The 140,656-nt window shown below is 50.9% G+C and overlaps 7 protein-coding genes across 8 annotated transcripts; 3 read left to right on the forward strand and 4 right to left on the reverse strand.

Moving 5' to 3' along the window:
• Window positions 1-9,970: 9,970 nt before the first annotated feature.
• Window positions 9,971-23,700, reverse strand: LDLRAP1 (low density lipoprotein receptor adaptor protein 1; the record flags this gene model as incomplete). Its single annotated transcript, XM_079546179.1, has 9 exons — window positions 9,971-10,115; window positions 11,456-11,490; window positions 13,351-13,481; window positions 14,788-14,871; window positions 15,268-15,340; window positions 18,271-18,385; window positions 21,058-21,170; window positions 22,747-22,889; window positions 23,616-23,700. 9 exons carry the CDS (start codon window positions 23,698-23,700, stop codon window positions 9,971-9,973), a joined length of 924 nt encoding a protein of 307 aa, XP_079402305.1.
• Window positions 23,701-26,089: 2,389 nt separating this feature from the next.
• On the reverse strand, window positions 26,090-41,240 carry MACO1 (macoilin 1; the record flags this gene model as incomplete). Of its 2 annotated transcripts, XM_079546059.1 has the most annotated exons (11): window positions 41,017-41,240; window positions 37,700-37,841; window positions 36,881-37,007; window positions 35,046-35,169; window positions 33,649-33,827; window positions 32,320-32,815; window positions 30,038-30,196; window positions 29,665-29,847; window positions 28,468-28,588; window positions 27,125-27,299; window positions 26,090-26,292 (listed from the first exon to the last, which is right to left on the reverse strand). In XM_079546059.1, exons 1-11 carry the CDS (start codon window positions 41,094-41,096, stop codon window positions 26,090-26,092), a joined length of 1,989 nt encoding a protein of 662 aa, XP_079402185.1. In that variant the 5' UTR covers window positions 41,097-41,240. The 2 variants fall into 2 exon arrangements, with proteins under 2 accessions (XP_079402185.1, XP_079402186.1); XM_079546060.1 differs by lacking the exons at window positions 32,320-32,815; window positions 33,649-33,827.
• Window positions 41,241-43,717: 2,477 nt separating this feature from the next.
• RHCE (Rh blood group CcEe antigens) lies at window positions 43,718-49,904 on the forward strand (the record flags this gene model as incomplete). Its single annotated transcript, XM_079545936.1, has 10 exons — window positions 43,718-43,841; window positions 44,337-44,520; window positions 44,731-44,881; window positions 45,236-45,377; window positions 45,932-46,089; window positions 46,344-46,481; window positions 46,712-46,842; window positions 47,498-47,577; window positions 48,580-48,653; window positions 49,878-49,904. 10 exons carry the CDS (start codon window positions 43,718-43,720, stop codon window positions 49,902-49,904), a joined length of 1,209 nt encoding a protein of 402 aa, XP_079402062.1.
• A 2,107-nt stretch (window positions 49,905-52,011) lies between these two features.
• Window positions 52,012-56,749, reverse strand: TMEM50A (transmembrane protein 50A; the record flags this gene model as incomplete). The annotated part of the gene is made up of 6 exons (XM_079546009.1): window positions 52,012-52,057; window positions 52,346-52,406; window positions 53,360-53,452; window positions 53,630-53,697; window positions 54,483-54,595; window positions 56,657-56,749. The coding sequence occupies 6 exons, from the start codon at window positions 56,747-56,749 to the stop codon at window positions 52,012-52,014; spliced, it is 474 nt and encodes a 157-aa protein (XP_079402135.1).
• A 548-nt stretch (window positions 56,750-57,297) lies between these two features.
• RSRP1 (arginine and serine rich protein 1) lies at window positions 57,298-62,269 on the forward strand (the record flags this gene model as incomplete). The annotated part of the gene is made up of 6 exons (XM_079545970.1): window positions 57,298-57,386; window positions 57,542-57,597; window positions 58,973-59,596; window positions 59,924-60,078; window positions 61,380-61,460; window positions 61,855-62,269. 6 exons carry the CDS (start codon window positions 57,298-57,300, stop codon window positions 62,035-62,037), a joined length of 1,188 nt encoding a protein of 395 aa, XP_079402096.1. The 3' UTR covers window positions 62,038-62,269.
• Window positions 62,270-62,763: 494 nt separating this feature from the next.
• SYF2 (SYF2 pre-mRNA splicing factor) lies at window positions 62,764-65,164 on the reverse strand (the record flags this gene model as incomplete). The annotated part of the gene is made up of 7 exons (XM_079546119.1): window positions 62,764-63,079; window positions 63,171-63,269; window positions 63,866-63,956; window positions 64,068-64,185; window positions 64,443-64,568; window positions 64,923-65,030; window positions 65,114-65,164. 7 exons carry the CDS (start codon window positions 65,162-65,164, stop codon window positions 62,914-62,916), a joined length of 759 nt encoding a protein of 252 aa, XP_079402245.1. The 3' UTR covers window positions 62,764-62,913.
• Window positions 65,165-98,292: 33,128 nt separating this feature from the next.
• RUNX3 (RUNX family transcription factor 3) lies at window positions 98,293-139,176 on the forward strand (the record flags this gene model as incomplete). The annotated part of the gene is made up of 6 exons (XM_079546087.1): window positions 98,293-98,350; window positions 111,955-112,199; window positions 112,965-113,121; window positions 116,963-117,067; window positions 130,030-130,194; window positions 138,653-139,176. 6 exons carry the CDS (start codon window positions 98,293-98,295, stop codon window positions 139,174-139,176), a joined length of 1,254 nt encoding a protein of 417 aa, XP_079402213.1.
• Window positions 139,177-140,656: the final 1,480 nt, after the last annotated feature.

Genomic DNA, 140,656 nt, shown 5'->3' on the forward strand with positions numbered 1-140,656 from the left:
AGGGGGAAGAGCGTAAGAGCGCGTTATTTCCACGGAGGAGCTGCAGCCCCCCCGGCCGTTCCCCCACCCTCCAGCAGCACCGGTTCGCTTTCGCCCTCTCCCTCCGGGCTTCCCATCAGCCGTCGGATCGCTCAGCTCTGGCGCTCCGGCTGGGATCTCCGGGCAGGGGCTGAAGCGTTTTGTTTTGCTCAGATCCCAGCGCATCATCGCTCTCTCCAATCTCTGCTCGCTGTTACTCACATCCCCTCGCTCCCTCCTCGGGTCTACGGGAAAAGCTTAACTTTCAGACCACGAAAGCAAGCAGGAGCGTTTCCAAAACGCGCTTTAAAGCCTGTCATCACGGTGTTTTCCCCGGGGCACCCCGCTCACTCACCCCTCCGACAGATCCGAGTGACAGCGAGCGCAGCCCCGCTGCTGTCAGCGCCGACGGGCGCCGTTACATCAGGAGGAGGCACGGGGCAGCCCGCCGCTCACAAGGGCAGCTCCGCTCTCCTGCCCACCCATCGCTCAGGACGGATCTAACCGCATCGAGCCGCTCGGGGGGACTTTTCCGCCCCGTCCCTCCCGAGGAGCTCCGCCGTGCAGAGCCGCGCAGCACCGCACGCCGCCACCGCCGCTCACTGCGACAGCTCCCGCAGCCCCGCCCCTCCTCCCGCCCGCGCCCTCGGTCACCGCGCCAGCCCAACGGCCATTCGGGAGGCGGCCAATCAGCGGCCCGGATCCTGCCCGCCGTGACGTTGGCCCCGCCCATCGCCTCCCCCCCCGCCCTCGCTTGCTATTGGTTAACGGGTGGAACTCGGCCTCGCACATTGGTTCTTCTGAACGTCAGGAAAGCCGGGAGGCCCGCCCGCTTGTTTACCACAGTTGCTGGGCTCGAAGAGGTGGCGGTGTGCGGTTGTCCCAGCGAGCCTCTTGCTGGCCGTGTGTCGGCTGCGAGGGGCGGGAGGCTCTGAGGTACCTTAGGCTGGGGGAGCACGTGTGGGGAAGCGAGCGCGATGCCTGAGGGGCTGCACGACCATTACAGCCTGTCGTGATCGAGGCAGCCCTTCAAGGAGCCTTGTCTATGGGCTGACAGCCACCTTTCTATAGACGCAATTGCTTTTTTTCGTTTCCATAAACCCCAAATCAACTCCTACCGTGGAACACACCTGAGCCCCAAATCCTTAAATCCTCACTGTGCTCTATGCTCACCCTCAGCACGCTGCACAAACAGCAATTCAGCAAAGTCTGATGGTCACCTTGTTAGCTACCACTGAGGGCAGCAGGCTGAAATGTTTCTGCTCACAAATGCTTATAAAAAGTGCACATCTGTCACAGGATGAACAGTGAGTGAAAAAAGGGCTCCCATCCAAACCCAAAGCCCTCTGAGGCTGCTGAGGAGCAGCGCTGGGAGGTGAAGGGGGAAGAGCAATAGGATGAAGGGGAAAGGTTTTAAACTAAAAGAGGGAAAGCTGAGGTTGGATGTTAGGAGGAAATTCTTTGCTATTCTTCTTTGCTGCTCAGAGAAACGTGGGTGTCTCACCCCTGGAGGTGTTCAAGGTCAGGTTGGATGGATCTCAGGTCCCCTCCAGCCCAACCATTCTGTGCTATGACTGTAAGAGCAGCTCCCAGGAAAGGCTAAACCACAGCCACGGAAGTACTGTTGTGACTAAACTTAGAAAAGCTAAAAGAGAACAGTTTGTAGGCTGCAGAGGAGCTGTGAGGAAAGAAAATCATCTGCTGTTTGCATCTTCCTGTGTTCAGGGAAACAGGAGCACGTTCCTTCCTCATGAATAACTAAAACCACAGGAGAAAAAGAAGTGCTTTGATTTCTGGGTCTAGCAGGGGCCCACATTTTAAACTGTTCAACCAATAATTGGTTCTGCTGACATCTTCTTATTCAAAGTGCTGACGGTGCTATGAAGCAGGCAGGCAGAGCGGCTCTAGGAGGAGGATTGCAAGGAGGCTGTTGACCCAAGGCCTGCAACCACACTGCTTTACCAACCTCCTTACACCCACACGACTACCGCAGGTCTTCATCCAGTCAAAATAAAAATAAGAAGTAGCTCTAGTGCTTTTGGATCTCTGGTGGCTGCCCTGTGAACCTTGGACTCATCCCCCCCTCAGAGGCAAAACTGCACCTTGATGATTTGGTTTTGAATTTGCGCCATCTCCTGTGGTTTACAGGCAGGACCAGTTCAGCCTGAGCAAGGAGTGCATGCAGGCCACTTTCTCTGCATGCTGTTTTTGTGTCTGGAGCAGCTGCTTGAGGAGTGCTGAGTGCTCTTGCTTCCCTGCCCCATAGCTGTACCAGGGAGAGGGGGTACATGTAGCTGCTCTGTTGGACAGGTTGCATGGGAGCCATGCTGAGTGCAGCAGACACTCCAAAGGCTGCTTAAACAGCACAGGAGCTCTTTGCAAAGGATATTTTGGTTTTGCTTCATTGTACGCCTTCATAATGCAGTTCAGAAGAATGGGAGGAAACCTGAAAGCCACCTGCCAGCTCTGTTATTTTCAGGACTGGTTCAGATGAGAAGGCTTTTATAGCCTCTCGCCTTTATCAGGGACCCATTTATCAGCACTCTTCTAGGGACCATTGCTCCATGAGCTTCCATCATTCCTTCTCTGATGTCTTAACACCCAGCTTCAGCCTCACACTGAAGAGGAAAAAAACAAAAAAAAAGAAGCATTCACCTCCAGATCTCTTCCCTGGAGGAGAGGCCACAAGACTGTGATTTGCCTCAGCCTTATCAAAACAAACAGAACAACAACATCCCCGCTATTGTGGTGGTCCCTTCATCTTCTTAGTGATGGCCCCAGGACCGTAAAGGTCAGATAGCACTGCTTGCTAAGAGGATCTGGAAGCATCAAGGAGGATAAGAAAACACACAGCTGAGAACAAATCAAAGGGATAATAAAACAGTTCTGAACAAACCCAGGGGGTGTGCTGAGCTCCTCTTCTTACACAGGAGTAATAGAAAAGTTCAAGGCTTGTATTATGATTATGCTAGATTTTTTTTTCTTCGTGCTTAGCATGATGTTGTCTTGAAGGTACATGCTTACACATTAAAGGTTTTCTGAATGAGGTTAAATTATAATATCATTGCTCTTAACGAAAACAAAGCATTGTCTTTGAGGTAAATGTTTAATTACTTTAAAAAATTTGTAATAAGGCAAAAAGCTCAGCCTGCGTGTACAAGAAGAGTTCCAGACATAGCAAAATAGTCATAGGACTGGGTGCTGAAGGAGCTAGGAGAGTGGAGTGTAATTACTGCAGAGATAGGGGTCCTGCTGCGTTTTGGTTCTGGTTTTTAGCAGGGCTAGAAGAAATAATTTTGAGAAAATCACTTCTTATGGCCATAAGAAAAAAGAGAATATCTTCTTCTCTGTGAGGAGGAAGAGCACAAAGCAATGGGTAACACTGAAGACAAAAGTTTGGCAAAATAATTATGCTCAAGCCTCCTGCCTGTCTGTTAAAGTAGGCTTCATTTCTCTCCCTCTTCTTATTGTAGGAAATGGCCTCTGGCTACAGGAGAGGTTGGGACGCCTGGACTGGGCTGGAACAGCACTCATCCATAGCCAGAAAGCCTTCAACTCAGAAGAGCCATTTAACTCTGTGATTTTTAGTATCACAGCAATGACAGGTCAGAATGGGCAGGTTGAAGAGAGGCTGAGTATTGCTGGTGGGTAGCTTGAGTTAACATGGTTAGTTTTGCAAAAAATAAAACAGAGGAAAGCAAACAAAACAAAAAACAACACAACCTAACCTCAAACCACTTGTCCTGACCTGCATACAGCAAGGCTGGTGTCAGTTTAAGCTACATGTAAGCTGTTCCAGCTCTCATCCCTTTATCCAGCTGCGATCAGAAAAGGGAGAAGCTGTACAGACTGGCAGGTGTGTTATGCATACAACAACCCGAAACTTTCCTGAAGTGGGGCTCATCTGCACATGATGAGAATGAGCACAGCAATCCCTGACGGCCTGTAATCACTCAGAACAGAAGAGATCCATCTGCTATTGATTATTCCGAGGTTTTAAAAAGGCAAGCAGTGAGGACACGAGGCTCCCCAGAAGCCTAGATAATTAGAAACTTTGTTACCTGCTATGTGAATGGGAATTGCAGACGCACAATACACGTAGTAGAGTGCCAGCGGAGTCTGCTTTTACCTTAAGGCACAAAGCACAACAGCACTGTTAGGTTATGTTATGTAACGATGCATTGCTGGGATTGGTTTGGTAGGAGCTATTCTAAAAGGCACCAGAAAGGCTAAATTGTAACAATGTTAGACCGTGGCAATGCCACCAGAGCAGTACAGATAGACACCCAGACGAGTTCAGCCAACAGCACTGCTTGCCTCCTACAACAGCATGGAGTACCAACTTGCACACGGTACAAGAAAACCAATGCATAAAACAGCTGATAAAGATGGAGTAGGGTACTTCAAATGCACGGTGCTTTGGAGCTGCCTTCCTCTACCTCCCCCTCAAATGACCATGTTGTCACCTGTTGATCATCTTGTGCTGCCAAGGAGCAGGCTGGCAGGCTGAAAGCAAGGAAGGAAATTCATTATTTCTAAGCAGGACCTGCTCAGACTCGCTGTCACGCGTTACAGATGTTGGGCAGAAGCACCCAGAGCTCCTCATTGGTTTTTGGTTAGGCTGACGTTTTGTATCCTGAGCTTTGCTCTGAGGATGCTGTAGTTTTAAGCTTGTTTGCAGCTATCTCTGTGACTGCTATGTCAGGTAGGAAGGAAAAAGATGCAATTCTGAGCTCAGCAGGAATGCACCTCCTCATGCAATCTGGGTAATGAGACAAGAGAACGCCTGTAACTGAACAGTTCTGCTCCAGCCTTTGCTGCCTCTTCATTACTCCTGGTCCTGAGGGACTGTGCCCTCATTTTCAGAGCATAAAAAGCAGAACTAGGAAGGCACTTGGTATCCAGGGCAGAGGGAAACACCTGTGAAATACAACGAGCTGCACTAGCTAAGTTTCTCCCATTGTAGTTGTAAAGCAACTTGTGTGCTTACCCTATTTAGGACCTACTTGAAGCCCTTCAATAGCTTCACTAGAATCTTCCCCCATTCTCCCATCACATCCCACAGGCGTCAGGTCAGCACAGTACATAAATGTGAGGCCACAGCAGAGCAAGCAACTCAATTCTGACAATTCTCCCGTAACTCAGTCTCAATTTATACAATGCCAGCTATCAACTGGATCACAGTGATACAATCAACACGAACAAAGCAAGGCCCACCTGCACAGCACCCTCAAAAGGAAAGGCTTTGCCCCCTCAGTGCTGCTTGTGGCCACAGACAGTCATGCTTTGCTGGTTAACACCCACCTTACCAGCAAAGGTGCTCCCAGGTACCTGAGAACACAGCCTCTGGGATTCATTTAATTACTCTGAGCACTGAGAATATGAGCTCAGAAACTGTGAGTCAATAAGCTCCACCTACAGATGAGGGAAAACCTCCTGCTGGATCCTCCACCTAACGCCGCACAGCTGAGAGCTGAGAGCAGAGAACTGATGGCTCAACTTGCGGTCTGCTGGCAAAGGTCAGGGCTCAGAATTTCGGTATGACTTTGTATCCTCAACATGAAATGAATATTTCTGACTCCTGCTGGACCCAGGGCTGTAATAAATCTACATGAGAGTGAAGTGGATTATCTTCTGGCTCATGCATCAATCACAAAATTACAGCTTTCTGTTTAAGACCATTGAAGAGTCCTGTGATTTCATAGCAGACGTAAAGGAAAGAATGTGATTTTAAAATATGAGCCAGATCTGCAGGTCTGACATATTTTTTGCATCATTCTGCCTCCTTTAACCACCCACCTCGCCTTTTCTTTCTTTTTGAAACTTGCATACAAAACCAATTTGATCTGAAAGTCACTGACAGACACTACACCGAGTTCCTGTAACAGCATTTGCTTGGCATCACCTTGATGATAACCATCTTCAGAACCTGAAAGCTGTCTCCTCGGAGCCTGCTCCTTTTCATGCTTACATGACACTTCCTTACAGGTAAATCAAAACAGAAAAAGAACCCCAACACATTCTCGTTTCTTTTGGTGATCCACTCGTTGGCACATCAACTGTTCTGCAGAGGCTAAATGATAAGTAACATTCCATGTGTCGAAAGATTGCCTAATTCAACAGTAATTTGCATGTTCTGCTCTGCAAATATATCATCCTTGAATTTGCAGCCTCCCCTGGGGAAAGATGCAGGAAATTATGACCCAGCAACATGCTGCACGACAATGGGAAATGAAAGACATAAAAAGCAAATTGCTGAACACGAGAAATGTCAGCACGTACAAAGCTGTGGGTTAAGATCGTCTTGTTGTGCATGTGAACACTTATTAAGTCTTGATTCTTTGCCTGAGATTTCTAAGCATGTAAACACAGTTTACTACCACAACTTAAATGATAGCAACACATGAGCTTAGAGGAAGGCCATCAGTGTGTACTGGTGGGGCTTTTCTCCCAAATAAGACGTAGGGATCTTTGGAAAGCTAGAGCTGCTTCGGGTCAGAAGTGATCGAGGAGACTCAGATGAAGGGACAGCGTCCAGAAAATGACTGGGCGCAGTTTCACACCGATGGGCTTTCAAACCTCAGCTCTGGTGGAGTGACTTTGCAGGGATAGCAAATCAGAATTCTACAAGAAGAGAACACAGATGAGGTTGACTCCAGTTGCAATCTAACAGGCAGATTGCTAGCAGAGCAAACTAAGGAGCCCTTCCCCTCCCCTTGTACTTTCCCTGAACACTTTCAGGCAGAATTAACATCAGCTGAACTTGATGGAAATTCTCCAGCTTTACATGATTTAACCAGAAGGCTCCAACTCAGCTGAAAGAAAGCTCACACGAAGTGAGGACTGTAAGAGCAAGCCTGAATTCCCAACTCTCTGTGTAATGAAGCATGCTGGCAATTATTAGGTTTAGATCTTTCTGTAAGGAGAATATCGATGGGGAAAGTGCAGTGCATACAGTTGTTTATTTGAACAAATAATCCACAAAAAAAAGAAAATCAATTAAAACCCTGCACCTCTGGGACTGTCTTTGAAAGGCATGTGATGTGACTCAAGTAGAGAAGTGATCAGCCTACAATAATTTAGATGTTCCTGTTGCTATGGATACTTCTTTATATTTTTTTTTAAGTGAAGCATACCATTATAATTTAAATTTCCACTAACAACAACCAAAAAAAAAGCAGCATACGAAAAGTAATAAAAAACGCCAGCGACAAAATTGTTTTATTTTTTACTGTCAAGTTTTATGCTCGTGCTGTGACAGTACACAGAAGTGATAAATTTGCCACATCTGAGGTTTAATGCTTTTACACTTCTTTTCGTGCACTGCTCTGACTGGGGCTCACACGACGAGCATGCAATGCAGGCAGCAGCCGAGTGACAGGCCTGCTGCTGAAATGTCACATTAAAATTCACGCTGTTAAACAGAAAGAGGGTTTTGTTTGAGGCAAGACCTGAGAAGAAGCAAGTTTGGGGGCTGGTGAGGCTGTTAGGAATATGGAAAGACAATGGTGCAAGTCAAATGGCTCCTGCAAAGTATCCCTGCAAAAAAACCAAAAAGGGCCTGGAGTGGCATGACCAGCAATAGGATTATTAACAGCCACGCCAGAAGCTGCCCCCGGTGATTTGCAGGGAGAGGGCATTTCTGTGCTTGCAGGCAGTGACAAAACTTCATCTTGGGATGCTTTCCTTTCACACTGCTTGAGAGTGGAGTTTTTGCTGGCGATGAAACTCCTGACAGCAATGGCTGGAAAGAGAAACAACCCCCAGAAGCACAGAGTGGGAGATGTGCAGCTTGCAGAGTGGCTGAGAGCCCTGAATGGACAGGATCACCCAGAGCTCATTTCAAAGGGGAAGAGCAGCCGCATCCAGCAGCAAAACATGCTGCTTTATGTGGAACCACTGACATCGTTTCTCTGCACAGATGGCCCTGCAAACAACCTCCTCCTGTCCGCTTGTTTCCAGTTGCTTACTGCTGTGCACCCAGCGAGAAAGAAAACCCAACCAGACAGGAAGACAAAGTTTTCTACACATTAAAAAAGCTGTGGTAAAAAGTCAAACCAGCACAAACACTCCAAAAAAAAAAAAAAAAAAAAAAAAAAGTAGAACTTTTATTTTTCTCCATACATTCTTTTTTTTTCTTAAAAAATATCTACATACATATATAGCATTGTGTATATCAGCATATGCTCCTCAAACATCTAGAAAAGAAAAGAACATCATTGTACAGAGAAAGCCTCACAGTCCATTCCTGCAATACGATTCCTTTCTTAGGGAGATGAGTGCTCCCAGAACTCAGCACAAGGTGTTTCCTACCCCCACTTCTGTTCTTTTAGCACTGCTCCTGCAATGGGCCCAGGTCCCTCTGCAAACTTCAAGCACAAGAGACTGATGCTGCACATGGCATCAAGTCACAGGCGCAGTATTTGAGGACTGCTCTGAACACAGAACGTGTTCCCTGTTTATCCTGCAAAATCATGAACAGACGGGATGAGTTGGCTTCACAAGTCATCAACACCTTATCATGGTTACTGGCAAATAATCAAACCTAAGTTAGTGTCACTTAGCTGTTTCCTAAGAAATTCTTAGAGCTGACCAAGATTTTTGTTTGTTTGTTTGCAAGCAGCCTTAGGAGTTACAAAGAGCTGTCTGGGGAATGAATTAGTGTTTCAAAACAAAGTTCTGAGTTACAAATCTATAAAACAGCTAAATATACTTCACAGAAGGCCACAAACACTGCAAACTGTCAGTACGACTATTTAGGATCATTAAACTTAATCTTTTAATTGGCATAAGCTTTATACCTCCATTACTTTGTTTGAATGCCAGGAGCAGATGAAGACAGCTTCCCAGCCTCACGGGAGATGCAGCTGTCAGGGGAAAAGGACTGGAGCAGCACTGACAGGGGCACCTTCTGCTCATTAAACATACAGGTATTGGTCTTGCCTAATCCAATTCCCTTTGAGTCTATTGAGCAGGCAACTACCAAACGTTCCTGAAACTGTAAAAAGGCATGCACAGCCCAATCCACTTAGCAGAGCTAAGAACACAAATCTATTGTGCTACACAACCTGCAACTTCCAACGCACTTTCGAAAAACAGATTATTACTGCCTGCTGTTTTTTGCTTTTAAACCAACCGTGCAACTGAGCCTTAGTATTTCAAGTCATAACAGAAACAGTACGTGTGAGCAATCAGTTTTGAAACAGCTGCAGCACTGTTGGTTTCTTTTTGGGGGGTGGGGAGGTAAAGGGCTTCTGAAGAGAAGTTACAGGCACTGCTTACTTTGCTATTTTGGACCATTACTTTCAGCTCAAGTCTTAAAGTGCAAAACTTAAACAGTCTTTGGATAAGAAGTGTCAATTCACCTAAGAAGCTGGCAGAGAAAAAGCCAGAACAAGTCTGGGTGATTGACAACTGAGAGGATCACATTCATAACAAAAGCAAGATCTCTGCTACCTCTTTCAGCACTGCTAGCAGCTGCTGCAACTCTCCTCCCCTCAGCCTGGGCAGGTGTCGTGTTGTTCAAGAATCAGTGGTTTACTAACAGTTGTGCTTTCAACTGCATTTCCATCTGCGGACCTTTGTCTAGAAATGTGTATACACAGGAACTTTGGTGTTGCATAGTATTTGTCAGGGAGGAACAGGCACTACTGATGGCATATTGCCACCTGATACTGCAGATGCTCTACACACCTTTCAGTAATATATGTAAACTGTAACAGCTATGAATAAATATCTTTAGGAGCATCTCATGGTTTAGATAAAAGCAAGGTAAAAAAACAATCCACGTTAGATTTCTAAAACTTTGGTCTAAGCTGTGCTGTAACTTCATCTGACTTGGTGAAGACCCCTCAGAAGAATCCCTTGTATACAGCACCTGGAAGAGCACGATTTAGTCAGTCCACAGACTTTTAGTGGTTATTCCATTGTCAGCTGTTAGATGAATTTGACTTCAAAACATGAACAGGTCATCTTTCTCGCCTGTACTTGAATCTATTTTATTCCAATCTACAGATGAGAGCATTTCAGCACTCTGGATGTCTTGAGCCGTCAGTCCTGTGTCGAGAACGTAAGGGTTTGTTCTTGACTGAGCCAGTCTAGGAGGGGAGAAAAAGAAAAAGTAAGAACACAAATGCATGCAGGTCACAGCTCAGATGCTTGATGCAACCGTAATGCCAAAGCCAAACTTCAAAGACCTCCAACTGAAAGAAGTAATTCAACAAGGGGAGAGATGACAGCATTTGCAGCTCTCTCAGGTTTGTTGTTGCAGTTTTTCTGCTTTTTTATCCTAACATCACCCAAAATTCAGGGAATTTGCAGTCTGGACATCCCATACATTCACAGTGTGACACAACAGAGCCTTCTTCCTCCTCTGAGCTCTTCCTGGAGGCTGCATCATTAACTGGGATCTTATCTCCGTTGACCAAAGGAGCAGCCTCAGTGACTCAGTTCAAATACTGCCTTACCCAAAGGCCAAGGGTAATGTGACAGCTCCACGCCCAGCAATGCAAAACAAAAGACTGCAACCAACACTTTAGTTAAGCAGAGCAAGGAACTGAGCTGAGAAAAATTGATGACATTACATCAACATCAAACAGTCCCTTTACAGGTCTTGGGATGGGGTTGCCATGGAAATGGAAGTTGTAAATCATTCCCAAAACTTGAACATGACAGAAAGCTCCATTCCCTTAGGGCTAAGCAAGTCGTTTTTTCACTTGGCCATGTGCCTGTCACCCTCTACAAGCCTGCTTGCATGAGGGCATGGATACAGGATAACTCACCTGAAAGAAAACATTGCTGGATTGCTCGGTGTGCACCTCAAGGGCAGATCTTAATTTGGACTAGAAAGTGAACTAAGCCACATGACATTCTAGCCATAATCTCTGAGTGTGCTTAGGTACATCAATTCAAAACTGGTGCATTAGAGTTGCCTTGATGTGATCAAGCTGCAATAGGCACCCAGTGCAACAAACTGTCAGGGAGTTTGTCAGGGAGGGAGCACATTGCCTACAGCATTTTGCTGTTGGTTTGGGAAAGATAAGACCAAGGTACCAGGATTTGGCCAAACCTCACAGAGGGAGGAGAGTAAAGATCCCCATACCAGCAGCTGGGACCAGCACTGCCACACCTATCACAAAGGCTTGAAACAAGCTGCTTCAAACATCCTTGAAAAAACAAGGGTGGACATGCTGGCTGCTCAGGGAATCAGATTTCCTATCATACACAGCCTCTCTCCATCCTTAAAAGGTTGTCAAAATGTATGGCTTATCAGCTAGCTGCAAAGCCTATCTTTCAATTAAGAGCTGAGGTACTGATGGGGCTGCTGCCTAGGTCAGATCATGACAGCTGATTAGATTAGAAGCATTATTAAAAAACACAGGCCCCCCTGGGCTAGTCCCCAGTGGTGTGAACTTGTAAAGGGTGTTATTAGAATTACCTTGAAAATGCCTCGTCGAGATCATCATCCATTTCCTTTTTCAAAGAGATAAAAAGAGAGAGAAGTAGTTGCTAAGGGAATGCACAAAAGTGTATTTAGAGATCTGGCTCCACACTTCAGCACAGCAGACAAAAACGTATATATGGACCTCTGAGCACCCAAAGCGACACTCCTATCAGCAATTTGCCTCCTTAAGCAGGCTTTATCTCACTCTCCACACAAGCCATGGCATAAAAGATGTAATTCTGGGTGGCCCAGGCCTGCTCCGAGCAGGTCTCAGGACAGGCTGGGGATGCTGCACTCCCCTTGCAGCTCTGAGACAGGGGAGGGGATTGGACCTTTCCTACTGTCTCCAGACCAGACTAATTCTACCTCACTGCCTGTAGATGCTGGATCTGGCCTGTAAGATGAAACAGATTCCCATCTGGGTCAGCCAGACCCCTCTAAAGAAGCCAGTGCCCTCCAGCTCCTTCCTTGGAAACTGCCACCACGCTCCAAGTTAAGAGCTGGTTCCAAAGCATCTGCATGCTGAGTCCTCCACCAACCCCAGCCCGCTCTGCTTTCAATGCAAAGCAGAAGATATTGTTTTGGCTGAAAGCATCCGTTTGCTCTTTATGCAGAAAAACATTTTGGGCAAAGCTGATAGGCAGCAACGTAGCACTGAGCAAAGGGAGCCACGGCTCTCAGCTCCTGCCGTGCAACTGGCACACGCTGTAGGTTTTTGCCAGGAGGATGAACCTGGACAGAGCTCAGCAAGATGTTTTGGGCACTCCCTAGGGCTTTTCTGGATCAAGAATTTGGAAAGCAACAGTGTGCCAGCAAAGGGCTGGACCTGTGTTGTCTGAAAGCAACTCTGTGATCCCTTTTTCTCTGATCTGCTCTTTGAAGGGTTCCCAGGGAAAGCATTTGAATTGATGAGGGGAGAAAGGTTTCCTGTGCAGGAAGATAGCCCTCTGAGAGGGCTTTGCTACGGACAGGCTTGACTATGACCAAAATTGTATGATGCATTGGCAGATGATGTAATAAGTAAAATACGAGAACTCTACCAGAAGGGAGGATCAGAGACTGCTGATAAGCCTGCAGGCTTTGGAACTGATCTTCAGGTTTAACCTGAAAAGCCTCAGGCTCAGACCTGGCAGACTCAAAAAACAGGCGCCATGCAAAGGCCATTATCATTCAACTCTCCCAAATATTAACTGTGTTTCCAGAGAGAAAACATGGCAGGGCTCAGGTCACAAATTGGGGATGGTAGGGGTTCCAAGATCAGCTCCTGCCCTGTTGGTGATGTAGCATTTTGGTGTCCCATGGATGCACAGCCAGATACATCACCTAGATTCTTACTTTTCTATCACTGGTCCATGAAGCAGCTGGGCCAGATGGCTCTGGACATTTTAGAGAAGCCATCCATGTTCACAAAGCAAGACAGAGTTACAAACAAGAACAAGGGAGAACTGAGAGTAATAACAAACATTAACACAACCTGGTTTTAGTGAACAGTAAATAAAAGCATCAACATAGTGGATCTTTCTCCTGGATAGGATAGTTAGGCAGTTTCTCATGACAAACCATTGAGAAGCACTATGCAAGAGTAAGCAATATTCAATTATCTGACAGTAGCACTTTTTCACAGTGGCTTTCAATTGCTTTAATTTATTTACCGATCCTAAAAAGGGCTGTAAGTACTCACACACTAAGCGATCATTTCTAGTAGGACACCAAAACCCAGCTTGCTTGGGCAAGTCTGAGATCCTTAATAAACAGCTCAGCTGCCCAAGAGCTCCCAGAGGGTCTTGTCCAAGAGAGAGCACCAAAAGAGGACTTGGAGCACACAAGCATTGAGGTAGCATCACTCCCTGCCAGCTCAGCAGATTCTGCGGTGCCCTGGGCAAACTTACCCACACCACGTTGTTATTTACAGAGGAGCTGGGCCCAAACATGCTGTTATCTAAATGTGTGGGGTTTTCGCTGCTGGTAAGGAGCAATTTGGCAGGATCTTCTAAATCCAGCAAGTTCCCTGTGGCTGCAGCTGCGAACAGAGAAGAGAGGGAATGAGGCAGGAGAGAAAAAAATTAATACAAAACCAAGCCGTTTTTGCAGCAATTGCTTCCCCCTGAGGGGAGAAGGCAGGGGAGGCAGTGAATTCCTTTCAGCACAGCCCTGAATTTTAGTGTGGAGGAGCAGCATTCATACTGGTTAAGGCTGTGGTTTCCACCCACACAATTCAAGATGCTCCTATCAGGCACCCAAGACCCCTGAGCAGTGATGCAGAGGAGTCAGCCAGCTTGTCCCTCCATCAGCCATCAGGGAAGGCTCCTGGGTCTGTGCTTACATTCAAAACAGGTAAGGATCAGACTCTGCCAAAGCTGAGACATCCCACCCCAAAGCTTCATAGCCCAGGGCTGGGCTGGGAACAGCAACCACAGGGTGGGAACATGGGCGACATCCTCAGCTCAGCCCACAGCTTCAATTCAGCATCCTGCAAAGAGGCATCTGTGTTCCACAGGACGAAGGGGAAATCCTGCACTGGGTGAAGAGCAGTTCATAGCCTGATGGTTGCTGGTACACCACAGGCTATGTTCTCTCAGAGAAGCCTTCAATCATCCCCCATAACCCGGTGATACGGGCAGATGCAGAAATGCCCCAGCTGCAAAGCATCAGCATGTGGCCAGGCAGACAAGAGAGCCCGTTTCTATACCACTTGCAGCCTTGGACCTCGTTTGTTCTGATCTCCACTATTTGTGACAGATTCCTCCAGTCCTGGGCCTTCATATGAAAGAATGAGATGCGCCAGTCTGGGATTAAGCCCAGTTTAATGCTATTTTCCTCTGTGTCAAATCCTCTTATCTCCACGGCCAGCACAGAAGGGAGATTAGCCTTTTGTCCCATTTCTCCCTGGCTATCCATCTAGCATTTCAGAGGACCCATGGCCAGACACTGAACTATGAGAGCTTTTACCATTTATTTTATTTTCACGCAGCCAACAGAAAAGCAAGTCCTTCAGGTCCAACACAAAACCCAAATTAAACTTAGGATGTGAGGATCCATGCAAAGTTTGCAAAGACATTACAGCCAATTTACCTCAGGCAGAAGTAAACAGATTTGGGGTGACAACAGCTGCGTATAAAGGGATGTAAGAGATATTTAAAGGGAAGATATAAAGATCTGACAGGCAGACACTGAGTCCAGGGCAACAGCTCTGCTACAACCAAAGTGTTTGCTTCTTACTGATCAAAGCCCTCCTAGGAAAATGCCCGTCCAGGGAAAAACCCCACAGACATTAGGCTGCTTCCCATCCCCAAGGCTGAAGAAAACCTTTGCTGTTGGTGACTTACATGCATCAGGACAAGCAGGGGCAGCTGAGTTTGGGCTGCTCACCCCTTCTCCTTCCAAGATGGATCTTTCTCGTTTCTCCTTCTCTGCAAAAGAAGGAGACCCCATCACTGCCTGCAGAGCACTGTCCCACATGCCTTTTGCAAGGAGAGCTATGACTGGCCACCAGGTCTCCTCTGCCCAAAGCAGCCCAGGTCTGAGTGTGTTTTATAATCTGCTGGAAGGTAAAAGCAAAAATATCGACAGCGGTAGGGCTGTGAGGTACCACAGAGAAGCACTCAGCTCTCCAAACCCCACTTGCAAGAAAGGAGTACAGCCAAAATTCAGTCTGATTTATAATGTTGTCCAGAGAAACCTGGATGATGTCTTAAATCATTCCAAAGATTTGACCAACCTTAACAGCAGCCTGGAAATTTGGAGCTAGAAAAACTCAAAGTCATTCCTTGAATTTTCATGTGGAATAAAGAAGGAATAAAACTCACCTTCCTTGGAGGCTTGCCAGAACTCAAATGCTATTTTGAATGCCTGAGCTACAGTGAGGGTGACTGCCTGGGCCTGAAATGAGAGTGGTTAAGCAGCACGTTAGTAGATGGGGTTTTGTTTTGCAGATTGACCTCAACATGGATCCAACCAGTCCTCTGCTCCGTGCACTTTCCCACTGCCTGGCTGTGGAGGGGTGACAAAATATTGATGGAAACAGCGACTTGCTCTATGTAGGACATGGGGCCCATCGTAGACACATCTTTAGCTGCAACAGGAAGATGGAGGAGGCAGGGAGATGGCTGTCAGAGGCATCGAGCTGACAAGGAGGGAGAGAAGCGCCCCTCCCAACCACAGGGCACACAGTTCTTCATGCATCCCACGCCTGAACACACTTTCAACAAACACAACCGCTGCACGGCTGCAGGCTTGTGCTCATGGCTCCCTGCTGCAGGGCCAGGCTGTGCAACACCCACTGCAGAGCATCACCCACCAGAGCAACCAACGCTGCCAAGGGACTCAGCACCCAAACAGCCCGGACCACACTGCTGTCATAGAACGTGCCAGAGCCAGGGAAGGATGTCCACCCATCCCACCCCAGCACTGTGCAAGACCACATGCATGAGAACGCTCTGGGAGCAGCAGGCAAAAGGCAAAATGCTGCTGGACAGGAAGCAGTCTGAGAAGCAGGAGACCTGTGAGGTCTTTCCCCTTCCCCAAGCTAAGCTGGGGCCATACAGGCTTAAAGCAGCAATTCAGGTTTGCTTTGGAACAGCCTTGAGTTGGACACACACACAGCCAGGGCTGCAGCAGGATACCTTCACCTTCAGTCCCTTCATTCCTCCCCCAGCTGGGAACAGCATTAAGAAAAAAAAAAAAAAAACAGCAACCAAGCATACCTTAAATAACCCAACTTGCTTGAGATATATAAATAGTGACATAATTGCCAGTTTCATTAGGAGAAGGCAGATCTCACTGGCAGCTTAAAGTGCAAGGAGATAGCAAGTAACACAGCAAGGCTGGAATGCTGTACGAGTTTATGAAGGTACAACCTAAACAAACCCAGATCCTGGAGTGTAACCTCCAGCCCCCTGTGGTTTGGGGGGAGCACTGAAGAACAAATTCCTCCCAAAAGCCACGTGCTCCAGGATGGGAGAAAGAGAGGAGTCACAGCAAACCTATCTGTGCCACTTACGCCTCGCAAGACAGGAGAGCTCATCTGAATGTCAGAGCTATTTACATCTTTCATCAAAGTGCAAATGTTTTATGGTAAAAACGTAAATATGGTAATTAAGTATGAAACTCCTCACAGCTGTTTACAATTTAAGCTGTCACATCTGAATCCAGTTTAATAGACCCAGCTACTGTTGAGAATTACTCATGAACTAAAAATACAGACTAATTATATGCTGTTGACTGTTAGCAATGCATATGTTCAGGGACCCTGCCCCGGGGAAGGGACAGTTTCTGGTCTAGGAGGAGCAGGACAGCACCTTACCAGCATGACATTCATGCATTTTATAGACAAAGAAGACAAAGTATTTCTAGTTTTCGCCTGAAAAGATCTAGGAGAAATTCATTTTGGAAGGAGATGTACTCAGCTGATGTATCACCAAGGTAATTCCCTTACAACTGGAGAGTTAAATTTCAATTTGCAGAGCAAGGTTTATCTTCACCACACAAGGACAGGAGCACATGCCACACATGGGAGATACAACTTGTAGCTTCCATTACTGTCTCCTTAGAGAAGGAACAAACTGGGCACGAGTGGTGTCACTGGCTTGCCTGAGACAGATGCTCACAAGGTCCCAAGGATTGCTACTCAGGATTGCACCAAGAGGAACAGCTCCTGCAGCTCTTGGGATGTTGCTTCCCTGCTAGGAAGGAAGCAGATCTAGGCTCTTTGCTCAGGCCCAACAGGTCCCTGCAGAGGAAGGATTGCTGGGTCTGACCTATCCCTCCTCTGCCATTTATTGCCAGACCCAGATCTTGCTCTACTTGAGATCCCTGAGGGCTTTCCCCTTGTCACTATGTAGAGACGGTGCCCAGTGACCCACTTCCCTCCCCTGCTAGCTTGCAGAATGCTGGATCACTGCCCAACTGAGAGCCTTCCCTCCTCAAGATGCATTGAATCAGCAGGAAAAAATCCCAGAAGTGGGTTCAAAGCAAGAACCAGACACTGGTATCTCCTTCAAACCCTCATTTCCTGGGCAACCCCATCTGGTGCCTCATCTAGCAGTTGGCACTGCAGGGAGATAGGAACTAGATGATCCTTGAGGTCCCGTCCAACCCAACCATTCTATGATTCCTGGCATGCAGTGCACTGCATATTCTAATGCATTCTTACAGGAAGGACACAACTGACTGCAAAGATGTTACCAGGAAATGGATGGGGAGTTTTGATAAAAACAGTGAGGAAAACAAACAAACAAACGAAAAAACACCAAAGAAAATAGCATGGTAAGCTTAGTGCCACTGGCTAAATGCCTCCCATCACCAAGACAGGCCCCAGGCTACCAGCCTTCCTGGAGACTTCCTCACCTGCCTCTCCACAGCACAACCACACTCCAGCAGCTCTGGGAAGTAGCTGCTAAGCAGGGAAAAGAATCCCAGAACCTGGGACTGCAGCAAGGCAGGAGGATTTCAGGCCAATTGCTCTCACCCAGCCCCAGGTCCTGGGGCCAGAAGGGCTTTTCCTTTCTGTGGGAGACTAGCTGACTCCAGCCTTGAATTCTGCCTCCATCCTCCCTGTGTCTGCCCCATGGCAGTGCTTTGTCCCTCTGGAGACCAACTGCTTGTCCCTGGGCAGCCGTTAACTGCCTGCAAACAGGTGGTAGCACTGCATCGGGGCATGGCAGCACTGGGCGGGTGCCCTGCCATGGTCTGCAGATGAGGAAGAACCCTCTTTCACTACAACTATGCGCAAAGCTGTTATCGCAGCACTGAGGCAGCCCCTCTGCTTCTTCCTCCTAAAGCCACATCCCCATTTCTTCCTCTGAACTGACCATTTTCCGTTTGGTACAAAGGAAGGCATGGCACTCCAGGTTCTCATTGAGCTGGTTCTGGGCAATGTAGGCAAACACTTTATCGTGGATCTTGTCTGCCGTGCAGTAGGATATCCTGAAAGACAGAACGAAACGTCTTGTCTGGGGCACAGATCAACCAACCCCTCCACAAACCTGCTCCTGCACCAGGTCTGCAAGCAGCACGGCCAAGCAGGGAAGGCAGAGGGAGCACAGGAGCATTACTCAGCTTTGAGGCATCACAGGAGTTAATGCCACTGGTTTAACTGCAAGAGATGCTCAGTGTGATTGCTGGCCACTCTGCAGCCAGCCACAGCACAGCACAAACTGTGCATGTTGCAGGGAGGTAGGAGAGAACAGAAAACATTTCACCTTGCCAGAAAAGGATAGGTTCAAGAAGGCAAGTAAAGACTCCGCAGTGTAGCAGTCTGGGACTGCCCCTAACAAATGCTCTGCCTTCAGAGACTCTGGAAATTTTTCCTTGGAGAACAAGCTTACAAAGAGAGAAAAGGACTTGTTCTTGAAGCTCCCATGTGCTTTCTTGAATCAGGGGAGGAAACTTGAAGCAGGAGCTGTCAGAAAGGCTGACATTCAGGCTCTGAGACCTACAGCAGCAGATGTGTGGGATGCTCCAAGAGCCCTGACTGCAGATGAGCCCTGACCAACGGAGGCTCAGCATCCCTTGTGGAAACATCCCTGGGACAGCTGCATCCCTCCCAGTCCCCCAGCAGGGCTTATTCCAGAACACTCAACAAGGCTCTGAAAGAGCAACAGGCTGAGCAGTTCAGGGAGATCTTGTTGTGACCAAGAGCTCAGCTCCCTTCTGCAGGGCAGCATGTCCCTTGTCACCAGCCACTGCCATCTCCCAGAGACCTTCTGGACCAGGTGCTGTGGGACCAAGCACTTTGTCTGAAGGCAGTAAGCACTGGCTGGAGCAGCCCTGGACATTTAGAGCAAGGAGGCAGGTGCTAGCAACAAGCAAAGCCTCTTCCCTGGGCATGCAGGAGATCTAGCAGGTAATATTGGAGAGAGAAAACTCAACAAATAAATAGAACACTTTCACCAAAGTTCTCCTATTACCCAGCGTTGCCTTTTCAGCTCATATTTTTACTGCCCCAAAGGCTTTGCAGGGAAGGGTCTGGAACATTCAAGCTCCCAGCAGATTCTGAGACTTAAAAAGACACATTCTGTATTTCTTTACACTGCATTAGCTTCTCACTATACATGAGAACATCTCTGCTCAACAACCTGCATTGTGTCGAATAGAGCTGAGCTGTGCTCTGGATTAGAGGCACTTGGAAGTTTACTCCTTTCTCCCACTTGTCCCCAAAGAAACATCTCCACTGTTTTAATAACTGTGACACGAGCTGTGAAAGATCACCTGCACAGACAGCTGGCTGTTTTCTGCAAACCTCAGTGTTCAGCTCTCTATATGACAGACATTAATTTTCAGGGAAAACAGAACTCACACTCATTTCTGGAGTGAGCCATCTGTAACCAGGAGGCCTTTTGCAGCAGCACACCCAGACACATGCTGAGTTCTGGCTGCTGCCACCTTGTCCTGCTGCCTGCCCAAGCACCCGACCCGGGATGCTCAGACCCAGCACCTCCCTGGTAAGTAAAACTGCCAAACAGAAGACAGTGGAGGCATAGAGGATCTCCCTGGAAAGGGTACTGGGGAGTGTAAGGGAACGGCCCCCATGTACACAGATCCCAGCTTTCACTCCTTCCTGCCAGCAGCTCTGGGAAGCAGCATCAGTCCCCACATCAACTTCAGCCAACTGAATCAAAGGGATGCTCATTAACAAGCACTGATGGGGAGGAACAGCTTTATTGCTGGCTGTGAAAGTGTCTGAGCAGAATTTAAGGCAGCTTCTGAACATTTGAGGCCCACAGTTCTGTTCACATGAGGTTTTACACTGTGCAGCAATTCTGGTTTTGGTGCGATCACGCTCAGGGCTGCTTCACTCAGTTCCATTCTTTAGCAGCAGTTTCATCTCTGAGGGAGGTAACTGTAGTTGATGCTTAGTAAGCAAGTGGGTTAACAGTCCTGCTAGAGAGTGCCCCAGCCTCGAGCTCCCCTTGTCACATTTAGCAAAGTGGCAAAGCACGTGAAGGACAGAAAGTGGAGTGTGGGAAGAGTGAAAGGAGAATGGATAGAGGTGATGGAAATGGACAGATCTGAACTTAGCTCTGCTCCTCCAAACCTGCATCTGACTCCAACCACGTACTCTTTGAAAATATACTTACAAAATCCAGGATTGAATATGGGATAATCCAGTCTCGCCCTCCCCTCCCACACTGGTATTAGATCTCAGCAGCTGCCTAAGCCCTGCTCTTTGTCAGAGTGATGTCAACATTAGAGGCAAAAAGCAGGGCGTGCAGCAGCCAGCCCCAGAGCTTGCATCCTCATCTGTTCAGCAATGCTCTGACCATCCTCATATCCACCTCCTGCCCTTACCTGCTTCAGCACTTCTTCAACAATGCCACACGTGGCCACAGGATGCTTAGTACAATCAGCAGCACGGCCACCCAAAACATTTGGGATCATCACATCTCTCCTTACCCCACTGCTGGACACACTTAGCACAGGAGACATCTGTTTGTCTTAAATTCAGCAACACGTTGCTTTGCTTTAGGATGTGATGGCCACAGAGATGTCAGCTCAGGCCTGAGTGGAGGTCAGAGCTCAGATGCCAGCACAGAGTGGCTCCTCGCTCTGGGCACAAGCAGAGAGGAGGGCTGAGGGCAGGGTGTCCCACAACACACCTGTATATGGAGACGTTCTCAATCAGCTCGTTAGTTCCACTGTCAGTTAGCACGATCCCTCTGGGCGAGACTTTCAGCGTAACTTTCTGCAGTTTCTTTCCACTTGCTTTTGCCTTTGGAAGGAATAGAGGGAGGGGAAAATTACAGGCTTTAAGCAGAGATATCCAAAGCTCTACCAGCACAACCCATCAGCCACTCTAAATAGACAAGAGATACTACTAGCAGCCAGTAGCACTGCAGCCAGGTACGATAAGGCACTTGTTAAAATGCTTCCTTCCCTTTTGCAGCAATTTATGCTTAGTGAGACAAGGATGTTTACTCCATACAGCGGGGAGGAACCAGTCCAGCCCCTCCACCACAAGGACATCATTAGCACAAAACCACAGCTGCTCTGGCCAAGCTATGCAAAGCTGTGAGTGCTTGGTGGAACCTGTGGGAGTTTTCCCTCTGGGGACAACTCCAGAGCCGTGGGGGCAACTGTGCAAACTCAGGGAATCAGGAGGGTACCAGCCCTTGTGGGAGCTGTGCTGACAGCTGGGCAGCCCTGCAGGATGTGGGACTGCAGGCAGCCAGCTCTGAGATGCACTGCCACATCCTGTTCAAGCAGCAAGGCATCCTCTGCACCAAGAACAGGATGCTAGCTTAAAAAATAATGACTCAAGTGCCACTTTCTTTTATTTACTACTCTTCTGCTTTCAGGAGTTAGGCTACACACAGCTTATTGCTGATTCTCTCCAAAAAAAAAATATCCAACTCATTGCTGCCCAAAGACCAGAACCAATGTGAGGTCACCAGAGCGGTGCCAGATGGTGAGTCCTGCCTCCAGGGATGGGCTCAGCCCCGGGGGATTTATTTAAAGGCTCCATTCTCACTCTCAGAGCGGATGTCAAGGGCTTTGCCACAAAGGCTCTGCCAGCATCTCCCATTTCACATGAGCATTCCCCTCCCTTACAGCTCAGCATAAATCAGGAAAGGATCCGTCATTACCCAGCACAGTTCATCACTCTATTGTGTCTTATGGCAGTTAGCAGCACTATTGTGTCTCTGACTCATTCAGTTTTATAATGGATTAAAGAAGCATTATTTTTACTTGGACAGTCCAGTGAGCAGGGGCACTGGGGAGGCTCTATTACAGGACAGCTGCAAATCGGTGCCTCTTGCACCAGAGATTAAAGCAGGATGGGTGGCTGTACTGTCTGAGAATTGCAGCAAACTGTGCTGCTCTCTTTTCCCTCTTAGGTCTCCAAATCCTGGGAAAGAAAACTCAAAAATGCATACCAGGCACAGGCCCAGAGCTTGGTCACGTGCTGGCAGCACTCAACACTGCCTCTGTCTTCCATGAAGAGAGCCTGATGTTCCCAGGTCACAGCTTTCTTCCACATCCAGGGTCAGCCAAGCTTATCAAGCAGCACCAGAACCCAGACACACAAACAGCTTTCTGCAGCACAACCCCCCACAGACCACAGCTGGCCTGAAAGGCTTCCCAGTGCTGCCCTGCATTTCTACCTGCTGTGCCAGATGCTGTGGAGAGGCCCTGCTCACCTCGGCGGGTGCAATTTGCAGCCCTGACGCTCCCAAGTCTGCAGACAGAGCGCTTTGCCTCCAGATTTGCAGCTTTTAAAGTCATCCCCACGTGACAGAAGGTGACGTGGGCCTATTCTGCAAAGTTCTGCATCTGCAGATACTCACAGTGGCAACAATCCTTTTGACAGCAGCTGCTGAGAGCTCCTCACCCTTCGGCTGCTCCACCAACGTCATGCCCAGGTACTTGAGGCTGAACAGCACCCCTTCCAGCAGCGTCTCTCGGGTGTCGGTCCAGTTCTCCGGGAGCTCTAATGAGGCAACAAAGAGGACCTTAGGGTCCCAAACACACAAGAAAAGCTTGCTGGGTGGGCGCTGCATTTTGCTGGCCGGCTGCAACTGGGATTTCACCAGGTGCTGGTGGAGTGTGACAGACCTGTCCTGGCACCGCCTGCAGCCAGGGGTAACTCAGGCAGGGGAGGAACCAAGGAGAGCAGCGTGGGAACCACAGGGCTGCAGACAGGAGCCGCCAGGCTGGATGCACACGAACAGGCTGCACCGCAGGCAGCGTGCGAAGACGGACAGGTGCCGCCCCGCAAACAACGCACACGCGAGCTGTGATGCAGCACCCCGCGGCCGGCGGGCAGCAGAGGTGAGCGAATCCAGATCCCTGCAGCTCAGGTGCTCTGCAGCCCGACCCTGCGGGCGGCCGCACGGCACAGCTCGGGAGCGCGATCCGCCTCACCTCGCGCAGCCGCCGGCCCGGAATCCTTACAAACAGGAGCAGGGATGGGAAGAGCCAGGAAGTTCGTCCAGGCGCCTTCCCATAGGGCGCTCCTTACAGCGCCGATCCTCACAGCCCGCAGAACAGCCCGAGCCGGGCGGCGCCTCGGACCCAAAGCGCCGATCCCCCTCCCCCCCACCCCCCCACGAGCCGGGAGCAGAACCGGGCCCGAACTCCGCGGGCTGCGGTGCGGCAGCGAAGATGGGGAAGGGAAGGAAAGGAAGGCGAAGGGAGGGCGCGGGGCGGCTCTCACTCTGGTGGCGGCCGCCGGCCCAGGGCGGTTTGGTGACGCTGGGGCTGCGCAGCAAAGCGCGTCCCGCAGAGCGCAGCGCGTCCATCCCGCCGCGCCACTTCGGCAACTTTCGCTGCGCTCCGCGCGTCCGGGGGCGGGGCTTGAGGGGGGGGGGGGGGCGGCACAGCGCGGCGGCGTGACGTTACGTTACGCAGAGTGACGCGACGCGACGCGACGTGACGTGACGTAATGACGCGAGGCGACGTGAGGCGCTTGGAGACCGCAGTCGCTCCTGGCGTTCCGTCGCTCAGTGCCGCTGCGGTTCAGTGCAAATGGATTCTCGCCCCTTTTTCCCCCTTTCCCATAGAGCCATACAGGCCGGGGTTGTTCTTTTAGCACTAAGCGGTTGCAGACGTGGCTGCGCTCCGATGGCAGCCACCTCAGAGCGTGAGGCGATGGCGGCCCGTCTTTATGCTTTATCCTGCATTCACGTTGGCTGCAAAAGGTTCTGCACGGGATCTGCTAACAGCCGTAACCCCACAGGGAAAAGAACGCAGCCGAGGCCGAATACCGGAACCTCAGCACTGACTGCAAAAGGTGCCGAAGGAGGCAGCAAAACGGGGAACCTCAGCACAAAAAAAGGTCAGTGATGCCATTTCGCGTCCACAGAATGGACAGGATTGGAAGGAACCTCAAGGATGATGAAGCTCCAACCCCGCTGCCACACGCAGGGCCATCAATCTCCACATTCAATACCAGCCCAGGCTGCCCAGGGCCCCATCCAACCTGGCCTTGAACACCTCCAGGGATGGACGGGGCATCACAGCCTCTCTGGGCAGCTGTTCCAGCACCTCACCACTCTCATAGCACAGAACTTCCCCCTCACATCCAACCTCAATCTTCCCTCCCTTAACTTCAAACCATTTCCCCTTGTCCTGCTGTTATCCCCCCCTTTCCAAGAGTTCTGCGCAACAATGGGAAACCTCCAGCAGTGGTGAGTGGTAATGAGCTTTACAAAGGATGAGCCAAAAATGCAGCTGACAGCAATGTGCACACCTGGCTGAAGTTCCAAGTTTATCCCAGAATAAAATATCTGTGCTGGAAATGATGAAACTTTAATACTTTTACTGCCTTGTGTGTCCTGCTAGTTTGTTTTTTAAATGAGCTGCACCAATTAGCAGGAAACCTTAACAAAAAGCCTTTCAGAAGTCCTTTGTCTTTCCACTCCATGTTTGCAAACCCACAGCTTGAGTTTATTCTGCTCCTCCCCATTGTTTTGTTCCCCATCCTTTCAACCCCCACCCTCAAAATCATCTGCAGCCCTTTGGATGTCAGCAGTGCCAACGTTTCTTCTACCAACCTACAGCACACATTTTAACTCAAACCTTTCTGCAATTTCAAAAACTCCTTCAAAACCTCCTTGGCACAACGGCTGAAAAAAATATTCAGCTCCGTTTAAGTTTGCACACATGAGGTGATAGAAAAAAAGTAATAATAATAAAAAACCAGAACTGCAGCTTTTATTAGCCAGCTTTACAGTCTCTTGTATACAGTACATTGCACAGCTCTGCCTTCACAACGCTTCCTGGGTTAATATTGTGCCTTTTGTGATGCTGTATCATCAAGGCAAGTTACAGAACACTGCTGAGTTTATATCGAAATAAACAGAAGATGTAACCTTGGTTTATGATGAACATCCAAATTACCATGTACAATTTGCAGCAGACTCTGTAATGAGCTTGATATAAAGCTAGATGACAGCGAAGGGGGGAAAAATAGTTTAAACTATCAAGTTTCCTCTTGAAATGTCTTTTCCCAAGGCACTGTGAACAAGACTGTCAGCAGTTCTCAATGACCAGAGACACCAACGGGAGCATAAATATTTCACACAACAACCACGGTCGCATCCTCACCCATTTCCTCCTGTTTTCCCTTAAGCAACACCCCTGAATTTGGTTTGGTCCTTGGACGGGGGAATTAATTTCTCTTCCTCAACGCCTCCTGTTTGTATTTAACACATCTATCAATCAAAGCTTTGTTGGATTATTTAACCCTTTCACTGTCAAAACAAAAGGTTTTTCCTCACTATTTCTCAATGAATCTGATTGGCAAATTCAACTCGATTGTTTAAAAATAAAAACAACGGGAGAAGAAAGGGTTCAAAATCAAGCAAAGCCCTGTATTTTCAAGAGGAAACCATGCACAAGTACATAAGAAGGCAAAATTGGCTACTTGAAAACCAAGAATCGTTTTTAATGCATTGGCCAAGGAAAATAAATTGCAAAGTTCTGTGAGGTTTCTAAAAATTTACAAGAAAAACTGATGGGCAGTTCTAGTCGATCCAGATGGGTTTTTTGTTTGTTTTTTTTTTCTCCTGTTTTTAATGACAACAAATAACAGTCTCACACGATACAATTTCATCTTGGACTGCAAGAGACACTCCTGTGTGAAGCCTTCAGCACGGCGACGTCGCCGGGCAAAACCAGAGTTGGCATTCATTTCTTCATGGGCTGATAAACAGAGGCATTAGGATCGAGTCCAGAAGGGCTGGTCTCCACAAATTTGGAAGAGTAATGTGGGGAAACGGGGCTGAGCGTGCTGGTGGCTGCGGTGTAGGTGATGCTGGGCATTACTGCCATCACTTCGGCAATCTTCTGTTTGAGCTCCTTGATTTCCTGATCTTTCTGAATGATTTGCCCTGAAATGGCAAAGAGCGTCGCTGAGAAACAGCTGCACCTTCCCACCTTCCAGCGCTCCTGTGATGAGCAGCTGAAGCCAAACGCCACGAAGGGATTTGGCTTTTTGATCTGCTAACAGCAAAAGCAAAAGCCTCGGTGCAGCTGCCCCTCTGTGTCAGATGCTTACAGCACCACGTCACACCACCACATCTTCTATTCCGTTTTGCATTGTTTGGATCCACAGCTGCACGGTGCCAAAATGTGACTTTTATTCTGCACTGTCCCATTTGTCACAGCCACCCCACGGGGGGTCACTGAACACGTTATTCTCCTGATTTCCAAAGCTGTCCACACCATTTCTCTACACCCCCCTGCGTTCCACACCACCCCCACACTCACAGACCCATGATTTATGTAACGGCATAAAGAGCACAGAAAAAAAAAGATTCTCATTGTAAGAAAGCCTTCCTGCAAACGAACTCCTTCGAGGAAATTCCACAGCTACTGAACCAAGAGTTTACTTCCTTTTGCTCCAGGGCTCCCAGCTAACAGACAGCCCCGCAGGTTAAACGCTGGCTCCAAGCTCCCCCTGGTGGCACCGCAACACGGACACCTCTCTGCTTACCGACAGGGGGACCTTTGGGTTTCCCCCCCCCCCATTTTGGTCTATTTGCTTCAGATCGAGGGCCGGGGCCAACAGACAGCGCTGCTATCTTATCTTCTAGCTCTTTCAAAGAAGTTCTCCAGCTTCGAGGAAACCATTTATAAAAACGGAGGAGATCCCAGGACGGCTTGGATTGGGGGGGACCCCAAGATTCCCCATCTCCAACCCTCCCCACCACTCTGTGTTACCTTGGGCGATCTCAAGCTGCCGTTTCGCGTCTCCTAACGCCGAGAAAAGATCCAGCTTGATCCGCGTCTCTGCGCTCAGGCTGTTCTCTAAGTGCTGCGTTTTATCCTGCATGGCTGAAAGTGCTGACATCAACACCTCCGTATCCTTCTCGTTTTCCTTGTACTTCCTCAGTTCCTGTAGGAGCAATGAGGAAAAATATTCCTGTAGGCTTCACGGATGAGCTGCACTGAGAAATCTTTCCCTTTCTTACAAGCACGCTACTGGGCCTGGTATTAATACAGTCCAATTAAAATGATGGTTAACTGAGGACGCTGTAGTATCACCTGCAGTAATTACACATGACCATCACACAAGTGATTAAAGCCATACTGTACAAAGAGCAGCTACAGTGCAGTGAGCAGGTCCCCAGAATGAACACATTTGGAAGGGACCTCAAGGATCACGAAGCTCCAACCTCACCCATCACACACAGGGCCACCAACCTCCACATTCAATAGCAGCCCAGGCTGCCCAGGGCTCCATCCAACCTGGCCTTGAACACCTCCAGGGATGGACGGGGCATCACAGCCTCTCTGGGCAGCTGTTCCAGCACCTCACCACTCTCCCTCTGAAGAACTTCAGGTCCCATTTCCCTGCTCCTCAGCTCCTTGCTGTCTGTGAGACCTTTCACCCATCCCTCCCAGCTGAGAGCTGCACAGAGCTCTTCTGCAAGCACAAAGAGCTAAGCTGTGGAATATGAAAGCAGCTAGAATGGGGACAAAGCCCTTACCAGGAAGTTTGAAGCTATACTAAATAAAGACTGACTGCATTGTAAGCTATTTCAGTTGTCTGATGGGAGGGACTTCTTCATCTTCGCGTGCTTTTCACATTTAACCAAACTGATGCAAACCCAGAAATGTAGAAAAGTGAAAAGGAGGGAGCAATTATTGCATGGAAGTCAGTCACCTTGTGGTTGGGAATGGCTATTTCTAGATGGTTGGGGTTTTTTTGTTGTTGTTGAATCCCTTACTTGACAACACTTAAAACAACACAGACTGCCAACAAGGCCTCACACAGGACATAAGGTGTAGTGGAAGTTGTTTTCCTCCGTCTATCCTGACCATTGGTGTGGGGAAAAGAAAATCAACCCAAACCATTTAAACATTGGAGTGGCGTGGAGCTGAAACCTGTAACCTTTCTCATCCCCATCTTCTTACAAACTCTGATGCAAGACATGCAAGAAACACATCTGAGGAGACCAATTCTTGGAGGTGTTCATTGCCTCTTGTGTAGATCCAGCGCTCTCACACCCTTGAGACTGCTTGCTGTGATGCTGCTCTAAGCCCTGGCACTTTCTTGTTACCTGAACTTTCATTTCTAGTTCTCGTATCTGATCTTCTTTCAGCTTGATGTCAATGCTCAGCTTCTTGCACTCTGTCTCCAGCTCTCGGATGCGATTCCGTAAAGTTTCGGTACATTCTCCTCTGCAGAAAAAGCATTGAAAGAGAAGACAGTGAATAAAAGCAGGAGGCTGTGAGCCCGGGATTGCTTATTACATGACAAGTACTACCAGTACTGATGGATAAGAAAGGAAAGGTAACTTTGCTCTTTTCAGTAGGAAATTTTCCCTATGGCAACAATGAAAAACTCCACGGAGTTCCCCAATTTTACACCTTGAGGATTGGGAAGTTGCCTGGAACGTTTATGAAGGATGGAGAACAGAAAAGCTGAAATAAAGCTTTTCAGACACTTGGATCACTGCCATCACTGTCACTTGCATCACATTCTCATGTTAAAAACCATTCCATCTTACACCTGCATGAATACTGAAATATCACTGTGCTGAGCACTGGCAGTCAGTGGCTACAGCAGCAGATTTCTGAGGAGCAACAGAAAGGCCATTTTGGCCAAGGTCACTGCATGAAACCTTGATGCACAGCCCCCATGTGAAAGGGGAGATTCTGTTTTGAGAGGACTGACCCACACAGGGCACAACAGCTCTCTGCCAGCACAGCCACTGTACAGCTGATAACTCACAGAATCACAGAATGGCTGGGGTTGGAAGGGACCTCAAGGATGACGAAGCTCCAACCTCACCCATCACACACAGGGCCACCAACCTCCACATTTCACAGCAGCCCAGGCTGCCCAGGGCCCCATCCAACCTGGCCTTGAACACCTCCAGGGATGGACGGGGCATCACAGCCTCTCTGGGCAGCTGTTCCAGCACCTCACTGCTCTCATAGCACAGAACTTCCCCCTGATATCCAACCTCAATCTGCCCTCCCTCAACTTCAAACCATTTCCCCTTGTCCTGCTGTCATCTCCCCTTTCCAAGAGTTCATTCCCCTCCTGTCTGTAGGCTCCCTTTAGGTACTGCAGGCTGCAGTGAGGTCACCCCGCAGCCCTCTTTTCTCCATGCTGAACAAGCCCAGCTCCCTCAGCCTGTCTTCATAGGGGAGCTGCTGCAGCCCCCTGATCATCTTTGTAAACTCAGAGTGCATTCATCATCTGAGACATTTTCTGGAGCTGATATTCCTTCTGGGGCAGAACCACACACCTTGTAGCAGCAGCAAATGCAACAGCACGTGCAGCGGTCGCTTCTTCCAACTTCTTTCTCTTCTTTTCTTCCATTAATTGTTTTTCTACAAAGGCTCTTGCCTCTTGCTCTGCCTTTAGTTTCTTCTCCAGCTGGCTGATCATTTGCTTGTCTTTCTGTTTCATTTGTACAGCATTGTGCAATCTGGAAGAAATCAGGTGTGGGGTTTAGCACAGGTTTTCACTTTCTACAAATAAATTGCTGTCACAAGTCCCAGGTGAGTCTTGCTTTCTTGCAAGCACCTCATACTTTGTAAAGTCTTAACACAGCATTTCCCCCTCCAGCAAACTCCAGCCATCAGCATCCATCTCACACAGCTGTACAGAGCACCTACTTGTTCTGGAGCAGCTCGTTTTCCTGCCGGAGCTGCCCGATCTCAGACCGAATTCCCCGTTCTGTGTTGGTCAAAGAACTGATCTGGCTACGCAGCTCCTGCTCGATCTGCCTGCTTGCTTGCAGGTCAGCCTTTAACTTTTTAATGTCTTGTTCCAACCTAAGACAGACAATTTTAAAAGAGGGCGTTCAGTTTAAAAGACTGCACTTCCCCGTTACCCAAGGGTCCCAGTGCATCAGACGATCAGTTCAGAAATGATGCCTCTCCTTGCTGTATCATCCGTTAGGTAACTCTACACACACAGCTCTACGTACAGCTGTGCAAACCCTTCACAACCCCCATGGGAATTCTGTTCCCCTCCACCACTGCAGCACTGTGCAACACCTGATGGAATCGCCTCCTTCCCTCCATGCAGAAATGAAACTGATAAGGCTGAGAAACCCCCAGGGCTGCCAGGTGACCACAAGAGCACATTTTCGCTTTTCTCACCTAATTCAGGCTGTGTCAGTGATGCTCTGCACCCCTGAGTCCTCACTAAACACGGTTGGGTTTTTTCCTCCAAGCACAAAACGTACCTGCGTTCTGTTATCCATAGTTCAGGACTTGGTGAAGTTAGTTTCAATTCCTCCTGACCTGAGAGAATCTGCCATACACTTAACTGCAGCCTTAGCAAGTCATGCAAGCTTATTCGTTAATATATTTTCATCTCAAATGGGTTAAATAGAGACACCAGTTTGTAATGAGAGGCCCCCAGCTCAGCTTTGCGTTCCCCACATGTTTGAAATTAATCTCTTAAGATAAAATAATGAATAAAAAGTACATCGTATACATATGCATAGGTAGAAGAAAAATCATAGTGGGCAAACAGTGATGGCACTAAGCAAATGAATGCTTCATGCTGAGGACAACAAGTTACTTCAACACCTTGAGCTCCATCGTGACAATCCGACAGCAGGAAAATGTCCTCCCTGTATGAGTTAGGAAGCCAATAATCCATCACAGGGTAAGGACCAAATGTTTCCTGCCTGGTTTCTCTCATTACGACAATCAGATCTGCCAAAATTAGTGGTAATTCATTAAAAAAAAAAGATCATTTCCCATTTAAAAAAATAAAGAAGCGCACTTCTTGCATCCTCTGGTGTGAGCCACGTGCTCATCTTCAGCCCCCAAATGTTCTGCTGTTAAAAAGCAAGTCCAAGCTCTTCTGTGCATACAGAGCCAATGCCGATTTCTTTGTTTCTCATTACCAGAAACACAGCTATGCTGCTTTTTTCCTTCAGCACTGCTGCCTATCATTACTGCTCTCAGTAACAAAGCAGACTGAGCAGTCCCCTCCAAGATGGATCGTTTCCCTTACTGCCTTGGGAAGGCAAAGATGCTCAGGCTGCTGCTTCCAGCTGTCCATCACCCACTGATGAACGCTGTGTCCCTTTGGTTACACTGCTCCATAATCACCTGGCTACAAAAACTGAAGTTCTACACGACCCAGAGTGCTTCACTAAGAGAGCTGTTCTTTGTTTTGCCCTCGTTGCCCCTGCTGCCAACGTGAGCATGCAGCACTTCAGTTCTTCTATGGGTGCTGTGCCACTGCTAGCAGCTCCTCAGGGCAAACTTCAGGCGAGTGGACATCAAGATGAGACCTTTCCCATCTTTGCTGTCCTGTTCAAGTGCTGTGGCCTGCATTTAAACTGGTTGGTGAGCAGTAATGCAGCTCACAAGCACAGCAAGTTCGAGTGATTGCATCAAGGAGTCGTAGGGCAGCTGATAATTGCATCTGTATTTGTGAATTGAAAGCAAAATCCAAATGTTTCAGAAGGAAAAAGAGACCCCACCACCAGATGAGAAACCAAAACCTGCCCAAGTACCACCGAGCCCCTCTGAATTCCCTGGAGATGGAAAAATCACCTGGGCATGCTTGCCAAGAATCCCCTGAGCTCTGTAATGAGCATTCTCCACATTTTCCTCGTGCCTTTCCTCCAATGACAGCCATCCAGAGCCTCACAACACCCTGTGAGGTCGGTGAGGACCACATCCTGAGGGACACTGGAAGCTGTTTGCTGAACACGATGTGGCCACGGGAGGCAAAAGTCGGGAACAGACCCCAGCAGGCTGCCTGCTGCCTGCCTCATCCCACTGCCAGCCAGCTCTGTCCTCCCTACGAGATCACAGCTTACATTTCCCTCAGAAGACCAACTAAGAACCTAAAACCCAACAAAACCCCAAACACCCCCCAAAGCCTGGCGCCACGAGAGGCTCCTGCACTGCGTTCCAACGAAACTCACCTCACCAACGCATCTGGTTTGCTGAGCTGGTTATTGGGAATACAATTCTCCATTAAGTCCTTATGTGCACTGGGGCTCTTGCTCGGACACTTCTGCTTCTTCTCGTTCTTAGTGGCTGCTGAGGGGATGCTCCCGTTGGTCGCACTGTGACTGCGTGGGGAGGAGTTCACAACCCCACTGACGTTTTTGTAATTTTTGGATGAGGCAGTGCATGAGTCCTCCTTTAAGAGGTTTTCTGTACTTCCCACAAGATCGTTGTTCAATCTTTTACTATTGATATGGTTTTCCATATATTCAATTTCTTGTATTTTAGAGTCTACGGGTTGCAAAATGTTGTTATTTATTCCGAGATTGTGTTTCTTAGCATCCTTGTCCTTTTCTTTCCCTTTTTCTCTATATTCTAGCTCTGGCAACGTTGCGGATAATTTTTTATTGGCTGGAATGCCTCCATTGTGCTGCAAAAGTATCGAGGAATCCATCTCAGATAATCCTTTGGCTGCAATACCAAAATAAAGAAAAAAAATAAATTAGTTTGTTAAAAATCAATCAATATTATGACACGGAGAAAAACGGTGGCGTCTACAACCATCTCTTCTGCTGAAGGCAATCATTAAGAGTCTGCTTAGCAAAAACGAAACAAACCCAAACCCAAGAAGAAAAGAAATGGGTGGCCAGCAGGGAGGGGGAGGTGATTGTGCCCCTCTGCTTGGATCTTGTGAGGCCCCATCTGCAGCGCTGCAGTCAGAGCTGGGTCCCCCAACATGAGAAGGACGTGGAGCTCTTGGAGGAGCCACTGAGATGATCAGAGGCTGGAGCACCTCTATGAGGAAAGGCTGGAGGAGCTGGGCTTGTTTAGCTCAGAGAAGAGAAGGCTCCGGGGAGACTCCATTGTAGCCTTCCAGTACTTGAAGGGAACATATAAACAGGAGGGAGAACAGCTGTTTGTGAGGGTGGATGGTGATGGGAGAAGGGGGAATGGTTTTAAGCTGAGACAGGGGAAGTTTAGGTTGGATATGAGGAGGAAGTTTTTCACCCAGAGGGTGGTGAGGCACTGGCACAGGTTGCCCAGGAGGCTGTGGATCCCCATCCCTGCAGGCATTCAAGGCCAGGCTGGATGTGGCTCTGGGCAGCCTGGGCTGCTGGTTGGTGACCTGCACACAGCAGGGGGTTGGAGCTGGATGAGCGCTGTGCTCCTTTGCAACCCAGGCCATTCTAGGGTCAGACCAAACCAAACCAAAGGTTTCTTTCAGCCTCCTCTGGGATCACAAGGGATGAAAGCAGCTGGACCTTGAGGCGCTGGTGGCGCACAGAGCAGGAGGAGCAGCTCACCTTCCTCTGCCTCCCTCTCCTGCCGCTGCAGCATCTGCTGCTCCGGGGGCAGCGCTTGCTGCAGGAGCTGCATGTAGAACTCGTTCTCCTTCTGCACCTCTTTTTGTTTTCTTAAACGCATTTTGTAGCTGACGTAGCTTTTAAAGCCAAAGCCCAAACTGACGACAGGGTAACCAATGCTACAGGAAAAAAAAAAAGAGCAACTTTATTATTCCAAATGTAAATGAATGAAGTGCAAAGCTGCGAGCACATCTGAATTACAATTTTTCACACAGTGATCCACAGAACTTTTGTGCTGCACTACGATAAGAATGGAGAGAGTTTGTTACCAAGCTACAGCTCGTTACAGACAGACTAATTGCAACATAAATGACTACAATGATGCAATTGCATGGTGCATGGCAGTGCCAGCTGCTGGACAAGCACAAGGTGCAACCGTGCATCTCTCCAGGAGGTAGCAGCCAACTGCAATCTAGTTTTGGTCCTGAGGGGCCGTGAAAAACACCTGCATATAAAAATACATTGTCTTTGGCAAGCATTGTAACAAAGCACCACAAATCTGCATATTGAACACAGAAGGTGTTCCTACACTGGGGAAAACTCCCATCTAAATGACTGCGTGAACCATGGAAGTCTTCCCACTCTTTGCTCAGTAACAGCACTGCACGATCTGCATGATCTGCATTTCTAAGTACGCTTCCAGAATGCAAGAACCATTTGCATATGCATCTGCCAGTGCTCCTTTTGTGATGCTGAGCAAAGCCAGCTGTAGCTCCAGTTTGAAAACCCTGATGACAAGCTGAGATGTCTGCATCTAATTCAGCAATAGAAAGACTTTTCTTCACAGCTCCTGAACTGTTTCTGTAACCTGAGCAGAATTCAGTTCGTGTTTAAGGGGTTTATTTGCACAGCGTGGACAACAGAAACGAAAATGACAGATGCCAAATGAATGAGGGCTGTCCCATGGAGAAATGGACCAAATACTCTGGGAACAAAAGAGGACACACATTATCCCAGCAAAGCCTTGTGTACACTACAAACTTGTGGTAGAGAAGTGCACCTCTGGATGAGAGGCATTCTTCAGAGAAAATCGTCTTAATGGAATGCATGAATCATGAGTGAAAATATTTCTGTGACACTTTTGCCTTCCACTCGTTTGAAGGTACAGGATTTGTACATGGATGACAAGAACTCCCACAAATATCACAAATACCTCCAGGACAACCACACTTGGTCAGGGTGATACACAACGTTATGGATGGAATGCTTAAGGGCAGCTGTGAGAGGGAGAATCAAACGGCCAAACCCTGAAGCAACATCCAAAGCCCCGGGTATCGACCCCTCTGGTTTAATAATAAGTGCTTAATAAGAAATGTTAATGAGCAAAGGGGACTCACCAGTGTGCTGCGAAGGGACGACAAAGGTCCACGTGGAAGTTCTTTAAATCTTTAAATCTAATTGCTGCTTCGATATAAACAAAAAGTATCCACAGTGATACTGTTGGTAGACACACACCCCTCTCTATGGAGGGGAGAGAGGGAAGGAGAGACGGGGGAAAAAAGAGAGAAACACCTCAGTACCATACGACAAGCAGCAGACATTCGAAAGCCATTTTTAAAGGTTTCCAAAAGACAGCGGGCAATTTTCAGACATTTATAAATGGAACTGTAAGAGCTTGGGAGTTTTTTTGCTTGATACAAGTATCTGGGATGTCTTTAAGGTGGTTCTGAACGCCTGCCTCCTTATCTTGTTTGATTGCTGTTACAAGGCACCAGCGGAAACCAGCAGAGGTGGAGCAAACTGCACAGCGCGGCACAGCGCCGTATTTAGACCAGGAATGCGAGTGGAAGGAGCTGCAGAAGATGAGCTCATGTTACAGCTGCCAACCTCGCAGCCAGAACTGCTTCCCCACCCCAAGTTCGGGATCTGCCAGGCCCAGCACTGAGCAGATGGGCCCCAGGAGCCGCTCGCGGCGGAGGAACGGAGGGCACAGCACAGATCCTTCCCTGCAGCAGCCAAGCAAAGCTCAGCTCAGCTCAGCTCTCAACCCTCTTGCTCAATGGAAGCCACCGCTGCTGACTGTGTTACTGCTGCTGTAGAATCCCACAACTCAATCGCAGCTCCGTGCCCCAAACCTCATCAGGTTTTTGGCTACGCGCCGACGTCGACGTCTTGTGTGCTTATTTGGAAGCAGGTCTCCAGTTTGGAGCTGTGGGTGCTATTTTGAGGCCCTGATGTGATTTGCTTTGCTCTGTTTACTATGCTCTCTACTTCTGGTCTCTCTTGAACTGTTTCCTTCCAGGCAAATTGGAAAGCTATGCTAAAATCCCTCTGCTACAAGGGATGTTCTGGGAGGTAATGCACTACCTAAAAAGATCAGCACTTTCTCAAAAAAAAAAAAAGAAAAAGCAAATTCCCATCAACTTAAATAAGCATGGAAGAAAGATTAATTCCTAAGGCTGCAGGGAAGCAGAGCTAAACAGCTGAAGTTCAAGCTGGGTCCATCAGATGCTGCCTTTGCTCTGAGAACAGCTTGAGAGAACGCTTCGACATCTTAACACAACCCTAAAAATAAACCCAGGTTTGGGGTTTTTTTTTAACCTATTTTATATTGGGCAGCAACTGGTTCATAGTCTTTTCCATGAACTCCCACGCTGTCATTATTCCCCATGACTAACTTGTCAGGGAGATGACTGCTTTCACCAGCAAGCTGAGAAGCAATCCGTGCTATCCTGCAAGCTCCCATCATCTCACTGCAGGACTAACACAGAAACATTACCAAAGTCCCAAACACCAATGTCCTGGGGGACCAAAAGCTGCCTTCAAGCAAAGCAAGGTGTCTTCCTGAATTAAATATATGGGGGTATATGGTGATATCCCAATTAAACAGCACATTAGTTGAGCAGTGGGAAGGGCATCGTATTGTTTCAGAGCTCTTGCATTTGCTCAGGACCTGTTGAGCTGTGCAGGAGTGTTCTGAAGTCAGGAACTCCTGCTCACAGACCTTCAGTTCCAGCAGTTAATCATTAAGTGAAGATTAACCACAAGATGTACAAAGAGAGATGATATCGGGCGCACACAAGGATACCAAGGGCAACAGAAAGAACATTTCTTACCAGTGTAAAAAGTGCCTTAAAGCAAATCTGACAAATAGAAGAGGGGTTCTGCATGTGATCAAGAATTAAGATACGTATTCAAATCAGTGTGTTTTAGTTAAAGAACAACGACCTACCTGTGTGCCAGACATACTGTACCCACACGTACGTGCTGGCAGCAAAGAACAGCCATTGTATTGGTATGAAGAGCAGACATATTATATTTGATGTGAATGCTACGCACACAAAAAATACTGAAAAAGCCTAAAAAGAAAGGAGGGAAAGAAGAATGTTTCAGATTATTCAGCAAACGTCACCAGTGAGTCCAGCATAGAAACGTGAGCGTGACTTGTAACCAGGGCAAAGAAACTGCTGCACCGTTTGGGCTGGGAGAGATCACTAAGATCATCCAGCACAAGCAAACAGAGCAGCCTGGCTGATGGCAGGACAGATCTGTCCATTCATGAGCCAATGTACAGCCTGAGGATATCTGTGCCCCAGCCACCCCTCCTGCAAGTCCCCAAGCTGCTGCATTTACGCCTTGTTTTGTTTGAAGATGGCTGACACACAGTGCTGATGCAGTGCCATCATTAAGATTCGACTACAAATAAAAACCAGCAGTCACTGAACTCTCCCCAGGTGGTAAATGTTTAAACAGAGGGCTTAAAGGAAGCTCTAATGGAGGGGGATCTAAACAAAACCCCTTATCTCAGGAATTCAAACGCTATCTGCCTGCAGGGAACTATTTGACAGCCATGTGTTCCGCTTCCACTTGCCACAGATTAAAGAGGCAACATGAGAAGGAAGAGACTGGAGCACAAGTCACCTCGCCACCTGGCAGCTCCTTTTGTGGAAGTGAACATCAGGGCCACGAAATAAGCTGTGGAGTGTGGAAATTACCCTGCTGCCTCACAGGACTTCCCCACAGAGGGCCAGCAGCTCCGTGCCGTACTCACCAAGCCCTGGTATCTGAAGGAATCGTAAACGCTCCTGATGAAGAGCCAGAAGGGCCACAGATACTCAAACCTGAACTCCAGGACAAAGTCTGCTAGCAGTACCAGTGCCCACACCACCAGGAACTTCAGGTACAGGAAAGTACTGCAAAGGAAAAAGAAAAGCGATCTCAGTCAGCGTTTCCAATACAGAGACTGATTAAAAAAAAAGCAAACGGTGGTACAAACTTATGAACTTCTTGCTTTTAATGAATTAAAAGGTCAGGAATAAAAACTGTCGGTAACTGCAATACAGGAGAGAAGATTTCATACACAATAATTAGACCACGGGTCGCCCTCCATTAAAATCAAGCCTTGTCCAACACAGCTGACTTACGTTCAGCTACATTTATTGTTCCAGCAGCAATGAAGGCGTGCTCCTTTGCCCAGACGCTCGGCCTCAAGCTCCCCTTTGCTCTGCAATGGATTTGTACAAAGCAAAGCCTGGCAAACAGAGACGCTGCCACAGCTGCTGTGCTCCTCTCCTGCTCTGCTCTCCCCCATCCTCGGGGCTGAGATGTTTCTGCCTCCCCCTCCTCACACCGCAGATGTTCTCTCATTGTCTGCTGAGCACGGAACCCCATGGCCAAGACCTAAAGGTGCATTTGAAGCCTTTAACTGCAGGGAAGGGTGTTTCGATGCCGAGCTGCCAAAGGGGTGCATTTAAACATATCTACATTCAAATTCATACATAGGGAAAAAAAACACAACAACAACAAAGCAAAACACAAAAAGGGTGCATTTGCAGCACGCTGCAGCTGGCGGGGACCCTCGGGAGGAAGGCACACAGATCCCGACCACAAAGGCAGGCTGACACCCCCCAAATGAGGTTATGAGAATAAAACCAAGGCCCAAAGGCGGCAGCAGCCCCCCTTCCTCCCCCCGCTTTGTATCAGCCCTTCCCGGCGCTGCTTCTCCCTCTGGTGCCTCTATTGTCCCTCTGTGCCACGCGCCGATGCGCAGCCCAGAGCACAGCGTTGCTCTGTGACCCCACACCTGCAGTTCTGACACCCGCTGATGCCTAAAATCCGGGCAATCAGTTTTCTGACCCACGTGCAAAATGCTGGAGGAGGAGGATTCCTCTTTGGGGAGCAGCTTTACACCGAAAGAGGGGAACTGAGGTCAGATGTGAGCAGGAGCTCCTTTACTCAGAGGTCACACAGCAACAAAACGGAATGGAGCTGTGGTGGGAAGGGTCCTCCTCTGCTGTGCCACCAGCGGGACTCGATGGAGAGCACACAACAGAGTCAGCAGCAGAAGAGTGGGGTGTGAAATACGTCAAGGATGAGGAGTGGGAGCCCAGCAGCAACAAGTCAACTTCGATTGCTTCGACAACAACAAGCTGCCATGAACACCTCAACGAACAGCTCAAGTCCTAAGGACGCGCAGTGCCAAAGACAAAAGATTCTAACTGCAAAACGATGGCAACAGAGAGCTGAAAAGGCATAAAGCAAAGTTCTGAATGCAAACTGTGGAGACCTTCTGAGCCCCACTCACCAAGCCTTGGGTGGCTTTGGAGACCTGCAGTGTTATAAGGATCACAACGCTTTTTGCACAGGTAACACCTGTAGGGAGCTCAATTCATTGTGCTTTGCACATAATATCAGCTTGGGATTCTGCAGGACAGGAAACAATGGCACCCAAAATGCAAAAAGCAGCTTCAGGGATGGGGAGGGCAGGTGCTGCATGTTTGCTGGGGAAGGTTGGCTGCGTGAAGGGCAGCTGCTCCCAAACTCTTCAGCATTGCAACTCGCAGCCGCATTCACCCCTCTGTGAGCGCACTGAAGGATTGGCACAAGGGTGGGAAGATTGGTCTTCAATTAAAAAGCAAACACAAATCCTGCAAAGATTCAAGTGTGCTCATCAAGCTGTTTGCTCAGCCTAGCTGCTCTGTTTGTATCACTGCGGTGCTGCCTCCTGATAACTGTATTTACTGGGTTTGTGTAAGCTGATGGCAGCAATTAAGATAAGTTGAGTAAATAGCTACAGTAACCAGAGTAATTTTAATGATTTGGAATTCTATCGTTATAGAGATGCTGTCTGTATGTAAATCATGGGCAGAAAGTGAGGAAAAAAAGCAAAACAGAAAAAAAAAGAATAAAGAAACAAGGAATAAAGAAATCCAGGAGGGAAATGCCCCCAGCCCCATTTCCAGCCTGCAGACCAGCTCCTCTTCCTGTGGAACAACACCTCAAAGCCACCCCGTACTTCTGCTCATCAAAGCCCCACCTGTAACAAAGGCTGAAAATCCCTTCTGATTTTCAGATACAAAACATTTCAGATACAAAACATATTTCTGATACAAAACATTCCAGGAGAAGCTCCTGCAAGAGCCTGGCATCTCCAACAGCTCTCCACGCAGCAGCTCTGCATGCTGCCCCAACCACACTCACTCTGTGCTGCTCCACACCTTTCCCAGCTCTCCCTTTTCTCTCCCCCTCCCCACCCTGTGCCATGGGCAGCACGCGATTCCCACTGCTGACACTCAAACTGTTCCACTAAGACAAATCACCCCGCATAACAACTTCCAAGCAATCGCCGTAACGATCCGAGCGCTGCTTTCTCAACGCCGGGAGCCAAAAACAAGATGCTCCCTTCTCCCGAGCAGGGATCCACGAGGAGCAGAGCAGCACATCCCAACACCTGTCACAGCCACAGCCGCCCATCCTCCTGCACAGCAAACACCTGCAGCGCGCAAGGTTTCCACTCAGAGCACAGCCAAACCTTTGCCGGGCTGGCAGCAGAAACGGGACAACTTCCACAAGTCAGTTTGTATAGACGTTAGACCTCCGGTAAGGTTGGAGAAGGGCCATGCAGAGCACGCAGCCCAACCACTGCCCCGTGACCGCTCTGACCGCGTCCCTCAGTTGCAAACCCGCTCCTTTCCAACCCCCCCCACTGCCGGTGACCCCCCCCACCCCCACCCCACCAGCCCTACCGGCTCAGCGCCGCTCCTTCCGAGCGCTGATTTCCCCCCGTACATCACCGCACCGCCCGCACTGCCGTCACCTTTCCCCCCACCGCCGCTACCTGCGCTCAGCCGGACCCCCCCCCACCGCGCCCTCCTTTCCGAGCCCCGCCTCGCCTCACCTCACCTCGCCCGCCGGCTCTCCCCGCTCCCCACGTGCGGTCCGGCTGCGGGGCGGCGGTCGCCATGTCGCTCGGCCCGCTGTCAGGGCGGGGGCGGGGCGCGGCCGGGCCGGGGAGCCGCGGAGCTCCCGGCGTTACCCCCCCCCCCCCCGCACTCCTCCTTTCCCTCCCCTCCCCCGGCCGTTCGCTACCTGCCGTAGATGCCCTCGGCGATGCGGTTCCGCTTGAGCGGCCGCCGCAGCTTGCTGCAGTCCGCGCTCCGCCGCTTCATCCTCCCGCCGCCTCCCGGCCCCGCGCCGCCCCGCTCACGGCAGCACCATGCGGCCCTCGGGTTCCTCGCGCGGCGCGGCTGCCGTCGTTTTTCTTTTTGTTTTTTTTTTCTGTCGTTTTTTTTTTTTAATTCTCCCCCCTCCTCTTTTTCTTTTTTTTTTTTTTTCTTTTTTTTTTTTTTTTTAATAACCCCGGGAAACAAAGAAATAAAAATAATTCCTGGTCGGTCCCTCCCCGCCGCGTCCCCCCGCGCAGCCGCCGCGCAACGACCTGCCCTCCCCGACGCTGTCCAATCGAACGGTGGTGACGCAAGAATGACGGCTCTCTCGACCAATCGACGGCGGAAAAAGGCAGACGAACGGCCAAGGAGGCCTATGAGAATGCTGTACGGTTGGTCCCGCCCCGCGTCATCGAACGGCCTGCCCACGCGCTTGATTGACGGCCACGAGAGCCCATCGCAGAACAGGGATTGTGAATTGACGGCTCTTCAACCAATCGCTAAGCAGTTCTTGCTCTCCTCCCGCCTACTGTCCGTCTGCGATGGTTCCCGTCCCGTGCTGTGATTGACAGCAAGGCTGCCCAATGGGAGAGAGGAGGAAAACTCAAAGGACAGCTCAGCTATCCATTCGGAAGCGGAAAAAGGAGGGCTTAATTTCCTCTGTCACCGTAACTCTGAAGGGCCGCCCCTCATACTTGATTGACAACCTCGCTGACAAATCACTATCGTAATCCTCGGGGTGCGCTGGTCTTCCGCAACAACGCAGCCTTGTCCCGACGCCTCACAGGATTTCGGGAAGAGAAGGGAGAAAAAAAAAAACCGAAAAGCAAACAGCGGAGCGACTGCAGCAAAGAAACACATTCAGGGGAGTGGCAGGAGAGCGGCCCAATGGCGGGGCAGGAAGGGGCGGGGCAACGCGGCCGTCCTGTCTCCGATCGGTCCAAAGACGGACGGTGTTTGGAGATGGACCAATCAGAGCCCAGGAAAGCTGCTAGCTTTCGGCCAATGGGAAACCCGTCCCTAAGGCAGGGCCTGGGGGTGGGTGGGGGCGCTCAGCCAATGGGAAGCAGAGGTGGAGCGGAACTTCCGTTGTCTCCGCCCCTTCCGGTTAGGCCTGCCTTGTCACCGGCGGCCCCGCCCGCATTTCGTGCTGTAGCCGCGCGGGGCTGCGTGGCAAACGGGAGTGCGAGCGGGGCTTCGAACCGCGCCTGGCTTCTTCCCCTCTGCAGGGGCCGCGTGCGGGCCCTAAGCGTTCGGATGGATGCGTTGTGATGGATGGGCCCGGGCTGAGCAGCGCGGCCCTGCTGTGGCGTTAAAGCCTGTTCGGTTCATGGGGGAATTGGAGGCAAAAAGCCCAGAATCAGCATTTACAGCGGGACAGGAGGATCCCGGGGGTGTCCTGTGCAAAAAGACACGGGCGACGTTACAGCCTTCAGCATGCGTTCCGTCAGTGTTCGTGCTGCCAGGAGACTTGGTCACAAATGTCAAAAAAGAAAGAAAGGGGAAAAAAAGGGTGATTTTGCTTATTTCGCTCATGCAGAATGGTGGCTGTAGTTCTGAATCCTCAGTGTGGTTCCCAGGTGGTTGTACTGCAGATGGGAGATGGAGCACAGGCAGTCACTGCGTCCATCAGCTCTGTTTGCACCTTATAGGTGTTCCAAAGCAGCTCAGCTGACGTTGAGCAACATCTGAGTTTCCCAACACGGTCACCAAATCCCCCCAAAAAGGAGCTGGAAGCAGATCTTCCACAGGACATAACAGCTTCTGCCATGTAGCCCTGCTTGTGTGCCCCAAATGTTCGCTTTGGTGGCTGCTTATTTAAAGAAAAAACGTGCCAACCCAAAGGCTGAGAACCCACAAGTTGGGTGCCTCGTAGCCACAGTGTGGCAATGGAAGGTGATGCGTTTCTGAATGCAGGTCAGGTCTGAAGCGATCAGGTTGGTTCTCAGTTAAAAGGCTGCAGTGTGTCTGGGGTTACCCAGCGGGATGTGGGTGTTGTGTTGGATCCTGCAGCTGAAAACACAACCGGAATCTCAGCTGGGCATTTCCTGAGGTAGTGGTGGAGGGGCTCAGGTCTGGATTACAGTCTGGATTACAAGCAATATAAAAGAATAATCGAGCCTGGGGGTGTTCAAGGAGAGGCTGGATGTTGTGTTGAGGGACATGGTTTAGTGGGAGCTATTGGGAATAGGTGAACGGTTGGACTGGATGAGCTTTTAGGTCTTTTCCAACCTTGGTGAGTCTATGATTCTATGATTCTAATGATATTGCGTGAGCTTCAGCATCCCACTGCTGTGAGTCTGCATGTCTGCATGCTTTTCTTGCCGTTCAGCTGATATGTGAGGAGCCAAGCAGCTGGAGCACCGTGGGGATGGCATCCTGCAGAATTACATTGACTGTTTGGTATGGTTCTGTTTGTGGGTACTTCTGAGTTTAGTCCATGTCAGCTAAGCTTGGGCTCCTGACGTGCACCAGATAAGGAATGTTCGTTGCCGATGCCTCTCGGGTTTTTTATCTCTCTTTTATTCCCCCTCCCCCTCCTTAACTGTTGGTTTGAGGTGACACAAACATTGTTTATAGAAGAAGTATTAAGGTGTTTGTGCCTAAGTATCATCTGGTGCACAATGCCTTCTACTTACCTCAGCTTCCGATGCAGCGTGCCGTGGCTGATCCTTTCTCTGGAAGCTGTCTTCATCGTCCTCATTTATTTTCTATTCTCAGACCAGCATGCATTACTTTTCTACACAGGTAAGACTGCTCACCTTGCCCTGAAAGGAAGGATTTTTATTTTGCATTGCAGTAGAGTTGGGATGGATGGTTTTGTGTACTGGTGAGTGAGAAGGAGAACGTTTGTGCTGCCCTTCTGCTGCCCTGCTTGTATTCTTCATCATTATTTATGTGAAAGCAAAGGCAGTCCACAAAGTCATACGTGATAGAAATTGCATTGCTCATCTGTTTTCTGCTGTCTCCACGTGTATAAGTGGAAACCTCTGAGGACAGGCAGCACTCTGAGTGCAGAACTCTGGTGAGGTCTCAGCACATGAAACAACTCTAAAACTGAATTTGAGTAAGGTATCGTCTTTCTGTTTCCTTATGGAAGAGAGAGCAAGCTCTGGGTTTCTTTAAAACTAGTTCATAATGGTGCCCAGTGTTTAATAGAAAGATTTCTTAGTTAATTGTCATTTTTTAAAACCAGTCTGCTTGAATCACTTCACTGCTCTTCTGCTCTTTTCTGTCACGCAGATTTGCAGGATGTCAGCCACATGCTCATTTTTGGATTTGGCTTTTTCCTGACGTTTTTGAAACGATACGGGTTTAGCAGCGTGGGATTCAACCTCCTGATCATCGTGCTTGGTGTCCAGTGCTCCATTCTGATGGAAAATGTATCAGTTTTCCCGACAGAAAGAACAGTGGAAGATAGGTTCAGGTAATTAGTTCTTGTTAGAACTGGAATCACTGGAGCTGTTGGTGGCTTTTATTCTGGTGTAATGCCTGGCTGCAGTGAATCAGCATGGTCGTTGCAGACTTTTTGGAGGGTTAAGTGCATTTTGCTGTCTGTTGTTCTTTCTTCTTTGCCTGAATATGGTCCTGACATGGAATTGTATTTTGTTTTCTTCTTTCCTTCCTTTCGTTACAGAATAACGGGAGCTGCTATGAGCGTGGTTGCTGTGGTCATCTCCATTGGAGCTGTTCTTGGGAAGATCAATCCCATGCAATCCATCGTGATGACAGTTGTGGAGATAATAGTTTTCCGTATGAGCAGATGGATCAACATGCATGTCCTGAAGGTACAGCAGTGTCATTTCCAGAAACAGGAGGGAAAGTTTCACAGAGCCTCTGGAAACATTGCTGTTTCCACTGACTGATACACGAGCACACTGTGCACAGCAGAGGCAGAGCTGCGTTTAACACACAGTGTAAATGTGCTCCGAGCTCTTTGTGGATGAACTGTGTGGTTATGAGCTACAGTGAGCTCAGATAAATTAATGTGGCATTAAAAACCCATGCTTAAGTTATAAACCAAGTGACTGTTCTGACAAATTCTTCACAGGGAGGTTGCATGAGTGAACTATATCAGCATCTGTGTCAAAGTTTCCTGTGGCACATGATTGGTTACAAATTTAATTACTCTACTGATGCAGGTTTCATACCATGTATGCATGATGCACGTTCACCTGTTTGGGGCATACTTTGGTCTGGCTGTCTCCTCACGTTTCCCTGAGCCATCACTAAGGGCTGAGAAGAATGCAAGGACTTCAAAATCGGACTTACTGTCAATGTTGGGTGAGGCATTTGGTTTAATGCTGGGAGAAGAGATTGCAGTGAGAGCAGGAGGAAAGCATAAGTGCAGGTTCACTGCTGCCCTCTCTCAATTGAGTTGTGTCTTTGGGGCTTGTGTGGACGTTTTGGTCAGGGATCCATGCGCTGAGGTTATGACTTGTATTTCAGTAGTGCTAAGAGTCCCTATCTGGGGCTGAAATGCTGTTTGCTACATCAAGGTGCTGCACAGTGATACGGAAATGCAGTCCCTGCCTAATGCTGTGAGTGTAAGATAAAAACCTGCTGAAAGGTGGGGAACAGGATACAGGCAGGCCCGTGATCTGCTGTCCGTATGACACTGCAGTGCTGTGTGCAGTACCACGTTTCTGGGGAAGATGTTGGGACAGCAGCCAGCTCTCAGGCTGTCTGCACTGCAGAGGACAGGATTTACTCTTTGGTCACAATGAGGAAGTTGAAATGAATGCAGAAATGTGGGTTGGAAGCATCCAGAGACAGCCTATGGTAGATATACCGTGTTTGAGAGCAGGTAATAACAATTGCTTGTCTTTGTCTCCAAGGCACTCTCTTTCTGTGGGTGTTCTGGCCAAGCTTCAATTCTGTACTGGCTTCAGAAAAGACTAAATTGATCTTCAACACCTGCTTAGCACTTGCAGTGAGTGCTGTGACTGCCTTTGCGTTGTCTGGTCTGATCACAAAGGATGGAAAATTCAGGATGGTAAGACATGAGGGAAAATGGAAAAACTTGTTCTGTTACTCTCAGTAATACATTGCAGGGTAAAATAGCTGTTCAATAAAAGCAAATCTGAGTTTTGAGCGTGGCAGTCATCATTAGGCTGCCAAGCAGAAGAAACTGTAAGTTAGAAATGGTGTTCTCTGATGGTAGCTTACAGTATGCAGAAGCCCATATCCCCTAATGTGCTGTTACACAACAAGCAATGACTGAATTTTCTGTGCTACTTTGTTTTACAGACTCATATCCACAGTGCAGCGCTGGCTGGTGGGGTTGCTGTTGGTTATGCAGCAGACATTATCGAGTATCCCTGGATTGCAATGATTTTGGGTCTCCTTGCTGGTGTGATAAGCACGCTAGGATCTTTCTGTTCACAGGTAACACTCAAAGCCTGAAATTCCTTTTTGTAGAAGTTCTGTAAACTTATTTTCCAGTGTGACATACCTCAAAGTAAACCTCTTTTTTGAGAAGATTAAACCTGAAGTCTTGACCAAGGTGTGGGATTGCAAGTTAAGAGTCCAAAGTTAATTTCCTAACTCTAAGATAGACAGTGTCCAGTTATCAGCTTGTGTTCTTGTGTATCACTTAATGTTTTCCCTCTTCCCAGAGTTGCTTGAACCCTACTCTCAAGATTCATGATGCATCTGGGGTTCATTTCACGTTTGGTTTGCCTGCTGTGTTTGGAGCTCTTGCCCGAGTTCTTTTCTGTGTGCTGGAAATCCAGACTAAATCACCAAGGTACATAAATGTTTGCCCTTAGGTGTAGTAAGTTTATCTGATCGTTACTGGAGGGTGCTCTGAGTGGAATTCTCATAAATACAGAAGGCTTGCAAGCCTTCACAGATAAATCATGTTAGGTTTCAGTCCTAAATTTGGTCCTTTATCTTCAGAGCAGTGTACAGAGGAGATGAAGGCTGGGAAAATGCCTCCTTCCCAGGTGTTTTGGGAAAGCTTTGTATACTGTTACAGCAAGGGAGGGAAAAAAAGATGAATTTTATCCCAAAGTCTTTAACATACAGGCAAGGGCTAACACCTGTCTGGACCCCCAACTGGAAATATGCTTGGGGAAACACCACACAAAGGGCTCACTGAAGGGTGGTTCTCCATAGGATTTCATGGATCAAATCAAGCCCATGTTGTATCATAGAAGAAGTTCTCTGGTTCTCTCAGCTTACACAGGAATGAATCACAGTGCAACATAACCTGGTTGTAGGCTTCTGCTCAGCTCTCTTAAAACATCCAACTGCAGCTGCATGAAGGGTTGAAAATGGTGATTGTGATGTGAGGTTTTGACAGGAGGTCCGTGCACAGGGACCACTTGGGGCAGACACATCCACAGGCTGAACGTTAGAGCCAGCAACTGTCAAAGGGGAAACACTTGTTTTGCTTTCAGCATTGGCCATGAGGTCGCAATGAGCATCGGTGCCTTCTGCTTCACCCTCAGTGCTGCCCTGATAACGGGTCTGATTACAGGTAAGCAGGAAAACCACGTTTCAGTAACATCTTCCACATTTTCCTTTGGGGCAGGGGCTGTGTCTTCCCATTGCAGCTGTTTTGTGTCATTGTCCTTTGCAAAAAGACACCGGTGTAACTGAGGTGCTAACGTGTGCTGCTGTGGATAGGGATTTATGTAGGAGAAACAGTTGGAAGCATGAGCACCCAGAACTCTTCCTGGATAGGCTCTGAAGAAGAGATGTAGTCAACGTAACCTACCTGCAACATTTTTTCATTGGTGAAATGTATTTTGCAGATGTTTAACAGCTGCCTTCAGATTACAGACATGAGATGTGTGAGGATGAAAGTACATTTATGTTTTGGTGTTGTCTTGGTGACAGAAAAATGCTACCTGGAGCTTCTCATTTTTTAGGCCAGTTGCTGCAAATCTGCAGACTTCCACTCACGTCAGCAGCTTGCAGGAGGCAGACCCAGCTCCTTTGGTTGCTGGGGTTTGGGATCATCAAGGCTCACGTGCTCCTCACACGACATACTGTTGGTTTTATGGCAGCTGCAGTTGTTCTAAAGCTGCTAATTCTGGTTTGAGGTGAAAGCTGCTGTAAAATATACTCTGAAACGATCTTATAGAATGCTTTAATCGATTGCAATTTTGCATTAGCTCAAGGGTAGGTAAGAGCTAATGAGTTCTTTAAAAAACAATCAACTAAAACAATCATTCAGTGGTTCCATGTACTGAGAACCCAAACTAACAGTGCTGCTAAGCCTGTCTGCTTTCATGTGAGAAGTTAAAGACTTTCCATGTATCCTTAGAATCTGGGAGGCTGTTTAATGGGTTTTTACCTATAAGCTTCTCTGTACTTAAGGTCAACTTGAGTCACAGGGCTTTGCTGAAGTGTTCTGTCCTGATGTTGTGTTTTAGTCTGTGTTCCATTTGGATGTGTGTTACCAAGAAGTTACACAGCCTTCCTCTTTCCATGACATGTGTAGAGGTATATCCAATGTATGTGTTTTTACAACCAGGTTTAATCCTAAACCTCAAACTGTTGAAGCCCATCCCTGTCTCCAAGTATTTTGAAGACCAGGTGTACTGGGAGGTAAGTTTCCTTTCAGTGTAAGGTTAACCACGTGGCAGTGCACACAGCAGCCATTTCAGGGTACATTTCAATGCCCCGTTTGTTCAGCTGTCTGAAGCCTGAGTAAAATAGAAGTGTTCTTCAGATAGCATTCCTGGTGGTGGGCGCGTGGCTAAAGCTGTGATCTCTGTTGTGACACACAACATCCGTGCTCAGACATCCTGTGCTTCATGGACGGTCCCTTGGAATCATAGAATCATAGAATCACCAAGGTTGGAAAAGACCTCAAAGCTCATCCAGTCCAACTGTTCACCAACAGCTCCCACTAAACCATGTCCCTCAACACAGCATCCAGTCTTTCCTTGAACACCCCCAGGCTCGGTGACTCCACCACCTCCCTGGGCATCCATTGCAGTGCCTGACCACCCACTCTGAAAAGTAATACTTCCTCATGTCCAGCCTGAATCTCCCCTGCCGTAGCTTGAAGCCATTCCCTCTGCTCCTATCACTGATGACACGAGAGCAGAGGCCGACCCCCAGCTCACTACAGCCTCCCTTCAGGCAGTCATAGAGAGCAGTGAGGTCTCCCCTGAGCTCCTCTTCTCCAGGCTGAACATTCTCAGCTCCTTCAGCCTCTCCTCATATGGCCTGTGTTCCAGACCCCTCACCAGCTTTGTTGCCCTCCTTTGAACACGTTCAATGTCTTTCTTGCAGTGAGGGGCCCAAAACTGGACACAGTACTCAAGGTGCGGCCTCACCAGTGCTGAATATAGGGGAACAATCACCTCTCTGCTCCTGCTTGCAACGCTGTTTCTGATGCAAGCCAGGCTGCCATTGGCCTTCTTGGCCACCTGGGCACACTGTGGGCTCATGTTCAGGCCAGCATCAATCAATACCCCCAGGTCCTCCAGCCACTCTGCCCCAAGCCTGCAGCGTCGCCTGGGGTTGTTGTAGCCCAAGTGCAGGACCCGGCATCTGGCCTTGTTGAACCTCATCCCATTAATGGGATGTCAAAGAGCAGGATTTTTACCAGGCAGTTCTGTAGATGGAAGGTTCTTTCTATGAAAACTCCTGGCCTTCACTGGGCGTTGAGTGCATGAACACAGAGCTTGTGCACATTTAGGTGCTGAGTGTGATCCTCTAAGAACCATGGAATTTGGGATAAGGTTCTGCATCGCCTCCTCCATGCGTTGATTTGATGTTGATTGATAAAACGTTCTGATACAAGAATGTCTGTATTCACAGTTTCCTCATCTGGCTGTTGGATTTTGAATGGATGAACCTAAATGGAAAACTTGACCAGGATCTGTATTTGTCATTAGAGAAAATGAGTAACTATGATGAAACAGCACTTAATTATTAGCACACTTACAAAAGCCTTCCCAATGGACACGTGAAGAATTTGCAACAAAACGTCCATTATTTCTGAACAATCAGCACATATATTCACAGATGGAGAATTACAACACGTTTTCTTTTCTGTTTTGATCATTTTACCTTAAATATTTTTGTAGGATGTGTACAGAAAGCTGCTGTCATGGCTTATCCATTAAAATGCTTGGAAGCTTTTAAAGCTGTATTTAGTTCTGAAGTTTAAAAGTCCCAGTCTGTGCAGCACGCACTTATTCTGATCTGGTGAAGTGCTGAAGTTCTTGTTTGTAAGTTCAATGAAGTTCTGCTGAAGGCCCTGTTTTGATGGCTGAGCCAGAACTCCACACTGTGCCAGGCTGAAATCGTGTCACCAGACAAATCTGCTCGTGGCTCAGCCAAGATTTGGAAGATCTGATGGCAAGAAATGACGAGCAGAACTTGGGTTTGTGCTGGGGGGTGGCCAGCCTGGAAGATCTGGAAACGATTCCTTAAACACTGCCAGCTAAAGGCCTTACCTTGATTTGAATGAATGGAAGCAGATATTGCTTGTAGAGTGCTCCTGCCTGCAGGGCTCTGTGCACGAGGCACGGCCTGCTCAGTCAGGGGATGCAGTGCAGCCGTGTTTGTAAGTGCATGGTGCTCCTGAGCTTTTTCTTTGTTTCAAAATAGTTGACGTTTTTTTCTTTAACTGCTTACATAATTAAAGAAGTGGAACCTTGGCTGTTTTTATTTACTCATCAACCTTGCTTAAAAATGAAGGAATGAGGCAAACTGTAACACTGAAAACAAGAGGGGGAGTATTTGATGCTCGCTGCAATGTCTGCTGACATTTAATTTGTTCATTAGGGAATAAACAAAGCAGTTCTGCAATTAAAGGAAGCTGAGACAGAGGTCCAGGTAACTTGTAGAGGAAGTGTCACTGTTTCTTATTTCACAAAACAGCCAGCCACCTACTTATTTATCAGCTGCATGCAGCTTTTACCAGCTGACAGTTCATTCAGCACAGCTGCCTACACCTTTATGTGCCTCCTTATCACACATTTAGCACATCACTGCCCTGGCAGTACTGTAATCCAGGCTGAACTTGTGACCTTCAGTTCCTCACATTCCAGCAACCCACTGAACATAAAGACACAAAGACTTCTTCCTTGCTTCTGCTGTCTTCCAGCAGGAGTGGTGGTAAGGAATAGTGTTTTATTCCTCTGTTTCTCTCACATCTCTTTGCTCCCTGATTTCTTGAGCAAGTAACCAAGCTGCGTGTAGAGGATGGGGCAAAACAGCTCCTCTTGTATCTCAGAGTTCAAATGAATACAGATCAGAAATCTCTCTTGCAGGGCCTGTCCCTGGTTTAACTCCCAGCTGAGGAGTGTTCTTCCTTCCTTTTATTGTGGTTAGGAATTAAGTTTACAGCAAGCTTTGTGGATGAGCTCCTTACAGCCAGAACCAGGACAGAACTTGAACCTGTGCCTCTGCAGTGTCTGCAGTTCACTGCCCTCACCATCATTGTGTTAAACACTCAGGGAAAAACAAGGCCCAAAGCAGCACAGCTTAATGCAGGAAAAAACACAAACCAGTCAGATTTGAAAGTGAAGAACTGTTTATATTGTCCAGATATAGGAAATACTTAATAAATATATGTTAAAAATTGGTTGTAAAGCAAGTAGGACTTGGGCTGTAAATATCATAGAAAGTGTGAAATGGTTAAATGCATTAATCTTCCACTATTCTATTTTCTTATAGCAAACATCATACAAAAGTGACTTCCATTGCTACTTGTAGCAGTTTTACAGGTCAAAAACATTACAACATTGAAATCAATAACTGTTTTCAGGGTTTTTTCCTTAAAAAAAAAAAAAAACAACCAGGATTTGTGGTGCTGTGATTTCACTTCTCCATGTTTTACCTTTAGACACCATTGAAGGGCACCGTATACAAAATGGCTTTACAAAATTTCCAGAATACAGAGTTAAAAAAGTGACACGGCCAATGCGCTTCCATCAGCGTGTGCTCACTGCCACAGGTCCTCTGTGCGGCCAAATTTGAAGACCAGTCCTCTGTTTGAAACAAGAAAGGCACGTGAGCACCTGAGGGGGCAGATTAAACACCAAATCATGTCTTCAATACGTTATTTGTGGGAGCAAGTTGTGTATTTGTGAACCCACGGCCTGCTCCTGCAACAAAACCCATGCAGGCAGATCAGTGAGTGCCCTCAGCAGCACTTTATTCACCCACATCTAGCTGCAAAAAAATAGAGCTGAAATAAAACCCAGACTGCAGCAAGCTTTGGTTTTGATCATTCAAAACCAATTAGGTAAGAAATGAACGAAGGATGAGAAGCTTACCCGAAAAAGATGAATGCATTCTGGAAAAAAACAGCAATTCCTGGGTACACGACCGTTTTCTCTAAAGGCAAACAAAACAAAATGCTCTGAATTTTTCACAAGTCCTTTTCTCTTCAAAGAGACCCCACCTCACAACAGGGCCCAGCTGCTGCCTCAGAACAGATCTGCCCTCAGACGGGTTGTTCTCTCATAGAATTAACAGAGCACTCTGCATCTTTCGCATCCGTTTCATCCTCTGACAAGATGGCTCCCTCCCATCTGTTGCCCCCACTGCAAAGTAATTTCAATGGCTTTTGTGCCTCCCCCTCACTTATTCAGCTTTCCAAATAACTGAAGCAACAATCAAAGATGTCACTCAGATCTCAGCTCGTGCAGGCTGTCGTTACCATGTGGGATTGCACACCCAGTCTGCAGTGATGATAAGCCACAGAACGGAGCACTGGCATGAAGTCAGTGTGCCCAGGTGTCCCTGAAAATCCCCCGTCACCTGAGTAATGCCAAGACTAAAGAGAACATAAATTAGAACCCAACCACTGTGCCCTAATGAGCATGAAATTCACTGCCAGGGCTGAGCAACAGCTTTATGTCTGCTGATGTGTCCCTGCCAAGAGGAATCTGCTGCAGTGTGTATGACTTTCTCAAGACTTGTCTTCATAAAATTACCATGGTATAAAGGAATGTGTGCAGTTCTACAAGCAGTTTGCTGGCTTAATGTATAGGCCTGGGGAACAACCTGCACAAAATGAGTCACCTTAATTCTGGAAAGAGGTGTTTGCTGAGAATTCTTCCTGTATAACGAAAGCAGTTCAATTATTTCCATGCAGTCCCCTGTGTGACTCAGCTCTCTGTTTCTACTAAGGCTAACTGGAAGGTTTGTGCCCTACAAAACAGGCTGACATGAGCTTAAATAACAGAAATGGGATCTTAAAATTCCCCATACGTTAGAAAACAGAAAAAAAAAACGGATAGGGAAGAACTAGACAGGGTCAGGCCACGCTTCATGTCATATTTTACCTTTAACGACGTATCCTCCAAACAGAATCCACATGGAAGCAATCAGAGAGCCAAAAGCCATCATAAAGCCAATGAAGAGCCAGATCCGAGCACCTTAAAAAAGACACACAGGAGGTTCTGTGCCCGTCCCTGGGTGAGACACCAGCAGCTTTCCAGGTGCTTCAGTTTCAGAGCACCTGACGTGACCCACTTATGCTGTGCACATAAAGCAGTGCACAGCTGGTGCAGTATCACAGCTCTTCCAAGGGTTACTGACTGCACACCTCTTACCTGTCTGTCCCAGGCAGCCCTCGCTGTAGCTGTCGCCCCGCACTTGTCCGTTAGACACTGCGTTGATCCTGAATGTGACAAACAGGATGAAAAAGGGGAAAGATAAATAAAGCAAGAAGGAAAATGTTTATAAAACGGGAGGAGAAACTTCTCAGAAACTCATTTAGGCAGTACTGCATTTGTTAGATGTATTTTATTGCTCAGACTGTGGAACGATGCTAAAACTTCAATGCACTGCTCCACTTTTCTCCACTTTCAATGCTTTGATCTGTGTGCTACTCCATTGCTAATGGCTCCTTACCACAGACAGATGCAAGGCACGTGATCCTAGGCTGCACCGAATGAAGCATGACCAGCAGCTCGAGGGAGGAGGAGTTCTCCCCTTCTGCTCTGCTCTCACGAGACCACATGCAGTGCTGCATTCAGCTCTGGGGCCCCCACCATAAGAAAGGAAGGAACCCTCTTTCACTGAGTGCAGGAATAGGACACAGGGGAATGGTTTTAAGCTAAAAGAGGAGATTTGAATGAGACGTTAGGAAGAAATGTTATCACTCAGTGGGCAACGAGGCTGAGCACTGCAGCCCAGAGCTGTGGGTGCACAGAGGCAGCGCCCAAGGCCAGACTGCACGGGGCCTTAGGCAGCCTGCTCAGAAATGTCCCAGCTTATGGTGGGGGGTTGGACCTAGGTGATTGTTAGAACCCCTCCAACCCAAACCATTCTGTATTAGCAAAACTCAGACCCTGGCTTGTTATTTTCAGTTATCTCCCGATTTAAAGAGTACATTTAAAAAAAAATTCTGAATTCCACCAGATTTCTAGGTGTGCACAGCTGTGATCAAGACGTTACACTCACATTAGGAATGCAATGGTGGCTATGACTCCACAGGCATGATATGAATGGTTGAAGTCTTCCATGGTAGGGTACTTTACAGCTGCATCTATGATTATCCACCAACCTGTAAAAAACTGTTCAAAGCAAGAGTACTGTAGTTTAAAACACAGATAGAAAAGTTTTGACCAAAAAAACCATAAATTACAGCATGACTGCCTCTGCTGTCAGCTCAGTTAGGTACGAGCTAAACACAAACCCCACGATTCAGCTGCTTCAAGAGATCACAGAATTGCAGGGGCTGGAAGGGACCGCTAGAGGTCATCGAGTCTGTTACACACAGGGCCACCAACCTCCACATTCAATAGCAGCCCAGGCTGCCCAGGGCCTCATCCAACCTGGCCTTGAACACCTCCAGGGATGGACGGGGCATCACAGCCTCTCTGGGCAGCTGTTCCAGCACCTCACCACTCTCATAGCAAAGAACTTCCCCCTCACATCCAACCTCAATCTGCCCTCCCTCAACTTCAAACCATTTCCCCTTGTCCTGCAGTTATCTCCCCTTTCCAAGAGTTGATTCCCCTCCTGTTTGTAGGCTCCCTTTAGGTACTGCAGGCTGCAATGAGGTCACCCCGCAGCCTTTTTTTCTCCAGGCTGAACAAGCCCAGCTCCCTCAGCCTGTCTTCACTGGGGAGGTGCTGCAGCCCTTTGATCATCTTTGTGGCCTCCTCTGGACCCTCTCCAACAGCCCTTTCTTGTACTGGGGGTTCCAGACGTGGACACCTCCCCAGGTGCAATATTCTTAAACCCCATCTAGTTTTTCTCTGCCCAGCTCTCCAGTCTGTCCAAGACTCCCTGAACGGCAGCACAGCCTTCAGGTGTGTCAGCCATTCCTCCCAGCCTCTTACCATCGGCACTATCCCCTCATTAAAGTCACTGATGAAGATGTTGATCAGACCCAGGACTGACCCTAGGGAGCACCTGAGGTCTGAGCTCTGCCAGACAATTTATAGAAACACAGAATTACCAAGGTTGGAGAAGACCCACAGGATCACCCAGTCCAATCATTCACCTATCACCAATAGCTCCCACTAAACCATATCCCTCAACACAACGTCCAAACGTTCCTTGAACACCTCCAGGTCAGTGACTCCACCACCTCCCTGGGCAGCTCATTCCAGTGCCTGACCACTCCTTCAGAGAAGTAGTATTTCCTAACGTCCAGCCTGAATCTCCCCTGGCGCAGCTTGAAGCCATTCTCTCTCATCCTATCACTGTTACACGAGAGAAGAGGCCGACCCCCAGCTCACTACAACCTCCCTTCAGGTACTTATAGAGAGCAATAAGGTCTCCCCTGAGCCTCCTCTTCTTCAGACTAAACAATCCCATCTCCTTAACAGATTCACAGAATGGCCAGGGTTGGAAGGGACCTCAAGGATGATGAATCAATCTCCAACCCCCCTCCCACAGGCAGGGCCACCAACCTCCATATTTAATACCAGACCATGCTGCCCATGGCCCATCCAACCTGGTCCTGAACACCTCTAGATCCTTCAGCTGCTCCTCATAAGGCCTGAGCTCCAGACCCCTCACCAGCTTTGCTGCCCTTCTTTGAACACTGTCTTTCTTGCAGTGAGAAGCCCAAAACTGGACACAATACTCGAGGTGCAGCCTCACCAGAGTACAAGGGGACAATCACTTCCCTACTCCTGCTGAGCACACTATTTCTAATGCAGGCCAGGATGCCATCGGCCATCTCAGGCACACTGCCAGCTCAAGTCCAGCCGAGCATCAATCAACACCCACAGCTCCACTTCCTCTACGCAGCCACTCCGCCCCAAGCCTGCAGCATTGCCTGGGGTTGTTGTGGCCAAAGCGCAGGACCCAGCATCTAAACACGTTGAACCTCATCCCGTTGGCTTCAGCCCAGCCATCCAGCCTGTCCAGATCCCTCTGTCAGTTCTCTGTAAGTTCTCAGCCCATCTCCATTCATCCACCCCACACTCCCCAAGGCCTGCAGTAGGGATGGCAGCACCAACGCCTTGCTGACACCCGGAGGTTTCTCAGCAGCCAGCCCAGAGCAGGGGAAGGCTATGGGGTGGACTGTGGTCCCTGTGCCCCATAACCGTGTGACGGGCAGCCTTCCTTTCCATGCCCAGCACTCTGCCGTGGGGCTCGGCGCTAAAAGCCGCACACACCAGCACTCCGGCGGCGATGGACGCGATGGTGTTCCGCTTCTCCCCCCAGTCCACGCACTCCGAGCACCTCAGGCTCTCCAGGAAGCCGGACATCTTTCAACGCTCTGAGGAACGCAAGAAAACATCGCATTTCCGTCACTGGAAAAATCCACCACAGCTTTGATAGCCGTACCTCAACGCCCTCAAGCGGAGAACGGCCCGGACCCACCGCCCGGCCGGCGCCACGGGAGGCGCGGAGCCGCCGCTCACCTCAGACCTGCCGCCGCTCACCTCACGGCTGCCGCCGCCCGACGATCCGCCGACGCGCTCAGTGCGCAGGCGCGGCGCTCAGCTGCTGCTCCCTGCCGACAATGCGCAGGCGCGTAGCGTGCGGGAGGTCGTCAAACGGGGACTTCTGCGCATGCGCCGCAGTATGAGGAGGGAGGGGGAGAAGCGGGCGATCGCGCGCAGTGCGCATGTGCAAATAGCCGGCGCCCTGCCCGCGCATGCGCAGTTCTGTCCGTTACGTAAGCGGGGAGTGACGTTCTGGAAGGTTCGCGGCCGGTCTCAGTCGGCGCTCCGTTCGCTGTTGGGACGGCCGCGTTTGCGTGGAGCTCCGCGGGTTCGGATCGCGGCGCGTTCTCCGGGCTCGGCCGTTCGCTATGGGCGTGACTCACGAAGCGGGGCTGTCACCTCGGGCTCCGCCGTCAGAGCAGGATCCGTGTGGAGGCGGCGCGGCTGCGTGCAGCGGGTGAGGGGGGGTGAGGAGCTGCGTGGGGCCGATGGGCGGGATGGGGGGAAGAGGGGAGTGCGGGTGCGGTGTGAGTGCGGTGTTCGCTGTGGGCTGTGCCGAGCTGTGCTGAGCTGTGCTAAGGCCGGCCCTCACTCGCCGTTGTGTCGTTGCAGGAGCACCCTCGGGTCCCATGGAAGTCAGCAGCGCGGATGTCCGGCGGCCCCCAGCGGTAAGCGGCCGGCTGCGGCTTTACGAAAAGCCGTGGTTGGCTTCTGAACTGAGTGTGGGAAGGCGGGGGCGGGGGTATGTGGGGTGTTCCCCTGCTATGTGCAGTGCCCGTGACCTTGGCTGGTGACCTCCTTGCAGCCTGCAGTACCTAAAGGGAGCCTACAAAAAGGAGGGGAATCCTCTCTTGGAAAGGGGAGATAACAGCGGGACAAGGGGAAATGGTTTGAAGTTGAGGTTGGGTGTCAGGGGGAAGTTCTTTACAGAGAGAGTGGTGAGGTGCTGGAACAGCTGCCCAGAGAGGCTGTGATGCCCCGTCCATCCCTGGAGGTGTTCAAGACCAGGTTGGATGGAGCCCTGGGCAGCCTGGGCTGCTGTGAAATGTGGAGGAGGTTGGTGGCCCTGCGTGTGCAGGGGGTTGGAGCTTCGTGATCCTTGAGGTCCCTTCCAACCCTGGCCATTCTGTGATCCTATGCAGCTTCCTTCAGTTGCTTGAGGAACAGCACAGAGTTTAATCAGCTCTAATAGATGTCTTGATAGCCCTTATTGGCAGTAAGCAGTGAATCCAAGGTCAGTGGTTCAGCTGGCAATCTTTGTGCATTAACACAATACTAATAATATAGGTGTACTGAATGCAGAAGCTTGTTTTGATATGCTGCCTTAAGAAGTCACATCCTTTGGTCTCTTAGCTGTATTCTTCACAGGGTGTGTAGAATGTGTAAGACCTTACAGGTGTAGTTCAGTAGTATGATGTGGTTTTGTGGTCATTGGTCTTACTTACATAGAGCTGTGGAGGCAAAGCATGAAGTTTGTTCTGTCCTGGAAGGCAGATGTCTGTTTTGCACCTCCTGCACTTAGAGATGTTGGGAGCTCGAATATCTTGAAAACTTTGTTTGGGGTAAATAAATAGTACTAACTATCACCTTAACAGAAGTTGTGTGAAGGGTATTAAAGCCCACACAAACCTTTCAGAATTCCAGAGAGAACTACTCATGGTTTACACCAAAGCCTTCTTAAACTTTCATACAGAGTCATAGAATAATCAAGGTTGGAAGAGGCCTCTAAGATCATCCAGTCCAACCACCCTCCTACCACCAGTATCTCCTCACTGAACCATGTCCTTCAGCACAAGATGTAAACATTTCTTGACCACTTCCTGGGCAGCCTGTTCTAGAAGTCTGACCACAGAGCAGGAAATGGTGCTGCTAAAAATGTCATGCTTAAAACATGCTGATAATTGTCAGGAAAAATTGTCAGCGTTTAACTTGAACTTCTTGTTTGTGTGCAGTGTGTTGTAATATTTGATGGTGGTGTATATGGAAATTGCTGTGTGTAAATGATTTGCTTCTTCATTTGCTTCTCTTCTCTCCCCTGCCCAGGAACAGAGACCGGATATTGCAGAACAACAATAAAAACAGAATCGAGTTCTGAAAGTACCTGCAAGGAAAAAGTGGTGAGCAGGAAGAGCAGCGATATGGCCAACTTCATGGATGATTTGACTCTCAATTCACCAAAGAAAACAGAGAATGGCTTGAGATCCAAGAGAAGCTGCGATAGGTTATCCTCGAGGTCATCCAGTCGGTCTTCCTGCAGCTCCCAGTCCAGTTCCAGTACGTCCTCTTCAGCTTCCTCCAGGAGCTGGAGCCGGTCCAGATCCAGGTCTAGGGATCGAAGGCTCAGATCCCGGAGGCACAGAAGATGCTCCCGTTCCTATTCCAGAAGCCGCTCGAGGTCTCGTGGCTACACGAGGTACAGGGGGAGGTACCACTCCAGGCACTCCAGGAGGTACCGCCGCAGCCCTCTGAGGCACAGGTCGCGCAGCAGGTCGTGGTCCTGTGGCAGATCCTACTACAGAAGGTCCTATTCAAGAAGCAGGTCGCGTTCGAGAGGCAGAAGAAGCTACGGGTTTGGGAGGACGGTGTATGCTGAGGCTTACAGGAGCTGGAGGAGCAGGTCACGAACAAGGTCTCGGAGTAGGTCGCCTCTGCACCTGAGTGAGAAAGGTACTGTGAGACTGGGAGCGAGCTCTTGAAAGCAGGGCTGTTATGAACTAGATAAGTTGTAGTCCCTGTAGTTGCTTTATAGGGCATAAATGGTGGTAGCAAATGGAGAGGAAGTCTTGGTACATCTATAAAAAATGTATCAAGGGGGGGGAAGCAGTACTCAGTTCAGAGCGTATGTATATTTCAGCTGAAGCTAAATCTCCCCAGTTGAGACAAAAATCCATCTGAGTTGATGCTTCAGTGCAGAGGCAGAATAGCTGCAGGTTTTAGGTTTGGATTGAGTGTATCCGTACCTCATGTTAAAAATCAATGACCTTTTTCTTTCAGAAAAGAGGGAACTTCTGGAAATTGCAAAGGCAAACGCTGCGAAAGCTCTGGGAACAGAAAATATAGTCTTGCCTGCTAGCTTGAAGATCCGTCCTGCTGCTAAGGAGAGCAGCAATATTAAAAAAGAACACGAAGACTCTGGGGATTCAGATGAGGTAAGTATGAACTGGAGTGTTGTGAGTGGGAAGGTGAATGCTTAAAGACTTGTGGTCTGCATGGATGTGCCACGGTTCTTTTTTCCTTACTGGGGAGTTGGCAATTACAAGTTCAGACTCCTGAACAAAGAACTGAGGTTTACCAGAATGCTAAAAAATGCTGTAGAAACCACTGTATACTTTGCTTTTCACTGCAAGTACGCTGGATTCTGAAGGGCAGTGCGTTGAGGGCCGGGCTGGATGGGGTCCCAGTGGCACCCAGCCCACGGCTGGGGTTGGAGCTGGGTGATCTTTAAGGTCCCTTCCAACCCAGGCTGTGCTGTGGCTCAGTGCTACGTGCAGGCTTTCCCCTGGTGCTGTAACATTAGCAAGGGGAGAGAATTGTAGTTCTTCCAACTTCTTGATGGTAGTAGTTTATGGCTCATTACAGAAACTCTTTTTTTCTCAACCTAAAACAAGGAGGCTCCTTAGCAAACCTGTTATTTCTTTCTTCTTAATTTTCCTTTTCTAACAGTTAAAAGCTTTTCATGTGTAATAAACTATTTCCCAGAAGTTACATACCCAGACACACAATGCATTTTACATGCTTTATTTCTGTCTTATAGAAATCATGACTATGGTTCCAGACATGATGAAGAAAATCTGTTGGTAATTAAGGGTCTCGTGGGCTGTAGCTGCTGTGAATTCAAGGGAGGGAGAAACTTCAGCATCTTAAACTGAGCTCTAGTTTGACTGTGTTCTGTTGTGTTAATCTGATTCATACTGAATAGAAAACAACAGTAATTGTTACGTCTGTCCAATGCTGCTATTTCAAATGGAAGTAAATTTGCTAAAGGTTTTAGACAAACGGTACAGGCATCCCTTTCATAATATATGCAATATATTCCAGATGTTGAGAGAGTACAGAAGAAGAGGCCTGCATCACTTGCAGATAAGTTTATTGTTGTTATCCAAAGCTCTGCAGGATTAACGTGCAGAACTTCATGCGACTTATTCTGACACTACATTTCATTGTATGGCATTCCATGCTTTGAATCATTCGAACACTCTTTTTAAAACTGTAAGTGGGGCATGGATATCAGGTCATGTCGGGTCCTTGAATTGGCACAAGGGCCTTGATTAAAAATACTGGTTGCCAGATTGAACTCAGTGCTGATCTGTTGGCACGTTTGGTAGCTTCTGGCTACTTTTGTTGTAAATATCTGAAACAACACTACTGGAAAGTTATTAACTTTAAAGGCTGCCTTGACTTGCAGAGAGTGGTGTATCCTCCCACTGAAGTGTTGTGTGCTTTTCTTTAGCAACCCAAAGGACTGACAGAAATCATAACCAAAAGTGGGATGGAGAGAGCAACTGCACGGAGCATCTGCTTCAGCCCTAATGTAAGTGTGCTTCCAAAGGTGGGCATCCATCATTGATCCCTGCTCTGTCAGTGTCCACAGCAGTGATTGCCAAATCAGACACCTTTGTCATGGTAGCACTTGAAGGGTTTCACAGTTCCTTTCCTGAAGGAGTTGGATCAGTACTGCAGTGGTGTTTCAAGTGGATGACTTGACATTTCTGCTCATAATGTTCAGTGCCTGTGAACTTCTTGTTCCTGGCATACAGTTTTACACTGAAAGTTGCATCTTTGGTAGTGCAGAACTGGGGTGGGGTGGTTATTCAGCATTCTGGTTTGGTTAAGTGTGTTGTCAATACAAGTAAACCCCTTGAAGTTGCTGCCTCTTTGTACATCTTTATCTTTCTAGTGCTTAACAAATGTAATTTATTTTCCAGAACACAATGGCAAAGCCAGTACAACAGAAGCCAGCGAGCCATATTGTGAAAGAACCATCAATTTCTCCAGGAAGAGAAGATGACAGAAAGGGAAGTCCCTATGGGCAGTGGGTTCCTGTCAAGAAGGAGGAGAAAAAGTTCCTCAACTTCTCACCCAAGTGTACGCTGTTCCGAGCACGCTAGGAGAGCTCACTGTTGTCAGACTGCAGTGTAACAACACCTGGGTAGTGAGGTCTGAAGTTTTCTGATCAGCTTGAGGGCTTTGTTAATGTCGAGTATTTATTTTGATATCTTTAATTTTGGAATCTTAGGTTTCTCTTTCAGATGTAAAGCACAGTGATCCAGAAGCCACAGATGGAATCTTGTGTATATTTGTAAATATTTTTGTATTGCTTTAATGGACTAGAACTTAACAGGTGGGTAATCTTTTTCTAAAGAATAGCTCAGTAGCTGTTAATTTGAACAGTTAAATTACATTGTGGAACTGTTTACTTCGAGTAAATAAACTTCAGTTTTGCACTGGCATCTGCGTGTCAAGTACTGGGCTTTTATTTTTAGCTCTTCAGTGGTTATTTCCAGGCTTCAGTTTCACTTAGCTAGTACTGGAAGATGTGACAAGGTAATTTGGAAGGTCATCTTGAAAATAGACCTTCATACTGCTATAGCTGCTGGCCGAGCTGTGGCAAATGGAGGCTCTGGAGGTAACTGGTGGAAACCCTTCTGCAAATGGAAATCTGCTGTGTGCCTGGCTGCCTGTGGAGCCATCACCATTCCACCTTAAGCTTTTAATAGCTCTATTTCTACAGAATTGAAGACACTGACACGTTTTAAATCAGAGTGAGAGTTTATTTAGAACGTGGCACTGGAGGAGCTGGCTGCTTAGCAAGTAGAGCTCATATACAGCTGCAGGCTTACACTGTGCACATCTACTGTATTATCTCACAAACTGCTTCAGGGGCTCCACAAAGCATTTCTCTGATAAAGCTTAAAGTTGTTTGATAAATCATACCAAACTCGAGCAGGCAGAGGAGGGCTGTGCCCTGTGCTGGATATCCCAGCTCACACAGCTGTTCCTCTCTCCAAGTTCTGTTTGATCTCAGCTGTGTACTTGCCATAGAAGCGCTCTGCCTTCTTATTGAACTTGGCATTTCTCTCATTGATGTAGTCGATATCTGCATCGTCGTTGTAAGGACGCCTCCGGCTGTACTTCTCACGTTTCTCAATTCTGTAAGGCAAGCATCAGCATTTGGAAACCTGTGGGAGGGTCTGTGCACTTACTAAGAAGTGCCATGTGTAGAAATCATCTCTTTACTCACTGCTTTTCAAGATCTGCAACCATTCTGTCAATCCCTTCCTTATCTGGCACGTGAGTTCCGTGGAGGAGGCTGTCAGATGTTGGATAGAGGGCTTCACCACTGAGAACAGCAGATGAGCAGCAGTTTGCAAAGTTGTACCAATATACAATTGATTTTTTTTTTTAAATTAAATATTGCAAGACATTTAACTTCTAACTGGAGGAGTTGAAGACGCAGTGAGAACATGCTGATCCTAAACTATTATTAAACTATTAATAACATGCCTATACAAGATACAGAAATCAGCACTAAAATCTTTATTTGAGTGCAGATTTGGGAATTTCTAATATCAAAGCCTGCTGAACTTTCAAAAATAAAGCACCAAAACATTAAAGTAAACAACTACAAAGTAAACAACTACAACTAAGAAATAGCAAACAACTCGTGCATCTGAAGAACTTCACACTGCCAGCAGTGCTGCTTGAAAGCAAGTAATTGGGAGGCTGAAAAGAAAGAACACCTCACAAATTGCAGTGCAATCTTCTACCTATTGAAGTAGAGAGTGGCAGTATGAGATTCTCAAGTAGGTCATGCATTTCAGAATCATCTTAAAACAGTACGTATGAAAACATACATGTGCTGAAAGACTTGTTTAAGGCTTTAGTAGTCATTTATAAAGCCAGTACTGATGATCAGATGACTGAAGAGGCACTTACTACTGCTCCTTCAGCTTCTCATACTGCTCCAGGTCGGGTTTGATCTGCCTGGTCAGCCTCTGGTACTGCCGCAGCTGAGCAGCTGCATAATCTTTGGAAGAAAACAAATTGCTGTTAAAGTAAAAACTTTTATTCCGTGATTCACCTTGAAATATTAACACAAGTTCATTAAAAACGCAGACAATTGTGTCGTTAAACATACCTGAGAATCCTAGATCTGGATTTTTCCTCTTCTTTTTCCTTTCCCATCTCTCTGCATCCTCAGCACTGATCTCTAACAGTTTAACTCGCTCGTAGTCTTCTCCCCTTGCTGCACATTCCTAACAGAGCACAAACACCGAGCAACAATATAATGTCCGTGGATTAAACTCAAAGCTTACACAGATCAATCCGGTCAGCCTCTAGTGCACAACTGATTTATAAATACATCCTCAAGAGCCTAGTTGGGTTTTCTTTGAGGGAAAGGGGAGTGAGGAAACGCAGCACAGGGTGACTCCAGCAAAAGCTCTCCAGACTCTGTCACTGAAAGGGGATCGTCACTGCGGGGTTCCAAAAAGCCACAACATGCTCTTCTTACCTTCTTCTTTTCCTCCACCTTCAACTCCCACTCCAGTCGAGCTTTCTTGGCTTCCCAGTTCGGTGGTAACTTGAGCCTTTTGTCTTCTTCCACCACTTCCTGGTGATTCAGTTTGCGAGCCTCATTCTAGGAACAAAACATTAAACACCAGAGTGATGGCGCAGAACTGCGTGAGCACAAAAATGACTACAGAAAACAAAACCCAGATCCCAGGTGATTGAAGTGGCTCAGTGAGGGGCACGTGTGCGAGCTCTGAGCCCCGGTTCCTGATACAGCACACCAAGTAAAGCGCTGGCCTTATAAAAGGCCACAAAATCCCGCCCCCAACACGGGAAGGACCGGATCGGCCATCGGGAACGAATGCTTGAGGGGCGGCAGCGGCCGCAACCGATCCAACCGGAGCCGGATTGGAAACCGCCGTTCCCCCACTGCTTCCCCCCGTAACACCGGCAGCACGCGTGTAACCGGCCCGGCTCGTACCCGCTTCAAGTGGAGCTCTCGGAACTTCCGCAGCCGCTCTTCTCGCTTCTGCGCCGCCGCCGCCGCCGCCGCGCTGGGCTGCGCCTCGTCCTCCGAGCCCGAGGAGCCCTGAAACAACCCCGCTCAGCCAGCGGCAGGAAGAAAGGCCGGCAGCCCGTCTCCCGTCCCCCAGCCCCCCGCCGCGGCCTTACCCCGTCACCGACATCCCCCAAACCGCCCAGCGCCGACACGGCCGCCGCCATTCCGCACTGCAAGTACTTCCGCTTCCGCCCCCAGCACCAACTTCCGCTTCCTCCCACAACGCATCTCCCTTGGGTTGTTCTCGTGCGCCCCCCGGCGGGCGGGAGGTACCAGCGCCCCGGCCGGGCTGGCTCCTCTTCCTCCGGGTCGGGCGAGAAGCACTGACTGAAGGCTTCGTCACCTCGTCGTGGTGCGAGCTGGAGGGCGATCTTAAAATTCCTGCTGTGCTCCAGGCACTGATAGATGCCGGGCAGGCAGCCCTAAATTACTCTGTGTTTAATGAACACGGCTAAATCAACGTATATAAACATATTCTCCTTGCTGGGGAATCAGCGGGGTGATGCAAAGCTTTGTGAGGAAGCAGCCGGTGGGTATTGAGATGCACGCAGACACAGAGCTCTGTGTGCAGCACTGCACAGCCAGAAGCTCCAAACTCCGGAAGGTTCAGAGCTGTGATACACATCGGTGTCCTGAGTTCAGCCTTCCTTCCAGCAGAGGGAAACGCAGCACCGGCGGTGATGGCTGTGGATGTGGAGGCGGCTCTGGTGCACACAGCCATCTCTGTTCTCTTTTAACGTCAGTTTCTGCCGTTGGCAAACTCCGGTTCACGCTGAGCGATCAAAAATATCAAACACGGTGTAACACAGCGAGGAGGAGAGGGGGGAAACCCAACGTGGTGGAAATGGCGCGTTGAAAATGAGCTGCCATCTCGTAAATGGCTCCACTGACCGCATCTCCAGTGCTTTTGCAGGAGAATGGGAGATCTGGCCCTGCTGGTGTGCCCTAATGTGGTGCTTGGCTTCAGAGGCCACATCCATCCCCACCACATGTGAGAACTGCCCACCAGATCATAGGGCTTTTATGGGGATGTGTCAGCAGGGCCCTACAGCTCCCCCATGAAGGACTGTCCGTCATGGAGCACCCAGGAAATGTTCTGTGACACCTGAGCTCTGGGTCGCTCCTCACCCCTTCCAAGCAGGAGATAAGAAAGACTGAGCAGCAGGGAAGGAAGGCGGCTGAGCTCCAAAACAGAGGGGTGACCCTCTGCAAAGCAGGGCCATTCCTTTTTATTTAATCACAGAAAACCGAGTGGCTTCTGTGTGTCGTGCAGTGCCTTGAACCAGCCAGACCCCAAGCTCAGTGCAGCCCTTTTCCCTTCTCACTACCATCATGCAGTTATAGCAGAAACTCAAGAGGTTCTCCTGGCTTGTGCGCATTCACTTCTAGGTCCGACGCCAGCCCAGGGAGCCCAACTCTTGCTGCAGGTGCTGAGTGTGTCCATGGCTTGATGACACCGCTGCAAATCACAGTCTGGGTTGAAAGAGCAGGGAATGCACCCAAAGGGACGGGCCCTGTGCAGGCTGACAGTGAGTACATGCAGATCTTCTCTCGCTGTCATTTACAGTTAATTTATTTTTAGATCTCAAAAATGTTTTTATTTCTCATGCGCACAGAATTGGCACTGTTTTTTTTTGGGTTGTAGCTGACTCCATTGTCTTCTCAAGTTATGCCTCCCCTGCAGTGCCGAAATGAAAAATTCCAGTTACACATTGTACAGGGGATGGGAGCTCGGAGGAACTGACTCATCTTGGTTATATTTGTCTTTTTCAAAGGGGAAGGTCCTGTTTGAGTGAGAGGTGCTGGGAGAACAGCATCAATTATCTCCCACCCGCTACAGCAACCCTGAGGTTGTCATTAGAGGTCCCAGGGTGCAGAGCTGGGTGCCCTCTGTGTGTGCACCCGGTGTGTTCACAGCATGGAGCTGTTGGGGTTGCTCCAGCAGTCCGGGTAGCAGCATGTGGAGCTGTTTCTCAGAAAAACAGCAGTGGCTCCAGCATGACAGAGGCCACCACATGCTCCCCAGGACGCAGCCAAGCCTGCATGCCCTGTAGGTAGTGAGCCCTGGATCTGAGGACTGTTCCAACTCACAGGGCTTGGCTGAGTCCCGGGGAGGCTGCCGCTGCTCCTGGCGTCATGGAGAGCGTGAGGGCAGAGCCCAGAAGGGTTCGTGCCATTCGTCTTCGTGCCAGAGAGGCAGAAAGGGAAGATGCTGCTGGTTCCAACTGCAGCAGTTTTTATGCAGGGAGGAAAAACACACACTGTGGCTTAAGCGAGGTGCTGCTGTATGCCCAGCTCTGTCTGCCCAGGTGGTGCTTAAAACCCTTCCATTCTCCTGAGCTGGGGCACCATGTGTTGGTCAGCATCCCTGCCTACAATGACAGCCTTGCAGTGCTGCTTCTGCCCTGTAGTGCTGCCTCCAGCTCTGTGCTTGCAGGGCTGCTCTGCTGCAGCTCCCAGGGCAAAGCTGCATGTATAGAGCTGTGCTTTGGGTTTGCTGGGAGCTGGATCTACCATGCCTCGGCTTGGACGTGCATTGCTGTGGCTTTGGTGTGCTGTACCATGGTTTGTGTGTGTGTCACCACAATACAGACCCACAGCCACAATGTGGAGCTGCTGGTCAGCCCTACAGCACACGGGCATTACTCTTGGTGTGGGCACTGTTGTGGGTTGCAGGGACAGAGAGCTGTGGGTGCCCCATCCTTGGATGTGCTCAAGGCCGTGGAAAGAGCTGTGGGCGGCCTGAACTGATGGAGGGCACCCAGCCCAAGGATAGGACTGGAGAGGCTTTGGAGTCCCTTCCAACCCAACCATTCTGCTATTCTCTGTCCTGCAGGCGACCTCTGGGGTGCAGTTCCCCAGCTGCTGCGTGCTGCATCGGTGCTGTCACAAGCAATGTGCCACATGGGCTCCTTGCGTGTCAGGAGGGAGCCATGAGCGTGCTGGGGGATGCGATAAGGCCCCGGCATGCGGTGGCGTGAGCACAGCTCTCCTGCACCATCCCAGCAGCTGCTGGAACTGCTTCCACTTCCTGCCCGGCCCTGCACAGCGCGGCTCCGTGCTGTTCAACAGCTGCTGCACTCCATCCTGTTTCGTGATGAAAGGTGCTTTATAAGCGGAAGGACGTTCTGATGAACAGGAGGAATGATGTACAGGCAGGGCTGGTGACAAGGCTCATCCCGGACCTGGTGCTTGTGATGGGTGGCAGTGCTGGGGGAAGGATGTCCTTAGGGGTGGGAGAATCCTTCCCTGCAGCATGGGGCCAGCAGGGTATGGGCAGCACTCTGTGCCTGCAGTGTTCCTGCCTGGACACACTGCAAAGCCCTTTGCAAGCGGGAGCATTGGGTGAAGGAGAGGAAATCAGGCCTAGAACTTGCATAGGACCAAATCAAACCTGCAAGAAAAGCATTGATTCAATGAGATGGATCCAGCAAGACCTCACTGCAGACTTGCAGTACTGGAAGGAAGCCTGCCAGTGGGAGGGAGAACGACTTTTTACACAGTCTGACAGGAACGGGACAAGTGGATGGCTTTGAACTAAAAGAGGTGATTAGGAGGTGATTGGGGGAAATGCTTTACTCAGAGGGCATGAGCTGCTGGCACTGCTGCCCAGAGCTGTGGGTGCTCCATCCCTGGGGGCGTCCATGGCCACGGATGGGGATCTGGGCAGCCAGTTCTGGTGGAGGGCACCCAGCCCAGAGCAGGGGCTGAAACTGGATGGTCTTCAAGATCCCCTCCAACCTCAGCCATTCTGTGATTCTATGATTGAAGATAAGACTAGTCAGCATATATTTACTGATCAAAAAGGATCTAATGTGCTGCTGCATTGCACATAGACACGAGCCATGAAGAAATTTGGAAAGGGGAAAAGTGAAGACTGTTCTGTAGGGAGAAGAGAAGCTGGTTTTCTTTCAGGCCTATTCCTTTCAATCATAGACTACGGTTTGTGTCCTATTGGGTTGCAATTATAATCTTTCAGATCAGACACATAATCATTGGGCTGGAGAGCAAAAAGTACCTGGGTAATGTGCTTAACAGAAATTAACCTGGTTACGTTTGTACTCTATTGAAAATGAGAAAGTGCTGATGGTCAAAATCAATTCCTCCACAGCCAAATTACTGCAGGGCCGGCTTAGGGTTTCAGTTAAATGCTCAACCCTCAAACAATGATCCTAATTGTATTGAATTAGGCTCCTGATCATATAGTTCAAATGAAGGCGACGGTTTGCATTTGATGCTACTGGGTGGGCAAAGTGGAAGGCTCACCCCAAATGGGGAGCAGTGGTTGAGCTGTGCCCAAAGCCCCCTTTCTTCACATTGCACCAGTCTGGGATTGAAGCTCAGGGTGGGATGTTGGGATGGAGACATGCAGTGCAGCCCTAAGGGAGAGGGGAGGGAGCAGCAAGGCATCCTACTGCTGTTGGCCCCAGCCTGGCCACCACCTCCCATGCTGGCCTGCAGCACTCTGATGCTCCCAAAGCCCCCCTGTTGTGTCTCAGGATCCCATGGAGGTGGAACAGGAGCACCCCTTGCCTTCTCCTTGCTGGTAAATTGTTTCTATGGGGGGGTGATGTTTCTTTTGGAGACTTCTTAAGTGCCTGCAGAGCGGGGCAGCTCACTGCATTGCTCAGCTCCTGCCCAGTTACATCTTTTCCCTTAAAAGCCGGAACCTTGTGGAGTTTCCTGGATGAGAGCACCTCAGTCATTAACTGTGAATTTCAAATGAAGCAGATTTACAGTATATATCAAAGAAATATGCCACTGCAGAACAGTGGAAGGGCTACAGGGCTGCTCAAGCAGCATTTCGCCCCTTTTCAGGCTGGGATTGGGAACAGCCAACCCACGTGCTGCCCTTGAACATCCCTCATTGTGCAGTGGGATCGTGCTCTGTGCAGCCAATGCAGGAGGAACTGCTGGGCCCCACTGGGATGGGGATAACTGCGGGTCCCCATGCGGCAGCACGGATCCATCAGTGGGGACAGGCGCTCCTCTGGGGGAACGCAACAAGTGGCAATTAATTAGCTGTCAGTAAGCAGAAAGGATGGGACCTGTAGTGGTCCTACTGTTGGAATAAGGAAGGGGGGGGGGGGTGATGGGCAGCATGGAGAGGGCACTCCCATTGGGAAGCACCTGGGGGATATGGGACCTTGGAGTTGCTCCTCCCTGCACCCCACAGGGATCCCCAGCCCGGCCCTGAGATGCTCCAGGCGTTGTCCCATAGGCAGAGGTGGCTGCAAGGCTGTGGGTCGCGTCGCATCATCCTGATCGATGCACATTTTGGTGTGTGAGTTATTAGCCTGCTGTCATAAACTATCTCAAAACCACAAAAGTAAAAGAATAAATCTCCCTGTTTACCTCCTGCGCCTTGTTTTTCTGTACCAAAGTCCCTCCGGGCATCTGCTCAATATCGCGTCCTCCATACTTGTGCACAGATCACCAAGATGAAGCTGGATTTGGGGGATTTTAGCCAACTTCTGCTGGTTTCCATCACTTGATGGTATGCGAGGAACCCCTCAGCCCCTCACCCCTGATCTGTTGTTTGCAAATGAGCACTGATGTTCATTTTGATGCATTTTTGCCACCGCAGAGATTGAACTCTTCCCGTCTGATTATTGCTTTCTTGTGACCCCCCTGCATGGGAAGCACACTTCAGCTGTCATTAAATATTAAAGGGCAGCCGGTGCTGGTAAGCAGCAGCACCTCACCCTGAGCTGTGGTCCATCAGCAGCACAGCTCTCCCAGTTCTCCCAGTACAGCACACTGGGGCTGCAGTCCCTCTGCTCTGTGAGTGCTCCTTTTTGAGCTCAGTGTTGGGTGCTGCTAGGATACAACAGGTGCTGACGAATGGATGACTTCTGAGGGCTGATTTCAGCCTCTAAAGTGTTAAGTGAGTGCTAAGCCTTATAAAATTACCCTTTCAGCTACTATTTCTGCACTAAAGGCTTTCGGCGACAAGATATGCCAAAGCATCTGATGAAGTAATATGTCTATTCTCATTTGTGACATTTATTATTAACAGGGAGAGAGAGGAAAAAAAAAAAAAAGCCCAGCCAGAAAGAACTCTTAATTGAAGGACTATTGTGCCGTGGTAACTGCTATTAAATTAATCTGCTGCATTCCTTTCCACCCACACACTTTAAAACTTCCTGGTTATAATTAGAACCATTTAAAACCAATTTGACACTCCTTGGATGATGCAGTTCAGCTGCTTAATATGGTGAAACTTTGGTGAAAGGAGCAGAGGGGCTGCGGGCGAGCTGGCTTTGCTTGGCTCTCACGGAGGTGCAGAGCTGGGAGCTGCTGCGTGTGTGCACGAAAAGGGTTTGCATGCAGGGAAATGCAAGCTCAGGTTCGGCCCCTCCTATGCTGGGAGTCTGTTGAGCTGTGGCCCATTCAGTGCTTTGTGGTCGTCGTGCAGGAGATGCTCGGAGCATCCTCTGCACACGGGTGCATCGCTTTCTGCTCTGGGAGGGACAATGAGTGCAGAGTGACGAATGCACCAAGATATAAAAATGCCCTGATGCAAAACCTTCGGTGCAGCTGGCTGTGGTTAGAATGCATCGGGCTGCAGGACTGAGAGGTGATGCCCGGTTTGAGGCCTCAGCTTGGGGTTGGAAACCCTCCGAGGGTGCAGATCTGGGGTTGGATTCGGGCTTCGGTGCTGGGGAACAAACAGAGGAACCGTGAGCCTGGAGGGGTCACTTCTGCAAATGTGTTCCTGCTCCGCCGCCCCGTAACCACCTGCGTGGCACCGCGTCGGTATCGGCTCCGGCAGAGCCCCGACCACCTCCAGGCACAGCCGGTTCCTCTCTGAGCCCTGGAAGATCCCTTTAGTCACGGTATCTTTCCTGTCACCTTCTGTTTCCTTCTGCATTTGGCTCTCAGCTCGGTGACATGTGTTCGCCAGCACCGCGCTAAGCAGCTCCAGGCGCAGCTCCTTGGGACCTCTTGCTCCTGCAGCACCCACCTTGCTGCTGATCCTGTAGACATTCGAAGGGAAAAAAACCATTATCTGCATTTCAAACACCTTCCTTCTCCCACTCTGCAGCGTGACCCACCCCCTCCCCGCAACAAATTAGCTTATTTATGCATTTGTCCACTATTTATCTCTATATATTTGTTTGCTCTCTTGCTCTTTTTTCCCAACTTTGGAAGCAGCGACCGAGCGGCCAAGGGGAAAAAAAAAAAAAAGACAAAAAAGGCACAAAAACAAAATGAGGATATTTCTGCTACCCCGTAACTTTGCAAAAATGCTGCGTGCTTGCGCTGCTGCTCCGCGGGAGGCGTAACGAGAAGCAGTGGCTGCAGGCTGCAGCCAGCAAGGGTAAAATTAGCAGAGCTCCGCGCCGGTCGCACTCTGCATCCCTCCTCCTGGAGTGGGACGAGCTGTCTTTGTTTCCCTCTGAGCTTGGATCTGAACCAGGATCCGCTCTGTGTGTGTGTAGGACATAGCAGAGCACCACAAATTTTGGTCTTTTTGGGGACAAGGAAGGAGGGTGGGATGGTTTTAGGTGTAGCAGTCGCAGTGCGGGGCTGTGGTGCACCAGAGCTCGGGGGGATATTTCTGAGGAATGTCACGGGTTGGGCTGTAGCTCATCTATTTTATCTATATGAACATCTATTAAAGCAAATTAGGGTTAGACGTGGACAGCACGGATTCGGGAATCTGTGCTGCCGGATCGGAGGGCCCGACAGACAACTTGGCTGGAAGTGATTTAGGCGTCAAAGGGAGTAAGTCAGTAGAATAAAAACCTGATGTGTATTAGCAGGAGGATGGTAATAACCAACATGTGCTTCCCCAGGCCAGCACGTGGTTGGCAACCTGACTTAGTGGCGAGCAACCTGACCTAATGGTAAGCAACCTGACTTAGAGGTTGGCAGCTATGCCATGGCTGGGGGGTTGGAACTGGATGGTCTGCAAGGTCCTTTCCAACCCCACCGTGCTCTGGTTTTCTGTCCCTGTGTCAGACATCTCAGCACATGGCTGTGATTTGGGAAGACACGGTTTAACCAACACAGGGCTCAGTGTGATAGTTAACACTGTTCCTTGTGTCCAGAGCATCCTTTGGCAACGTGGAATTAACAACCTGTTCAGAAAAGTCATTGCTTTTTAACCTGGACTCAGCTCCTTTCCACCTGCTGAGTGATGGACCCAGAGCACAGCGCTGTGTTGTAAGGGGAAAACAAGACCTGGCAAAACACGAGTGCCTAAAAGCAGAAGCAGGAGTGGGTCTCATCACTTGAAAGCCTGAAATGCTGAGAGCAGCTCCTTGGGAAGGCAGCAAGCTGGGCGCAGATGTGGCCATGGAAGCAGAGCACAACACTTGCTTCCTTCCTGGGAATGGAAAAGAGGGATGGGCTGAAATCAAGGGGATGTAGCAAGGAGCAGCTCTGTGAAAGATCCCTGTGATCCCACAGGGTCAGAAATGGAGCACAGGATGGGGGGTGATGTGGAGCAGAGCCCAGCACCTGAGCTGCCCCACAGGGTTGGGGCAATTGGGGGTTAATTGGGGTCTGCTTTGGGAAATGTGAGACTTGCTAAAGCTCTGTTGCTCTATTGCGCTGCTGTGGTGCCCACATTTCTAATGGGGTGTCTGAGCCCTGGGAAAGTTGAAGGCTGGAAAGCAGCAGAAGGGTAAAATTGGAGCTGCTGTGGGCTGTCCCATTGCTCGGGCTCTGGAGGGGGAATGGGGTCATCCACTGTGGTCCCTGGGCTGGCAGCATCATGTTGGTCCCTGTCCTGCTGGGGATGGGTGCCGTCTTTGCGTTTTCCTCCCTGGAAATACCCACAAAGCTTCTCACTAACCCAATTAAGAAAAGAAAATTGACTTTTTATCTTCTGGACTGTCTGCAAAAGGCTTGTGGACGGCTTTAAGAGGCAGCCAAGGGACATTTCTAAGCACAGAAAACGGCATAAGTAAAACAATCTTTCCCATCAGCAAACAAGAGTGCTTTATTTTGAAGCACGGACACAGTGCATTTGACAGTTCTGACTTTTAAGATGACACTTCAGGAAACGGAATGGAACTCGCAGAGCATTTTGATGTCCCTACGAGCGCAGGTTTAATGGAGAAGCTCTCCCTGAAGCTGCGCCCATCTGCTGACAGCATGCGGGGCTGAGCTGCTCTGTCAGTTGTCCAAATGTGTGTGGGGGGAGATATCAAGGAAAGAGGCTCCCTTGGCTGCTGGAAGCAGGCTGGGTGCAGGTTCACCAAACCGCCCCATTTTTGATTCAGCAGCAGTTCAGCTTTCTGCACGTTCCTGCTCCGTTTGCTCGTCTGCTCTCCTGTGATCCCCGTGGGTCTCTTTCCCTTTCCTTGCATTCCTTTAAACTCCAAACCCTGGCTGGTTTTGGTGCTGGCAGGGTGTTGGTGGGGGCTGGAGAGCAGCACTGAATCCTGTGGGCTCCACACTGTGCCACACTTGGGCAGGAGGTTCTTCCCCAGCTGCCTCCATAGGTTGGCTGCTCCCAAAGGTTGTCACCAGCGTGGTGACACTGCTGCCAGCCACCAGATTAGTTTTTTCTTTTTATGTTTCTTGACTCGGATTCTTTCCATTTAGTCTATCAAGGAAGGGAGGTGAAGTTCTTTCCATTGTGCTGTGCAGGGCCCACCCCTCCAGTGGGAGGGAAAGACTCTGAAAGAGGAGCTCAGCTCCATGGTACCTGGAAGTTACGTGGAAGGGACCTCAGAGTCCCCCTATCCCAGCTCGACTATGGGCTGGGTGTCCCCACCAGGTCGGGGCCCCATTAATCACTGCCAGACATGGTGCACCAGCAGTGCCAGCATCCACTTCTCAGCCTATCCAGGTCCCCCTGCGTGGCATCCCTCCCTTCTGTGGTGTCAGCTGCACCACTCAGCCTGGTGCCATCTGCAGACTTGCTGAGGGGACTCTCCATCCATCGTCTGTGTCACTGATAAAGTCACTGAAGTCACCGAAGCGGACCGCTGGGAGACACCGCTTGTGAGCACCTCTGCTTGGCTGCTGAGCCACTGACCACAACCCTCTGGCCACAACCATCCAACCAATTCCTTATCCACTCAATAGTCCGCCCTTCAAACCCACACCTCTGCAATGTAGACATAAAGACGTAATGTCTTCAGTGCTTCGATCTGAGCTCCTCGGAGAGGATCAGCCCTTGCTGTGGCACAGAGAGTGATCCATCCGTGGCGGTGGGATGTGCTCTGTGTCCACAAATCCCTTCCATCCCACGTGAGGTCAACAGGAGCCAAACCTACACAACAAAGCTCTGTGCACCTTCGGTCGCCGTGCCATTAAATATATATGGGGAGAAAATTAGCTTAATCAAGTCGAAACAGCATCAATTAATATTTTAGTAAAAATGTCGAACTCCAGTTTAGCGCACTGGTTAAATCTCAGCTGGAAAAAACCACTGTGGTTCTCCACCGCCTTTTTTTTCTTAAACCCAGGCTGGTTTCCCCAGCCCCATCCCTGCCTATGGGGGCGATTGGAGCCACCGACCTCCAGTGGGGGTTGCTGGAGAGCATTAGCTGCCTGCAGCTCGCCGAGCTGTTTGCCCTTTATCTGAGCAAATAATTAGTAGCGGTTTAAAAAGTCCCCTTCTCCCCCTCCCAGCTCCCTTTTATAGGTACAATAATCAGATAAAATATTTCTGGAAGACTATTTACAAACTTCCCCATACCCATCAATCTTACCGTTAAGAAGGAACGGAGGAAGATCTCTAACCTCAAGAAGCTGCTAATGCAACCAAGCTATTTAATGGTGGTGTGGACTTTTTTTTTTTTCCTGCTGCCATTACTATGGAATACATAATAACATCAATAATTAAATATAAATTGGATTTAATATTTTATGCTGGCGACATGTAATTTACACTCTACCCGAGAAATCAAAAGGTCATGTCTGAAGTAAAGGGAAGAAGTAGGGGGAGATGTTCGTGGAATGAGTCCTGCTCTCTTTCTGATGGGCTCCTGGTGAAAAGGAGCCTCAAGAATTTCTCCAGGGAGGGAAACAAGAGCTTTGCTTGGGGTGGAAAAGGAGAAGTGCTGGTCCAATGGCCGTTAACATGGGCTGTGCATGGTTTTCTGGCTTTGTTCATTCCCATGTCAGATTGCTTTTGATCCAGCAGTGCTCCTCAGCCTGCACTTGTTCATAGAATGGTTTGGCTGGGAAGGAGTCCTTAAAAGCTGCCTGTTCCCACTCTGCTGCCATGCACAGGGACACCCACAGCTCCATCAGCGCTCAGGTCCCCATCCTCCCACCTCCAGGGATGGGGCACCACGGCCCCTCTGGTTTCCTGAGGTCCTGGCAGTTCCATGGCAATGGAGCTGTGCTTATTTGCAATGCTACCCCCATCTTTGCTGCATCTGAGCCTCCTGGAAGAAATGCTGCTCAGGAGCCCAAAGAGATGCATAAATAATTCCAGGCTGGCAGTGCTCTGGCTGCATCGATTTTTGTGGGATTACGGTAGATTTCGACGGCTTGCCAGTGGAACAGTCTCCATTAATGCAGTGGTAATTCAGGAACTGCCTGTGTTATTTCTGGAATGTTTGAAACATTTTCTTTTTTTTTTTCTTCTTTTTTTTCTTTTTTTTCTTTTTCCCCTTTGGGTCACCCAACACCTTGCCCAGTTTTCATGCACATAGATGGGAGTTCGCATTGGCTCTGGGCTGCAGCAGCCTGGGCCTGTTGGCTTTACATCTGTGATTGCTTAAAAGTAGGAAAAATCAAACACCTCTTATGCAGATGTGGGGTCTTGGAGCTTTCCAGTTCTCCATCTCCTTCATTCCCTGTTCTAGGAGCTGGCCAGCAGCACAGGGCTGTTTCTGTAGGATGAAGGATGGCAAGAGAGGATCCCCATCACGGCTGGGATCAGTTATTGCTCAAGACTGTGGGCAAAGATGTTTGGGGTTTGTCTGTGCTGCCCAGAACAGATTTCTCTGCAAGTGGGGCTTCTGCTTTTTTAAAGGTTGTGCAATGCATCTGGGGAAAGCAATTCTTGATTCTTCTTCTTCTTCTGCAGGGTGAGATGGGGAAGTTGCTGGAAACCAGCACTGATCGTGGCTGCTGTTGGTGTCCCAGCGGGCACGAAGGTGGGGGAAGCAGGCAGGTGTGCTGCTGAGCTGTGGGGCTGCTTCACTCATTTTGGGGATGTGCAAGGTTTGGGGGAGCCTGAAAAACGAGATTCAAGAGTTGGTGGAGCACAAATCCCTTCAGCACACGCAAGGAGAGCTGCAAGGAGCTGAGCAAACTCATCCCAGGCGGAGTTGAAGAACCCTTTGAGAGGACGGCGTGGCTGGACATGTGCAAGCAGCCAGGGGAGTTTGGGGTGAACAAAACCCATTCATGCACAGGATGGCTGTGCAATGCAAGTGTGGATGAGCGAGGGCTTTCCCTGCTGGGTGCTTGGGATGCAGTGCCAGCATCCCATTTTTGGGTGTGCTTTGTCCAGGTTTAGCTGCTACCATTTCACCCAGAGGGTGGTGAGGCACTGGCACAGGCTGCCCAAGGAGGCTGTGGATCCCCATCCCTGCAGGCATTCAAGGCCAGGCTGGATGTGGCTCTGGGCAGCCTGGGCTGCTGGTTGGTGACCTGCACACAGCAGGGGGTTGGAGCTGGATGAGCGCTGTGCTCCTTTTCAGCCCAGGCCATTCTGCGTTTCTGTGATTTTATGAACTGACGAAAGGAGTCTTTCCAGGAGAGAGTGCTGCCTGTGACCAAGGTGGAAAAATCCTCATCGATGCTTGTGTTAATTAATGTGTTTTCTTAATTTTAAGTCTCTGTGGCCAACTTAAATCCAGGCCTACGATAGCTGACTTTCCAGGCCCTCCAGGAGTTATAAATCTGCACAACAGTGGCTCAGAAGTGGGCAGAAAAGGCCCTGTTTAATTTGGAAAGCCACAGATGTGGCCAAAACGTCTCTGGCTTTTCACAGAGCTCCGACAGAGAAAAGGACTTTCGGAGCAGCCAAACCCCCATGGGGGCATTTTGGGAACCGTGCTGGGTGGAAGGGCCGGATCCTGCCTCCAGACCTGGGTCCAAGCACACTGCAGGCTGAGCTTTATAAGGTCACGCAGCTTTCAGCACCCTTTTATGAGGCTTTGGAGTCCAGTAGGAAAAAGAGCCACTTGTTTTTTTTTTGGTCTGGGCTAAATGGTTTTGATCAAAAGCGTGCTGTCTTTTTATGCCTCTTTCCCTCATCCAACCCACGGGGTCGATCAGCACCTGCCTGCTGGAAGAGGAAGGACCTAATGAATTGCAAAAGGACGAAGCTGTACCTGTTTTCTCAGGGCTATGCTTTAGTGGGCTCTGTGTGGGTTTTTTTTTTGTTGTTCCAAGCCAACTATGGAAAATCCATATAAACATCCCATTCTCGCAGCTCATGGTGCCCCTGAAAGTGGAAACACCTGGTTTCAAAGGGCAACCCTGACTCTGAATGGCTCTTAATGGTACATTCTGACTTTTATGTACGGCATAATGCAACTTGGGGCTCGCTTGCCTTGCAAAGGAAACCCTCAAAGGAAACTGCCTCTGAGGGGACACAGCAGTGACAAACTCAGTGGTGATGGCTCAGAGGAAAGCTCAGTCGAAATTGTTCTGCTTCTGACACATCAAAATCCATGGGCTTCGTGTGCCACACCTGCTTCGAAGCCCCAAGCAACCTGAATTCTTGAAGGAAGCATGCAGCAAAGTTGCACCACCATTGACGTTCTGTTATTTTCCATCTTTATTCATCCCCAGATGCAGCAGGAATGGCTCCCTTCAGGCCACTCATCACGGGAAAATGCTTTTAAGACCTTTAACAGTCGCACGCTCTATTTTGTGAGGTGCCTGGTTTATAGTCTGGGAGAGTCACTCTGATGAATGGCTTCACTAATGTTTTGCAAAGGGCCGAACTGAGTGATGGATGGGCAGGATTCAGGTCGCTGATAGCCAGTCACTTAATCTGCAATCAGCACTGTCCTGATCAATTTGAGAGGCAGCTGGCTCACGTGCAGCCAGGAGGGGATGAGGAGATCTTCTGGGATTATTGCCCAGAGAAACACAACTAAAATCAGGGCTGGGTTATCTACGAGCGTCAGATTAACCCCAGTTAAATCTGGGTTTTATCCTTTGATACCCAGGTGTAAGGATGCCAATACCAAGGGTGCTGTCACGTTATCCCAGTGCAAACCCCAGTAGTGACTTTCTGGTCATGTTTAATTGCTCATCACTGGGGGTTTGCTAGCAAAGGGTGGATGTGGCACTGAGGGATATGGTCACAGCCATGGGGTGGGTGGATGGTCTTAGTGGTCTTTCCAACCTTAATGATTCTATGATTCTCTTCCCCATCACAAAGAGAGAGTCCCCCTGGCTGGGATTATCCCTAGCAAGAGAAGTTCAGCAACTCCTTGTTTCACCAAAGCAACCTTTTGCATCATAAAGCAATTATTGCTAACGGCTCTAAGGTTTTACTTACCCGACTTGATTCGCCTTGTCACGTCCCATTAACTTCTAATTCAGCACTAATCCCTGCCCTGAAATATATAATGAAAGACATTCAAAATATATCAAAATGGCATTGGTATTGATTTATTAATGCTAGGGAATGCTGCCCTAATTGAATTTAGATCCAGGAAGTAAGTTAATGTAGCTGACAGTGATACAGGAACCCAATCTCCCCAGCGCACAGAATTATGACTTTTTTTCTCTCTTTGTTGTCAGATGGATAAATAACAAATCAATTTAAATTTCAATGATGTTGCTAAAAACAAGGCAGCACCTGCCTGGACCAATCACTTGGATGGGGCTTTAGCTGCCAGTGAAGGTCAGGGGAGTTCAGCAGGTGGTGAAGGACATCCCCAGGTTTTGCTTGGGTTTCTTGTGCTGTGCTCTCACATGGGTCTGGGTGGATGACCTTGTTGATCAGCTCTGTTGGGGCAGCAGGTAGCTGTTTTCTGCCCGTTGTCCTAACCCAGAGGGTTTGGCTTCTCTACAACCCACCTGAGCATGGTCTTGTAGGTGCTGCCAACAGGGATGCAGCTATAGGGCTGCTCTGGGGCAACGTGGGTCCCATCCCTGGTGTCTGGCTCATCTCTAGACCTGGCCTGCACAGAAACTCTTATCTTTTGGGCTGTGTGTACGCAGTCAGATCCCTTTGGGGCAGCAGGAGCTCCATTCAGCACTGTGTGCTGGAGTGGGCCCATGGTTGTGCCTTGAGTGCTGGCTGTTCACCATTTCGTTTACACTCACCCTCAGAATAAACCAGGCATAAAGAGCTGCTGCTGATCCCACCTGGGGCTAAGCAATATTGCCATCCTGGGGTAGGGGTCCCAGAGGACCCTGCTGTGCTGAGACCTGCAGTATATGCAGTGCTGCTCAGATGTGGACTGCTCCTCGTTCCCCTTCCTGTGCCATGCAGTCTGGTTATTCAGCATCGTCTTTTCATTTTTTTGTCCATCTGGCTTCAAAAATTGACCCTCTGCTTTCCCCAGAACCCCTCATTTTTGCCAAGCAGAAATACTGCAGGCTTGTGCTTGAAATCCAGCCCTGCTGGGGTTGGTATGGTCAAGAAAGCAGAGGAGCCTGAGTTAATTAAATCAACAGCTAACAGTGGAGGTTACCCACAAAAGTGAACCTTGGTGCCCCTAAAACCACTGACCAGAGAACGGCTGGAAAAAAACAAAACCACAGTTGGAGTGAAATGGAAAAAGAAGTCTTCAGCTCTATATCACTTCAGCTAGCCACAGGTATCAGAATATTAATTGCTCTTTGACTTGATTTTGCTGTGGGATTAAGGGCACATTGTGGCTTATGAAGATATTCTAGGAGCCACAAGGATGGATGCAAAATCCATCTGCGAAGCGTTTCTTCGCCTGCTGCGATGCAGGGTGCAACTGCTGCAGCGTTGCCCTTTGCCAGCATGCAGCTCCTCGTCCCCGTGCTGGGAGACACGGTCCAAAGTCCTAACCTAAGGGTTAGGATGCAGGAAGATGTGTGGGGCAGTTAGAGGCCGGGCTGAGAAGCACAGTGGATTTCCATCTCCCTGCAGCAATGTCCCCCCGCCTGTAGCATCGGCTGCTGCGGCACTGAAAGAGTGGCTCAGTGCCTTTTCTAAGCCCATAAATCCACCAGATCAGAGCATGGGGATCCAATCCAGCCCATAAGTCACGGGATGTCAAATAAAACCGTGGACATTAAAACTTTACTGCAGTGAATAGTTTTAATTTCCGGGCTATAACAGCTGTTCTGACACTAATGGCAGATGAAAGCTGTGAGTTCCTGGTCAGGGCACCCCCAGCCTGGCCAGGACGCAGCCAGGAGCATGGGCTGCTAACAATGCATCCCTTTATCCCCTGAAACTTGGATCCATTAACCCCAGAGATGTTAATTACAGCAGAAATTACCTATGAAAGGCTTTGCTCAGGAGCCTGAATGTTTGCAGCCAGTAATAACTTTGCTTTTTTCCTTTCTGTAACGCTGGTGCAATTAGTTTGGGGCTGGGGGGTTGTCGAGTTATTTTCTTTTTTTTCCTATTTATTATAATGTTTGTCACTGATGTAATAATTAACAACTTCTGACTGTGGGCTTTGTGCCCATCACAGGGTTTGCTGCAGCCCCGGGGCCATGGAGGCGTTGGGTGTTTGGGGTCTGCAGTTGGCATGGGAGCATGGAGGTGGTAACTGGAGGGTGGATGTCTGACCCAGAGCTCTTGGGAAGAGGTGGGAGATCTCCATCCAAGCCTCTTTTTGTTGCTTCTTTCTTCTGTCCAGGGTGGAGGAGTACTGGGGGTTGGGAGGGGAGTGAGATGCTCTCCTGGCTGTGGTCCGGGTGCTTGCTGAACCCACTGTCCCCAGGAGTAGAGGTTGTATGGGGAAAGACATCACTTATGGAAGTGGGAGAAGAGTCAAGACCTTAAAGAAGAAGTAGGACACCAGCAAACCGCCTTGTCTGGCTCCATCTCAAAGTGGAACCCCAAGGGTGACTGTGCGGCGGGTGATGCTTGGGGCCAGTTCTGCACAACGGGGGTGAGAAACCCTTTGCAGGGGGCGGGGTGCTCTTGTTGTGTGTCAAAAGGAGCAGTTGGGATGGGGAAGCCATGGGGTCACAGAGTCTGTAGGGCTGGAGAACCATGTCCCAGGCTGGGAACGAAGGGAGAAGTGGGGAAAGGCCACCTCAGGGGGTGACCGCTGCTGGGAATGGCCACAGTGTCACAGGGAGGAGAACAGAAATGAGACATCTCACAGCTGAGGGCTGCTGAGTGGCAGGCAGTGCTGTTCCACATCCCATCATTCATGGCAAGCATCCTGTTAGCTGCTGGGAAACGTGGCTACGAAAGGACCCAAAGCCCCTGGGTGTCCCCAGATGTGACACTGGCTGCTAACAGCTCAAGGGTGCAGGACAGAGGTGCTGATGCTGCTCTGCGCCCTGTAGGGCAGTGACATCTCCCCCAGGGAAGGTCAGGGTGTGAGAGCCCAGAAACCATGCAAGACAAATGCACAGATGAATGCCCGACGTTCACTTGGTTTTAGACATCACCATCTACGATGGGAGAGCCCCCGGGGAATCTGGAGTGGAAAATGTAGTGTTCCTCATCCCAGCCCACTGCTTGCTTAATGAGCACATTAACAACAAGCCCCGCTTTATTTATATCAATCTCAAAATCTCCAAAGACGTTCCTATATATAAGCAGGGCATCAGATCCCACCCCTGTAATGGGTCATTAGTGTATTTTAAGCGAGAGAGACAAGTTTGAGTTGGCAGAGAAGAGGATCAAAAATGCTTTTATAGCGAAATGACCAAGAGTGCCTTTTTGATTGCCTCCAAACGCCCGGCGAATAAATGAATAATAGGAAAATAAATGAATAATAGATATATCAGCGGACAGGATATCGTAATGCGAGATAATAACTCACCCTATGCCCCTGCCAGAGTATTTGTTTAACAGAACAAACTGGGAAAGTCGATACAGAAGGTGTGGGGACAGGATGAAGCTCTGCTGTGTGGCAGGTGCTCTCCTCTGAGCTTTGCTTTGGGGATGCAGTCTGGACATGGACAACCATGGGATGGGGACACCCGTGGGACAAGGACACCCATGGGACACGGGCACCTATGGGATACGGACATCATAGGACAGAGACACCCGTGGGGTGGGGACACCCATTGGGCAATGACACCTATGGGACAAGGACACCTATGGGACAAGGACACCCTTGGGATACGGACATCATAGGACAGAGACACCCATGGGACAGGGACACCCATGGGGTGGGGACACCCACTGGGCAAGGACACCCTTGGGATACGGACATTACAGGACAGAGACACCCATGGGACAGGGACACCCATGGGATGGGGACCCCCATGGGACACAGGCACCCATGGGACAAGGACACCCTTGGGATACGGCCATCCGTAGGACTGGGACACCCATGGAACAGGGACGTCCATGGCACATGGGCACCCACAACACACGGACGTTCACAGGACACGGACACTCGCAGGACACCCACGGCACACGAACACCTGCGGCCGCCGCGGAGCCGCTTCGGAGCTCCGTGCGCTAGAGGGAGACAAAGCCCCGCGCTGCGGAGCGGGGTGCGGGGTGGGAGCCGGCTGCGACCCACGGGACGGACGTCCCCATCCCACCGCCCCGCACCGCTGGGGACGGGTCCCTCCGGCCTCACCCCAGAGCTGCCGTGGGGCTGGGGTGGTTCTGAGGGCCGCGGGTGGGTCTGTGGGTGAGCTGAGCACCTCTGGGTGCGGCAGAAGGTGTCACCCCTCCCTCTCTGCCATTCCTCGCCCCAGGGTGGCACCGGGACACGCGGAGGCACCGGGCTTTCCCTCGTGGTGCGCTGCCCGGGTTGCGATCTCTGCGCCACCCCGGGTGGCCTCGGCTGCTGCTGCGCTGTGACGGCGATCGATGTCCCCAACCGCTGATGCGGCCCGTGGGGCAGCGCCTTCCGCTGATCAATAGGCATTAAGGGGGTTGGAGACGGGACCATTTGTGGCTTTGCCATCGGACGAGAGGCTCTGCAGCCAAATGGGAAGCACGGTTGGGGTTACCACGGCCAGAAAGCAGCTCCCGGCTCACCAGCCTGGTGAGGCAGTCCTGGTGCCTGAAAGACTGGAAACAGTGGGGTTGGGTTTCTGTTGGCCGGTGTGAGAGGGACTCCCTCACTGGGCAGGACAGCATCCTGCATTCAGAGCTGCTCCTCCAAGGGGATTTTCTTTCCACCCCTCTGTTTGCTTAAGCGATTAGATGTGATTTCCCTCTTTATTCTTTCCCCCTTGAGGTCGTGGTGTTTGCTACCACCCTCCAACCCCTCAGGTTTGTCTCTTGGGGACACGGCCACCCCACTGCTGTGCTCCCAACACTGCTGCCCCATATGTGTGGGTCAGTGCAGGGCTTCAGCTGGCCAAATGTGACATCACTTTCTTGATTTCAAGGGGTTACACCAACTTCTACCAGCTGAGGTCTTAACCTGTTGGCTGTATCCTGTAAGGACATCCTTTACACCTTTCCAACTGATCAGTTAACCAGAGCAGCGTTTGCCAGCTATGTGTTTTATGGAATCATGAACCTCAGGAAATTGAGACTCAGGGATTGAGTCTGCCCTGGGCACCTTGTGTCAACTCCCCTTTGGAATCTGAGGCAGTTTTCCCACAGAGAGCACAAGATTAGTTCTGAGCCTCCACCACCCCACCCTGTGTTTCACTGTGGTTTTGTTTGCACCTTTTTTCCCCCTTTGATCTATTCCTTCCCGCTAAAAACACGCTTTCTCTCCCTGAAAGATGCTCTCTTGCAGCACTGCCATCCCTCACCCTCGACCACTCAGGGACAGCCGTCAAAAAAAAAACAAAAAATCACCCGAAAATTACAACGAGCGGGTTGGGTTTTTTTTTTGTTTGTTTGATTTTTGTTAGCTTCTTGTCAGCCGCAGCTGAGGCTTTCTCCTTCACTTTTCCCACTTTTGCCCGTGACCACGGGGCCAGACAGCGCCTTTCCTTTCCGAGCCGTCGCAAAGATGCTCAGCCTCTCACCTGAGCTCCTCCGCTCCCCCCGCAGCTCTGTGCAAACTCTCGTTCTGCCGACTCAGCCGTTGGCACGCCGCGATCTGAGCGCTGCGGCGGCGGTATTTGGCTCCTGGAAATAATTAGGGCGGCGAGCACACGCTCTGCTCTGCGGCATCGGGACAGGAGGGATTGGGGAGGGGGGGGGGTTGGACCTGGAGGCTGCTGGAGGAGGGCGGTGCGTGGGGCACGGGGCTGGCACAGCATTTTGTGCTGCTGACAGCACGGTTTGGGCCAGGTGTCAGACGCTGCCGCTGCGTTTTTGCCGAGAATATCCTCTGCGGTTTGTTTGAGGGCTGAGGGATGCAAATGAGCTCTTGCTTTAGTTTGTTTATTTGTTTAGGGCCGTGGTCTGTCTTTTCTGGCTTCTAATTTGGACTCGTCCGAGCGGCCTCATTTGCTTAGCGAGCCCATCTGTGCCAGGGCTTCAAAAAATAACCCTTTTTCTGGCACATTTTCCCTTGGCACTGAGTTCACCCAGTGGAACTCCGGGCTGCGGGCTCAGCAACCGAGCAACGCCGCGGGGAGGGCACAGGAAGCGGTGCTCCTCCTCCTCCTGCATCGCTCCCCTGGCACCCGGTGCCGGCCGTGGGTTTGAGGACACCTGGAAATGTCCCCTGAAAGACCAGGAGTGCTGTGGTCTGCAGGCAGTGCCGCCCATCTGGTGGGAGGATGGAGGAGGGCAATTGGGACGGGAGTGTTGTGAAACGCCTTGTTAGGAGCAGAGCAACCCAAAGCAGCCCGTGTTCATAGAATCACAGAGTGGCTGAGGTTGGAGGGGACCTTCAGAACCATCCAGTTCCAAGCCCTGCCGTGGGCTGGGTGCCCCCCCTCCAGCTCAGGCTGCCCAGGGCTCCATCCATGGCCTTGGGCACCTCCAGGGATGGACGTCCACATTGGCCACCACACTGAGCATCCCATGTTTTTCTAGCCTTGCCCTTTGGGACCTCCATACTGTGACATCTGCAGGTGCTGTCCTGAAGCCGTTCCCATCCCTGAAGTGCTGTGATAACATCAACCAAGGCTTTCGTTGTCAACTAAGGGAAGTCACGATGACGTTTAACAATGCCTCTATAGGAAGGAGCTGCTCTTCAGGACCTCATCGTGTCGCATTTCATTTCAAGGAGAACCGTCCTGCATTAAGTCGGGATAGAGGGAAGAAGGCCACAATTTTCTGCTTTCCTAATAGTTTGTACTATTGATGATAATGGCTGTGTCATTAGAAACCACAGGTTCCCCACTGTTGACATCTCCATTAATGAAGGAATCATTTCTATTTGCAGGTCAAGAGCTGTGGTTTGCAAACAGTTACGCTAATGAAGACTGTGGCATGCCCAGCCTCATCTGGCTTTGCACCAACACCCATGGAGAATTTGACCCACGCCACTGAATGCTTCTCCCAGTGAGTAATTTGGGGCATATCCCCAGCCCCTTTTGGGACAGCTTGTTTAGCAGCACGGGGATAGGGAGGCAGGGAGAAATCTGGGGGGAGGACACAACTTTCTCCATTATATCAGAGGATATAATTACGCAGCTCCTTCCCTCCTTTCTTAACACAAAAGAGGAATGTTCAGTTATGTGATCACAGTTTGCTGCAGTGAATTATTTAGTCAGTCTGTCCCGGAGCATGTTGTTGAAGCTAATGTTGCTTGTACTAATGTAGGAAATCATTAAAGATCAATAAAGAAATCATTAGCAGTGTGACGCCCTTACCAAACCGCCTGAGCTACAGATACACCACTTAATCCGGCCATAAAAACAGCACCATGAGCTCATTTTAATGGGTGTCAGCAAGATTGATTGACTGAGGGCAAAGGTTATAACAGCAATTTGGGAGCAGGACCGCTAATGCACTTGTAGCTCTTTGGTACACTTTAATGCAAGTTAAACAGAAAATGCCCTAGAAACCACAGAGAGTCCTTTTGTGCAGATGGTTTAAAAGACTTTAATGCAAGATTTAGGAATAGAATAGCACAATAACGCAGACGGATTTGGATTAGTTAAAGCACAGCGAGCCGTAATGCCACGTGTTTGCTCAGTAATGAGGATGGGGCTGCAGTGTCGGCCCTCGCTCCGGCCACAGCGTTCCCAACAGCGTTTGGGTTACACTTGGTTGGCCCCATGCTCTGGAAGGACCCTGTGGGGCACTGAGCTCCCAGTGCCTCCAAGGTGCCCGATGTTCTTGGTGCAGAAAAAGTCCTGAAGACGTAGGAAAAGCGGTATTTGCGTGGCAGTCCTGATGGAGGGCACTGGATGAAGCAGACGAATCCCAATACCGAAGAGGGGAAATTGTGGTGGTACCAGCAGCACGTTAAAGCAATTAGTGGGCAGTGCTGCTGGGCTCCACCGTTGGATTCTGTGGTCACTCACATTTAATGAAACCCCATCCCAACGAAGACACGCTGGCTGCGACCTCCTCATCCTTCACATTGGCCACAGGCACACCACAGCGGTATCAAGAGTGATTCGAGGCATTAAGGAAAATTACTTATTGCCAGAGAGCGGGCTAATGAAAAAACACAACCCAACTGACCAAACTTAGAGAGTCTGAAATAATGGGAGTGTGGTTTTTCTTTCCTCGCTCGTTGGGTTTCAATTATTGGCATTGGACGTAGGGATGAAGCCATCCATTAATTATTCTTTTCGTTAGAGGTTTCCTCCTTTGGGCTGAGAGGCAATTTGGGAGATGCTGCATAGGAAAACAACAAGGTGGCTGCGGTGCCTCAGTTTCCTCAATGAGGAAAACAGGAGGGAGCTTCCCAAGAGCTGGGAGGTGGAAGGATCAGCCCCCTGTGATCCTAGTGGTCCCAAAGGAGCCCAGTGGTCCCGATGCTCTGCCTTCCTGCTGCTCCTTGCACCTCACCTGGCCTTGGCATGGGGTCTGACTCGTGGTTTGGCTTTTGCTTTCATGCTGGGCTGAGTGCAAATGCTCGCGTGCTCCGACTCCAGCTCCGTTTCCATCAAGGAAGTGTTTGTTCCCTTCCCTGCCCCAAAAAACGTCACGAAAACCCATCTCTTCTCATATATCCTCTTTCTTTGGCAAGGCTGAAATACGGGAGCAGCACAAGTTGTTCATCAATTTGCACTTCATCCTCTCTGCTGAAATTTATGGTTTTATTCCCAGGCAAGAGAAAAGCTCATTTGCATATTCAAATTTCCTTTCCCTAATTATTTCTTCTTAAATTACTCTGGCACGTGCTGGCATTTTCTGTTTCGCTGTGCGGCTGTTGGTGTTCCAGACTCAAAAGGGTCACGGGTCTGCAAATGCTGCTCCAGGTACAACTTCCAGCCCCAGATCTGGAGCTCATTGGTTCGTGTTACACCCAAAAATCGACGGGGCAACAAAACGTGACACGAATATCAGCTCCTCCCCGTGACTCTGTGACCCATCACTGCACAACCCGCTGCATTTCGGTGTTTGTGGGATGCTTCCCCGGTCCCTTCTGCCCAACAGGTGACCACCACCACTCACTGCACTGTATTTCAAAACGCTGAACGTTTAATTATAAATGGCATAATAACCCATCGCTAATGAAGCACAGAGCCCTAGGATGAAGTGGATGCAGCTTGCATTAGCCACCGATTGCTCATGACAACTTAATAAAACCCTCATTATCTGCTACCAGCCAGGAGAAAGGTTAGATCCCTGTTTAATAAGTAATTCCTAATGAAAAGTGTGGGACTGGTAATCAAGGAAATGCAGCGGCCGTGGTCGCGAGTGTTTATGGGATGGGGGTTTTTCAGTGCATTATTCCTAAGGCAGTGGCTGCAGCTGTCTGGGTGCACAGAGCATGGGGCTGGGCTCTGTGCGGGGCTGCTGCTGCAAAGAGGAGCATCCTGCTGGCACAGGGGGGGTCTTATTTCTCCAGCCAAGAGAGAAGGAGGGGATGGGGGACATGAAAGTGCTGAGAAATGGGTACTTCCCACACAGCCTTGCTAGAAAGACCGATCCCTGTAGAGCGTGCAGCGCCGGCTGCTCTACAGCCCAGAGAGCTGCAGGTTTGGGGGGGGTCACTGGGAGCTACATCTCCTTCCCCTCCCACCCCCCTCCCGGTGCAATGGGGGCTGCAAACCGCCGTGGGGCCATCGGCCACCAGCGACTTCCTCCGCGCAGCGCCGACTTCTGCTTGGGGTGCGTGAGCCGCTGCCGCAGCCCCCCCAGGGCCGGAAGCTGCTGCGTGTTGTGTCTGCTCCACCGCTGAGAAAAGGCCATTTCATGAGTTTGTGCAGCAGCTTTGTCTGCCGGGGGGGGCGGGAGGGAGGCAAAAACGCCCTCCTCCGCTTCCTCCCGACCGCAGGTGATGGCGGGTGTCAGCCTGGGAGGGCAATATCCAGCTCCAGGCTTTGAGCCCCCATCCTTCCGTGCTCCTTTACCCACCTCCCCTTCATCCCTGCCGTCCCAGAGGTTTGGGGGCAGAAGTGGTGCAAAGCCATCGCTGAGCCATCCTGCATCCGCACCGGCGTCACGCCTCAGAGGTATCCGGCTGAGGGCTGGGGCTGCTGCAGCCCTTCCTATCATTAGGGGATGCGTTTGGGGAGAGGATGCCGTGGTGTGAGCACAGACCCCATCCAGCCCCAGCACCAGGATGGTTTCACATCAGTTATCTGGGTCGCAGATAAGGTGACTTCTGGCCCGTGGCTTTGTGTCACCACAGGGTTCCTGCTGAGTTCAAAAGTGCCTGCGGGCAACGCAGGGCCCTGGGTTTCAAATCCTTTCAGTAGTGCAGAGCCAGAGCCACAGTCCTTGTTCTGGTGTGGTTCCTGGTCCTCGTGTGGTTCCAGCTCCTTGCACTGTCCCTGTTCCTTGCACTTCTCTTTGCCACTGCCCCCAAAATCCCACTTCAGCCCCCTGCAGTGCAGCCATCTCAGCATGCCTGTCCCTGCTGAGACCAGGGCAGTGCTCTGCACACTGCAGCCAGGATTCCTCTCCAACTTGGATTGATATCCTGGGTGGGAAGTAGGTTCAGCAATGCAAGTTTTTACTTTCTAAATTAAAACATGAGGGGGGGAAAAAAAAAAGAAAATTGAGCCAAAAAACGAAGCATTTCCTCCAAATCAAATGCAGGCCTCACTTTATTTCTCCCCCTTTCTGATCCACTGTGTTGAGATGGGCTATCAGTATTTTCTCCTGCAGCTCAGAAGTGCCAAGGAACCAGGACAGAGCACTTCTGGAAGTCCATGGATGGACATTTGTCTGATGTGACAGCGTTGTGACAGCACAAGTGAGGGGACACTGCTGCATGCTGGCCACAGAAATACCTCCTGCATGGGTAGGAGATGTTTCTTCATTGCTGGAGGCTTTTCCATCCTTCACTTGGTCGTAGAGTGATAGAATGTTTTGGGTTGGAATGGACCTCAAAAATCATAGAATCATAAATGTGTTGCGTTGGAAGGGTTCTTAAAGATGCTACAACCATAGAATGGATTGGCTCTGGGTTGGAAGCGTCCTTAAAGAGTATAGAACCATAAATGGATTGAACTAGAAGGGTCCTTAAAGATCATAGAACCATAGAATGGGTTGGGTTTGGGGTGGAAGGGTCCTTAAAGATCAAACAGCCATAATGGAATTGGGTTGGAAGGGTTCTTAAAGATCATAGAACCACAGAATGGGTTGGGTTTGGGTTGAAAGGATCCTTGAAGAGTATAGAACCATAAATGGATTGAGTTGGAAGGGTCATTAAAGATCACAGAACCATAGAATGGTTTGGGCTTGGGTTGAAAGGGTCCTTAAAGATAATAGAACCATAGAATGGTTTGGGTTTGGATTGGAAGGATCCTTAAAGATTATAGAACCATAGAATGGCTTGGCTTTGGGTTGGAAAGGTCCTTAAAGATTCAAGAACTGTAGGACGGTTGGATTTGGATTGGAAGAGTCTTTGCAGCCCCTTACCCCCAACCCCCTGCCATGGCCTGGCTGCCCCCCACCAGCTCATGCTGCCCAGGGCTTCATCCACAGCTTTGGGCCCCTCTGTGCAGCCAACATCTCCCCACTGTGTGCCCTGACAGCTCCTCGCCTGCCGGTGCATCATGAACATGAATGAATGAATGGTTTTGTGATTTTTTTTTTTTTTTTGTAATTTATTTTTATTTTTTACTCTCAGGTTGAATCACCTGCAGAAACAATCTGAAAATGATTCAGAACAAATTACAAGAATTCAAAACTTCAATCTCACAGCGGTTTCGTTTCATGAGGAGATCTACTGATGCCTGTGGGGAGGTGCAACCCCCAGCAGCGCACGTCAGCAGCACTCGATGGAGCCTCTGTGACCTCGCTGACGTCTCCATGCTGACATTTCCAATAGGGGCAGCCCCCTCCTGGCTCCCAGTGCAGGTCAGTGTTATGAACTGGGTCCCACTCCCAGGGCCTGGAGCTGGGGGAGAGTGAAGAACCCCGCATGGCGCACACACGAGGACAGAGAGAGACCCAGAAATGTGTCTTTTTCACCCAAAAAAGATCCACTTCAAAAGCCTGAGCTACTCCAGCTAAGGGTAAACTCAGGTTGGGAGTGCCTTAGAGCCTCCCTGCCCATCCTCGTCCCTCTCCGGAGGGGAGATTTCAGGTGTTTGTTGCTTTATTCAAGGCAGGGGCTGTTTCCTCCTTTGAAGAGACAGGAGAAAAAAAAAGAAAAAAACACACAGAAAAAACCCAACCAACACCATTTTCGGATCTTTCTTCAAAGATCTGACCTCATTCTTCTGAGCAGGAGCTCCGTGCTCCGGGTCCGAGGCGCTAATTGCCACCGCCGGGCTTTGAGTTGCTTTTTTTTTTTTTTTCTTCTTTTTTTTTCTTTTTTCTTTCTTTTTTTCTTTCCCCTCTCTCTTGCTCTGACTGTGACTCACCCGGCAGCGCCGACACTGAGTCCTCAGCCCAGAGAAACCGCAGTCGGAGGCAGTTTCCCACGCCCTGCTCTCGCAATGGGCTGTCAGTGGTGGATGTGCCTCCCTGCGCACGCGGACGGTTCTGCTCCCAGGTTGTTCCCATCACTAAAAGCACTCGGGAGCAATTTCTTTTCCCCCCGAAACCTCAGGGAGAGAGCCCTGCCTTCCCCTCTGAAGTGCTTCTTCAGTGCCTTTGATTCGCAGGTTTTGCCCCAGTGTCTGTATTTAGAGCTGATCCCTGCAGCCGTGGGATCTGTGGTGCTTCTGCCTTGGGCTGAGATTGAGGATGGAGAAGGCAGGAACCCGAAATCACAGCAATTTAACGCAAATTGAAAGGAAGACATCAAACATCCACCACTTCACCTGGCTGCGGGGTGTTGGTAGTTGTCCCTCGCCACGTTTGGGCACAAATCTCTTCTCATGGTTTCTTTAGGAGCTGACAGCTGCGTGTGGCAGCTGATGGATCCGACACATCTGCACCAAACTGGTGGCTGTATCTGCCCGGGGATGCAGCCAGCCCTTGGATTTCAATCAAATGCATCCCTTCATCCCACTGAAAAGCACTGTTCTCAGTAAATGTGGGCTGCAGCAAAAGGATCTTCTTGGGCTATCAGGATAAAAAATGATCTGGAGAGGCAGATGCCAGCCCTGATTTGCCTTGGGGTCTGTAGCTTTGTTCTGCCTTTGGAAAGAGGAAAGAAGAAAGCTGCCCCCCTTGCTGGTCCCTATGTACCCAAGAGCAAGACAGGTCTATGGAGAGGGACATATAGGGAAAACAGAGCTGAATCCCTTCTATAGCACGAGATGCTGCAGTTCAGGGCTTGTCCCAGTGCCTCTAGAGCCACAGTGAGGCACTGAGCTGACCGTCCAATTTGTAATCCCAAATCACACATATGTGCCTTGAGAAGGACTTTGGTGACTCCCCAGGATCTCCTTTCTACAATTCTTGTGATGATGTTCATGGATTTTCTACTCTTTGGGACTGTGAAGGATCAAAGTATTTCCTAATGCCTCTTTGCCCTTTGATTTGATAAGGGTGAAAGTGCGAAGTAGGATGGGATGAAGTTGGGAAGGAGGATGGGATGAAGTTGGGGAGGAGAATGGGATGAATTCAGGAAGGAGGGTGGGATGGCATGGGGGAGGAGAAAGGGATAATATTGGGAAGTAGGTTGAGATGGAGTCAGGAAGGAGGATGGGATGAAGACGAGAAATAGGATGGGATGAAGTTGGGAAGGAGGATGGGATGAGCACTGTTTCTGGGGATTCCCTTTCTCCTGTGGGTGCATAGCCCCTGCTGGGGGGGTTGAACCCTAACCCTAACTCTGCCCACAAAGGCTGTGGGATAGCACTCAGATTTCTAGCTTCTTCAGGAATCGCCTGCTGGCACACTGCAGCCCACGCTGCTCTTGGGGGCCACATCCCAGTGCTGGGACCCTCCTGAGAGCCTCACTTCTGGCCCTAGAGTGTGTGGGAGACACAGCAGCTCTTCCCTGGGTGCCGGGTCAGCTGCTGGCTGTGCCCTGTGGCTTTCACACTGTAGTGAGCAGCTCTTTTTATCACAGAGGCTCTGGGGTCGGATCAATAAGTGCTGCTCTTCCCACCACTTTCGCAGATTTACAAGATGCCAAATCCCAAACGGAGCCACTTTACTGCAGGCTGGATTGTCTGGATCCATAGGGCATGCGTGAGCCTTTGAACCAGGCAGCTTCCCACGTCTGCTGCCCTACATCCGAGGCACGAGGCGGTCACGCCGCTGCTTTGCTATGAGCAAAGCTGTGCTCTCTAACTAAATAAAAATGAATATGAATGCAAAGGGGTGCAAGGGCAGCTCCAGGTCTCCCTGCCAGCCCCAGACTTGGCCATCCCAGAAGCCCTCTGCCCTCCCCAGCCTGGCAGGGAGAAGTGTGGGGCTCTGCAGCTGCTCTGCTGTTTCTTTAAGAGATGCTTGTATGGGATCCAGCCATGTTCTGGGGTCAGCAGAGCAGGTTCCCATCCTGCCAGGTGTGCAGTTTGCTGTGCACGAGGAGGCAAGAGAAGAAGGAAAAAGTCTTTCCCCAAAGCAGGAGATGCACCACACACTGAGATGGGATTGGAAGAGGATTTGTGTGGATGAATCCAGGTGCTGCCCTGGTAGGGAATGGATGTGGCAACACTGTGGGACTGGAACGAGTTCAACAGAAAAAGCAGTGCAGGCTCACAGTCATCCTTTGGTCCTTGGGGCTCATTTTATCCCTGATTTAGACCTCGTGCATCCCACCACATCAGGGCTAATTATGTGTGTGGTGTGGGTGTGCGGTGGGGCACAGACCTCAGGGCTTCTCCCATGGTCCTCCTCCTCCACACTGGTCAGCGTGGGGTTATTGCTGCTCTGCTCATCCTTCAGAGAGACGTGTGGAGTGGGAACCCACCAGCAGCTGCCTTGGTTTCCTTGGCTTCTGCAGAGAGCTCTTCTTGTGTAACGTATGCTCTAAGACCACAGACCAGACACAAAAATTCACACTGTTTGCCATAAATTGTTTGTTTTTGCATCGCTGTTTGCGAGAGGAGCCGTTAAAATGGATGGGTGATTTTTGCATGTTCCCCTTGTTATTTTGTAATAGGAAAACTCGGGGAGAAAAGGGACCTTCCTCGTGCTCTGTGGATGGGTTGAGGTCGGGCGTATTTTTAGATTCTCTCCCTCTGTGTGGTTGGATGCAGCCCCACAGGGAGCAGCCGCACGATGCCTATGGTGTGACATCACTGGGGGATGCCATCGGGCAGCCGAAGTGCTTTGTCATCACCTGGGGGTGTGATTCCCCTTTGGGGACCATTCCCCTCCAAGTCATCCCAAGCACCCCCTGTTGCAGCTGTCCCTGCAGCTCTCCTGTTCATCTCCTCCATCCCACTTTGATCTCCCTTGTCTGACCCCACGGCTGCACCCACGAGGACCTGCTGGCCCATGTGCTTTTTTTGCTTGCACCTGGAATCAGAGAATCAAAGAATCCCAGCATGTTTGAGTTGGAAGGGACCTCGCAGCCTATCGCCGCCGTGCTGGCAGCGCACAGGGGCTGGGGCTTATAGAGTTGAGTGCACAGGAGGACAGGGATGTGGTCCACGGAGGTGCCAGCAGCGTGTGATCCCAGGGTCGGGTGGAGGGCACTGCGTGACCGTGGTGTGACCGGTGATGGTGCAATCACCGCCCCGAGCAGAGCCGGGTGCCCGGCGGTGTGGGGCTGCGCGCTGCTTTGTGGTGCGTTCAGCTGCAATTTCTCCACTTTGCTCTCAATCCTGCGATAATGAAAGGAGAGATAAAAGCCCTGCAGGGCTGTGCTCTCACTGATAGGGTGAGAGAGGCCCCAGGACCAGGCGGTGTCCTGCAGGAGCACCCATCTCCAGGGCTCCAGAGACCTGTGGTCTTGTGTTGAGACACAGGGTCTGTGCTTCAAGGCAGCACTGAGTGTCTGCACGTTGCCCCTGACTCCTGGCCCCTTCCTAAAAACACTTTATGCATTTCTCTCCTTGTTCCCTCCTTACCACAGGGCTGTGGTCCCTTCTCTGGACAATCCCCTGACCCACTGCAGATTCCCTCTGCTTGCAGCTCACCCCATAGCTCCAAGACTCGGGTGCTTTCCTTTAACCCTTTGGACGCACAGAGAAAGGAGCGACCGCGTGGCTGGTCCGTGCTGCAGGGGATCAGCAGAGCGTCGGGGTTATAATGGCAGCATTGTGCCTTTCGGCCACGGGCGCATGCAAGGGGGGTCCTGGCAGTGCGTGGCATTCGAAGAGCAGCCTGGCGCCGGCGAGGCTGAGGATGATAGCTGGGATGGAGGCGATCACATGCCTTGTTTCCCATGGCTGAAGCCACAGCCAGCATGGGGAAGGGCTGTGCTGCCCGGGCATAGCCACTAGGCAGGGGAATGGGGCAGCAAAGCTGAACTGTGGCTTCAGGACATCTGACAGCTGCTTTGGCTAAAAGGCAGCCTTCCAAAAGGTGATGGCGCACTGCAGGGCTAAGGGCGTGGATTTGTCTGCCCTCAGCCCAAATGAAGAGGGGTTTTAATCCCCATCACCCCATGCCTCGTTTTCCCACATCAAACCACCATCCCACCTCGCTTGCTGCAATTGGGAAGCACCATGCATGCTGCGGTGGTGTCCTATGGACCAAACCAGCAAGTGCTGACACCCTGAGCTCTGCCTTTTGCTCGGCACCTGGGTGCACATATATGTGTGTACAGCAGTGCTGGGGCTGCTGTCCTGCAGTCCTAGGGCCGGGTTTGGTTGTGCTGTTCCCAGAGGTGAGAGCTGCGGTGCAGGAGAGGAGGGCGGCTGCAGACAGCCGCGGTTTTAGCAGCACCGTAGAGGAAGTCAACGGGCTGGTAAAGCCCCTGTGTCAGTGTGCTTACGGCAACCTGTTTGCAGCAGTCAGTGTCAGTTCTTTCTGAGCAGAGGAGGGTAAAACGCTGGGTTTTCTAACCTAGAAGTGCACGGCTGCTCCTGCAGCTTGCAGCACTGGGGCAGCGCTGCAGTTCCTGCACCACACGTGAGTTGGGAGGGAGCAGCAATGTCTGGAAAGTGAATGTGAAGCTTTGGAGCAGTGGGGAGGTTTGGGGTGGTGCTGCCAGCCTGGCCTGCTGCTTCTCTCTGAGCATTCAGAGGAGATCACAGAAATCACAGAATCACAGAAACAGAGATGGACCTCCCAGACTCGCACTGGGTCCTTGGCTTTGGGCAGCTGCTGGGATTGCTGCATCCCTGCAAAGCTGGGCAGCGCAGTGAGCAGCTGAGGCTGAGATAAAGCACTGAACCAAAGCAAAACAATCCCTTGCAGCACGTCTGTGCATCCAGCCAGCTTGGGACTTCTCCTGTATTGCAGGAGCATGTTGGTGGGAGAGCTGCGTGCTCAGCTCTGCAGAGGAGACCATGGAAGAGATGGGTTATTTGCATGAGAACTTTTAATTGGCTCTTGTTATCACATGCCCTCTCCCAGGCTGTGCTTTGCATGTACAATCAAAAACATCAGCAATGCCATTTCCCTCTATCACCTTGTGTTCCTCTGTTCTTCCTGCAGGGTGGGATTTTCACCTCACTGCTGCTCCATTTCACAGCTACCAAAAAAGAAAACCAAACCCTTCTTGTCAATGGATGCAACAGATGAAGGGTTTCATGTGGGTTTTGTCCTACAATTGCTTCTTATAGGTCTTAGGGGAGGGATTTTGGATTTCCATGCATTTCCATACCGGTTGCTGGAGGTGCCCATTGCTCTCACCCAAATGCAGTCAGTGCACACAATGAAGCAGTGCTGATCTTCGTGACCCACACTGGCAGCGTTGTGTAGGTACAGAGGGAGCAAATTGGAGCACTTAGAGCCTCACCTGTGGGGGAAATGTCCTGATTCCAAAAGGCTAGAAAAGAAATCTTAGGATAGAGACCCATTTTGTGGATTGCAGAGGGGCAATGACCAAGGCCAGTAGCCCCAGCTGTGCCTGAGGGGCTTGGTGCTGTGTTTGTGGGGATGGCATAGTCATGATTTAGGGAAAATGAGGTGGTGGGAAGGTGACCAAGAGAAAAAGTCCCCTGCAAAGCTCCCCGGGTAGCACAGCTGAAGATGTTTTGCTATGTGTGTAAATCAGAGCTCCCAGCTGGCACCTGATGAAGGGCAGAAATAGAGCCTTAAAAGCATCTCCTATCCTCACTTTTCTCCCTCGTGACCCTACTGGGCCTTGAGCCAGATGGGGGCTGAACCTCCCACCCTTTTTCTGCATGGAAAGAGATGCAAACCCCAAGAGCAACAACATCAGGTCCCTGCTCTGCAGAGAGCCGTGTTTATTCTGCCGCATGTGCTTCAGATTTTTGCTTAATGCTAATTCACATAAAATCCCTGTGAAGAAGAACCACCCATCTACACATATGGAAGCAGTCTCAGCACCAGTGATTGTCTGCAAGGGCCAGGAGTCAGAAAGCACAGCTCCAAACATCGGTGCGGATGAGTGGCGAATGTGGGAGAAGAGGCAGTTAAAAGGAGAAAACCACTGCCTGTAAATGGGCCGTTACTTCAATCACCCAATTAGGAACCCATGGGCTCTCTCCTCTGTTTCTTCTCAGGCAGCAGTATGATTAATTAAAGAAAAAACATCTCGGTCTGTCGCTCACCACGAACCAACGAACGCAAGCCATAAAATTATTATTAAAAAAGAGGAAAAAGCCCAGCCTGGTCACCACATCCACCATCAGGGCCATTGACGCCACAGATCAGGTGATGCTGCGCTCCCGACCACAACGCCGCGAATGAGCCGGGCTACCTGCACTGCTGTCAGGCTTTCCTCTTCCTCCCCGTCCCTCCTCCTCTTCCTGCAGCTGCTCGAGGAGAGCCCGAGTGCAGGGTGAGAATCAGGGTGAGGGGATGGCTTCCAACGGCGTCTTCGATTCCTTCGCCGCCTACTCCTCCACTTTCTTGCGTGGTGAGTGCAGCAGGAAACGCTGCTGGGGTTGTGTTTGCTTATTGATCTTGTGAAGGAGCCAACCAGCATTGGGCCATGCCACAGCTTTGCTGCACATCTCCTCTCCCTTCTCCTCGTCGTGGTGTTCTGTTGGCTTCCCCACGCGCTGCGCCTTGCCGTCCTCATGCAGGTTTGCTGTGTGGTTTCCTGCCGTTCGATTTTTTCCTTTTCCCATGTGGATGTGTTCCCGTTGGGAAATGGAGGGTCAGCAAGGAGGTTGCACTGTGCTGAGATCCATAGGATCGTTTGAGTTGGAAGGACCCTTGCAGGTTTGACCTCCATGCAGTGAACAGGGACACCCAGAGCTGCTCAGAGCCCCATCCCTTGACCTGGGGTATCTGCAAGGATGGGGCAATTCCAAATGCTGCTCACAGGAGTGTGAATGCTGTGCAGGCGAGCTGCTGGGCGTGCACTGGGTGATGTCTTGAGTCTGAAACCAGTGAGTGAAGGAACAGTGTGAGGAATCCAGGCTGCCCACAGCTGAGGAGCATGGCTGCAAAGCGTGGGATGAGACCTTTTTGGGAGGATGCTCAGTGCTTGTAAAGAGTAGGGCAGAGCACCGTGAGCTGCTCCTGGCTTTGCAGCTGTAGTTAAGGAGTACAAGCAAAATCTTGAGCTGATCATGGCTAGGAAGACCCAGGTCCTGAGCAACGGCTCTGCAGATGGTTCAGTCGGACTGAACCTGAATAGAATGGGGCAGAGTGATCCCAAACCTGTCCCTGCTGAAGGAGCAGAACAGCAGATGCTGTAATTCAGCGGGGCCATCTGGCTACGTGACAAGAATCAGACATAGACAGGATTTTGGCCTATTTCTGAGAATACCAAACGTTACGTGTGCTTTTGAGGCAGATCAATGGGGTCAGCTTGCAGAACCGAGAGGTTCCCTGTGTCCCCCTGAGCACTGAGTGTGGGACAGGGACAGGAGGAGCCAGAGTTTGGCAAACAGACACACGGACCACATCTGTCCTGCTGCCCTGCACTCAGGGATGGTGGCACTACAGATGTGTCCTTTGTGCTCCATGGAGATAATTAAAGGCAGTCCCGTGGCAAGGAAATAAGAGAAGCTTATAAAAAACATTTGCATGGCTTTTTTTAATCCGTATTTTCTGCCTCCAAAGCCAGATGAAGTAGCGCTGAGGTTTAACTGAGCTTGCTCATTCAGAAATAAAAGAGAGCAAGAAACAGAACGATCACGTCTTGTATGCAATTTCCATACAAATAGGAACTCATAAAAGCAATAAACATCTTTGTTTCAAACATAATTTTTATTAAAAGGGGGAGGATTAAATGACTGCTCCAAGGATGGAATATGGCCAAATGGTTTTCTATGTGAAACTCAGAGCATCTTCTCCTGCACAGAACCGTTAAGGTTGGAAAAGACCTTAAGATCATTCAGTCCAAATGTTCACCTGCCACCAACTCTGCCCACTGACCATGTCCCCAAGAGCCACATCTCCATGGTTCTTGAACACCTCCAGGGATGGTACCCCAACGCTTCCCCACACACCCAGCGCCAATGCATTAGCACTCTTTCAGAGAAGTCTTTCCTCACATCCAGCCTGAATCCCCAGCTTTGCGCACAGCTACGTTTGGGTGAGCACTGCAGAACAGCCATGAACGTTCACTTAAATGCCTCAGGGCTATTTTGGATTCAACCCTATTCCTATTTTTTTGTTAACTTTTCTGGTAATATCCATGAAAATGGAGGTCTGTTTGCACAAACATTGAAGGAATGAAAAGAAACCCCCCCAAAGGTATCCCCTAGTTAGACTCAAAACACTTTTTTTTGGTAAGAAAAAGTCGTTTTTTGCTCTCCAATGGAGTGGGCCATTGGGGGCCATCTGGGGAGCCTGAGCTGCATGCAGGGGCCACAAAGTCTGTGTTGTCTCCATTCATCCCCCCCCTCCTGGGGAAGGCTGTTTGCTGCTCTGACTGCCTGTCAGAGGCTCTGCCTGTTCCAAGGACACCCTGCTGGCTCGTGGCATGTCTTTATTTTTTATTTTATTATTTTTTATATGATATATTTCTGTTTGTGTGTTTTGGGGTGAGGGAACGGGTATAAATCCATTGTCTTTCGTCACCTTGTGATGATCTAACGGGGGTAGGGAGACAGTGGCGTTTCCCTGTATTGAGAGCTTTAATTCATGATGATTTCTTAGACTTGATCTCCTCTGATACGTCGTCAGCGTTTGCGGTCCACTGTTTTGGCCGCGTACAGTTTGGGAAACAAAGAACGAGCTGTGTGTTTGGATCCACACATGGTTGGCATTAGGAGCAAGAATGTGACTTCCCATCCGACGCAGTGAGGCTGAGCCACGGCCACGCCGTAAATATCCCCAAATGGAGCTGATAGCAGGAGCACGTGGAGCAGCCCAGTGGGATGGCCCTGGGCTCAGTCTCGTGGCTTCACGTTCCCTTTTCCTTCCGTTGCGTTCTGCATTCACACCCAATTCTTCTTATGGCCACGTCCAGCCAGGGTGGGGAGAAAATGTCATTGCTGGGGTCATGTTTGTTTGTTTGGGGTCACTGTTGGGGTCATGCTGAAAATGGGCTGAACCAGCGCTCCCATCCCTTCCATTCTGAGTGCTGAAGTCCCTTGGAAGCCTTGGCCATGCCTTCGGTCAGGGTTCCTTGGTGCTGTTTTTGGTAGGTTTTTTTTTTCTTAGAGCTCACACCACTTTCTCACAACATTTCCTGTCCTATGCAGAAAGCATCAGTCAGTCTGAAAGTCAATGGTGTGAGCTGAGCGCTGCTCTGCAATGCCTTCCTGGGAAACCACGCTGGATGCTGGAGCAAATGCTCTTCCCAGCCAAGTCTGGCTGGCTTTCAAGAGATCTAGTTTTAATTGTTGGCCAAAACCCATCAGCCTTGCCCTGTTTCTGGACCAACACGGATTTAGAGACAGGCTTTGTCATGGTTGCAGTGTGCCCTTGGGGCACCTGGACGTCTCCCATTGGCCTCCAGGATCCAATGTGGTGCATAACCACCATTCATCCTGGCTTTGCCCACCCCCATCCTGGGGTTGGGATTGCTGTGGGGTTGAGGGAGGCATTTTGCATTTTTCTATGCAGTAAGATGAGAAAAATTCCTCTGTGCTCACGCAAGATGTCTGCAGTGGGAGTGGGACAGTGTGGGGGTCTCCTGGGGGGCTTCAACCGCAGCATCCTCCTTGGCTTTTCCATTTCTGAAAATGCTTTAAATTTTATTTTCTTATTTATTCTTTTTTTTTTTTTTTTTTTTTTATTTTAAAGAGAGTGGGACAGTCAATGCGTCTGCAGTCTGGGGGTATTTTCCATAACATAAACATATTAAAAGAAAAAGAAAAGGGAAAATAAAAAGAAACAATGATTTTCCATTCCCGCTGGAAGAAGCGAGTGCCTTTGGAACATGAGGAATGGATTACACAAGCTATTGTAAAATAAAATATAAAAACAACCAAAATAGGAGAAGGCAGAGAGATTGTTTTTTAAAGAAGAAGCCGTCCTCAGTGGGGAAGGGAGACAGAAAAATGTGCTTTTTACAACAGTCCCTGTTGTGCGGGAGGGACCTGCAGGAGCCCAACCTCCGCCTTTGGGATGGCCAAATCCTGGATGGGATGAGGGCTGCAGGGGAGATGCTCTGGGTCCATATTTCAGTTTGGGAAGACAAGGGCTGGGCAGGGCGTTTTTTTTGTCAGTTGTGTGTGTTTGTCTGCTATATTGGGCTGTGATTTCACAACACAGCATGGTTTGTGTTAAAATAGCTCCTAAAAAAAGTAAAAAAAAAAAAAAAAAAACATACGAAAACAAAACGGTAGGAATGATGTTAGCAGCACAGCCCTGAACCTGTACCAGCCCTTGGACCAGAGTCTGCATTGGGGCCCTCCCAGCTCCTTGCACCTCTGTACCTTCTGGGCCATGGCATGGGGATGGGCAGATGGGCTCCGTGTGCCATTGGTGCCCATGGTCACAACGTGGGGTGAGTTGGATGCTACAGATGGAAGCATTTGCTTTCTGATCCATGGGATGAGAACGTGGGTTGTTAGGGAGAGGCACGCTTGCTCCCTGCTGATCACTGCAGGGTCGTCCTGTTACCAGCACAGAGAGGATGCATGGTATGCTGCACTGCAGATGGATGCTTGATCCCATGCATAGAAAGCTGCAGCGGTCACTTCTTTGCAGCCTGGCAGACGTGACCTGCAGATGCGGGCTGTGCTGTTCCCTTTAAACTCAAAGCATATGCATTGAGATCATTCCGGGATGGAGCACAGTGCCATGGTTTTGGTGACTCGAAGTCGGGAATAAACTGCTTAGTGGGGATTTGTGCCATTTTCCCTCATTAGGAGAGGGAGGAAGCGTTGGCCAGGGAATTTAAAGAGTAAATCAGATGTGCTGTTCCAGGATTAAGCCCTTGTTCCTCAACTCCTTTGTACCATGGCTGCATTTTACTGCCCGCTTTCGTGCCCAATTACCTTCAACTCTATAATTAAACACCTCCTTTCATTAGCCCTGGGTCAGTTTGGCAAATCTCACAAAAGGAGTGAGCCCACCACTTTTTCCATGAGCTCAGCCCAAGTGCCAGCCCGGGCAGCAGCAGCCCCGGCCCCAAGCACGGCGGTGGGGCTGCAGCCAGGTCCCTATTGGGGTGGTGAGGATTCCTCTGGCACCATCCCCACCTCCCACATCAAAGCCCCAACCTGGAGAGCTCCACTGGCAGTAAAGTCCCAAGCATGTGCTTCAAGCTCTCCCTGCCTCTGCAGCTTACAGGGGCCTCTAAGTGGCACAGCGTGTCAGACCCTCATTTGCTCCACATTACTGCAGCCTGTTTATTATTGCACCTAGAGCTGGGCACGGAGCTGCACTTCCCTTGTTTGTTTTATTTTCCCCCCTAAAATTCATGGGTCTGCTCCTTGTTAGCTCCGCTTTGCCAGCTCTCCCCTGGTGGAGCTGTGTGTGGCAGCCTCTAGGATGGCAAATTGGGGCTTCAATGCTTTTGCAGACGCTGGGGTGGATGGAACCCATTGACACAAGCTTCTTTGTGTCATTTGGGTCTGTTTGTGTCAGGGTTGCAGAGGTGTTTTGTGATGTACGAGAGATGAAGAGGGTGGTTGGGAGACCTGAAGGCGCTGAGAGCCAAATCTGTGTGCTTCAGTCCTCAGCTCTGCCACCTGCTGCTCTCCCCATTGCCTTCCTTAGGTCAATGGGGGAACAGACACCAATGAAAGAGTTCCTGGTTCTCCCAACCTGCATGGGATATCCTCAGCTTTGAGAAACAAGATCGGACCTGACAGGCTGGAAAAAAAATGGGCTTGAATGTTGAGTTAATTTTAATGTTAATGTTGAAGAAGGGAGGAGGGGAGGCACTGGCATTGCTGCCCAGCACTGTGGGTGCTCCATCCCTGGAGGTGCCCAAGGCCATGGATGGGGCCCTGGGCAGCCTGAGCTGGTGGGGGCACCCAGCCCATGGTAGGGCTTGGAACTGGAATACCTTTGAGGTCTCCTCCAACCTCAGCCATTCTGTGACTCCACGGCAGGGCTGTGGTGATGGGATGGGTTGGGATGCGCTCCTGCAATGGGGAATTCACACTTTGTGTCCCCAGACTTCGTATGCAGACATTCCACCGCCCGTCCCCACCACCTCACCATGGCTGTGGCTGCGTTTCAGTGGGAGAGCAAAGCCAGTGAGACATCAAAAGCCCCAATCCTGCGAGAACGCAATCCCACTGACATAAATGGAAGTTGAGAGCGCTCGCTGTTGGCAGGGTTGGCTCATACGTGCGTGTTTGATCGGCACAGCAGATTGAAATGTCAAGAATGTGAGCCTGCTGGGGCTTGCACTGCTTTCCTTGAAGGAGCATCACCCCAACGGGAGCGGGGTGCTCCTCGAGGCCAGATACAGGCTGTGCACGGGGCAGCGGTGTGGAGCAGGTTGTGATGCTGGGGATGGCACAAACACCATCGCTGCTGCTCTGCAGATGGAAGCTGCAGCACTTGCTGGAGCCCACGAGCAACTTGTCTGGGGTCCTTGGGGAAGGCTGCGGTGGAGCTGCGAATTGAACCCAGACAACTTGCTTCCTCCGCCAATGTCTTCTCCGGGAGCCCACGCTTCCTGCCAGCGAGGGCCCTCTGTTCAGTTTTAGGAGAAAATGTAAAAATATTCTCCAAAACCACACGAGCTCTTCCAGTTTTGGAGGTTCAGGCGGTCCCTTCAGCCAGACGCAGAATGGCTCCGGCCCAAGGAAACAGCTGAGGTTGCGTTTCGCAGATAAGATCCCCGCTCTCCCCGCAGAGCTGGCTGCTCATGCGAGACCCAAAGCCACGACCGAGTTGTCTGGACAAGTTCTCCATTTCTCTGGGTTCCAGCCCTAACCTGCTGCTGAACCGCTTCGCTTCCCAGCCCGCGGCCTCGGCCGTGTCAGACAGCTGACCCAGGCAGACAGACAGCTCCAAACTGCTAAGAAACTTCTGCAAAAAGGAGCTCACTGCAGGGCTGGAGGCAGCGGTTCCCTTCCCAAGCTGCAGGAGATGGATGTGCAGCAAACGGTGACTTAACAACATCCCCTAAGCAGCGCTGCACTTGATTTGTCTGAGTTCATAGCCAGAAACCAGAAAAGTACCTTCCGTCTAGCTGTATGTTTGTGACTAATTCCATTCAGGTCAGGGGGGTTTTGTTGGGTGCCTGCATAGGGCGAGGTGCGGTCTGAGCCCGCTTTGGGGTTTCTTTTCTGCAGCCATTCTACACCATCCCACTTTAGCAGCCAAAGCAGGGGGTTTGTTGGCAATGAGAATCTCTACTAGAAATACGAACAGAGAGTGTTTGCACCGGAAAAAATAATCCGAGGAAGGAGCAGAAGCAGCGCTGCCCAAAGCCCATCGAGTCAGAGCTGTCCGACCGCAGCCCCGCTGTGACAGCGCAGTGACAGCGCAGCACCCGGCCTTATTCATAGAAGTGAAACTGGTGAATAATTGCAGAAAGCAAACCAGCCTGGAAAAAACAACAACAACAACAACAAAAAAAACGGTCTGAGCGTGAAGGACAACTTGCTATTGGAAGCAGAGGGCAGTTTTCTCTGAATGACTTCGCTGTGCGTTGGCCACTGACGGCTGTCTGAGGTTGAGCTGTGTCACTGGTGGGGAACTGCCACTGCAGAATGCCAGTCTGTGGACACGGCCAAGAGCAGGAGCTGATCCCATGGGGGCGAGGAACAATTTGTGCAGGAGAAGCTGCTCATTTTGTGCAAAAAAGGCCAATGTGTTGCAAGGAAGCGTGCAGGGCGTGATCATGGCAGTGGCACTGCAAAGGGGCTCTACGTGCATCGCCTGCCCTGAGCTATGGGGTGGCGTTACTGAGCTGCTCGCCCGTGACTTCACATCTTCCTTTGTAACTGGTGTGATCTGCAGGGAGTGGCCGAGAGCTGTGATTCTGAGTGCATGTGACATCTCCGTGGGGGTTTGGTGTGTCCCCAGTGTAGGTATATCACCAGGTGGGACAGCCCCCTGTGCGCAGCACCGTCCTTGAGAGGACCCCAGAAATGTGGGGGTGCTGGGCGAGCAGCTCGAGCTGCAACATCAACTGGAGGAGACAACAGAATGCAAAGAGCTGGGAGCTGCCCCCGGGGCCAAGCTGATGCTCACTGGCAGCATTCTGCTCGTGCTGCACTGAGCAACACACAGCAGAGATGTGCTGCTGCCCTCCTGTTGCACTCCTGCAGCAGGATGTGATCTGCTTGCTGCGCACCTTGCAGCTTCTTCAGGCTCCACTGCTGCAATCAGTCTGTGCTTCCTGTCTGCCACCCCTGCTTTTTTTGCTTTGGTGGGGCTTTTCCAAACTGTTCTCTTGCTGGATGACCACCACCACTCTGTGCTCGTGCAGCTAACTGCAGCCATCTGCCTGCAGACAGGTGGGGAAACCCTCGCCTGGATGAAAGCAGTTGGGTTGGGCTTGCTGACAAACCGCGTACTCCTGGAGCAGCTCCTGCAATGTGCATCCCTCCCAGCTGCTGGCTCTGTGCATCGGGGTTCTGCCCAACCCAGGCAGTAATTCCCTGCTGGGAGGAGATGGGGGAAAGCAGGTGGTGGGGGAGGAGGGCCGGACGTGGTTGAAATTCAGGGGGAGCTCTCCCATCTCCAGCACCAGGATATTCCAGGAAGGGCTTTGGAAATTAACAAGGGTATCTCTGCTGCCCAGGGGTCAGCAGGCTGAGGCAGCAGGAGCCCAGCGTGCACTGTGGAGTGATGCACAGGGCCACCACAGAGAGCTGCTCTGTTGGCCGCTTGCTTGAAGGGCTGCGGGGTGCCCACAGGGCAAGCAGAGCAGGTTCCCCGTGCAATGCTGATGTCCTGCAGAGAAGCTACAGCTTAGCCATGGCATGTTTGCACCTGCCTCTAAAGCTGGTTTTGTCAAGATGTAGCACTGAGATGCTCTATTAGACCTGAGCCAAGAGAGACGAGAGTTCCAACCAGCGCCAGCTGCGCACCGCCAGCCCCCCCGACCTCCCTGAGCCCCCATGTCTGCACCAACCCCCAGGGGGATTCCCAGCCAGCACAGCCCCAAGACAGCAACAGCACGGCCTGCAGTGGGGATGTAGGTGAGAGTGGGGAACGTGAGCACTTCCCAGCGGCCGCTTTCTCTCCGCTCGCATCCAACTTCCCCAGCAGCCCGGGGGGAGCACCGCACGCCCGTCTGATGCCCAACATCACAGCAGCATTGGGAAATGCGTGCAGGGAAACACCGCTGCACGCTCAGCACAGGGAGAGGGTGCTGCCCTTCCGTGACAGCCACTCTCCTCGAGCTCACAAATCACACTGTGCTTTTTCTTTTGCATCGGCCCCGCCGTACTTTTCTCGCCGTCATGTGCCTTTCGGTTCCGCTTTCCACCATCCAGACGTTTCCCCTTTTTCTTTCCTTTGGAATTTTTTTTATTTCTCCCCGTCGTGCTGTGAGGTTATGAAGGGCTCCGGGCAGTGCGTCCATCCCATGGTTCCTCTGGTTGGGAACGGGTGAGACATGTCCTCCATCCCCATAGGGTCACATCCCTCAAAACCCCTCCAAAACAAACAAGCCCCCCCCCGAGAGACTCCAATAGCTCTGAATGAAGCCCTGTGCTTCCAGTTGTTACCCACCTTGGGGCGTTTTTGGAGATGGGATGTCCTCAGGTGCTCCGTAACCTTTGCATGAATGGATCCTTTTCTCTGCATAAGCACATTCTTAAAGGAACATCAGGCTTTCATTCTCCACTTCAACCATCGCGCTTCTCTGTTCACTTGTTTAAATCAAGCATAAAGCTCTGACTGTTCTTTGAATATTTATGACCAGTTTTTATCTCATGCCATGCATACAAAACATACTTGATTTCTTTCCTAAAAGTTTTTTTCAAGTGCAAAGTTTTAAAAACATGTGGCTTTTATTGCAGGCAGGAATGAATAACAGCATTCCACCAGTAACCACATTAAATGGAACAGTAATATTCATATGCGTAAGGGCAAAAGCTGTCTTGTTTCCTATTTGCAGTTGAACTCTGAAATTAATTAAGAACTAAAAGGATCTGACAGTCATTAGGATCTTTTAAAGAAGGAGTGGAATTGGCAGATGGGACCCATGCTCACAAGGCTCTGCCATGCACTATCAATAGCACCGAGGATGGGCGCCCCGGACGCGCTCTTCATTGCTGCCATTGTGGGGAGAAGAGAATCGTGGTTCTGAACAATGTAGAACGGTGCTTTCATGACTTCAGAACCACAGGATTCACGTCAATGGCCCTCGTGCTCCTCTGTGCATCACAGCCCATCCTGTCAGGGTGTGCATGGGGGTGTGGGTGTTGATGCTGCACGCGGTGCCTGCAGGATGGTGCAAGGGGAGAAGTGCATCCTGGCTCTCATTGCATGCTCTGTGCCAACAGCAGCAGCGTTGCTGAGGCTGCACCCTGCAGCACAGTGCACAGCAATGACCGAAACCCTCCCCAGGCAGCGTGGAGGGAATTTCACATTGAATTTCACATTGAATTTCACATTGAATTTCACACTGAATTTCACATTGAATTTCCCAAGTGATGGCATTTTGGCCCAAAACTCCCACCATTGCCTTCCTTCTCCTCCAGCTTCTCCGTGTGAGGATCCTGCCCGGTCCAAGGCTGCTGGTGCAGACAGTGAGGTGTGATGGGGTTAATGGATGTCCCCATTCAGGTTTTGGTGACAGCTGTTGCTGTGGCAGCAGTTGCTGCAGGCATTGGGTACCCACTGCCCCCAGGGCACAGTGGCCACGTGGCAGAGCCTGGTGCAGCCCCCCGGAGCCATCAGCAGGACGGGGCACACAGCTGGTCCCAGCCCTCACAGTGAGTTCTGTCTGGGGCAGATGCTGCCTTTTCTCCCCACAGTTTCCCCCTATTTCTTCCCCCGAGCACCGCAGCTTCCCTCCTGCAGGATCCTCCAGTTGCAGCACCCGTAATTGCCTCGAGAGAAACCCGTTTTGTCAGTGACACTCAGGGGTTAAAACTGTCACCATCGCACACCCCATTGGATCAAGCATCTGCTGTTTGATTTATGAATGAATAGCACGCTCCCTCCCCGCATGCTGCTCTCAGATCCCCATCCCTTCCCTATAAAACAGATCCAGACACCCGCATGGCCCTACTGAGCACTGTGCTCCTGAGACAGAGTTTGCGATGAATTTTTAATAGAAAGCTTCCTATAAGGCCCTGCACCCGTCGAAGTGAGAGGCTCTGCTGCTAAAAAGCAGCTCAAATGAATTACCAGCTACAGAGGAGGCTGTGAGGGAAGCAAATCCCAACAAGTAATGATTTAAAGAGCCGCTGGCCTCCCTGCAATGTGAACGGGAGCATCAGTGCCATGAGGAAGCGTGGGGCCACACAATGAAGCACTGGGTTGTGGGGATGAGTCCACCTCCATTGCTCTGAAGGGGACAAAGCCAATGGGGGAGGACAGAGGGTGGTTTTAGAGCGGCTGCTGGGGAAGGGCAGGATGCAGCAGCTTGTGCACCTGGGAATACTCGCCCCCTGGGGACCAGCTCCTGGTAGTATTTGGGGATGGCGTTTACTTATATGGCACCTTGAGGACACGGAGGTGATGAAACTGGTATAAAAAGGGATTGGAGAACTTTGTGGGCAGAAGGGCTGTGTGTGGGCACTGATCTCTGTCGCATCTGTGCAAGGAAGGAACAGCAGTTGGATGGAATGAGGGAAGCACCCCGGGTTGCGTCCTCTCTCTGAACAGCATCGCCACTCCTCACTGAAAGGTGCAGTGAGTGAGTTGGGCCCGATGAAATGCATTTGCATAAAGTTTAATGAAAGGCAAGAGCCTTCTAGGGAGGGCACGCTCACCCAGCCCTGCGCACAGCCGTGTGTCACCGCACCAGCAGCTGTGAAACCCCCGAGGATTTCCCAGGGGTGTACAGAAGGGCTGAGACCCGCTGTGGGATGGGGCTGCCCCATAGGACATGGGCTGCCCTATGCGAGCTCCCTGCCCTATGTGAGCAGGTCAGCCCCACATCGGGTGCTCAGGCCTTTCCTGGCCACCCATGGATGGATCATCTTCTCACTCGGTGGCTGCTGTGTAGAGGAAGGGAAGCGGGTGGGGAGCAGGCTGGGAGGAAGGGGCCGAGGTGACGCACTACGGGTTGTGCTCTGCAGGGATGTGGGCTTTTAGGCGGAGCCACTTTAAAGGCAGGTTCCCAGCAGGACAGGAAAAAAAGACAGGAAAGGAAGGAAATGTAAAGCCACTAAACCTGGAACCGAGCATCGTGCTGATCTCAGGGCTGTCCCAGCACTGTGCTTCTGCAGCGATGCTCCCTTTGCCCCACTGCACCGGTTCCGTCGGTCCCGTCTGCTCCCTTTGCCCGACCGCTCCGGTGAGGGAGAACCGGTGGGAAACCTCCGTGCCACCTCTCCGCCCGCAGCCCCGGGATGGGCCCGTTGGGGGTGTGTGGAGGGGAACGGAGGACTGAGGGAAGCCCAGGACCACGGTCCCACCGCCTAAGGGCCGTAAGACGTGAACGGTAGCCAGCGAGAGCCGAACGGGGGGGTTTCCCGTGCCGGACCGCTGGCCCCTCCGCCCGCCCCGTCGCGGAACCGCGGCGCCAACGAGCGGCGCTTCGGCCGCACTGCAGCGCTGCCCGCCCGCGGGGCACCGCGCAGGCGCCGTGTGCCCCCCCCTCACGCTCACACCCTCTCCGTGCCACCCCTGGGGAATCCCACGGGGATCGGGGGGGAACAGAACCTCGGCCAAGACCGGCCCTCCCGTAACGTGCCCCGGGCTCCGCGAGGGGAGGGAGGAGGGAGAGCGTTCCCCCCCCCCCCCCCGCCTGTAAACAGGGGTAGAAAATAGCGCTGAGCGCAGCGGTGCGCGGGGAGCTTTCCCCTAAAAAGGGCAGGAGAGCTGCGGGACGGGGCTTAACGGGGCGAGGGGACCTGCGCTCCTCCCGCACTGCTTCCTATTATTAACAGAACGTCTTAAAAAAAAAAAAAAAAAAAAAAAAAAAAAAAGGCAAACAAACAGAAAAAAGCAAACACGGGGTTATTTTTGTTTTCGTTCCCGTCCTCGGCTCGGCTCTGCAGGACGGGAGCGCGGCTCGGGCCCCTCCACGCGTTGCGGTTTGGGGAGAACAACATTGTATTCGTTTACGGAGGAGCTCGGGGAAAGAAGTTTTAAAAGAAAAAAAAAAAAGAACAGAAGGGAAGTTGCGTTCTGCACTGCTCCCGACGTGCCCACAGCCGCGGGCCGCCTCGCCGGACCCCCCCAGACAAGGGCAGACGCTCCGTGCCGCCCCCCGGGGCTCCCCCCACCCGCCCCCGGCGCGTTTCTCCTCCCGGTTCGGCGTTGCCACGAAGAGACCGACGGCTCCGTTTTGTTCCCGAATACGCGGTCGCTTCGCTAACGACTGCGATGGGGTCTGGCCGTGCGCACTCCCACAGAGCGCTGCGGACGCCCCGGGACCGCCGTACAGTGGAGACGGTGTCCAGAGGCGGAGAATAGCGGCTCTCCCCGCCCCGCGACGGCTGAGCTGCAGCGGGGGCGCGGCCGGTGAGCGGCCCCCTGAAACCCCGACGTGCGCTCCCTCAGCCCGTACGCACCGACGGGGCGGGACTCGGTAAGGCCGGGCCCACTTTAAGGGAGGCAACGCCCCTTTCGGCGCTGCCCACACCCCCCTGCCTCCCGGGAGCCGGGCGGGGGGGCAGGGGGAAGGCCCCCCATTGGTGAGGTTTCCCGTCACTCACGGCCGGCCCGCCCCCCCACCGGGGCCGGCAGTAAATACGGTGCCGGGCGGCGCGGCGGCACTGGGAGTTGCTGTCGGGGCCGCCCGGCGGAGGGGAGCAGCCTACAGCCCGGCCGCGACGTGGCTGTGCCGGGGCTCCGCGTTGCCGTTCCCCGGACGGGGCGGGCGGGACAGCGGCGAGGCCGCCGCAGGCGCTCCCCGGGGCCGGGAACGAGCAGCCCCCCGCACCGCCCCGCCGAGAGTGGGGATCTACCGGGACGGGGCCCGGTTGCTCGCGGCGAGCCCCGCCGCTCTCCTCACAACCCCCGGCCGCGGCGGCGGCTCCTTGACGCCCTCCGTTGTGATGCGTATTCCCGTAGATCCGAGCACCAGCAGGCGCTTCACACCCCCCTCCACGGCGTTCCCCTGCGGTAAGATGGGAGAGAACAGCGGGGCGCTGGGGGCCGCCGCCGCGGGCGGTCGGGCGCGGCCCGAGGTGCGCTCCGTCGTGGACGTGCTGGCGGATCACGCCGGCGAATTGGTGCGCACCGACAGCCCCAACTTCTTGTGCTCCGTGCTGCCGTCTCACTGGAGGTGCAACAAGACGCTGCCCGTCGCCTTCAAGGTAAGGGGCGACCTTCTTGGGGGGGGGGGTCGGGGCTCCGGGTGCCGCTCCCCTCTCTCGCCGCTTTCCCTCCTTCTCGCTTTAACTCGCTCCTGACATCACCTTGAGGGGAGCCGCTCTTATTATTTTTAATCAAGTCTCCGCGTTGCCCTCCGGTCACGGCATCTAAGATATTTCGTACAGTTAGGAGCTCTCAGGCAACTTTGAAGTGTAATGAGAACGGAGGTTAATTACCTTTCCGGGAGAGAGAGAGAGAAAGAGAGAGGCAGGAACGGGAGAGCCGAGCCGCGAGCGGAGGGCGAAGCGCCGCAGCGGCTGCATCGCGGTGCGTTGGGACGGGTCGGCCCGGGCCGGGGATGAGGAGTGGGGCTGGGGGCGGTTCCGAGGGATCCTGCGGGATGGGGGGTGGTCTGCAGTGCGGGGCTGCAGCGCTGGGCCCGGCCCTGGTCGCGTTCCTCCGCTGCGCCCCGAGTTCCGCAGCGCAGTTCTGTCGAATCGAACCTCCTCAGACAGCGGCTCCTCGCTGCTGCAGGGCAGAGCCTCGGCACTCTGGAGTCCCTCGCTGCATTCAGACCTCGATTCTAAGCTCGCTTGTCCCTTCCCCTTCGTTTTTTTCTTTTCTTTTTTTTAATCTATCATCGGGATCTCGAATTGCTTTTGGTTTTGCTTTGTGTTTGGGGACGATCTCGAGGGGAGGGGAGCCGTGAAGCGGTTCGGCTCAGACCTCGGTCACCTCAGCCTGAATTCCCCTCGTCCTGCCCTCAGGTCGTGGCTCTCGGAGACGTCCCCGATGGGACGGTGGTGACGGTGATGGCGGGGAACGACGAGAACTACTCCGCGGAGCTCCGCAACGCCTCCGCCGTGATGAAAAACCAAGTGGCGAGATTTAACGACCTCCGATTTGTCGGGAGAAGCGGCAGAGGTAGGTGTCGGCCGTCCTGTTTGGGGTTTATTTTCTTCCAGGGGAAAAAAAAAAAAAAAAAAAAAGGAAGAAAGAAAGGGGGTGTAAAGAAAGCTCTCTATTTTTTTATTTAACGGCGTTTTTCTCGCAAACCGACGGAGGCGGTTGTGTTGCTGCGGGGTGTGCAGGGAGGAACCCCCCCAACCCCGGCTCCAAAGTGATTCCTCAATGGGTCGTTCGGGGCTGCGGCGGTGCTCCGCTCCTCCCTGAGATGTTCGGTTGGGGGAAGGGGCAAGAAAAAAAACCTCATTGCGAAGCTTGCGTGTATTAAAGCAGCCCCTGGCCGGTGCGGGGCTGAAAGCCCCGATCTCAGCGCTGAGGAATTGAGGGAGATGCGGTGCGGTGTCGGAAGAGGGGGAGGCTCGTTGTTGGCTGATGGAAACGCGGCGGTGCGGTTCTCCTGGGAAGAGCGGTGTCCTGCGGGTGGGGTTGCGGGGAGATCCGTTCTTAACGCCGTGGGAGATGCGGGAGCCGGGCGGGAGAGGCGCACTTGTTTTCCCCGTGCTGTATGGGAAAGCAGAAGGGCGATGTTACCTTCTGGCTCTGTCGCTCAGCCCCGCACCGATCTCAAGGAATGGTTTGTGACAGCGAACCATCCAGGAAATGAATCTGTGCCATCTCCAGAGCAGGACGAATCCCCTGCAAACAGCTGGAAGGAAATCCTTCCCCCCTCCCAGCCGTGTCCTACCTGAATTCCCGACAGCGTCAATAGCATTTCAGCATTTCATCACCAATAAAGGCTGCAGACTGAGCCACTTAATTCACTCCGAAAAGGAAAAAAAACAAAGCAGAATGCCACACATTAATGGCCATCTGGTAGCATTTTCTCCATCTCTGGATGTACACATACGACATCGGATATATTTTGACTTCTCTGCATTAATTAAAAGCAGTGATGTTAGGAATTATTTGCATGTAATAACTGTTTACTTGTTCCTCTTTATGAAACTTGAATAGTTTACATTCTTTCATACATTTCCTTTTTCCTGTTGGCTCCTTCTCCGAGTTGCCGTTTCTTTAAAAACTCCCCGCTTAACTGCTTGCAGGTTGATGGGCGGAAAATGTTTTTTCTTTTATGAATTAAGCTTTCATTTCTGCAATCAATTATTCCCTTCGGCTCTTTTCTTTCTGTTTTTTGTTGTTGTTTCTTTTCTTTTTTTTTCTTCCCCGAATTTCCAAACTCAACCCAACCTCGGCTCTGCCTTTGGTTGCATTGGGAACTTTCCTGCTCTGCTCTGCCGTGTTGGAAGCAAGCAGTTTCTACGTCTCTCCTTCCTCCCTCTGGTCCTCACTGCACCTTGAGAAGGAGCAAAGATCGGGGCTGTTTTCTTCCCTTATTTCGGTCGGTGGTTGGGCTGTGCTCCCCCTCAAACCGAGGGGCTCTGAGGGGTATTTAATGCTCAGAATCGTTCCGGTTGGGTTTTTATCCCGGTTGCCGCTCTTACCTTCCTGTTTCATTCCTACAAGCCCCGCTCCGGCTTTGTTTCTATCGATGGAATTTAATGCCCGGTGTTTTGTTGGAGCAGAGCTCTGTGTGTCCGTTCGAGTAAATGCTGTGTGTGAAAACGCCCAGGGGGTCACAGCGAGTTCTGTGCCCTCAAATCGGCCCCGGGAGGTTCTCGATTTGCGAACTTTGAACGGTTCTGGGCGTTGTGTTCGCACCGGGGGCAGAAGCAGGAGCAGATCCTTCCACTCCCCATCGCCTTCTGCATCTGTAGAACAAAAGGAGGGGACCTCGAGCACTTGAGGGGGTGGGGGGGAGTGTTCGCTGTGCTCCAACAGCCTGCCTTGCTGCTCGTACGGCGGTGTCCAAACGAAAGCCGGGGTTAGAGGGGGGGTGGGGGGGTGCGATGCCCCCCGGGGAGCCCCATTGAGGGGCCGGGGTGCGGGACGGAGCTGGAAGCGGCCGTCGGGGCCGGGAGCGGTGAATGGAGGTGGAGGAGGAGGAGGAGGAGGAACGTCAGCCCGGGTTTCCCGAGAAGGAGAGAAATGAGTTCAAAACGGTGCTGAGTAATAATGGTCGTTTTCAATTCGTGGGAGGGATTTTTGAGAGCCGGTAGAGAGGCAGGAGGGTCGCGGCCGTGGTTGTGTGAGAGGACGCCAAAAATGCGGGGAAAAGATCACCTGGAGAAGGAGCATCCATTTAACGGCAACAACCAAAAATAAAAAGGAATAATAAATAAATCCGAGCCGGCAGAACCAGCACGGAGCTGCAGCTCTGCTCGGGGACTCGCAACCAACCGATGCCTTTCTCCACGTGGAAATACCTCCTAAAATCATGTTCCTTAATACCCCTTACCTTTACGCTCGGGTTTCACAGCTCCGCTCCCGTCGGCTTTTTTGCGGACGCGGTTTGTGCGGATCCCGGCGCTCCGGTGGGGCTGCGGAGCGCATCCGAAATGAGGGGGGAAGGGGGGGGGGAATTTGGGGGGGGGGGGATACAATTCCTCCTTATGTAGAGAATGAGCTGAAGGCGCTGCTTGGTGCTGTTCTGCGGGTTGGGATGTTTGCAGAGCTGCTTCTGCTGAGTGTTCTCAAGACGATAATAATAAGAATAGATGGAAGGAGAAATTATTATTATTGATTATTATTATTATCTCCTTCTAGCTATATGAATAGCCTTTATTTTTATTATTATTATTATTTTTTGCTGTGGGTGTTTTCGGGTCCATCCTTTGCATCAAACGGTGGCTGGGATCTGAGAAACCTGAACCAGGGCAAGATGGAGCAGGGGAGGCTCTCCCTGCAGGGCTGAGGGTGATGCGTGGCTTCTCTGGGGTGAATTCTGCTCACCCTTCAGCTCTGCAGCACCCGATGCCTTCGTGATCCTGCAGTGGGTGCTCAGGGGGGGCTCAGCTGGAGCTGCTCCCTTGCAGCCCCCGTGGACCCAGAGGGCTGCAGGTGCTGTAAGGTGCACAGGGTGGGAGCAGAGCAGGGTAGGGGGCGTATGGCTGCTGCTATCTTCCCATCCCCTCCCATTCTGCTGGGGCTGCACTCCCGAACCTGGCTTTAGAGAGCATTTATTCCTTGCCTCCTCCCATTTATTTATTTTTTTTTCCCATCGTTATTATTATTTTTTTAATAATGAAGGTAACGAGCTTGGTGCTTCAATAGCATCACCGCAGCCCCCCATGATGATGTGTGGAATGTCTCCTGGCAGCAGGTTCCTGCTCCCTGCCTGCATGAGGATGGAGAGAGGGTCACAGGGACAGCATCTCCTAGGCTGAGGGTGACACGGGGGGGGCTGCTCCTGGCTGGGTGAAGCTGGGCTGGGTTCAGTGCCCATTTATGCTGCAGCTTGGTGTGGCTTTACCCATCATCTGTCACACCTACAGAGGTGCCTTGTTGACAGATTGCTCCTAAGGAGCGTCCCATGGGCACCAGGACCCAAACCTGGCCCTGGGGAAGGTGGGGGGGGGGGGGGGGGGGGGGGGGGGTCCAATGTCCAGTGCTGTGTTTTGGGGCCGAATTCCTGTGGGGGAAAAAGGAATTGTCTGGGTGGGGAGGCACTGGTAGGCTGCTGTGGGTGGAAGGATTGATATGGGGACAAAGGGCTGTCCAGGAAGGTCAGGGCTGCTCTAAGCCAGTCCAGGCCTTTTTGTTGCAGCAGTGGAACCCTGGCAGAGCCAGCCAAGCTTTGTAGCTCAGCAATAACATCCCTGAAATGAAACGATGAGTGTTGGAGTTTGGTGTATGCGAATATTTATGTCTGAGCACGCTCCAGCAGGAGCGATTTGCTTTCAAAGGAACCGAACCCACGCGAATGTCCTCTTTTCTTATTTTTCCCTTTACCTTTGCTTAGGAAAAAGCTTCACCCTGACGATCACAGTGTTCACCAACCCCACCCAGGTCGCTACGTACCACCGAGCCATTAAAGTCACTGTAGATGGACCCCGGGAGCCACGACGTGAGTTCTGTGCTTTGTTTGGCATGGGAGGGATTTGGGGGTCCCAACAGCAGGAGGGATTGGGTTGCCGGCAGCCTGAGTTCTCCTCATTCATAGGGGAAGGACACAGCTTTGTTAGCAGCATGGAGCTAACGAGGTGCTGGTGGACTGGGGGTGTGCAGGGTGTTGCAGGTTGGGGGTGTTGAGCTGGAATTGCTGCTCCCCAATCCCACAGGCTGCCCCGTGCCTCCTGCCTGCCTGTGGGGCATCTGCTGCTCGCTGTCAGTTTTACTTTCAGGTTGCACAGCCTGGCAGCCTGGTGGAGAATTAGAAAAACCAAGCAGGCAACTCAACTGCAGAACCACCCCTCTGTGTGATTGGGGTGCAGGCAGTGGGGCTCTGTGTTCCATTTGTGGGGTCGGGGTGGTTGGAGCTCCCCACTCTCAGAGGGTTGGGATTGAGCAGCACTCTGTGTGCCCTCATCCCGGCCCCGCCAACCTCCTGCTCACCCAGCACCACCCCGGGGATATAAAGCACAGTTTATTCACTTTGCGTGTAAAGCTGTCGGTGCCCAAATGGAAGGGAAGCAGTTTGATCCCTTCTAAACATGCTTCAGAAAACATTTTCTGTTGATGCTGTCACTGGGCCATCGGCACCCCTTGATGTCAGGCCAGGTTGAGGCTGTTCCCTCTGTAAGAGGGTTTTATTTGCATTGCTGCTTCTTGATTTTTTTTTTTTCTCTCCTTTTTCTTTCTTTTTTTTTCTTTAATTATTTTTGTCTTTGCTCGTTTTTAATTTTGGAGCCTGGGGTGTTGGGGGGTCCGTTGTGAGCCTGCAGGGTTGAGATGCTTGTTTGCAAAGCTGGCACCCAGGATGCGCAGCGCTGCTGGGTTTGGGTCGGTTGCTTCTTAGAACCAAAGCACAGCCCTGCAGGTGGAGGGTATTGCAGGTCGTGGTGGGTGCTGTAGAACCTGAGGACAGGCGGTGTGGAATTGCACAACACCTCCAGCTCAGGAATAGAAACCAAGCAGGCCTCCTGACTCCTGCTCAGCCCCTTATCTGCTGCATCAGATTGCCTTTCTAATAATAATAATCATCATCACCATCACAGGGAATATATAAATAATAATACACGGCGAGATAGTTACTACTCTTAGCGTTTGGTTTGCTCTGATTTCACCGATACTCCGCGCTCACCAAACCCCAGCTGAATCACAGCTGCTCCTCCTCCTGCATTTCAACACACGGGCCAGCCGCCGCCGATCTTTAATTTAAAGGCTCTGATATGGAGGCACACTGGGCAGGAGCTGTGGGTTTGAGCTGTGGGTTTTGAGCTGTGGGCAAGCTCTCCCGGCTCTGTTTGCGTTGGTGCCGTGCCTTCGTTTGGCACAATTAGCCAAAACCTGCCATGGAGCAGCCTGCCCTGCCTCTTGCTTGGTTTGCCCGAGGGATGCTGTCCTGGGATGCAAGGTCAGCGCTTTGCTGCTGTGCTTTTGGCTTTTTCTGATCTGCATACCTGTGCTGGAGATGTCGGCTCCTTAAGGAGGTCTGCGTGGTGTTCACGTGTCGGTTGTGCTTTTGTCTTGTGGGTTAATTGCACAGAGTGGCTGAGGTTGGAGTTGACTGTAGAGACCACCCAGTTCCAGCCCCCACCACGGGCTGGGTGCCCCCATGAGCTCAGTCTGCACAGGACCCCATCCCTGTGCCCCCACAGATTGATGACCTGAGCAGTTTAGGCCTAAATTGTCTTTTGTAGGGCTTTTTTTGGTCTCCTTTTCAGAAGATTGTAAACTTGTAGGCAGAAAAGGGAATTCACCTATGTTTGATTTGAGCCTTGTTTGGTGAAAATCCGGTCTATGGTGGGGAGATGGGGGGTAGTTTTCTCCTTTCATTATACTCATTGCTTTGCATTTTTGAATGAACCTGCCACTAAAACTAAAACAAAAAATCCTTTTGCCCCTCCCTTCCTCCCCATCCATCTGTGTGCAGATCTGCAATGTGGAACTGCTGCCTGCAGAGTGGTTTGGGCTGGAGATGTCAGAGGTGGTTTTCTGGCCCAGCTGCCACTGGGGGGCTCTGGCACAGCACCCTCTGCTCAGCACTGCTCACCTGGAGGAGCCCCAGGGCTTTGGCTGAGCACCAAGGCTTCTATTGCCCTCCCTGCTCAGCTTTGGGAGGTGAGAGCAGCCACCAGGGCTTGTGGTTATTTGTATGGTGCAGGTACTTCATAGATGAGTGTAGATGTGCAACATGCATGTAGGTGACAATGTGCTTTTTGGCCCTTCTTGACAGCAGTGTCACGAATGAGAGGGACGTGGACGTTGGGTGCAGGAGCAGCATTGGGACTGGGGAGGGGTTGGTGTGACCGTGCAGAAAAGCATCCTTCATATGGAAAGAATTGGCCATTTGTCTTGGGATCCTGGGAAAGCCCTGGGCATCATCTTCTCAGATGCAGTGAAATTCTTCCAGCAAATGTTCTCGTGGGGTTTTTGGCCAGAACCACGACTCCTCTCCGTGCCCCACCTCTGAGCTTCCCATTCATCTTCCACCCCTGTCCCATCGCTTCATCTCAGCCCTTGAGCAACTCTTTTCACTAAAGCTGTGCCCAGAAAACATCTGAGGAGTTGGAGATCAAGTTGAGTTGGGTGAGAAATGATGGCAAACCAGGCTGCAGCTGGAGCTCATGGCAGGGCTGGGGGGCACCAGGCTGGGCACTGGGACCCACACCTCTGAGCCCACAGAGTCCTATGAACTCCCAGCGCTGCCTTGGCCCCGCTGCCTTTGCTCCATTCTTTCTATTGCACCCTGCTTTGCTGCGGGTTTGATCTGCAGAGAACATCTTTATTTTTTTGGAGTTGACACCTTAGCTCTAAACAAATGGTGTGTCAGGTGCCGAGTGTTGACACACTCTGTGCAAACAGGAAGTAATAAAATATTTGAGCTTCCTGTGGAATTTCCTTCCCTCCCCCCCCCCCCCCCCCCCCCCCCGCAGCTCTCCATTTAGCAGAAACCCGACTTTGCTGCACTGCAGTCCTCGTGCAGAGGCTCTCCCACCCACAGGAGGCAGAACGTGGAGGAAGGAATAGCTGGGAGCTATGCAGGGCTGTTTAGTCTATTCCTGGATAAATGAGAGCATCTCCAGGGCCTCCCCTCACACCTCTCTGTTGGCTGCCTTCCCTTTCCCCTTCCTCCAGCTCTGTCCTCCTCGCTGTCACTTCTTGCCAAACCTTTCCACTTCCTCCTCTCCTCCCCTCTCCTGCCCATCTCCTGGGAACTCTTTGCAAGCTCCTGTTTTCTTCCTTTCAGTGTCTTTTCTAATTTTATTTATTTATTTATTTATTTTTGCTGCTGTTTACCCTTTCTTAACACCCATTCCCCAGCTTTTTGCAGCCCTTTCAGCCCTTAACCCCATGCTTTCCCTTCCTACCCCATCCTGACCACCATGGTGAGGAGTGAGGAGAACCCAAGCAGAGTGGATCACCCACCCATAGCCCTGTTGGGCAGCACACACGTGTGCAGCTGTGTCACCAGGAGCACACCCACCCCTCAGGCTGTGGGTGCTGGAGAGGTGGGGATGCTCAGAGCCCTCTGCTACCCTGCTGAATGCTGGACCACTTGGTGGAAGGTCAGGAGAAGCTGGGGGATGGAGATGTGTTGTATTTATTATTATTATTATTTTATTTAACCCCTCCCCCAGCAAAAAGCACATAGGGATGGAGCAGGGTGCTCCATCCACCCTGGGCACCCATGTGCTTTTTGCTCTGCAGCTTCATGTTCTCTTCTCCTGCACTGATGGGAAGGAAAGCGAGGACAGGCAGGGCAACACGTGGGGCTCCCTCATCCTACTGACCCCAGTACACTGTGGGGCCATGCTGGATGTGTGCACTGACAGCTCTGAACGCAAGGGATGGGCTGCAGCCTCAGCCCCAGCTCCCCTCACGCCCATAGCTTCTCACCTCCCACGTTTCTGAGCCATTTCCAAGAATGCTGGGTTTTTCTTTGATGTTCTCAAGAGCCTGGCTGAGGGTTTCCCTTCCCTGCCTGTCCCCTGTGTGCGACGTCAGGCTGAGCTGCAGCCCAGCCACGCGCTCTCAGCTGCGAAATGGAAAGCTTGTAGTCTGCAGGGGGTGAAAACCCTCCTTCCTGCCCCTTCTCTGTGCCTGAGCGAGGTGTTGGTGGAGGTGTTGGTGACCCAGGAGGGGGGGGTTGGGGGTGCGAGGTTGTACTCCAGCAGCCCATGCGTTGAGGAGCTCATGGCTGCAGGCAGAGGTGGGGAAAAAGGTCCCCCCAAAATAGAGGAAAGGCTGAGCTGGGAATGGGGAGGATCTGCCCGAAGGGGCAGTGGGTGACTCCAGCCCCATTTCTTCTAGCGGTGGTAACAATGCACACCAAGCTGCCCCAAATACACCAAAGAGGGAAGCCCCTTTGGTGCTTTTCTTATTTTTTTTGTCTCCCAAGATCTGAATTTTTTTTTTTCTTTTCCAAATTCTGGTGAATCTGTTCTGAGGGGTTTTGCCTTTGATTCTCAGTGAGTCCTCCAGTTCGAGGCAGGGAGGAGGAGGGTGTCTGGGGCTGTGCTGGTGAGGACAGCCATCCCACATCCCCCCCCCCCCAACCCCCATCCCCACAGCTGCAGAGGAGTCAGATTTGCATCTAGAGACAGCAAAACCAGCAGCCTGCTTGACTCAGGAAAGGGAAGCAATGCTCTTCATCAGAATAAGCTCTCTGTAGAGACCCCAGTGTGATGGCAACAACTTGGAGCTGCCAGGTGTCCCTATAGGATGTGCTGCCCTAAGCTGAGCCCCTATCCCCCCACATCTGGGGCTGTGGGTGCACCCCTTGTGTTGCCTTATGCTGGGGCATAGCTGCATTGTGCCAAGCTGACTCTTTACACCCTATCTTCATGCCTTCATGGCTTAAATGCCATAAAAAGTACAAAGCTGCAATTATCGTACAGTGGAGGTGGTTGTTTCTGTGCTGACTTCTAGTTTTTGAAGTCATCGATTATTTCTGGCGAAATTTCTGACTCTTTGGCAGTTCCTTTAACAAAGAGCATCTCTTTGGGACTTCCCTTTATCCAGGCAAAAAAGAGAAGCAGAAGAAAAAAAAAAAGAAGGAAAGATCATCCAGGAACGTTCTGATTACCTCTGAGAAATGCAGATTGCTTCTCTGCTTGCATTTAGGCTGGGCTGTGTGCTGGGTTGTACGACTGCAGATCTTTATCTTGGCAAAAAGGGTTTCTCATGGGGATGCGTGAAACTTGAATTTGAGCTGTCCTTGCATTGCCAGCCAGGCTTGTTGCTGAACTGCTCCCATGGGGCGATAGTTTGGGGTATTCTGAGGGCCTTTTGTGTTTTTCCTCTGCTTCTCCTTAGCGAAATATAAATGAACAAATGTTTCCCAGTTGATCTGGGAACTGTTTAAAAAATAATAATAATAATAATGGACAAAGCAGAAATATAAAAGAGGAGAAAAAAATAGATGACCTCAACGCTTCTGGGGCAGTTCTTTGCCTACTGTAAAATCGCTTTAATTTGTTCTAATTTCAAGCGCGGCGCTTAAGCTGTGCCAATTTCCCACCTCTCCTGACCCTGGGGAGGAAGAGGAGGAAATCCTTAGTGACCATTTCCTGCTTCCACTCTGGCCCTGAGCGCGTGGCGGCCGCCTGGTGCTGCCTCTGCTCCATTCCTGGTGGGGTTTTTGGCTCTCTATTCCCACCCCCTCCCAACCTGGAGGAGCAGAAGGGGCTCTGGGCACGTTGTGGCATTGGTGGAGAGTCTCTTTTTGCCTCTTCAAGTGGAGAAACATGAAAGCAGGCGCTGGGCTGATGGCAGCACAGTGGTGTGTGTCCCAAAGGCTCTCCCAGTGCCCCCTCCTTTGGGGCTGTGCTGGGGGTGCAAGGAATCAGTGCGAAGCTCCAAGCTGCCGAGTTCATGCAGGAGTCCCTGCAGATCAGTACTTGCTGTGGAGCAGGGTTTCTCTGTTTGTATTCCCATTGCTAATGTGTTTTGATCCCAGCGGGTAAATCCGAACCCTTTGGTATCTGCTGAGACCATCCAGGGCATTGTTTTCTTGCAGAGGCAGTTCGGGACTGCTGTTGATACATGCATGGCAGGCAATTATGTTAAACTACCTCCTCTAATTTCTTATAGGCACTGCTACCCTGTTAACCCCTTCTGGGCAAAGGCACGAGTCAGGGTTCAGCTCGAGGGGTGGCAAACACTGAGTGGAGCACTGCAGGGACCTCAGCCCTCCCAGGAGGGCAATGTCCCCCGGCTGCAGGTTTGCATCACCCATTCCTGTAACCCAGGCCTTGAAAGAAGCAATAACAAAGCAACCCAAATTATACGGGCTCCGGTAAATTGGCTCCTCTAATTATTTTATTTGCTGCATGTAGTGCGTTCCACCTCTGCTTTTATAATCACCCGGCGCATAATAACTGCAAAATCATTTCACTTAAAAACGACCGATATTTTCTAAGCAAAGCAGCATCGGGAGGCAGAGCAGGGAAATTATTTTTTGCTCCTGGTGTACAAAGAATCTTTGTTGAGATTGGTTGCAACACCTCCTGCTTTTGATGGCTTCGGAAAACCCCAGGCTGTAGGAGAGCATAACCTGATTCTGCTCTGGGTTTGCGAAAGACGGAAAGGATTGGGATTGGAGATGAGGGCATCGATATTGCATTTGGAAGAGATTGTAGGGGAGCAGAAGGAGCATCTGTTGGGTGGGGAATGTTTGGGGAGCAGAGGTCTGGTGAAGGATGCTTCCAGAAGCATCGGTGGTGGTTCAGTGTGCAGGGATTGTACAGATAAATAGCGAATTGCATTTCTGCTGGATGTGGCTGTGTGAGTCCATGCTAAGAGATGAGCTGGGATGGGGCAGGAGGGGATGTGTGTGCTGGGACACACGAGGACCAAAGAGGAGTGTTTGTATTGAGGATGCTGTGAACTTTGCAAAGGGGCAGAGGAGTGGGAGCACAGCGTGGACATGGGGACTGTTGGTGAGGATGGTTGAGCTGTGTGTTTATTGACACAGTGCAGCCCTGCTCCCCATGGGCAGGATTTGCAAGCTCAGGAGGACAGCGCAAAGGGTTGACGATTGAAAAGAAAGTCAGTGCTAAAAGGCAAGTTTCATTTCAGGGAAGATAGCAGCTAAAGGACCCAAACTATCAAACAAAACCACAAGATCGCATCAGATATCGGGGCAGGACACGTCTCGTTTCTCCCTCTCAAAGGGTTTATCAGCACAACCAATCGCTTCAATGATGTGGCAGAGGAAGGAAGAGGATTTGACTCAGAGTGAGATGAAATTGAGTTCCTAAGACCCCGCTCTCCACTGACCCATCACCTGTTCTGAAATCTGGCAGAGATAAATCATATCCTGCAGCGGAAGGGGCTTCGATGCCGTTTTGTATGATTTTATCTTTACTCTTTCCAGCGAATCTATGCACTGAGTGGTAGAGAGAGGAGCAGCCAGAAATGGGGGGCAGCCCGGTGCTGCAGGCTACAAGTCATGGCACCAGGGATGTTGGCAGCGGGATGCAGCCAAAGCTGTGCTTCCCTGTCAGGGCTGCTGGTGTGGGAACACAGCTCTGCTGCTGTTTCCCTGGAGGAGCACTGTGCAGAGCATTAAGGGAGCCACGCAGGTAACGTTGCTTTGGGGCTCTCACGGTGTTGCATTGAGAGTGTTGGCAAAGCTCGACAGGAGCTGTAATTATCCAACATACCAGCCAGTCTCTGGAGATGGAGCTCAGAGTTCAGTCCTGGGATTGGGGGATATTAGCATTCAAATGTCAGGGCTCTGCTCCAGCTCTGTCCTAGGGCAAAGGGGAAACCCAAGGCTCAGTATCCTCAAACCTTGGGAAAGTTTGGATCTGATCTGTGTGGTGTTATTGGGAGTGCAGGACCGGCTGGGGAGAGCTGCTGCATCCAGTCGGCTGCTGCCTGGCCCTGCAGCATCAGGCACATCTCGTATGCATTAGCTGTAACACTGCACATTCCTTGCACGGATTTGAACCCAGCAGATGATCCTCCCTGTCCAGGGCACAGTATCCTAATCCTAACCAGTGTCACCCAAAGGAATTTGATGCGCTTGCCCTAATGGAACAGGTTATTAGATGGGAAAAACCAGCCATACTGGTACCACACAGGTTCCATTTCGAATTGTTAGATAGCAGGCATTAACTCACTGCCTGCTGCAAACTGGCAGAACTCCACTGATCTGTGCACTGACAGCTAATGTATGCACTTGGAAATCTGATCTCAGACTCGACTGAGGCAATACCAGCTGGATGTGCTTGAGATCTGTCTGCTTCCTCCCCAGCACCCAGCCTCGAAATCTTTGAATCGGGGTTTTTTTGCCTAATTCCGTGAGAACTGGATGGCAGCCCATAGCTGAGCTCTGCCTTCCTGGAAGTGGGAGCAGAAGCAGCGAGGGAGGGTGGTGGGGTTTTGTTTTGTTTTGTTGTTTTTTTTGCACCTTGCTATGAAAGCTGCAGGATTTCCCACAAACGTGCCGGGTGAAGTTTTCAGTTCTTCAGTCAAGACCTTTAAATCCCTCCTGATCCACCCTGCAGCCTCAGAGCCAGATTTTTCTCAGGGGTGTTTAAGGATGGGAAGACCTGGTGAACTTTACCCTGTCGGCTGCTGGGATTCCCACCAGCTTTACCAGCACAGCAAAGTGTTTCAATACCTTTGCACATCCAGACAGGATCAGTCCTCCTGTGCAAACCCTAGGAGTGGGGAGCCCATGTCCCTCAGGGGTCCGTACTAAACCTGCACAGAGATTTGGGTGTGATGCTCCTTTCGACCTGACCATGAGCCGCAGCTCCTGCATCGTTAGGAGCTGCTGGAAGTCCCATCCAAGATTTGTTTTCCTCCCAGAGGGCTGCGTTTGGGGGTGTGCTGGTGTCAGCAGGGCTCCAAAGCACGATGGGGTTTATCGGAAGCTGTGTGCTTGCGTGGCCTCCTGTCATGGGGTGGGCAGGGAGAGAGGCAGAGGCGAAGCCAAGGGACCAACCCACAAGTGAGAGGAGATTAGGGGCTTGCAAACCAGCTAATCAATACCAGCCTGCATATAATGAACATCTCTCCCACTGCTGCAGCTTCAGACAGTAAAAACCCACTGTAAGTGCAACGTATCTCCGTGCTTCCTGCCAGCTGGCTGTGAGCCAGCGTGTTTTCTTCAAAAAGAGGGATATTTATTTTCAGCCTTTTAGAGGCAGCCAATTCATCTCGGACCACCACTGGCTAAAAAAGCTTTAGAAATTAGCAGCTTCTTTTTCTTTTTCTTTTCTTTTCTTTTTTTTTTTTTTTTTTAATTTTCTCCCTTAAATATTATTTTCCTTTCGTTGTTGGAGTCGGTGTAAATCCTCTGCGTTGCGACACTGCCCTGCTCTCAAAGCTGGAGGAAGACAGTAGCAGCAGTGTCTCATGAAAGCCAGAGGAAACCAAAGCAGAGCCTCGCCGTGACTGATTCTCTTTCCAAATGGCGTAAGCAGGCCGACTTCAGGCATGTGAATAATGAGTTATCTGTGCTTGACTTTGTTAGGCAGCAGAAGAGATGGTCCCTGCGAACGTTTTCCTCTTTTCCTCTTAGCATCGGGCTGGTGCTGCTGCTCACCAGGGCTCTGCGGAGCTCCCCGTCCTCTTCTCCCATCCTTTGGTGGCTGTGGGACCCACTGAGTGCTTCTTGGCTGGGCATTTCCCATGGCGAGCCTCGAGCTGGAGGTGTGGGTGAGGGCTGGAGGGGCACTCACCTCCTGCACTGTGGGTATGCAAAGATGAAACCGCTGAGCCCTGTGCTGCGAGGGACAGCCCTGATGTTCCCATAACGCAGGCGCTTCTCATGTGGCTCGTTCCCAGAGCTCATGCTGGGACTTGAGGCTCAGACTGGGAAAAAATTCAACCCTCTGTAAAGGATTGGAGCATCTCTCCGAAGTACCTCTTTTGAAGGCTTCAGGAGGGATGTGAAAGGTGTTTTTGTGCACTGAGATGGAGTTTTATCCACTGCTGGTTGCTTTCTTCCAGTCCATTCTCGTGGACGTGTAGAGGCTGAGCTGTTAGGCTGCATGGCTGCTCCTCGGTTGGGCTGCAGAGAAAGGAAGCAGGTGGGTGCTGGTGGCCATGCTGGGCCTTGCAGTGCAGGTGGCTGTGCTGGTGGGCACGCAGTGGGCTCTACAGCTGCTGGAGCTCAGCTGGAGTAACCACAGCACATCCCAGCTGAGGCGTTCTGCCCTGGCCGTGCTACTGTCTCCTGGTTCTCATCTCCTCCTCAGTGGAGTAAAGGAAATGATCTGCAAATGCGTGTGTTAATGAACAGCCCCCACTCTGAGCTGAAATGCTCTGTGCTTCCTTTGCTCCAGCTTGCTGCCAGTGCTTCACAGCAAGACGCCCGGGGAGGGACAAGCCACTTCCCACCATCTGCTCCCCTTCCTCTGGTAGCACAGGGCTGCACTCTGCCCAGCCCCTGCCTCCCCTGGCCATGGCTCCATCTGCCCCCACATATAGAGAAACCCAGGGCTGGGCTCCCCAGCATCTGTATTGGGCCAAAACCAATTGAGCAGCACTGACAGTTTGGTATCATTCACGCTATGAAGGTCCTGGAGTCCCTTTTCTACTTTTGGTCAGCTTTGTATTTGCAGCTGGGGAAGCAGGGTGCTTTGCTGGGCGCTGCAGACACCCCTGCAGCCATGAGAGGTTGCTCTGCTGGCAAGAAGAGTAGGGTCTGTTTGGTGTTTGGAATCTTTCAGTGCAGAAGTATGCCTTTAAATCAGCTTGGAGGGCCTGAGCTTCGGTACAGCGCTGGCTTTTTGCTGTCAGCTTTCCAAGAAAAAACCCCAAACTTCCAGGATGCACCCTATTACTGGCCTAAGTGTCACAGCTCTCCCAGCTGGGAGGTGTTTGGTGGGATTGCTTGTTTGCTGGGCTGATGCATGCAGATCGCGTTCTTACGCCAGGATTTGAGGTGGTCTGTCCAAATCTGCACGTCATCACGCTGAGTATCAGCGTTAAATGATTCAGGGCGCTGAAGCCTCCTCTGACTGATTTCTTGGGTTGAGGTCTGACGCTGTTTGAAGTCAATTGAAAATCCACCCACTGACTTCAGGAGGCTTTGAGTCAGTCCCTGGGTTAAGCTCGAAACCACCTTCCTTTTCTCTAAGGTATGAGCTATTGTTCGTTTGACGGCGCTGGTTTCCTCTGCATGTCAGCTGTGGGCAGATGGGGAAGGGCTTTTAATGAAGCCAACCGCTGCAGAAATAAAAAAGCTCAGGTTGTTCTGATGAAAGAAACCCATTAATAGCAATTCTCTCTTGCGTGACAAAGTCTGACGTCCCCAGCTCTCAGTGACAAGCAGCAGGAAATGCTGGGGAGACAGCTTGTACCGAGCAGGGCTGGTAGTCCGTGGGGCTGCTGGTTTTTAACTCATTCGCTTCCTTTTTCTGTACAACACAGTGCTGTCCCAACTCAGCCCCATGGATGGAGGTAGGCATGGACAAAACGCACTGGGGAGGGCCTGGGGAAGCTGGCCAGGGTGTGAGCCCCACTGCTGCTCACTTCCTACACCAACCCCAGTGTTTGCTTTGGCTTACATCCACATCGAGTTTTCTACATTATTTTTTATCAAGACAGCCTTAGGTTTGGGGTTTTTTTTTTGCTGGTAATGGCTGAGCCTGCACACAAACCCTGTTCCAAGGGACACTGCTGTTTACTGGAGGCAGCACAGGGACTGCAGTGCAGCACAGCGTGGCTGCGTGAAGCCCTTAGTTCAGTTGTGCAGCTGAAAAATGCTCAAATGCATTAACAACATCGCTTGATTTACACTTCAGGGTTTTCTGTCATGTCCCAAATACTGCTGCAGGACGGGATTTTGGCTGAGGTAGGGGCAGATAATTACATTTCCATTGAATTTCTGTGCAGCTTCGTCTTCACAGTCCTTTTGGCTCCTCTGCTAAGTTATGCCTGAGAGGAGTGCTAGAGGAAAAACTTATTTCCACCTATTTTTCTTCTTGTGTGTTCAGATGAGATGTGGCCCGAGCAAGACACCTCATTGCACACCCATCTCTTCCCCATATGCTCCTTATGTCTCCCAGGACCCTCCAATAACATGGAGATGCCTGAGGTCTTGGAGCACAGGGAGATGAGATTCTGGTGAGGATTCGAGGTTTCCTTGGTTTACTTCACACAGTAAACCAAGCAGGGAATTGTGTTTTCAGAATACCACCAGGTTTTCCTTTCTGCTGGGAGCCCTTTCGGAGCATCTTGTTCTGTGGCATCAGCACATTGGCACTGGGGCTGGAGTTGTGCATGGGAATAACGTGGGGACATCAGAGAGCAGGGCTGGAGCTGATGCTGGAGTCAGGGCTGAGCTTCCCAGAGGCTCCACAAGCCTGGGAGCTCATCCCAAGCCAATCAGAGGCAAGATGGGGAGATACCAGATGCCAGGCTGAAGGAGGGGAAAGTCTGGGGACCTTCTGTGACTTTGCTATGAGCTGACACCGTGCTCACGCCAAGCAGATGTGGGGCCCTTCAGCTTCGTGCGGCTGTAACTGAGGCTGGAATCCAGCCCAGGGAGAGCGAAGCCGTTCGGCAATGATTAATGTAGTAAAATGGGAAAGTTATGTATCAAGTGTATTTCATGCGCCTCTTGCCTCAGGCCTATTAGCATAAATTTAATAATTATTATTGCCCCGTTCCAGCAGCTGCTACCTAAGGAGCTGGGAGCTCTTTGCAAATGCTCGTTAGCTGCTGCTTTAGGGCTGGGAGAAGAGGAACGGAGCGAAGCAAAGCGGTGCCATGGGCAGAGCAGGGCAGGGGCTGCAGTGGGACAAGGGGCTGTCCTGGGTGCACGGAGGAAATGCTGTAGAAAACACAACCAAGCATTTCCCTCACTGATTCCCCAGTTGTGGAGGCAGGGGGCTCCTGCTGTGCTCCACCCACCAAAGGGGAACGGGTTGGACACCATCCTCTCTTATCACCTTCCAGGGCACAGACAAAAGCTAGAAGACCAAACTAAACCCTTTGCTGACCGCTACGGGGAACTGGAGCGGCTGCGTCAGTCCATGAGGGTCACCCCCACAACACCCAGCCCCCGTGGATCCCTCAGCACCCCGAGCCACTTCGGGTCGCAGGCTCAGACTCCTATCCAAGGTAAGGCTGGCGTGCATCTCCAAGGTTGGGGTTGGGATTTTGTTCCTGGGAGCCTCCTCACACCCATGGGGTGAGCAGATGGCTGCTGAGCTGCACGCTCCAGTGGTTTCACCCAGTAAAACCAAGCAGTTCCAGTCGGAATGCTGGGAGAGCAAAGCAACGTGCTTGGAATCCAGTCACTCCTTTGATATGAAGGCGCTGTGCAGATGGTTAAGCATCAACTATAAAGGGTGTATTGCACTTTACATGCTAATCCAAATGGTTTCTTATCTTGTTGAGCTGTGTTGATGCCAAGCCCAGCAATCCACCGCCTTGTTCCAGCCTCATTCCCCACATGTATGCACACCTGCATGGGCGCACGCGCAGCCTTTGCTCTTCCCATCAGTGCTATCAGTGGCACTGAGCCCTCAGGTGTTCCGTATGTCTGCCTGGCAGCTGCCAGCAAAGAGGTTGGGGCTGCAGCCTGCCCATCCTGTGTGCTGGAGTTTCATCCCCAAGGTGCAGGCGCTGCATGTGAAGCGATCTGGCTGCTTTGCTGCACTGCTCGGCACCGCTGTAATTAAGAAAGCTGTTCTCTCATCTGCACGGTAGCCCCGAGTTCCCTCCCGTGTGTTTTTAATCGTGGTGTTGCTTTCCTTTGAGAATCTGCAGAAGTACAAACGGAGATCTATGGGGTATTATTGAAGCGACGCGGGCTTTGAGTTTTGGTGTGAAATTGTCTCCCTTGGAAGGGTTGGGGCTGAAAGTCTCAAAAGCCCCAGAGCTGCGCTTTCAGAAGTGATGTAGATGTTTGATGACCTCAGTTTTGTTGGCCAGGGGGTTGGCAGAGGCACCGAGATATGTTAGAAAATGTCACCTGAATTGTAAAAGCTGATTAGGGGTTTCCTCCCAACTCCAAATGACAATGAAAGTTTGATTTATTTCTCAGTCTATGCTTGGAATTTCCAATGATAGCAGCGCGGTTTGCGAGAAGAACATTTTGTGTAGGATTATCATTTGATTTTTGTTTAAAAGAAGAGAGGCTGAGTTTTATAGACTCATCTCATTGGCTGTACAATAGAGATTCTTTGGAGGAGGCTGGGAGGGAATAGTTTAAATTAGCACAGTCCCCTGTAGTGCCAGAAACCCAGAGAGCATCATTTGGAGCAAAGAATCAGGTGATGACACAAATGCAGAAAGAAAAATGGAACGGGCCACGAGTCACCGCCTGGGCCAGATTCCCAAATGTCAGTGACAGCAGGAGTGGAGACGCACAGAATTAGCCCATCCCAAATGGTTCCTGCAGAGCACATCCAAAGGAGGACCAGGAATGCTGCAAAGCTGCGCTTCGTGCACGCTCCGCTCTCAGCTCTGCTGCTTCCAAATTGGAGGAACCGTCTTAAAAACCAGGAGCAGAATCGACTCAAGTGATTTTAATCTCAGCCTTTTGACACAGCGCTGGCTATAACCAAGCAGAATAATAATCATTAAAAAAAAACCCAGCCCTCTTGCTCTCACACACACAGCTTATTCACAAAGATCGTAATTTTTACCCGAGCAAGTGGAGGCTGCCCCATGCCAAGAACAACACGGGAGTTAACAGGCCTGTAATTCTCACGACTTGGCACATTCTCAGGTAACACACACGAGAAGCTGATTAGCAAAAGCATAACGAGATGCTGGTTAGGAGGGATGGATGAGGCGGGCTGAAGTTTACCAGTCCCTGCTGTCTCTCACTGGGTGCTGCAGGTCCTCCTGTCCCCATCCCCTGTAACCTCTCCTGGTGACTTCCCGGTTCTGCTGACCCAGTGCACTGTGTGAGCGATCCCTGATCTGCTTGTGGCCAAACTGATGAGCTGGAGTGCTCCGAATAGCCTCAGCCACCGATGGGCAAGCAGAGCCTGGGTCCTCAAGCAGGGAACGTGGAGGCTGCAAGGCAGAAAGGAGCTCAGGAGATGGGGTTTGTCCACTGAGGTCCTTTGGAGATGTTTGCTCTGTCCTCCCCTGTGCTGCAGTGGGATCACATCAGGGGCACTGGTGTAAATGGGAAAGGAATTGGCCCTCAGCCATTTGCAGACTTTGGGTGCAGCATCTCCTGGGGGTTATAAACATCTCCTGCAAAGTGCTCACAGCGATGCTGAGCATCTCCCAGCAGCACCAGTGCCCACTGCCTAGGGTCAGTTCATTGCAGAGGCTCCAGCCCTGCCTTGCCCCTTGCAGCTGAGCGGGGAGCCATTTGTTCTGATGGAACAGACGTCTGCAGCCCTGAACGTGCCGGGTTTGTTGGCCACATCCACTGTGCAGGGAGAGAAAATGAGAAACCCAGTGGGCTGGGCAGAGCCATTGGCATCCACTGAGGGTTTGGCCCAATTTTCCCCCAGTGAGGTCTGGGAAATCCGAGGTTTTGAAATCCTGGCTCTCCCATCTCTGCAGTGAGGCACCATACTGTCATTAGGACGGCCCGAAATGGTTCCTGATTACGGGGCACGCGATGCCAGAGCCTTGCGTGCTGGCTTCATTGCCACTGTTGTCTTTGAGCTTTAAATAAAATTAAAAAAAATATATTAAAAAAAAAATATCAAGTAGCTCTCAAAAGCAAAGCGAGATGTTAAAGGAACTTGCTGCTGGCTGCCTCTTGGGCCCCTTGCTCTGGGGAAGTGGGCTGCTGACAGGCACATCCTTTGGGAGCACCCAGACAGCCCTGCAGCCTCGCTGCCCTGCCTGTGCTCTAGCAGCTCCATCTGAACCACTTTATTCCCATTGCAACAGAAGAGGACCGCCCAGGCAGCCGGCTCCTGCCTGCTGGCCTCGTGCTGGAAACATCTCCAATTGCTCAGGAGGAGTTGTGTGCGTTGTTCAGCAGCACAGAGGGGCCTTGGGTACAGGGGGCCAATTGCAAAGTGATTTTGAATATGATCTCTGCAGTACTAGAGTGAGCTGTGGTGACGAATGCACTGAACATCTTCATGCTGCTGCAGCAAAACCGAGCTCACAGCACCGTAAACGTCTGCTGGATGCTTTTGCAGACTGCATCCCTCCCTTCCCAGCCTTGGTGCCTGCTGGTGAACAGCCTCAGCTCTCATCTGGACGCTGCCCAGTAGAACCAGTTGGGTTTGTGATCTGTTTCTCAACAACCCATTTCTCAAATGCAGTGTTTTTAACACAGGCTGCTCAGCAGCAGAGCACTTCATATGCAGTTCAAGTAAAATCTCTCTCTCTCTCCCATTCTTTCTTTTTAAATATACATTTTAAAGTATTAGATTACTTTTAAGCAGCTTCTTGGCATAGCCAGCGAGTGCCCCATTGTTTCCGAAATGCAACGTGGCTGCTCTGAGGTTAAGTCCTGAATTATGGGCCCAGCAAATACACTGAATTGCTGCTTCCTAATCCCTGTCCAGATCGACTTATGGTTTCTTTAAAATATCCGTTTCTTAATGGATAAAAACATTCTACCATGGGCAGAGGCTAAATTGTTTCCAAAGGAAGCCAGGCAAGCATTAGTGGGAAGAAAACATATTGTGGGATTCGGCTTCAGCCTCGGAGGAAGGAACACTGCAAGGATGGCTTCCGGGCTCCGAATGCACCCATCTCCATGCAGCTCCCCTGCTGTGTGATGGGTGCTGGGGCTGATGGTCAGAGGGGCTCAGGTTGGGAGCGCTGTGGGTGCAGGCAGGGTTGTAAATCCTGCTGCTTCCTTTTATGTCGTCAGGGCTTGTTTTAATGTCGTTGTTGGGTTGGTTTTTATTATTTTTAGTGCTCTTTGAATGCAGGTAAAGAACAGAGTGCAGGGAAGCTGGTGGGGGGTCTGCAGTGTGGGCTGTGCTCCTGCTCGGCCCACCCACCCGTGCCAATTAGCAGTGTTAGCTCGTTAGCTGGTGGCTCAGCCGTGCGGGGCAGTGCGGGGATGGTGAGGGAAGGGGGGCTGGGGGGCAGAGAGGACAGGCAGCAGGCTTGTTTAGTCTAGCATAGGGCAGGCTGGGAGCAGAGCGCGTTGCTCTGTAAATACATCCAGGGCATAAACAGCAGGGATGGGGAGAGCTGATGTAAGCAGTGGTGGCACAGAACAGGGGGGGCTCAGCCGGCTGGAAGGGGGGGAGAGGAGGGCAGGGGGAGGGCAGTGAGGGGTACAGACGTCCGATGGACCTCAAAGAGTTGTGGAGGGGGGGGAACTGGGGGCTGCCCCCAGATGGAGCAATGGGGAGGGAGTGGGGGGGGAAGCAGAGCTGTGCTGCAGGGTGCTGGGCTTGCAGTTAGAAAAGCAAGAAGCAAAGGTGCTGGGTGATCTCGAGGTGGTGCCTGGCGATAAGCGCCGTGTTTGGGTTCGGGTTTTTTTTGTGTCAGGCTCTGCAGAGGAAGTATTTGCACCGGCTTTGTGCTCTGCTTCGATCAGATACAGAACAATTGCTCTATGGGTGTGTAACAACGGATGCTGTTCACACCCTCATTTATTTTTTTTTCTTTTTTTCTCAACACCTCCCCCTTCCCCCCCCCCCAAAATAAAACCCGCTCTATTTTCTGCGGGGTGAGAGGAAGAGGCCGTTTTCTTTTTTAGTTGGCTCTGACTGGGAAACAAATGAACTTGTTCACATGTGTGACAGAGCCGTGGGAGCGTGGCTGTGTGTGTGGGTGGCAGGAGAGCAATGCTTGTCTAGAGATGAGCTGGATCCGCGGGGCTCAGTGCACCCCATCCCCCTTCCCCTGCAGCGCTGCTTCTCCCCATCCTTGGCCACTGCCCCGTTGTGCTGGGATGGAGCCCTGGGAGCAGGGGAAGGAGGCAGAGAGAGGTCAGAAAGATGCCAAAAAACCATCCAAGCATCATAGAAAGGATGGGAGAAAAAAGAGCAGGAGGTGTAGATGGGGAGAGGATTTCTGTCCCCGCTCCGTCTCGCGCACGACTGCGTATTATATACATGAGCATAAAATATCATTAGTGTTTACATTGTCGTCAATCATCATGGCATAAGGCAGGAAAGGAGCTTGCTTTCCCTCGGGCTAAATTTTTCATGACAATTTTGCAAGGCACGTATATGCATATAAATAAAGCAGTGATATTTGGCCAGGCTGCAGATATTTATGTGTTCTGTACACACGGAAAGTTCCACGTTATCAGGTTCCCTTCAGATTCCCTTTATTCTCTCTGTGTGCCACACGCTATGTGGATTTGTGGCTGCTGCCTACACTCAAGCTCTGTTTTATTGCTGACTTAAGGGAGAAACCATTGCACCTTCTCCACATCTCCAAAGCAGGGACCAGAGAGCGGTCCCTGGGGGGATTTGGAGTCACTCAGGTTCCATGCATCACATTGCTTTGGCTCCACGAGGGCTCCCAAAACTGCTGCAAGCACCCACTGGCCCTGACCCAGTTCAGTCCACATCTCCTCCGAGGTGAAAACAGAGCTGCTGTGACACCTGAGAGCAATTGTGATATCAGCAAAGGGGCTGAGGGTCTGTTTCCATCGGGCTTTGTGAGTGGGGGGATATGGGGTCCTCTCACAGTGCATATTGCAGCTGCACAATTACATAGCAGGGTGTGCCCCGGCCTCGCGGTCCCCTGGGCAGCACGGCCCTAACGAGGAGACAGTGGCATTACTAATCAGGGCTTTGACCTTTACATGGCTTTTATTTAATACACATTCCTCACTTCCCCAAACTCCCATCCAAAACATTGACATTTCCGCTGATAGATTGGGTCAGATTTTGGAGTAGTTGGGGGGGCTCAATTCCTTCTTACAATGGTTAAATTCTTACAGCTAAATGGGCTTATTCAGTTAGTGCAGCAGCTGGTGCGATTTCGAGAAGAAAATAAACATTTCCTTCAAATATTTTGATTGGCAATTGGACAACTGAAATACTCAAAGCTCGGATTGCCAGGGCCCAAAAAAGCAAATGGGGGTTGGATGGCGAGCGAGCAGAGCACACTGCATGCACCCTGCGAGGCTGTGCTGGGATGGAGACAACCCTGGGGATGGGAACAACCCGACCTGACTTTTGTCTGCTATGCCAAAGGGGCAGAGGGTGCAGCTTCCCCTGGGGTTTGCATAGCCGTAGCTGGAGGGCTGCTTTATTGCTGAGTGAAGTGAATGCGATGAGTATTACGGCCATTCTCCACCTGGGGTTGTCCCTAAGCCCCCCCCCTCCCCCAGGAGTCCCTCTTCGGACGTGGGGAATAGGGGCGGCTGTCGGATCTGAGCGCATCCCCGACGGCGCATCCCCGACGTGGGGAGCGGGTCGGAGCTTCTGTTCGCCCGGCGGCCGCCCGGCTCCCTCTAGCGGCCCCTCCGCCTCGGATCGCGGCCCCGTCCCTCTGCCTGCATTCGGACCGACAGCCCGTGGCTGCTCCCTGCTCTGCGGTGCGACGGAGGCCAGCGGGGATGGGAAGCCCGAGAAGCCCGACCGGCCGCTGCTGCCGCTGTCCGAGCGTCCCGGAGCAGCTCTCGTGGGGTTGGGGTAGGTGGGGAATAGCAGAGAGATGGAGTTTTGTTCTGGTGTACCTTCAGCCCAAAGGTGAAGATGAGAACGCGGCTGTAATTAGCACTCTCACACTCTTGTGTCCCAATTAGCAGCAAGTACCAGTTGCCAAGTGTTGCAAATTCTGGCCAAGACAACGGAGCTTTTAAAGGACCCTTTGAGTGTGGCGGAGCAGAAGGGAAATGTGCCCTGAGCACCCGTGTTTTATTTCCATTTTCTGGAGTATCATTTATGGGTGTGTGGGAGCCAACGGAGGGGCACGGTCTGATAGCTGGGGGCCATCATTGTCTCTGGGGCAGCAGCTGAGCATCACTGCGTTTTGGGGGATTTGGAGCCCGTGTGCTTTGCAGCAGTGCAGCTTTGCACTGGGACAGAGCATCCTGCAGGCAAACCAGAGTGTGAAACCAACTCGGTTTGTTCACTTGTGGGTGCTTTTCCAGCCAGCACCAAGCACACAGCCCTCAGAGCAGTGCGCAGAGGGGCGGCAGCGCGTTGCAATTCGTGACGGCTTTGAGCTGCTCCTCTCTTATCTCACACCAAAGCCGCAGCCACGTTCCCCACGCAGGCATTCCTCCTTTCTCCTGCGTGGAGCCTGCGTGGGAAGTGGGCACTGCCTGCTCCTCTGAGGGCTGCAGGACTCACCCAGACCAGGAGGGGTGCAAGTCTGATCTCTCCCCATCTGCACCAGCAGCGTGAGCCGCAGCCTTTGCTCAGCTAGAAGGAAGCAGCTGGGGTGTTTTTTTCCTGGGGAAACACTGCAGGGATTTCCCCATAGTTTGGAAGAGCGTGTCTCGTCCTGCAGAGCACGGGGAGGAGGTGAGCTTGGAGAAAAAGTCACCACGGCCAAAGGCCATTCTGCTCCCAAAGCAGCGAGGTGCAGCTCCCTGCCTTTAGTGAGGGAAAGCTGCCTCCAGACGGCCCACAGCTCTGAGCTCCGTGTGCCAGCTCTACTCTCTGTGCTGGAACTGCTCTTCCTGGAGGTTTTTCTTTCACGAGCGGTGTGGAAAGGCTGAGAAAAGTGCACTGGTGGCATTTATGGCCGTGCCCTCCTATACAGCCTTTGCCAGAGCTTGGTGAGGGCTGCTGAGCTGCGGGGAGCAGGATTTCACATCTTCCTTGGAGAGCAAAACTCTTTGCCTCGAGAGCCCCCTGCACAGAGGGCCCAGTAAGGAAATGGTCTCATGGCACCAGGGGTGGGCACGGAAAACCTCTCAGGTCCCAAAAGGAGCTGCTGGTGTGGGCTCCCCTTCCCTCTGGGTTTCCTGCAAAGGAAGGACCCGACAGCACTGGGCTGTGCCCCACTGTGCATCCATACCCCCCGAGAAGGGAGCTGGGCAGCATCTCCCACACTGACCCAGGGCTCCCTTCCCCCAGCAGAGTAAAGCCTGAACTTCTCACTCTCTTTATCCTCTTGGATGGAGAAAAATACACAGAGCAAAGCGAGCGAGGGGATGTTGTGGCTCCTAGCTTGGGAGTTTTCAGCCGTGTGTTTATCAGCTCCATCCCCTGATGGTATCAGCACGAACAGGCCACCCACAAGAAGGCTCAGCAGCCCAGTCTGGGCTCCAGCTTTTCCTCCCTGGCTCCGTGTGTGCGTGTGTACACAGCATGGCTATCTGGGGAGCGGCCGTCTGGGGCTGCATCCATCTATTTACTACACAGCTGATGTAATGGCTAAACATTTCTTTTTCTTTCTTTGTTTATGAGGTGGGTTTTGTTGTTGTTGTTGTTGTTTTTAATCTACCAGAGACTAATAGACCCCGGGAGGAGTCAGCTTAGTCGTGTCCCTTCTTGGATGGGAAACAACAAATTTCAGGACAGGAAATGGGAACGACTCAAACAAGATGGGTTCGGGGTTTTTGTATTTAAGTCTCCCAGCTCTGATCCCCAGCAGATCCTAGAGACGTTCTTTCCCTCTGGCTTTAATTCCTCGCGCAGAGCGTGGCTGCAGCACCAGCTGCACGCTGCCAGCGCGGCGCTCTGACCGCCCGCTCTCTCCCTGCACCCCACAGGCACATCAGAGCTGAGCCCCTTCTCGGACCCGCGGCAGTTCGACCGCTCCTTCCCCACGCTGCCAACCCTCACCGAGACCAGGTTCTCCGACCCACGGATGCATTACCCCGGCGCCATGTCAGCCGCCTTCCCCTACACCGCAACCCCTTCAGCCACGGGCATCGGGGGCATCAGCATGACCAGCATGCCCACCACCACGCGTTTCCACCACACCTACCTGCCTCCTCCCTACCCCGGCTCCACGCAGAACCAGAGCGGACCCTTCCAGACCAACCCCTCTCCCTACCATTTGTACTACGGCACGTCGTCGGGTTCCTATCAGTTCTCCATGGTGGCGGGTGGTGAACGCTCCCCCACCCGGATGCTCTCTTCGTGTACGAGCGCCTCGGCGGGGAACAACTTAATGAACCCCAACCTGGGCAATCAGAACGACGGGGTGGATGCGGACGGGAGCCACAGTAACTCACCGACAACCATGACAACTACTGGGAGGATGGATGAGTCGGTTTGGAGACCCTACTAGGAAGGAGGAGGGCAGCTGGGCACCGAGAGCTTTAACCGGATCGGCCGCCGCAACGTTACTCCTTTCCCATCGAAATGATGCCGAGGGAAAAGGTAAACCAAAGTCTCCCAAACCAAAAGCAAAGCAGGAGGAATCCTCTACACATAACCACGGGCAAACATCAAGCAAAGCTGGGCCGGGACCTATGTTACATTTCAAGATGAACGTCCACAAGGCTTGAATTTGTCGCTTGATGTGGTTCCTTTCGTATGGTTTTAATATGTGGATTGTACATAGGGAAAAAAAGATGCGTGGATTCAGATGTTTGTTTACTGCCGAACACTTCTCGGTCATCTCACTTGCACCCTCATCCCCACACAAAGCATTCAGGAGTCAGGGAAAGCTCGCCCTTCTGCAAAGCGCTCCAGAGACAAGAGCAGGAAATCATCCGAGCCATCTCTGTGCCGAAGCACAAAGACTGAACTGAAAAAAAAGGAAAAAAAAAAAAAAGGAAAAAAAAAAGGAAAGAAACCTTTGTCTCCTCTCATTCCCTCCCAGCAGTGTAGGGCTGCTGCCCAGCAAAGAGCTCTGGTTTACAGCACAAGTTACAGGCTGTGTGTCCCTCGTGGGTCGGCATCAGCCACGCGAACGGGAGCTGTGATGGGGCTGTGATTATTCCTTGCTGACGACAGAGGCTGTATTATTCATTTCTGTGCATTGTCGTCGTTTTTTAAGCAGTAGCGTGGCTGATCCCGTGCCCGGCAGGCCCTCCCCTCTCCTCTATGTTTACATATGAGATGTACTTTTCACACGATGCGTTGTGTTTTGTTTGCTCTCTCGCCTTGACCTCACCGTTCAATTCTTTGCTCCTCTTAGCAGATCTCAGCGATGATGATGGTGGTGTGTGACGTGAAGGCGGTGTTGGGGGCAATCCGAGATGTGTGAGATGCAAATTCCCGGCTCGTGAGCTGCTGTGGGGCTGGGAACCTTTGGCACTGTGCTGCCGTGGGTCTGTGGGTCTTCCTTTGATCCTCTCTGAGTGCCTGCACACGCAGCTGGTGGCAAAGCGTCCTCCTTCTGCTGTGATTCTTTCCTGTGTTTTCACCAGGAGCGGATCGACACACGAGGACTTGTTTTATTAAGCAACGACCGGCACTTATCAGCGTGTGCTGAAAGCACCAACTGAGATCTGGAGAAAGGAGCGCTTCCTACTCAGCCCCTCTCATGGTGGGAAGGTCGTGAAGCAATGCCAGCTGTCATCCCACATCCCCTCCTTTCCTCCAGGTGTCCCGGGGTGCTGGTGTCGGCTCAGCAGCTGAAGGACCGGCACTCAGAGTCACTGTGGAACCTTTGGGGGCTCTGCCTGAGCCCCACACCACGATTCCATCCATTCCCACCAGCGCTGGGTTGGTGGTTGGACACGATGACCTCGGAGGTCTCTTCCAATCTTAAAGAATCCATGACCCTCGTTGTGCCTCTTTGTGCACGAGCGCAAGAAAAC

This window comes from Tetrao urogallus, assembly GCF_951394365.1.
Source record: "Tetrao urogallus genome assembly, chromosome: 23".
Classification (NCBI taxonomy): Eukaryota; Metazoa; Chordata; class Aves; order Galliformes; family Phasianidae; genus Tetrao; species Tetrao urogallus.